The 117,126-nt window shown below is 35.0% G+C and overlaps 1 protein-coding gene and 4 long non-coding RNA genes across 12 annotated transcripts in view; 4 read left to right on the top strand and 1 right to left on the bottom strand.

Annotated features, from left to right (window-relative positions):
* Positions 1–1,264: 1,264 nt before the first annotated feature.
* On the top strand, positions 1,265–21,131 carry LOC148779201 (uncharacterized). The gene is made up of 3 exons (XR_016047190.1): positions 1,265–1,387; positions 12,537–12,633; positions 21,025–21,131. It is a non-coding gene; the product is annotated as an uncharacterized LOC148779201 (long non-coding RNA).
* On the bottom strand, positions 17,063–42,335 carry LOC110008302 (uncharacterized). Of its 4 annotated transcripts, XR_016047189.1 has the most exons (4): positions 41,988–42,301; positions 40,460–40,533; positions 29,978–30,311; positions 17,063–21,676 (listed from the first exon to the last, which is right to left on the bottom strand). It is a non-coding gene; the product is annotated as an uncharacterized LOC110008302 (long non-coding RNA). The 4 variants fall into 4 exon arrangements; XR_016047188.1 differs by lacking the exon at positions 29,978–30,311 and having other exon boundaries at positions 17,063–22,574; positions 40,460–40,536; positions 41,988–42,292; XR_016047186.1 differs by lacking the exon at positions 29,978–30,311 and having other exon boundaries at positions 17,063–22,574; positions 41,988–42,289.
* Positions 33,155–36,377, top strand: LOC148779202 (uncharacterized). The gene is made up of 2 exons (XR_016047191.1): positions 33,155–33,215; positions 35,830–36,377. It is a non-coding gene; the product is annotated as an uncharacterized LOC148779202 (long non-coding RNA).
* Positions 42,336–60,149: 17,814 nt separating the features above from the next.
* Positions 60,150–83,903, top strand: LOC18446360 (uncharacterized). 3 transcript variants are annotated; one of them, XR_016047449.1, is made up of 5 exons: positions 60,204–60,861; positions 81,768–81,955; positions 82,126–82,790; positions 83,449–83,535; positions 83,842–83,903. XR_016047449.1 is itself a non-coding variant. In XM_020674958.2 (4 exons), exons 1-3 carry the CDS (start codon positions 60,492–60,494, stop codon positions 82,774–82,776), a joined length of 1,209 nt encoding a protein of 402 aa, XP_020530617.1. In that variant the 5' UTR covers positions 60,150–60,491; the 3' UTR covers positions 82,777–82,790; positions 83,449–83,903. The 3 variants fall into 3 exon arrangements, 2 of the variants coding, with proteins under 2 accessions (XP_020530617.1, XP_088711784.1); XM_020674958.2 differs by having other exon boundaries at positions 60,150–60,861; positions 83,449–83,903; XM_088855658.1 differs by lacking the exons at positions 83,449–83,535; positions 83,842–83,903 and having other exon boundaries at positions 60,192–60,861; positions 82,126–83,026.
* Positions 83,904–101,156: 17,253 nt separating this feature from the next.
* LOC110008296 (uncharacterized) overlaps positions 101,157–117,126 on the top strand; it is a 16,037-nt gene continuing 67 nt past the window's right edge. The window contains exons 1-3 of one of the 3 annotated variants that reach the window (XR_002283086.2): positions 101,236–101,550; positions 108,625–108,698; positions 116,956–117,126. The exon at positions 116,956–117,126 is cut by the window's right edge and continues 67 nt beyond it. This is a non-coding gene — a long non-coding RNA (uncharacterized LOC110008296). Of the gene's footprint in view, positions 101,551–108,624; positions 108,699–116,955 lie in introns of all 3 variants that reach the window. The other 2 variants (XR_016047450.1, XR_016047451.1) reach the window with 2 other exon arrangements.

Raw genomic sequence — 117,126 nt, forward strand, 5'->3', positions numbered from 1 at the left:
CACGAAGTTCTTAACTTTGCTCAGAGGACTATTGTTCATTAAATCTATGAACTTGGGGAATTTCATCATAGTTGAATGTGATTATTTAAATGTGATAAGATGGTGAGAGTTCCTTGGATGCTTCGGTCTATTTGATGGATTTGGCGGGGGTGCTATCGATATCGTTTCATCATGTGTTTAGAGAGTCCAATGGTATTGCTGATGTTTTAGCCAAGAGAGGTGTTTCGCTTGAGTCTATCCCTATCCTGCATGATGTAATTCCTAAATGATGTAATTCTGGTCTTTATTTGGCAATAAAATTTGATATTTTCGGTAAAAAAAAACATGTCCATATTTATGTTCTTTTGCCTCATTTGCATGAGAGTACAATATGATTGGTTATTTAGAAGAAGACACAAATCTATTGGAGATGACATCAACCCCAAAATTTGAAACGATGGCACCTACGAACTGTTTTGGAACGCACTGAAGGCCAGTTTGGATGGACCGCTTGTTCTTGAATAAATGGTCTTCTTGGCTATTTTTAAGCAAGAAATTAATAACTTTTAATAAGTGAATTGTGAATTGGGGCATTCTTCAAATGACGAGGTTTAGAAACGGAGCTTTAATCATGAATAGGCTGAAGTGGACCACATATCTCGTTATGTTAACAAAAAGATATTTAACTCATGATTATTGTGGTCCATCGAAACAAGGCCCAACTTCAAAACGATAGATGCAGGAAGTCGGGAAGGTTTCACCACGATCTCGTAAGTGTTGCATTCCAAAGAAAACTTTCAACTAAAATCTCCCCAATATTGTCAATTTTCAATTGGAGGAATAAATCATCCTACAGTGCTTTACTTGGAAGAATCATACCAAGAACAGTTATTCTAGATTGTTCTAGGTATTGATTTTGCATGCAGGTCAAGATATATTGTAATATCATTAGGTTATTTTTCCTTTTTTGGTCTCCCATGAGTCCCCCGAGTCTCTCCAGTTGCAGCTGGGAAAAGTAATAAATGAGCTTTTCATTTTAGAGCACGCTCATTTTATCACCCATAACTACACCGACTTATTTTTTTTTTTTTTAAGGGAAATTATAAATATATCCCCCATAATTGCCTGTATTTCAATTTTATTTTACTTTTCATTTAATATATCTATATCCGTTTCTAGTTTTTTTTTCCGTAGAAGACAGTTTTACCCATGTAACGGCTTTATTAAATTCGCAGCGGGCGCCATGGCCTTGACATAGCCGTGGTGCAGGCCAGATCCAAAATTGAGTTTGTTCCCTGTTTTTGGTGCCTAGGGAACAGCGCAGGGTGTATTTTTCGTGCCAAAACATGTCACAGCTACGATAGATCTGTGGAACTTTTTTACCCTCCATATACATCAATTTTGAGTGGTACTTTCTCTCTCCTATATATACTTTTCTATATTACTTCCATGCACAAATCCGCCACCCCCACACATCTCATGTTTATGTAAAAGCCTTGGAAAAGATCAATGTAAGTGGAACACTTTATCTTCTTGACATTCACAAATTCATGTTAATTATTTGTAGAATACCCTTGAGACACCATTGAAAATTGCCCATTTCATCAATTCTTACTCAATTTTACTTCCCTTTGCTCAATGTTTTAATGTGATTTTGATTCAAATTTCATTATTGAGAGAATCTATGTAAAATTTTATGTAAATTTTGCAATGCCTAAACCTATTCTTGGTCACTTGTCCATGGGCCAAATGGGGTTATGCTAGCTTACCAGATAGTAATTATGAAGAATAAAAATCATAGATTTCTACGTAATTTTATTTTATTTTTCTTTTGTTGAACATTAACTTGGATTATGTTCAAAACATATATTCTTGGTCACTTGTCCATAGGCCAAATGGGGTTATGCTAGCTTACCAGATAGTAATTATGAAGAATAAAAATCATACATTTCTATGTAATTTTATTTTATTTTTCTTTTGTTGAACATTAACTTGGATTATGTTCAATGGTTTGAGACAACTTTTTTCTCAGTCATGTGTTGTAGTGGTTTACATAGATGTCAGTTCTATTACAATGACTCATCATATTAATCTTTTTTTAGGTAAATGTTATTTTTTTAACTAAGATATTGCCATTTTGAGTAGTTTGCAATATGTAATGCATGTGGTTGTAATTTATGTATATAGGTAATGTGAAAAGAATCCATTACTTCTTTTTTTTTGTAAGGTTCATTTTCTTTATTTTTACTTCGCTTTATTGTGTTTTTGTCTCATTTAGTGTTTATTCATATTTGCTAGGGGCAAATAATGGGTGATGGCACAGTAAAATTGGCTTTGTGTTTTGATGGATATCTAAAGCGAAACTCAAATATGAGCATCTTTTCTATGATGAAGGAACGGTGAAAGTGACATTCTTTCCGCAAAAAGGTTCCTTTGACCAACTTAATACACATTTGAAAAATTGATACAATATAACCCTACACCCATGCCAATTAAGTATTATGACCCTAATTTACCATGCCATTTATCTATGGTAGATGTGAGGGACAATTGTGATGTCGTGGGCATGTTGGAAATGCCTTCCCCCATTGACATGTACATATCATGTCGATCAACCTTCATTAATGTTACAACATTGCCCGTCGCCTTCAACCTCATAATCTTTCGTGCATCTTCTAGCATTTGCATCATCTCGTCAATAGAAGGATTTTAAGGTGAAAAGTGTTTGTTTCCTTCCGTTGCCTCTCGACAATCATAGACAATACACAGTTGTTTAGGTGCTCTATCTTGATGAGTATTAAGGGGTAAAGTCCATAGCGTTTCACCAAGTCAATTTGTTTGTCATTCTCCAAATGCCACTCATCTAGAGTGGTCGTCATCTCATAAGTCTTGAGAGGTGGGTCCCTCTCCTGAAAAGTAACAATGACCTAATTGGGAATAACAAAAACTTCACTATAAGTGCGCATTCATTCTATATTACTACACTTCTAAACAAACTTACAAAGTTCTTGCATGAGCATCCCAAATTATCTAAGAGATACATGACTTTTTTGTTTTGTTAAAAGTGTGGGAATCTGGGGTCTTCTAGGAAACAACTCTTGTTCGTCCATCACCACTGCAGCCCATGAACAATATCAGTAGACCATTCTAAGCATAGTTGATTGCATAATCTTACAAAGAAACAAAAATGAAAAGAAAGGATCCAGATGAAATTGATTTATAGTTGGCAACAATTGTAAGGAATGATTTGAACGCAATACAGATCAATTTTTACCCATCTAGTTCACGAAGCTCATACAATTTCAGAAAGGGCACAACATTAGTAACAGAAGAAAAAGGTAAAATAAATGCATTAAAAAGAACTCACAACAATTAAGCATTAGATGAACATGTAAGCAATCAAACAAACGAATATATGGAAATATTAACAAAACTTCAGATCACACAAAAAAGAATCATCTCAAGCAGTGTTCCCAAAATCAAATCGGAACGGTTAATCGAACATGGGCCTGCACCGGCCGATTCAACTACTATAACTGGACAAGTCCCGGGAGGTCAAAAAAGTATTGAAAGAAAATAAAAAGAAATACAAAAAAAAATCTACTAAAATATGAATAGTATATAAAGAATGATTGAAATAAAACACATTCAAATGAAGTTGAAAATTAATGAAAAAAATGGATTTAAACCCATTCTATATTCTTCAAGGGATATTTTTAAAATTTTCTAAAAAAGATGGGAAAATGTAAAAGTGAGTATTAATAATCAAAACAATTTTTAATCTTTACCATAATGTAAAGAATATTTAAAAATGCATTACAAATCAAATTTCTTATTTTTTAGAATTTATATATATATATATATATATATATATATATATATATATATATTGAATTTTTTAAAAAAATACCGGTTGATCACCCTGACCGCCTAAAACCGGAACTAGTTCCGATCTAACCGAGCGGTTAGTGGTTAGATCGGGCGATTTTGAGAACAATGATCTCAAGTCATAATCCTACTTGTAAAAATCCCATAATAAGAATATAAATTACTTCTTCAAATGACCAATAATTGCATAGATAACCCATGACTATATTTTGAAAGACTAGATATTTCAGAGTTATAAGTTGTCACATCCCAAGTTCTATAACACTAACATTCTTGAGATGTGACAGTCAATTCTTAAGGAACAAAACAAAATTTTTCATTTTTGAGAATCTGTATAAAGCCTACTCATAACTAATATTCACACGAAGGTCTAGATATACATTTGTTGATAGGACAAAAGTTACAATGATGAATTTGAACAAAAGTTACAAAAGCAAATTTAACCTTGACTACAATTTCTTCAAAGTGGGTCCTGTTGTGTAATCAAACTATGAGACTGTAATTACCTTGAAAATAATTTATCATAGTTTGATGAGTTTGGCTACTCAATAAGTGATCATCACAGTCTTCAAAATAATCATTGTTGGAATATGTAAATATTTTCTAAAAAGATGATAATGAAACAATACAAGGAAGAGCATTTATAAAGAACAGTTTCACTTTCAGTTATACACAATTTAGCATAATTCAAAAGATTGAAATATATATAAACACTTTAACAAATATGCATAATTCAAAAGATTTCACAAAGTACCCTATTGGCATCCCAAGTAGGTCACCGATAAACCCCACCAGCATCATGGATGGGTCCATTTAATCCCTACAGGTCCAATCATACCTCACCGACGTACCGTATAAGTCCATTTAATCCCTACCGATGTATCGGATAGGTCCACTTATACCTCACCGGCATAACGGATGAGTCCACTTAATCCCTACCGGCATACCAGATAAGTTCACTTATCTTCACCGACGTACCGGATGAGTTCACTTGTATATTTAAAGTATCTCTGAAACTCTTTAAAAATAAAAAAATAGCAATATCAGATATCCAGAATATCATTGAAATCATTAACATGAATTCACTTAAAGCAATTTAAATAATCACTTTCATTGAAATTCCTAGAAGTAACCAATCAAACATTTTGGGCAATGATTTCATAAAGGTATCAATTCTAAAAGACATTCCTAAAATGTAACACGATGAACAGTATATGATCAATAGATGAGCTTTTATAGAAATACAAAGTTAAATACGGAAATATTACAATTTTATGGGAATGCAAATTCGCAGATAATCATTTTACAGGAATAAGTAAAACTTATAGCATCAAAAATTTACAGACGGATAAAAATACAATTAAATACAGAAATGTGTAAATCTTACAATATTAGTAATATTACGATTAAATACAAAATTATTATTATTATTAGTGAATATTGGTTTTATAGAAGAATGACATCCTTTACACACAAAATTTACAGTGTCTAATATTCATAACAATAGAAATGTCACAATTTTAGTAAAGGATGAATTACTAATTCTTAAATAACTAATTTACAAAAAATAAAACCATTTACACATAATACTTACAAAAATGATGGATAAAATATCACAATTTTATGAGCTAATTTTCAAGAGAATGAGGTCACTTATACATAAAACTTACAATATCTAAAATTTATAAAAATAAACAGTATATCACAATTTTGTCAAAAAAAGAAATACAATAATTTACAACATCTAAAACTCATAATAATACACAAAATATCACAATTTTGTTAAAAGTGGAAATAATTGTTTTACAATACAATGAGATCATTTACCTATAAAACTTGAGAGGAAACTTTCGATATCTTAAAATTTGGCTAGAGAAAAAAAGAACTCACATTTCGGTTAGAGAGAGAGAACCCACTGCATTTGACAGAGGGAGAGCGTAAGAGAGTATTGCATGGCGAGAGTCCTCACCTCTCTTTCTATTTAAATTTTTAAAACGTATCATTATAATATTTTATTATTTTAAACTCCACCTCATGTATGAAGTGTAATACGAATATTAAACGTTAGTATTTAAAGCCCACGTGCGGTGGCATACGAAAGGAGAAGGTTAAAGGTAAAAGGAGCAAAAGTTGTAATGGTCGCTAAGGACCACAGTGCTTGGATGGACCCTCAAAGAAAACTATAAATTATTGACCAATGAATATTGGGAAATCAATACCGATATGAAGGGTACAAAAACATCTATTTAAACACTTAAAAGTTAAGTATCTATAGTTCTCTTGTAAGGCTATTACATCATACTTATATTCATTTTTATGTAAGGCTATTACATCATATTTATATTCATTTTTATGTAAATATTTTATTTATTATTTATCATCATCATCATCATCATCATCATCATCATCATCATCATCATCATCATCATCATCATTATTATTATTATTATTATCATCATTAAATTTTCTTCATTAGTAAGAGTATTGCAAAAACAATGTTGTTATTCTGAATCTGAACTTTCTGAATCTGAACTAGTCCATATTAAACTTTCATCTTCTATTTTTTCTAAAAATTGAGACTCTGAACTTGATGATGAATTTTCTGTGCTAGATTCTCCATTTATTAAGATGATATCATATATTTTGGAATTTAAATCTTCGTCTAAGATAAGAGTATCGATTTTTCTTTTTACTTTACAATTAGTTTTATAATGTCCTATTTTACTACTTCTATAACAGATTGGCAATTTCCTTTTTCCTGTTTTATATTTATAAATTTTTTTGGCAAATTTTTCTGTTTTATTTTTCATGAATTTCTTTTGTTTTTCCGAGTTATTTCTTCTATCTATTTTTCTCTTATTTTTGTTTATTTTATTAGGAGAAGTATTTATGCTATATCCAACTGTTCACAAAAATCTCCTAACTCTTTCTTTCATGTCATTCTCTGTTTATCTAATTGTTTTCTTAATTTAAGGTCAATGCACAAGGCTAATCCTTCTGCAAAAATTTCGGTAGAGAGTTCTCCTATTCTATTGTATATGCAGAATAAAGTATTATTCCCCCATTTATATTTTCGAGCCTGGTTTTGACTTTGTCAACAAAGAGAGAAGGCAAACCAGCGATAAATTTTTCTTTCCAATGGTCAGCGCTACTATCTTCGCGAGTTAGCAAGCGTGAGGAAAACACATCTTTGTACCATTTATAGTGTGATAATGTAGGACATCGTAAATTAGATAGTAGATCCTCAGTTGTAGCTTCCAATAAGGATGTACTACCAATAAAATGAAGAGTTATTGTGTATGTAAGTGTATTCACCGCGTCACTTTCACTGTATGGTATATCTTGATTTTGTTTATTTTTGCCGTGTGGCATTAAGGATTTGATTTTTGGCGGTTTCATTCATATAGAAGTCCCACCAACCTCGTAGCCATCCTGTGAACCCACAGACTATGGCTTTGGTGACTTCTTGATCATGGTTGCCTGCTATTTTACAAGCTAATGCATACATGGTCATATGCTTCATTGTATCAAGTATTAGATGGTCGGACATACCATCAATATTCCAATTAACTATAGTTCTGCTTGAATGAGAGACTGTATCTGATATCAGGTCTTCTTCAAATTGAATATCGACAGGAGTAGGTCTGGTATGATACATTCTAGCTGGTGCTACTGGTCTCCATTTAGACCCATATGATATTCTATCAATATTTTGATTATCTTTAAGGTGCATTCCTTCTTTGAAAGCACTTTCTATATTTTCGATTGTATTTTCAATAACTGGCTCTTCTTGAAGAGTCAGAGCTTCCGATTCTTTAAGTATTATCCCTTTTCCTTTACCGTCTTTTATTTGTAATTGAGACAGCTTTGCTACTAATTGATTTATCAGTTCCTGGTTTTCCTCGTTTTTCTTAGAAGGTTTTAGGTGTTTGTATAAGTACATACTGGCCACTTTATTTGGGTCAAGTACGACATGCTTACATTCTATGACTGCATCAAAGAGAAAGGTTGTTTCTTCAAACTGAGATTTGCCTGAGGAAGAAGTCTTTTTTGGAATTGGTGATGATATAAATATTGGGAGTTGAACAGGATTTTGGGTGTAGGTCCATTGGCTTGAATATTCAGGATAGGATTCTGGACTAGAAGGAGAAAGAGGTAGACAATAGGATATTGGTGACCCAACAGAGGAGGGAACCAAATCCATTGGAGTCTTGCCCTTTTCTTGGCTGGTCATGTATGTATTTCTATCAATGTTTGTATCGGTATTAGTATCAGCATTTGTATCAAGATGATCCTGGTCCCCCCTGCAAAAATTCACGAGTCAAAAAGTCGGGAAGGTGATTAGAAGAGCCTTTTAAATGTTCGATTGTGAAATCAAAGGAAGATAATATAGCTTGCAATCTGGCAAATATCTGTTTAGATACAAGATTTTGAACATCTTTGACAAGAACATCACGGGCTGCTTTGCAGTCTGTTCTTATTAAAAATGTTTGATTAAGGATATCACTTTGAAATTTAGTTACGCAATGGACAATTGCTAATATTTCTTTTTTGACTGTAGAATAGTTTTGCTGTGTACTATTCCAAGCCTTTGAAGTATAACGAACAAGTTGTTCATTATTATTTATTTTCTGTTTAAGTATGCCTCCCAATCCTAACTCTGAGGCATCACATTCTATTAATTTGAATGCATCGGGATTTGACAAAGTCAAACAAGGTAATTCTTTGGCCTTGGTTTTTAGCCTTTGGACTTCTTTGGTGTGTTCTTTAATCTGCTTTGGGGGGTTTTTCTTTAATCTATCATATAAAGGTTTAGCTTTATTTGCTAAATCTTTATAAAAATCCACGATGTAATTTAAACATCCTAAAAATCGTTGTAATTCATTTTTATTAAGTATTATATCAGGAAATTTGTCAGCAAATTGATATGCTCTTTCAATTGGGACAATGGTTCCTTGATATATATTATGTCCTAAAAATTTGATTTTGGTTTGACATAAACTTATTTTCTTAGCAGATACAACCAAACCTGCATGTTTTACAGAATTTTAGAACGTATTGATATGCTTGAAGTGTTGCTGGATATCTTCTGAAAAGATCAATACATCATCAATATAAACTATCATGAACTTAAAGTAGAGATTAAATACATCATTCATGATCATTTGAAATTCGGACGGAGCATTCTTGAGTCTAAAAGGCACAACGTTTCATTCATATTGACCAAAAGGTACATTAAAAGTTGTTTTATATCTATCAGATTCTAATATCTGAATTTGCCAATATCCAGATTTCATATCAAATTTGGAGAATATATATGCATTTATTAATCTATCTAATAAATCTTTCTTATTAGGTATTGGGTATCGAATCCATTTTAAGGACTTTTTTTAATGGTTTATAATTGATTACAAGTCTTGTAACTCCCCGTTCTTTTTCAGCATTATTTTCTACATAAAATGCAGAACAGCTCCAAGGGGACGAACTTTTTCGTATTAATCCCTTTTTGAGTAATTCATCTATTTCTGTTTTACATATTTCTAAGAGCCTTGTATTCATTTCAATGGGTCAGGCTTTAGTAGGGATTTTAATTTCATCAAAACTCTCTTCATATGGGAGACTTATTATATGTTTTTTCCTGTCCCAAAAAGCATTAGGTAAGTTATTACATATTTCGTTTTCTATAAGATTTCGAATACTTTCGATCTTATTCTTATTTTCTGGTAATAATAATTGTTCTTCAATTATTTTATATTTTATCTCTCTCTTGAGATAACAAAAAAAAAATTCTTTATGTTCTATGTTTTGTTTGACATTATTTATTTCTTTTATTTTAGGTTTATCTATAAATTCGAATTTAACTTTATAACCGTCTATATTTGATTCTATTCCAGAGCTATCTATGGTTATTGGATAAAGTAAACTTAGAAAAGTTGTTCCAACGATAACTGATTGACTTAATCCTTTAACCATTATAAAAGGTATTTGAAGACAATTTCCATTTTTACAAACAACCGCATTGGGCAGTTTATAATTAATGATTAATTACTTTCATCTGCTGTATTTAATATTTGAGTTGTTTTACTAAAATGTTTTGTAGGTACTAGCCCTCATTAATGCAGTTTAAGTCGGCTCCGGAGTCAATCAATGCTAGAGATTGAAAACTGTATTCATTTTTTACAATAATTTTTACTAAAGTAAACCACTTTTGAGTGATTACTCGATTGATTAGATTGACACAATCATTTTCTTCTATTGTTTCTTTAGCATTTGATGATTCAGGTTCTATAATATTTTTTCCTTTTAATAGTTTATCAAATTCTAATTCATCATTATTCGATAGTTTTTATAAGAATTCTGTATGTAATTCTAGAATTCTAATTCTATTTTTTAGCTGTTGAACATCTGATTTCACTACATTGATTTCTTGCTTTAATTCTGAAATAGTAAGTTCTCTCTTAACAACTTCCCTTCGCTAATTCTTTTCAATATTTTTGAAAAGCTGTAGTCTTTAGATGGTTTTACTAGTGCAATAGGCTTATTTTTTTATTTTGCTATTGTTATATAAAGAGATATTATTGCTCTTTTCTCGTCAGGGTCGGATATTTTATCTATTATATCTAACATTAAATTTTCTTCATTAGTAAGAGTATTGCAAAAACAATGTTGTTCTTCTGAATCTGAACTTTCTGAATCTGAACTAGTCCATATTAAATTTCATCTTCTATTTTTTCTTAAAATTGAGACTCTGAACTTGATGATGAATTTTTTGTGCTAGATTCTCCATTTATTAAGATAATATCATATATTTTGGATTTTAAATCTTCGTCTAAGATAGGAGTATCTATTTTTCTATTTACTTTACAATTAGTTTTATAATGGTTTATTTTACCACATTTATAACAAATTGGCAATTTCCTTTTTCTTTTTTTATATTTATAAATTTTTTTGGCAAATTTTTCTGTTTTATTTTTCATGAATTTCTTTTCTTTTTCTGAGTTATTTCTTCTATCTATTTTTCTCTTAATTTTTGTATATTTTATTAGGAGAAGTATTTATGCTATATCCAACTGTTCACAAAAATCTCCTAACTCTTTCTTTCCTATCATTCTCTGTTTATCTAATTGTTTTTTTAATTTAAGGTCAGTGCACAAGGCTAATCCTTCTGCACAAATTTCGGCAGAGAGTTCTCCTATTGTATATGCAGAATAGGGTATTATTCCCCCATTTTTATTTTTGAGCCTGGTTTTGACTTTGTCAGCAAACAGAGAAAGCAAACTAACGACAAATTTTTCCAATAGTCAGTGCTGCTATCTTCGAGAGTTAGCAGGCGTGAGAAAAACACATCTTCGTACCATTTATAGTGTGATAATGTAGGACATCGTAAATTAGATAGTAGATCCTCAGTTCTAGCTTTCTAATAAGGATGTACTACCAATAAAATGAAGAGTTATTGCGTATATAAGTGTATTCACCGCATCACTTTCACTGTATAGTATATCTTGATTTTGTTCATTTTTGCCGTGTGGCATTAAGGATTTGATTTTTGGAGGTTTCATTCATATAGAAGTCCCACCAACCTCGTAGCCATCCTGTGAACCCACAGACTATGGCTCTAGCGACTCCTTGATCATGGTTGCGTGCTATTTTACAGGCTGATGCATACATGGTCATATGTTTCATTTTATCAAGTATTTGATGATCAGACATACCATCAATATTCTAATTAACTATAGTTCTGCCTGAATAGGAGACTGTATGTGATATCAGGTCTTCTTCAAATTGAATATCTACAGGAGTAGGTCTGGTATGATACATTCTAGCTGGTGCTATTGGTCTCCATTTAGACCCATATGATATTCTATCAATATTTTGATTATCTTTTAGGTGCATTCCTTCTTTGAAAGCACTTTCTATATTTTCGATGGTATTTTCAATAACTGGCTCTTCTTGAAGAGTCAGAGCTTCCGATTCTTTAAGTATTATCCCTTTTCCTTTACTGTCTTTTATTTGTAATTGAGACAGCTTTGCTACTAATTCATTTATCAGTTCCTAGTTATCCTCTTTTTCTTTGGCAGTAAATCTATTTTTATTTATCTCATGAGGTGGTTTAAATAAGACTGATTTTTTCTTTTCGCCTATTTTTTCTTGAGGTTGTCTTATTATATTTTCTATTCGGGTTGTTTGCTTACTTATGGTTTGTAAGCAAAGATTTCTATAGTTATTTTGTTCTAGAATATGTGGTATTAATTCTATTTTATGCATATTTTCACTAGGGGCCATTTTATATGGTACAACTTTAGTTTCTGTAATCGATCTCGGGTCTGTTTGATCTTTTGGAGTTCCTTTTATTAGAATAGGTTTCTCAGGAGGGTGTATACTGGAAATATTTTCTCCTCCACTAACCTGAAATGTTTGACATTGGGATTCTAAAACATTTATTCTAAAATTTGGAACAGGGACATTCTTTTCTCTAAGTGTCATGATTAACCAATCAAAGAAACTTATAGTTTGTTTTTGTCTTTTTAGAAATTATTGTATCTCTTATGAAACATATCTATTAATTCTTGTGAAAATTCTTTCAAATACCGATTTCGAATTTCTGTATTTTGTTCAGATAGATAATCATTTCTTAGAAATTCATAGTCTGCCTTTTCTGGTGTTTGCAGGGTTAAGACATGAAAATCTAGATTTGAAAAGGAAGTATCTGAAGAGCTTAATTCTATTGGTTTATATTGAGGAATGTGTATATTGCTTCGAGTTCTAGTAAGTCCTTGGATACTTGGTTCTTCTTTTTTAACTTGGGGTATGGTAGAAGTAGATTTTCTAGCTGATATTATTTTACTATTCACTTCTAGTGTACAGTTTTCAATATTATGTTCTTTGTTTCGACGATTTTTGAATTGCAGTTCTATACTTCCATCAAGATGTTCTATAATTTGCTCGGGATTGTTATTGACAGGGGTTTTATATTTTTTATTCTCATTTTGTATGGACCAAATATTTGTTAATACAATCTGAGACCAATTTAATGTTTGAGGGATAATAGTATTAGATTTTTCTACATTTGTTTGGAAGAATACTGTCTTCCCTTTCATATCAATTTGTAATACATTTGGGTTTACAGTATTCATTACTTTATAACAAATTCTACATATTAGAGCTATATTTTGTGATCCTAGGTTCATATCAAACCCTTGTGTTTTTAGATTAAGTGTTAATACTTTAAGGATATTTGGATCACTGAGTGATACAGAAGAGTTAGGAAAACAGTTAAAATATACTGGACCACTACAGAGGCTAGATTCTACAATTCCTAATAAAGAATCATTAAATTGATTATGCCTACTGTCTCTTAAACATAAAAGTATTAGGTAAGTTCTGATTTTGAAGTGTTGGTTTCTGTATCTATTGGCTGATACACAGGTTTATGAATATTATTTCTTGTTCTATGTAATCCTTGTATAACAAGTTCAATCCTTGAGGTAGACCGTCTTGCAAGGACAGATTCCCTTTTTGATGATCCTATAGTATTGTCATCCATAATATTTAATTTTGTTTTTCGATTATTATTGAAATGTAACTCGATTTCTCCATCTGGATGTTCAATTATTTGTTTTGGGGTTTTATTTAGAGGAGTTTTATAATTTTGATTTTCATTGTAGATAGTCCAAGTTTCAGGTAGATTTACTTGAGACCAATCAGCTAACTTAAGAATTACAGTATTAGATTTTTCTATGTTAGTTTAGAAGAATATTGTTTGTCCTTTGGTATCAATATGCAATACGTTTGGACTAAGGGTATTCATGACTTTATAACATATTCGATATATTAAAGCTATATTCTGAAATCCTGGATTCATATCAAATCCTTGGGTTTTTATATTTAAGGTTAATACTTTTAATAAATTTGGGTCACTTAGTGAGACTGAAAAGTTGGAGAAACAGTTAAAATAAACTGGACCATTGCATAAACTGTATTCTACTATTCCTAACATCGAATCTGAAAATTTATTATGCCTACTATCTCGTAAACATAATAATATTGAGTTATTTAATCCTAATCTAGTAAGTGGTTTTATGGCAACTTGTATTAATCCTACAAGAAGATATTTATAATCTTTTTCTTTATGAGATTTTATCATCTTATTTGAAAGCAATTGGAAACTCTCTTGCTCATTTGTAACAGAGAGACTTTGCTCTACTATTTTTATAGCATAGCCTGCTTTGAATATAAATGTTCCTTTTTTACAAACATCTGTTATGGGTATTTTTGGTATGTTCCAGTTCTGTATTTGCTTTTTTATATTTTCAATTACTATTTCTTCTTTATTTTTTACTCTCAATGTACTACTAGTTGAGGGTATTGTCTTATTGGCTAGGTTCCTGATAAAATTTTTCATTTGAAGTTACGGATAATGCTATAGACAACCTCTTATGGCTCTTACAACCTCAGCGGCTCCTCCTGGCCTTATCGGTTTCTAGCCTGGGCGTCAAATAGCTTAACTCTCGTACTAACTTCTAAATGGTAGATTTTCTCAGGTTCCTTAGAGACAAGATTCTGAACGTCTTTGATGAGAATGTCGCGAGCTGCTTTACAATCGGTGCAGATTAAAAATGTTTGATTGAGGATATCACTTTGGAATTTAGTGACACAATGTACAATTGCTAATATTTATTTTTTGATGGAAGAATAATCATTCTGTGTAGTATTCCAAGCTTTAGACGTAAAGCGAACCAGTTGTTCTTTATTATCAATTCCTTGTTTAACTATTCCTCCTAATCCAAGTTCGGAAGCATCACATTCAATAATTTTATAAGCATTAGGAACAACTAGTACTAAACATGGTAGTTCTTTTGCTTTCCTTTTAAGGGTTTTTACTGCAATAGTATACATATCCGTCCATTTTGGAGGGTTCTTTTTTAATCTATCGTATAACGGTTTAGCTATAATAGCTAAATCTTGTATGAAATCAGCAATATAATTCAGACATCTTAAAAACCTTTGTAATTCTGTTTTAGCAAGAATAATATCAGGAAATTTATTTGCAAATTCAATTGCTCTATCTATTGGAATGATAGTGCCTTGAAATATGTTATGTTTTAGAAATCTTATTTTAGTTTGGAATAAACTCATTTTCTTAGCAGAAACAACCAAACCTGTGTTTTTTATCGAGTTCAAGAAGGCATTGATATGTTTGAAATGCTGCTGGACATCTTCTGAAAAGATCAAGACATCATCTATATATACGATCATGAAATTTGTATAAGGATTAAAAATATCATTCAATATTTTTTCAAATTCAGAAGGGGCATTTTTTAGTCCAAATGGCATCACATTCCATTCGTATTGGCTGAATGGAACATTGAAGGTTGTTTTATATCTATCTTTTTCATTTATTTGGATTTGCCAATATCCTGATTTCATATCAAATTTGAAAAATATACATGCATCTAGTAATCTATCTAATAGATCTTTTTTATTAGGTATTGGGTACCTAATCCATTTTAATACCTTATTTAGAGGTTTATAATTTATAACTAATCTTGGTACTCCTTTTTCTTTTTCGGCATTATTTTCAACGTAGAAAGCTGCACAACTCCATGGTGAAGAACTTTTTCTAGTTAAACCTTTCTTTAATAGTTCTTCTATTTCTTTTTTACAAAATCTCTATGAGTCTTGAATTCATTTGTATTGATCTTGCTTTTATAGGTATTTTGTTTTCTGTAAAAGCTTCTTCATATGGTAAGTTTACCATAAGCCTTTTTCTGTTCCAAAAGGCAATAGGTAATTCATGACAAACTTCTTGCTCTATTTGTTTTTTAATATTTTCAATTTTTCTTTTATTTCAAGTAATAGCAAATTATTTTCTATTTGTTATATTTTACTTCTGTTTTTAAAAAGCATAAGAAATTTTCTTTATTTTTTATAGTTTGTTTAATATTATGAATTTCTTTTACTTTTGGTTTTTCTATAAAGTCGAATTTAACTGTATGTCCATCAAGGTTTGCTTCTATTGCTATATGATCAATTTTTAAAGGATAAAGCAGTTTTAAAAATGGAGTTTCTAAGATTACTGCTTGACTTAATCCTTTTACCATTATAAAAGGCATATCAAAACAATTTCCATTATCAAATAATTTATAATTTATAATGAGTTTACTACCATCAGCAGTATTTAATATTTGGGTGGTTTTATCAAAATATTTAGAAGGGACCAATCTTTCGTTGATACAGTTTAAATCAGCTCCAGAATCTATTAATGCGAGTGATCGAATTACTATTCGTATCAATGTATACCATTTCTCATTTATAACTTTGTCTATGATTTTCAGATGATTTTCTTGTAATTCTTCTTTAATAATTCCTGAAGATTCAGGTTCATCTTTGGTTATTTTAGTTAACAAATCTTCAAATTCTAATTCATCGTTATTTCAAGATTAGAAGGTTCTAAAAAATCTGTGCCCATTTCTAGTATTCTAGTTCTATTTTTTAATTGTAGAACTCAGTTTTAACCTCATTTATCTCTTGTTCTAATTCTGTTATATTCGGTTCTCTTTGTCTAATTTCTCTCTTATTTATTCTCTTAAGGATTTCAGATAGACTATATTCTTGAGGTTTTACTAATTGAGGTGGCTTAGTTTTCCCTTTAGCCAAGTGTAAATATTGAGTTAGAGCTTCCCTTTTTTCTTCGGGATCAATTATTTTAATTGGTATGTAAACGAATTCTTGAAAGAATTAATAAATGCTTGTCATAAAGGATATAATAAGTTTTTAAAAAAATATAAAAAAACTATTGGGTTCTTTGAATGATTACAAGCAACTCTTAAAGAAAAAGAATATCGAGTACCTAATTTTGAAAATAAATCTGAAATTAATACATTAGAAAACCAATATCAAAATTTTTATACAACTGAAGGTGAAGAAATCCAAAGTATACACCCTCCAGAAAGATCTCTACAGATAAAACGACTAAAAGATAAATCAGAAACTACTGCTTCGCCCTACAAAGCAATTCCAACCTAACATACACATAAAGTAGAAATAATTCCACATATAGTAGAACAAAATAATTATGCAAATATGTATCTCCAATCTTTAGGAAAACAAGCTACCAGAATAGAAAATATTATTAGCCAACCTCAAAAAAAAATAGAAGAAAAGAAGAAGGCCATAATGTTTAAACCCCCACCAATAATAAATAAAGAAAGATTTATACAATAGTCCAAGAATTACATAAAGGCAGAGTTTACCTAAAAGGAAGGAAAAACTATACAGGCTCTCTGCAGAGCTGAGCGAAGAAACAGAGAGATCAGAGGAGAGAAGAGAGATAAGAGAATAGAGAGAGAGATGATATTTTCTTCTGCGTTCTGAGCTTTTCTCCCAAAAGACTCTGCCTCTTCAGAAGAGTTTGAACCCCTTTTATAGTCACCGGATATGAATAGATTATAGATGGTTTATTACTTCGGCTTCAGGTCCGGACAGATGGTGCTTCCTCAGTAATTGTTGCTGGTATGCATTGGCAGGATTTGTCGGTATGCGTCGGCAGGATATTAAAGGGACAGGTGGCAGGGTACTTTAGTGTCGGTAAGGCACTGTAAAGACAGGTGGCAAGGTACTGTAGTGTCGGTAAGCCACTGTAGAGACAGGTGGCAGGTACGGTTGGCTTTTATTTTTGTCGTCTTTGGTTTAATGGGAGACAAGGAAACTTTAGTGGGAGACAAAAGATAATGGTAGGGAATTGTATTGATTATATCGGGTTGTTGTCCGGGCTTTGACCTTGAATTACTCGGGCCTTTGGGAAAACACGTCATCTTCATTGTAAGTTTTTTCTTCATTATTGAAAGATGTAGTCATTTTTTCTGCTTCTTCGAAAATCTGGAGTAACTGCTTCTGGAGTTATTCCTTAGTTGCCAAGGGATTTTGCTTCTGCATTATTTGAATATATTCTAATAAATTATTTGGGTTTTCATATGAGCTATGCCCTGGTATTTTCCTTAATTTAATATTGTCTGGCTCAAGGGCTTGGTTCTCAAAAACATCCCACCATTTGATGTATATTTTTTTTTCCAGTCTGGGAATATATTCAAAATTATTAATGAGATTCTCTGAAATTCCGAAATTCCATTTCATGATCCATGGAATTTGGTATATGGCCATGAAATATAAATAGTAGTCAATATTTGGGTCTTTATTATTGTATTCTACGAATTTTGCTTGAGAAAGCTGAAACTTTTGGGGAAGAATCTGGGATGTTGATCCCCATATCATAAACCAGTTTCTGAACCAATTTGGGAATGGTTCAGTAATGGATGCTTTTATCTGGATAAACCAAGTATGAGAATTGCTGTTATTTTGGAGGGCAAATATTTTGTGCCAAGCATCAATATATTCGGAGTATTTATAGTATTTAACATGAAATTCAGGAGCCTGTAATTTCTTTCCTCTTAAGGGATCTAAGCCCCAATCTTTGTATGTCAGTATTTTTCTTAGCTGCATTTTTTAATATGCAACTATATTGGTATTTTTTTGGCAAAAGTGGACCAAAGTAATAGAGCCTGTTTCAAGGAGAATGGCCTCATACCACTCTCGGGTTTATTAATGGTGCAGGTTTATTTTTTGCCTTAGCTATTTTAATATACTGAGTTATTATATCTCTTTTTTCATCAGGATCTGTTATTTTCTCTATCAGATCTAATATTAAACTTTTTTCACTAGCTAGTGTATTACAGGAGCATTCTTCCATTTTCTCATTTTCCAACTGTTCATCTGAACTACTCCATATTAAATTTTTCATCTTCAACATTTCCAATTAATGAGTCACTGCCATGGCCTTCAGTTGAACTGTTTTCTGAATCTGCATCATAAATTTGTATGATATCATATATTTTATTTCTGATATTTTCATCAAGTATTATAGTATCAATTTTCTTTTTCATTTTGCAGGCATTTTTATAATTACCAACTTTCCCACATTTATAACATACAGGTATTTTCTTTTTTCCTTTATTATATTTAAATTTAGGTGAGAATCTTTTGATAAATTTTTCTCTCTTATATTTCCTAGATGTTCTTTTTTCTTTTTTAAAAGATTTATCTTTCCTTTTTTTGCGTGGTTTATTTAGAGAAGTATTGATACTATATCCAAATTGTTCACAAAAATCACCTAATTCTTTTCTACCAGTCATTCTTTGTTTGTCTAATTGTCTTTTTAATTTTAAATTTGTGCATAGGGCTAATCCTTCAGCACATATTTCTAAAGAAAGTTCTCCTAGGGTATAAGTGGAATATGGTATAAGACCCCCATGTTTAGTTTGGAAGCGATTTTTAACTTTTTCAGCAAAGAGATAGGGTAATCCAGCAATAAATTTTTCTTTCCAATGATCTAAATGACTATCTTCTCTAATTATATAGAATGTGATGCATCTGAATTACGTCTAGGAGGAATCTTAAAACAACAAGTAGGATTTACTGAACAACTGCTAAGATACACTTCCAAAGCTTTGAATCCTACTCAAAAGAATTACTTTACAGTCAAAAAAGAAATTTTAGCTATCGTACATTGTGCTACTACATTTCAAAATGATGTTCTTAATACAACATTTTTAATTCGCACAGATTGTAAAGCTACCAAGGATATTTTAATTAAGGATGTCCAAAATTTAGTTGCCAAACAAATTTTTGCCCGATGGCAAGCTATTCTCTCTGCATTTGATTTTACTATTGAACATTTGAAAGATTCTACTAACCACCTTCCTGACTTCTTAACTCGAGAATTTTTGTAGGGGGGCAGAACTGATAACCATTATCCCTAATACTTTTTAATAATAATATGAATACTAAAGACAAAGCACCTATGGACTTAATTCCAGTTGAAACAACTGGATCCCCAATAATAAGCCTGTCACCATATTCACCCAGTTGTCCAATAATAATTTTTCCCGAATATTCAAGCCAGACTCCACCACAAACACAAACTCCTGTATTCCTACAATCACCAATCCTTCGAAAAACCTCTTCTACTGGTAAATCCCAGTACGAAGATATAACTTTTCTTGTAGACTCAATCATTGAAGACATACATGCAATGGAAGACCCAAATAGAATTGCAAAAAATTATCTATATAACAATATCAGCCCTTCGAATGGTATCAAAACTAGTGAATGGTATGAAGCCATTCTACTAGAAACTGGCTCCATCACAATTGTTCATTGTTACCACAGTGCGTTCTTCTGTCTATTTCGGAGGATTTTTTCTCAGTCTATCATATAATGGTTTTGCTTCTATTGCTAAATTTTCATAAAAATCAGCTATATAGTTCAAACATCCTAGAAATCGTTGTAACTCTTTTTTATCTAAAATAATATCAGGAAATTTGTCAGCAAATTGTATAGCTCTATCTATTGGAATAATTGTTCTTTGATATATGTTGTGTTCTAAAAATCTAATTTTCGTTTAACATAACTGTATTTTCTTTGCAGAAATAACTAATCATGCATGTTTTATTGCATTGATAAAAACAATTAGATGTTTAAATGATACCAACAATAGCCAAGATCGAAAAACCACGAAACATTAAACTATCATTCTAACATATCCAAGATATACTAATACACATAAAATAACAAGAATAGAAAAGGGAGCTATATCAAGAATGATCCAAGTTGTAGAAATAGCTTGACGAATTTTAATACTGAAAATAGCTTTTATTTGCATTTTAATGCTTCATACATACAGACCAACGCATACAAATTACGTACAAAACAACTAACAACTCATACAAATTAACTAACTGTTTACCATGCAAACTGACAAATTAAACTTCAAAGCAGAAGCATACTTACAATTTACAGACGCAGTAACAACAGCATAACTTCCACTCTGATGGGTAGTAGCTTGGAAGATTATCGAAATTACATTCACACATAACACTCAAACTAACATCACTCAAAGAAAGGACTAAGACTAAAAATCTCAGAAGGGAGAGAGAGAAAACTTGAAGGCTTTCGGGAGAATGTGAAGGCGTCGTGAATTTTTCAGCTGCTTAATCTCGCTCTTCACTCTGATCTTAACGCTGCCGTTTTGAGAGAGGAGGTCTTCTTTTTATAGGCATGGACTTCAAATTCTTCTGGTAATCAGTTTGTTGCTTTTCGTAGGGAGCTCCGGATGGATACAGGTGGATGGTAGATGATGCTCCTGCAGCTGTCGATGGAGAAGTGGAAGACAGATGGATGGTGGAGATGAAAAGTAGAGAGGGAATCTTCTTTTGGCTGAAAAGTAGAGAGGGAATCTTCTTTTGGTTGTTGGTGAGTTGTCTTTTTATGTTGGTGGTCGAATATTTTTCCTACAGCAAGGACAAGTGGATGATTCCTTGTCGACAGGTGATCAGCTTTTATTGTAGTAGGGAACTGTATCAGGGATAGGTGGATTATTCTCTGTCGGTTGGTGTTTATCTTGTTGATTTGGACTTATTTGGGATTGTTTTGGGCCGGGTCAGGCGAGTCCTGGCCTAGTACAAAGTTTGCTTCTGAGAACAACCATGTGCTGACTGGTCTTCTTCTATTTCGACATTGACTTCTTCTTCATTTTGTGCTTCTTCCTCAAATATCTAGAGCAATTGCTTTTCAAGTTCTTCTTTGGTAGCTTTTGGGTTTTTTTTCTTCATTTGTCTTATATATTCAGAAAGATTATTTGGGTACTCATAAGAATATGATCCTAAGGCTTCAGGAATTTTTCTGAGTTTAATTTGGTCCGACTCCAAATTTTTATAAACAAATATATCCCACCACTTCACTGATATTTTCTTTCCTATACAAGGAATATATTCATAATTATTAGAAATATTTTTAGAGATTGCAAAATTCCACTTTAATATCCAAGGTAACTGGTAAAGAGCCATAAAATATAGATGATAGTCTACATTAGAGTCTTTGCCATTGAATTCAATGAATCTGGCTTGAGATACTTGTAAAGGTTCTGGTAATATTTGGGATCCAGACCCCCATACTGAAAACCAATTGCGAAACCAGTTTGAAAAAGGTTCAACAATTGCCATTTTGAATTGAAGAAACCATGTGTGAGAATTATAATTATTTTGGATGGCTAAAACTTTATGCCAAGCGTCCACGTATTCAAAATGTCGATAATATTTATTTGGGAATTCCGGAGCTTGTAATTTATTTGCTTTAGCTGGATCTAAATTCCATTCACTAAAAGATAAAATTTTTCTAATTTGTAATTTGGAATAAGATACCATTTTGGTATTTTTGTGGTAATAATGAACAATTGTGATGGAGCCAGTTTCTAGTAGAATGGCTTCATACCATTCTCTAGTTTTAATATCATTCGAAGGGCTGATATTGTTATATAGATAAATTTTTGCAATTCTATTTGGGTCTTCCATTGCATGTATGTCTTCAATTATTGAGTCTACAAGAAAAGTTATATCTTCGCACTGGGATTTACCAGTAGAAGAGGTTTTTTTAGGGATTGGTGATTGTAGGAATACAGGAGTTTGTGTTTGTGGTGGAGTCTGGCTTGAATATTCGGGATAAATTATTATTGGACTACTGGGTGAATATGGTGACAGGCTTCTTATTGGGGATCCAGTGGTTTCAACTGGAATTAAGTCCATAGGTGCTTTGCCTTTAGTATTCATATTATTATTAAAAAGTATTAGAGATAATGGTTATAAGTTCTGCCCCCCCTGCAAAAATTCTCGAGTTAAGAAGTCAGGAAGGTGGTTAGTAGAACCTTTCAAATGTTCAATAGTAAAATCAAATGCAAAGATAATAGCTTGCCATCGAGCAAAAATTTGTTTGGCAACTAAATTTTGGATATCCTTAATTAAAATATCCTTAGCAGCTTTACAATCTGTGTGAATTAAAAATGTTGTGTTAGAACATCATTTTGAAATTTAGTAACACAATGTACAATAGCTAAAATTTCTTTTTTGACTGTAGAGTAATTCTTTTGAGTAAGATTCCAAGCTTGGGAAGTGTATCTTAACAGTTGTTCAGTAGATCCTACTTGTTGTTTTAAGATTCCTCATAGACCTAATTTGGATGCATCACATTCTATAATTTTATATGCATTTGGATCAGGTAATGCTAAGCATGATAATTCTTTTTCTTTTAGTTTAAGGCGTTTAACAGTCAAAGTGTGTTCTTCTGTCCATTTCGGAGGATTTTTTCTTAGTCTATCATATAATGGTTTTGCTTCTATTGCTAAATTTTCATAAAAATCAACTATATAGTTCAAACATCCTAGAAATCGTTGTAACTCTGTTTTATTTAAAATAATATCAGGAAATTTGTCAGCAAATTATATAGCTCTATCTATTGGAATAATTGTTCCTTGATATATGTTGTGTCTTAAAAATCTAATTTTAGTTTGACATAACTGTATTTTCTTTGCAGAAATAACTAATCCTGCATGTTTTACTGCATTGATAAAAACATTTAGATGTTTAAAACGCTGATCTATGCTTTCTGAAAATATTAATACGTCGTCTATATAGACTATCATGAATTTGAAATAAGGATTAAATACATCATTCATAAATTTTTGAAATTCTGAAAGGACATTTTTTAATCCAAATGGCATGACATTCTATTCATATTAGTCAAATAGTACATTAAATGCGGTTTTATATTGATCTTCTTCTTTTATCTGGATTTGCCAATATCCAGATTTTAAGTCGAATTTCGAGAATATACAAGCATTTAATAATCTATCTAATAAGACTTTTTTATTTAGTATGGGATATCTTATACATTGAAGTATTTTATTTAATGGTTTATAATTTATTACTAGTCTTGGAACTCCTCTTTCTTTTTCTGCATTTTTTTTACATAGAATGCAGCACAGCTTCAAGGAGAAGCACTTTTTCTTATTAAGCCTTTCTTTATTAGTTCATCTATTTCTTCTTTGCAATATTCTAATAAATTTGCATTCATTTGTATTGGTCTTGCTTTAGTAGGAATTTTATTTTTAGTGAAGCCTGACTTATAAGGTAGGCTGACCATGTGTTTTTTTTGCTTTCCCAAAAAGCATTGGGTAATGCACTACATAATTCTTTTTCTATGTGGGTTTTAATTATATGTATTCTTTCCTTAACTTCTGAAAGTAGTAGATTTTCTTCTACTTGTTTGTATTTTATTTCTGTTTTGAGGTGGCAGAGAAATTTTTCTTTATTTTCTATGCTATTTTTTACATTATTTATTTCTCTAATTTTTGGTTTATCTATAAATTCAAATTTTATTTTATGTCCAACTACTGTTGTTTCTATTCCAGTAGTATCTATGGTCATTGGATAAAGTAGGCTTAAAAATGGTGTTCCTAAAATGACTGCCTGACTTAATCCTTCAACCATTATAAAAGGTGTAGGAAAACAATTCTCATTGTTACATATAATAGCATCAGATAATTTATAATTAATCATTAATCTACTTCCATCAGCAGTATTTAGCACTTGAGTGGTTTTATCAAAATATTTAGTGGGGACTAGACCTTCATTGATGCAATTTAGGTATGCCCCAGAGTCTATTAACGCCAATGATTGGAAGTTATATTCTTCTTTAACTATAATTCTAATTAAAGTAAACCATTTCTGAGTAATAATTCAATTTACTAGATTTAAACTTAGATTTTCAGAATTAACCCCTGATGACTTAGGTTTATCTTCTATTAGTGTTTTTTGTTCTGTATGAGCATCTATTATTTGATCAAATTCTAATTCTTCAGTTTCTGAGATTTCCCCTGAGATCTCATTTTGTAATTATATAATTTTTATTCTATTTTTTAGTTGTTGTACTTCTAATTTTACCTCATTAACTTCTTTTTTTTATTCTACTATAGTTGGTTCTTTTTGGACTGCATCTTTTTTGTTTATTCTTTTTATTATTTCTGAGAAAATATATTCATCTGCAGGTTTTATTAATGGTGCAGGTTTATTTTTTGCCTTAGCTATTTTAATATATTGAGTTATTATATCTCTTTTTTCATCAGGATCTGTTATTTTCTCTATCAGATCTAATATTAAACTTTCTTCACTAGCTAGTGTATTACAAGAGCATTCTTCCATTTTCTCATTTACCGATTGTTCATCTGAACTACTCCATATTAAATTTTCATCTTCAATATTTCCTATTAATGAGTCACTGCTATTGCCTTCAGTTGAACTGTTTTCTGAATCTGCATCATAAATTTGTATGATATCATATATTTTATTTCTGATATTTTTTTCAAGTCTTATAGTATCAATTTTCTTTTTCATTTTGCAGGCATTTTTATAATGACCAACTTTCGTACATTTATAACATACAGATACTTTCTTTTTTACTTTCTTATATTTAAATTTAGGTCAAAATCTTTTGATAAATTTTTCTCTCTTATATTTCCTGGATGTTCTTTTTTCTTTTTTAAAAGATTTATCTTTCCTCTTATTGCCTGGTTTATTTAGAGAAGTATTGATACTATATCTAAATTGTTCATAAAAATCACCTAATTCTTTTCTACCAGCCATTCTTTGTTTGTCTAATTGTCTTTTTGATTTTAAATCTGTGCATAGGGCTAATCCTTCAGCACATATTTCTGCAGAAAGTTCTCCTAGGGTATAAATGGAATATGGTATAAGACCCCCATGTTTCGTTTTGAGGCGATTTTTAACTTTTTTAGCAAAGAGATAGGATAATCCGTCAATAAATTTTTCGTTCCAATGATCTAAATGACTATCTTCTCTAGTTAATAATTTGAAAAGAAAAACATCTTTATACCACTTATAGTGGGATAAAGTAGGGCATCTTAAAGTAGATCTTCAGATCTTGCTTCGAGCAAGGCTGTACTCCCTACAAAATGAAGAGTTATTGTGCATATGAGAATATTAACAGCGTCACTTTCGCTGTATGGTATATTCTGATTCTGTTCATTTTTTACTATCCATTGTCTAGTGTTGGTGAGTATTTGATTTTTAGTAGTATCATTTAAGTAAAAATCCCACCATCCTCTAAGCCATCCTGTGAAACCACAGACTATGGCTTTTGCTACTTCCTGATCATGGTTACCTACCATTTTTTAATATAAGCACATTTCAGGGAAAAATAATATTTTGGCTAATATGTTCTCAAGAAAAAGGTTTTCAGAAGAGAATCTCTCCTCTATTATTCCTTTTTTAGGTGCAATTATCACCATTGATGATAATGAGCATGACCTGCCTGATGAACTTCATGAAGATATTCTCAAAAGAACCTTAATATCCAGGAATGATCTAATGCAACAAAAAATGCATGAAATTGTAGTCAGAAATCACGGAGATTGCATACAAGGAATTCGATGCCATCCAAATTACCCTTTTCTGTCCCTTTTCCAAACCCGGCACTTTTATAACATACCAAAAGAAGTTATTTGCTTTCTTTGGTATCTCACCCAAAATTACCACATTTGCTTCAACTTTCATGCCAGAAAACTCATCTCTTACCTTAGACATTATTAAACTAGCCTAAACCTTTCATGGTAGGAAAAGAATGGAAGTTGTAACTAGAATTGCATTGCTAGATACCCGGTTTCTAGAATACCAGCATGCATGCATTGGTACTATCCAAACAACTCTTAATGCTGACACCATCTTTGTTGCCTTGTTTCCTAATTTCAACATTCCTATCAAAGACCCCTACCTAAGCTTTTGACATTGTTATACCTTTACCCCCTGAATGTGAAAATACTGCCTTGTTCAACAAAGTTGATAACAATTCCCAACCTGTTTGCCATTACATCCCTAGACAAATTTCAAGGGCACGATTGCTTGAATTGATTCCCTCCTCTTGGGTCACAAATTATGAAAATTTACAAACCCAGAGTCAGGCGGTGATACAATCAGAATCTAGAATGACCAGGATGCAAGATGGAACTATCCAAATAGATTTTCATTCATCCAATGATACCAGATAAATATTCCCCACTCAATTCCAAGGATTCCTTGAAAAAGTCCCAGTAATTGCTTTTGATAAAAATGGAAAACCCATCTATGAGCAAAAAACTGTGGATGGACACAATTGGTTTGATTGTTGTGATTATCCTACGTGCATTCAAAATGATGATGGCTTTGACGAGAAGAAAGAAAGGAAATTGTCTCAAAAGAAAAAGAAACTTTCTTCCCAACAAAAACTCCATCAGAAATATATCGAAGGAGATCCAACAGTTGGATTACTTGGTGAACCTTTCGGGAAATGGGATTACTATGTTACCTATGGCAATCGCATTCCTTACCCTACTGGACCCATTATTCCTACTGGATGGGATGATAAACCTGATACTAAGGATAAACCTAATATTGCTGACCGCATGGCTTTTGACCCTCAGGGATCTAATTATGCTATTAATTTTCCTCCTTTGCATGATTATGAGAAAATCCAAGAACATGAAAAGCATGTGTGGAAAATAAATTAGCACTAGAGATTCGTCAGGCACATTAAAGACTATTTCCCCAGCCGAAGCAAGCCTTAACTAGCAGGCCGGAAATGCTAAGTCTCAGAACTTAGCCCTGCTCCAACTTGAGGAAAAACAAAATCTGATATCTTCTCAATTAAAAGGGTTAGTTAGCGTAATTACTGATTTGAAAGAAAAGATACAATCTTTGCATGAGGAGCTAATGCTGATTCTCCATTTTGTTAAGGACACACATTTACAGTCGTACTTGCTGGTACAGAAAGGAAGAGAAAAAGCATTTTTGGAAACACAGCTACAACGCTTGGAAAAAGACCTATGGATGAAATCTCAGTACCTTCAAACTTCATACCAGTCTTCTCCTAACCTGCCTCAACTTCAACCCTTGTCAAGTACTCCTTATATCCCAAGTTACCCAACTTTGAGATATTCTGACCCTTTTCCTCCTACAAGAACCATTTACCCTCCTACTGGCCTAATACCTCCTAGACAGTATGGCTTTCAATCTTCAAATGCTTTTGATGGTGAAAGGCGTTTCTCGGAGGAAATGTTTTTTCCTCAATTAAGAAAAAAGCCAAATGTTACTATCCCAATTACCTCTTAGGCACCTGAACCAACACCTCCTCGTGTTACTCAACAGCAACCTTCTACTCCTGTGACACAACCTCCAACCCTCCCTACAAATGAAACTCAAATGCTTCAAGCATCAGATTCTGACTTTGATATTGTTGCATCTTCTGTGTTCACCCAACACCTTACTCAATCAGAACCTTTGCAAGATATGAGTTCATTCTTTAAAAACCTTACCAAACAACCTGAGTTAAACCTTCAAACAGAAACCCAATCCTCTGATTTTGTCTCAGAATCTTCTGACACAACAAGTTTCCTAGCCTCTTCATTCTCTGTTTCTTCAGACCCTTTGTTCATGATGGATCCCCCTGAACAACCTGCTGACCCAGACCCAGACCCACTTATAGATGAAGAACCTATACCTCAAAACCCTACATATGGAGATTCATCTAAAGGTTTTACAATTGATGACATCCCTCCTTCAAAATGGACTGAAAGATTCCGAGAAATACAAAGATGGAAGCATGTAGAAATGCTAAACCCTGCAAATACATTAGCAAGCACAATTTCCAAAGTCTTGGTATGACTTCGAGGAAGATTGTTTGATTAGTATTTAAGTCTTGGAGAATACCGTCAAACACAATTAAGAAACAGTCAATCCATTGTAGAATTCTTGAATTATTTGGTAGCTGAATTCACTGGCCCTGTAAAGCATGAACAAATTACAGCCCGTGAGGAATTCTTTCAGCTTAAGTGTTGTTCTTTTAAAAGACATGATTTAGAGAAACACTTTTCTGAAATGAATAAGCGTTACCATAAAATTGGTGGAATTGATGATGTGAACCTAAAGCAGTTTTATCTTGAGTCTATTCCTCCTACTCTTGGAAAGGAAGCAACAAAAACTATGAAAAACCAAGGATTGACAGTTCAAAATGTTTCTTTTGGTGAAATTTATTGGTTTGTCCTCTATGCTTTGGAAAGGTTATGTAATCAGGTAGAATTTGTCAAACAGGTGGAGAAAAATAAGCACCTTCTTGGCAAATCTTGTGTTAAACCCCATCTCAAGATTAAGTGTGATTCGAAAAAACTATGTGCTTGTCCCCCTTTTGGAAAAAACAAGAAGATTGGCCAAAAAAGGAAATAGAAGAAATTCAAAAGGTTTAAATACCTTCCCAGATCCAGATTTCGAAAAAATAGGATGAAAGGTGATCGATGTTATGTATGTGAAAAGAAATGACATTTTGCAAAAGATTGTCCTAACTAGAAAAAGAAGAGAAAAATCATAAATCTTTTATCCTAAGATTTGGAAGAAAATGTTGATGATGACTTGGAATCTATATTCTCTCTTGATGATGAGCAGAATGAAGACACATTAATTTCCATTTCTTATCAGTATTACAAAAACAATTTTTTAATTGTTCGTCAGAACTAGAGAATGCAAAACATGAAGTTGAGCTTGTTTTTATTAAATTTTCATCTTCGACTATACCTATTAAAGATTCAGAATCTGATGAATTTTCTGTACTTGATTCTTCATTTATTAATATAATATTATATATTTTAGATTTTAAATCTTCATCTAGCATAAGAGCATCTATTTTTCTTTTGACTTTACATTTGCTTTTATAATGCCTTATTTTTCCACATTTATAACATACTGGTAATTTTCTTTTACCTTTTCTATATTTGCTAAAGTATTTCTTTGCAAATTTTTCTATTTTATTTTTCTTAGACTTCTTCTGTTTTTCAGATTTATTTCTTTTCTCTATTTTTCTATGCCTTTTATATATTTTATTTGGAGAAGTATTTATATGATATCCGAATTGTTCGCAAAAATCACCTAATTCTTTCGTTCCTGTCATTTTTTGCTTATCTAATTGTTTTTTCAATTTAACGTCTGTACATAGGGCTAATCCTTCTGCACACATCTCAGTTGACAATTCACCTAAAGTGTAATTTGAATAGGGTATCATTCTCCCATTTTTATTTTTGAGTCTATTTTTTACATTTTCAGCAAAAAGATAGGGTAAACCTGCACAATGGTCATCACTGCTATCTTCTCTAGTTAGCAGGCGAGAGAAAAATATGTCTTTATACCATTTGTAGTGTGATAAGGTAGGACATCTGAGGTTTGATAATAAATCTTCGGTTCGAGCTTCTAAGAGTGAAGTACTACCAATGAAATGAAGAGTTATTGTACATATGAGGGTACTAACAGCGTCACTTTCGCTATACGGTATATCTTGATCATGTTCATTTTTCACAGTCCACTGTCTTTTGGCGTAAGAATTTGATTTTTGGCGGTTTCATTCATGTGAAAGTCCCACCAACCTCTGAGCCATCCTGTGAATCCACAGATTATGGCTTTAGCGACCTCTTGATCATGACTTCCTACAATTTTGCAGGCTGAGGCGTACATTGTCATGTGTTTCTGTAACAATCATAAACTTTCAAAAAAAAAAAAAAAAGGAAAAGAAGAAAATAAACTTTTAATACATGATGATTCGTTTGAACATGATGGTCCTTAGGGACCATCTCTACTTTTCAAAGCTTTTCGTTTAAAAGCTTTGTGGCTTCTTTGCTCTTGCCACGTCCACTAAAGGACTTGGGCTTTAGGTGTTTAAAGCGTAAACTAACGCTCACACCTGTAACGTAATAAAAGCTTTAGGCGTTTAAAGCGTAAGCTAACGCTCACACCTGTAACGTAATAAAAGAATAAAATAATATATCAGTAGAATTTAAATTTAGAGAGGTGATGACTCCTATCTTAGAAAACTTATGAGATTTTTCTCTCTGGTCGAAACACAGTGAACTCCTCTCTCGAGCCGAATTTTTATCGGAAGCTCCCTCTCAAATATTTGTGTGTAAGTGACATCGTCTTTCTGAAAAATAGTCTATTTTTAATAAATAGTGATATTTCCATCCAGGATCTTTATTTAATAAGTTTTGTGTGTAAGTGACATCATCTTCCTGAAAAATAGTCTGTTTTTAATAAATAGTGATATTTCCGTTCAGGATCTTTATTTTATAAGTTTTGTGTGTAAGTGACATCGTCTTCCTGAAAAATAGTCTGTTTTTAATTAATAGTGATATTTCTGTCCAGGATCTTCATTTTATAAGTTTTGTGTGTAAGTGACATCGTCTTCCTAAAAAATAGTCTGTTTTTAATAAATAGTGATATTTCCGTCTAGGATCTTTATTTTATAAGTTTTGTGTGTAAGTGACATCGTCTTCCTGAAAAATAGTCTGTTTTTAATTAATAGTGATATTTCTGTCCAGGATCTTTATTTTATAAGTTTTGTGTGTAAGTGACATCGTCTTCCTGAAAAATAGTATGTTTTTAATAAATAGTGATATTTCCGTCCAGGATCTTTATTTTATAAGTTTTGTGTGTAAGTGACATCGTCTTCCTGAAAAATAGTCAGTTTTTATTAAATAGTAATATTTCCGTCCAGGATCTTTATTTTATAAGTTTTGTGTGTAAGTGACCCCATTGTCTCGAAAAATAATCCATTCTTTTTAAAAAATAAAATGAAATAATTATTTCTGCTTATTATCATGAATTTTAAGCGAAATAAATTTTATGCGCACGTGACCTCATTATCTTGAAAAATAATCTTTTTAATAAAAATTATGATATTTTATCTATGTTAGAAATTTTGAATGCTGTAAATTATGAAAAAATAAATTTATTTATTTTTCTTGTCTATTGTTAGAAATAAATGTGATATTTCTGCTTTTAGTAAAATTGTGATATTTCTTTCTACTGTTTTGAATATTTAGACATTGTAAAATTCATGTGCAAATGATTGCCTTATTATTTAAAAATTGACATTTTTGCACTTGATTATAGTATTGTTGTGAAATGTTTATTTGTGGATTGATATCCCATAAATTATGATAATTTCGTATTCTTGAATTTCTATAAGAGTTTTTCTATACATATTAAATTGGCAATTATGCTAGAATGCCTTTACAAACTGCAACCTTTCTAAATTTGAGCCCAAAATATTTGATTGGTTATTTTTGAAATGTTATAGAGAGTGACTGTTATTAATGGTTTAAGTGAAATTCATATTAATGATTTCAGTAATATGTTGAGTACATGATATTGCTGCTTTCGAATGTTTAAAGAGATTTAGAAATAATTTAAGTATGCAAGTGGACTCATCCGGTTCACCGATGAGGTATAAGTGGACCTATCTGGGACGTCGGTAGGGATTAAGTGGACTCATCCGGTACGCCGTGAGGTATAAGTGGACCTGTAGGGATTAAGTGGACCTATCTAGGACGCCGATAGGGATTAAGTGGACCCATCAGGACGCTGATGGGGTATATAGGTGACCTACTTGGGACGCCAGTAGGGTATTTTGTGAAATCCTTTGAATTATGCACTGCCGTTAAAAGTGTTATAAGCATTTCAATTACTTGGATTATACTTAATTATGCATTTATTGAAAGTGAAACTGTTGATGCATTTCTGTTAATAGATCTCATTTTGGAAAATATTGATATCTTTCAATTATGATTATTTTTAGGATTATGATGATCACTTACTGAGTAGCCAAACTCATCAAACTATGATAAACATTTTTCAAGATAACTGCGGTTTCATTTGAGTGCTCGTCAGGATCAACTTTGGGAAGATATTGAAGTTGTGCTTAAACTTTCTTTTGTTACTTTTTAAAAATTCGCCATTGTAAATTTGTTCTAAAAAGAGATGTATATATGTTTTGTCTGTCACATCTCAGGAATAACAGTATTGTAAATTCATGGGGTGTGACAATTATGGTATCAGAGCAATAGGTTTAAGATTCTTAGGAAATTTAAAAATCTTTTTCAATAATCTGGTACACAAATTTAGAGGAATAAATTTTTTTAAGGGGGGACGAATGTAAGATTCCTAAACTTTCAAAAAAAAAAAAAAAAAAAAAAAAAAAAAAAGAAGAAAATAAACTTTTAATACATGATGATTCGTTTGAACATGATGGTCCTTAGGGACCATCTCTACTGTTCAAAGCTTTTTCGTTTAAAAGCTTTGTTGCTTCCTTGCTCTTGCCACGTCCACTAAAGAACGTGGGCTTTAGGTGTTTAAAGCGTAAACTAACGCTCACACCTGTAACGTAATAAAAGCTTTAGGCGTTTAAAGCATAAGCTAACGCTCACACCTGTAACGTAATAAAAGAATAAAATAATATATTAGTAGAATTTAAATTCAGAGAGGTGATGACTCCTACCTTAGAAAACTTATGAGATTTTTCTCTCTGGTCGAAACACAGTGAACTCCTCTCTCGAGCCGAATTTTTATCGGAAGCTCCCTCTCAAATATTTGTGTGTAAGTGACATCGTCTTTCTGAAAAATAGTCTATTTTTAATAAATAGTGATATTTCCATCCAGGATCTTTATTTTATAAGTTTTGTGTGTAAGTGACATCGTCTTCCTGAAAAATAGTCTGTTTTTAATAAATAGTGATATTTCCGTTCAGGATCTTTATTTTATAAGTTTTGTGTGTAAGTGACATCGTCTTCCTGAAAAATAGTCTGTTTTTAATTAATAGTGATATTTCTGTCCAGGATCTTCATTTTATAAGTTTTGTGTGTAAGTGACATCGTCTTCCTAAAAAATAGTCTGTTTTTAATAAATAGTGATATTTTCGTCCAGGATCTTTATTTTATAAGTTTTGTATGTAAGTGACATCGTCTTCCTGAAAAATAGTCTGTTTTTAATTAATAGTGATATTTCTATCCAAGATCTTTATTTTATAAGTTTTGTGTGTAAGTGACATCGTCTTCCTGAAAAATAGTATGTTTTTAATAAATAGTGATATTTCCGTCCAAGATCTTTATTTTATAAGTTTTGTGTGTAAGTGACATCGTCTTCCTGAAAAATAGTCTGTTTTTATTAAATAGTAATATTTCCATCCAGGATCTTTATTTTATAAGTTTTGTGTGTAAGTGACATCGTCTTCCTGAAAAACAGTCTGTTTTTAATTAATAGTGATATTTCTGTCCAGAATCTTTATTTTATAAGTTTTGTGTGTAAGTGACATCGTCTTCTGGAAAAATAGTCTGTTTTTAATAAATAGTGATATTTCCGTCCAGGATCTTTATTTTATAAGTTTTGTGTGTAAGTGACATCGTCTTCCTTAAAAATAGTTTGTTTGTAATAAATAGTGATATTTCCGTCCAGAATCTTTATTTTATAAGTTTTGTGTGTAAGTGACAACGTGTTCCTGAAAAATAGTCTGTTTTTAATAAATAGTGATATTTCCGTCCATGATCTTTATTTTATAAGTTTTGTGTGTAAGTGACATCGTCTTCTTGAAAAATAGTTTGTTTTTAATAAATAGTGATATTTCTGTCCAGGATCTTTATTTTATAAGTTTTGTGTGTAAGTGACATCGTCTTCCTGAAAATTAGTCTGTTTTTAATAAATAGTGATATTTTCGTCCAGGATCTTTATTTTATAAGTTTTGTGTGTAAGTGACATCGTCTCCCTGAAAAATAGTCTGTTTTTAATAAATAGTAATATTTCCGTCCAGGATCTTTATTTTATAAGTTTTGTGTGTAAGTGACATCGTCTTCCTGAAAAATAGTCTGTTTTTAATAAATAGTGATATTTCCATCCAGGATCTTTATTTTATAAGTTTTGTGTGTAAGTGACACCGTCTTTCTGAAAAATAGTCTATTTTTAATAAATAGTGATATTTCCGTCTAGGATCTTTATTTTATCAGTTTTGTGTGTAAGTGACGTCGTCTTCCTGAAAAATAGTCTGTTTTTAATAAATAGTGATATTTCCGTCCAGGATCTTTATTTTATAAGTTTTGTGTGTAAGTGACCTTATTGTCTCGAAAAATAATCCATTTTTTAAAAAAAATAAAATGAAATAATTATTTCTGCTTATTATCATGAATTTTAAGCGCGATAAATTTTATGCGCACGTGACCTCATTATCTTGAAAAATAATATTTTTAATAAAAATTATGATATTTTATCCATGTTAGAATTTTTGAATGCTGTAAATTATGAAAAAATAAATTTATTTATTTTTCTTGTCTATTGTTAGAAATAAATGTGATATTTCTGCTTTTAGTAAAATTGTGATATTTCTTTCTACTGTTTTGAATATTTAGACATTGTAAAATTCATGTGCAAATGACTGCCTTATTATTTAAAAATTGACATTTTTGCACTTGATTATAGTATTGTTGTGAAATGTTTATTTGTGGATTGATATCCCATAAATTATGATAATTTCGTATTCTTGAATTTCTATAAGAGTTTTTCTATACATATTAAATTGGCAATTATGCTAGAATGCCTTTACAAACTGCAACCTTTCTAAATTTGAGCCCAAAATATTTGATTGGTTATTTTTGAAATGTTATAGAGAGTGACTGTTATTAATGGTTTAAGTGAAATTCATATTAATGATTTCAGTAATATGTTGAGTACATGATATTGCTGCTTTCGAATGTTTAAAGAGATTTAGAAATAATTTAAGTATGCAAGTGGACTCATCCGGTTCACCGATGAGGTATAAGTGGACCTATCTGGGACGTCGGTAGGGATTAAGTGGACTCATCCGGTACGCCGTGAGGTATAAGTGGACCTGTAGGGATTAAGTGGACCTATCTGGGACGCCGATAGGGATTAAGTGGACCCATCAGGACGCTGATGGGGTATATAGGTGACCTACTTGGGACGCCAGTAGGGTATTTTGTGAAATCCTTTGAATTATGCACTGCCGTTAAAAGTGTTATAAGCATTTCAATTACTTGGATTATACTTAATTATGCATTTATTGAAAGTGAAACTGTTGATGCATTTCTGTTAATAGATCTCATTTTGGAAAATATTGATATCTTTCAATCATGATTATTTTTAAGATTATGATGATTATTTACTGAGTAGTCAAGCTCATCAAACTATGATAAACATTTTTCAGGATAACTGCGGTTTCATTTGAGTGCTCGTCAGGATCAACTTTGGGAAGATATTGAAGTTGTGCTTAAACTTTCTTTTGTTACTTTTTAAAAATCCGCCATTGTAAATTTGTCCTAAAAAGAGATGTATATATGTTTTGTCTGTCACATCTCAGGAATAACAGTATTGTAAATTCATGGGGTGTGACAGTTTCATAGTATCTAGTATTTGATGGTCAGATATACCATCAATATTCCAATTGACTATGGTTCTACCTGAATAGGATAATGTGTGTGATATTAAATCTTCTTCGAATTGAACATCTACAGGGATAGGTCTAGTATGATACATTCTAGCTTGGGCTACAGGCCTCCATTTAGTTCCATATGCTATTTTATTGATATTTAAAGTTTCTTTGAAGGCTTTTTCTATATTGTCAATAGAATTACTATCTATTTGATTTATATCGGTTATTTGTTCTTCTTGAAGAGTCAGAGCTTCTGACTCTTGAAGCATTATACCTTTTCCTTTACTATCTTTTATTTGTAATTGAGATAATTTTGAGACTAATTGGTTTATGAGTTCTTTATTGTCTTCTTTGTCTCTTACAGTAAATCTATTTTTATTGATTTCAAGAGGTGGTTTGAATAAGATAGCCTTTTTCTTTTCTTCAATTATTTCTTGAGGTTGTCTAATTAAATTTTATAGTCTAGATGTTTGTCTTCCTATAGATTTTAAATATAGATTAGTATAGTTATTTTGTTTTATAATATGAGGTAATAATTCTATTTTATCCATATTTTAAGCAGGGGCCATTTTGTATGGTACAGCTTTAGTTTCTTGAAGGTCCTTAAAGTCTACAGTTCCTTTTATCAAAATAGGTTTCTCAAGAGGATGTATGCTACTGATATTTTCTTTTTCACTAATCTGAAACATTTGATATTGAGACTCCAAAGTATTTATTCCAAAATTAGGAACATGAATATTTTTCACTTTTAATATTTGTATTAACCAATCAAAGAATCCTATGGTTTCTTTTTGTTTCTTTAAAAATTTATTATATCGTTTATGAAACATATCTATTAATTCTTGAGAAAATTCTTGTAAATATCATTCTCTTATTTCCCTATTTTGTTCAGACATATAATCATTGCTTAAGTATTCATAATCTACTTTTTTTAGTGTTTGCAGGGTTAGAATATGGAAATCTAAATCTGAGAAGGGTGCATCTGAAGAACTGGATTCTATCGGTTTATATTCGGGGATATGTATATTACTATTAGTTCGGGTAAGTCTTTCAATACTTGGTTCTCTTCTAATTGGGGTAAGATTAGAAGTAGATTTTCTAGCAGGTATTATTTTAGTGTGTGATTTTGTAATACTGCTTTCAGTGTCATTGGATTTTTTTATTCTATTGGTATTGAATTGTAATTCTACACTTCCATCTGGAAATTCTATAATTTGTTCTGGATTTTTATTAATAGGCGTTTTATATTTCTGATTTTCGTTTTGGATAGACCACCTTTTAGGTAGTATAATTTGGGACCAATTTATCGTTTGAGGTATGATAGTGTTGGATTTTTCAATGTTTGTTTGAAAAAATATTGTTTTTCCTTTTGTATCAATCTGTACTACATTAGGGTGTAAAGTATTCATAACTTTATAGCAAATTCTGTATATTAAAGCTATATTTTGTAATCTTAGGTTCATATCAAATCCCGGAGTTTTTAAATTGAGTGTTAAAACTTTAAGAATATTAGGATCACTAAGTGAAACTGAATAGTTAGGAAAACAATTGAAATACACTGGTCCGCTACAAAGACTAGATTCTACAATTCCTAATAATGAATCATTAAATTGATTATGTCTAGTATCTCTTAAACATAATAGTATAGAATTGTTAAGTCCTAATCTGGTCAGTGGTTTAACTGCAATTTGTATTAAACCTATGTGTAAGTATTTATATTCTTTTTTCAAATGAGATTGAATTATTTTATCAGATAACAATTGGAAATTTTCTTATTCGCTATGAACAGATAAACTCTATTCTACTGTTTTTACAGAATATCCACATTTTAATTCGAATGCGCCTTTTCTGTAGACATCAGTAACTAGGATTTTCGTCATATTCCAATTTTGCATTTGGTTTTCTATATTATCAATCATAATTTCTTCTTTATTTTTAATCCTTAGAGTACTACTAGTTGGGTTTAATATCTTATTAGATAGGTTCCTAATAAAATTATCCATTAAAGGTTGCTGATCATTATTATTATTATGATTATTATTATTATCATTATCATTATCATTATCATTATCATTATCATTATCATTATCATTATCATTATTATTATTATTGTGAGCAGTTCGGATATAGTATAAATACTTCTCCAAATAAAATATATAAAAATAAGAGAAAAATAGATAGAAGATATAACCCAGAAAAACAAAAGAAATTCAAGAAAAATAAAACATAAAACTTTGCCAAAAAAATTTATAAATATAAAAAAGGGCAAAAGAAATTGACAATCTGTTATAAGTGTGGTAAAATAGGTCATTATAAAAATAATTGTGAAGTAAAAAGAAAAATAGATGCTCTTATTTTAGACGAAGATTTAAAATCCAAAATATATGATATTATCTTAATAAATAAAGAATCTAGCACAGAAAATTCATCATCAAGCTCATAATCTCAATTTTTAGAAAAAATAGAGAATGAAAGTTTAATATGGACTAGTTCAGATTTAGATAATTCAGATTCAGAAGAATAACATTGTTTTTGCAATACTCTTACCAATGAAGAAAATTTAATATTAGATATAATAGATAAAATATCTCAGTATATAACAATAGCAAAATAAAAAAATAAGCCTATTGCACTAGTAAAACCATCTGAAGACTACAGCTTCTCAGAAATATTGAAAAGAATTAGTAAAAGGGAAGTTGTTCAAAGAGAACCTACTATTTCATAATTAAAGCAAGAAATCAATGCAGTAAAATCAGAAGTTCAACAGCTAAAAAATAGAATTAGAATTCTAGAATTACACACAGAATTCTCAAAAAACCTATCTGATAATGATGAATTGGAATTTGATAAACTATTAAAAGGCAAAAATATTATAGAACCTGAATCATCAAATACTAAAGAAACAATAGAAGATAATAATTATGTCAATCTAATAAATAGAGTAATCACTCAAAAGTGCTTTACTTTAGTCAAAATTATTGTAAAAAATGCATATAGTTTTCAATCCCTAGCATTGATTAACTCCGGGGGAGACTTAAACTGCATTAATAAAGGACTAGTACCTACAAAATATTTTAGTAAAACAACACAAATATTAATACAGCAGATGGAAGTAGATTGATCATTATAAACTGTCCAATGCTGTTGTTTGCAACAATAGAAATTGTCTTGAAATACCTTTTATAATGGTTAAAGGATTAAGTCAATCAGTTATCCTTGGAACACCTTTTCTAAGTTTACTTTATCCTATAACCATAGATAGCTCTAGAATAGAATCGAATATAGACGGTTATAAAGTTAAATTTGAATTTATAGATAAACCTAAAATAAAATAAATAAATAATGTCAAACAAAACATAAAAAATAAAGAAAAATTTTTATGTTATCTCAAAACAGAGATAAGATATAAAATAATTGAAGAACAATTATTATTACTAGAAAATAAGAATTAGATCGAAAGCATTCGAAATCATATAGAAAAAGAAATATGTAATGACTTACCTAATGGCTTTTTGGGACAGGAAGAAACATATAATAAGTCTCCCATATAAAGATAGTTTTGATCAAGCTAAAATCCCTACTAAAGCCAGACCCATTCATATGAATACAAGGCTCTTAGAAATATGTAAAAAAGAAATAAATGAATTACTCAAAAAGGGATTAATACGAAAAAGTTCGTCCCCTTGGAGTTGTTCTGCATTTTATGTGGAAAATAATGCTGAAAAGGAACGGGGAGTCCCAACACTTGTAATTAATTATAAACCATTAAATAAAGTCCTTAAATGGATTCGATATCTAATACCTAATAAAAAAGATTTATTAGACAGATTAATAAATGCATGTATATTTTCAAAATTTGATATGAAATTTGGATATCGGCAGATACAAAACAGCTTTTAATGTACCTTTTGGTCAATATGAATGGAACGTTATGCCTTTTGGACTCAAGAATGCTCCGTCCAAATTTCAAAAGATAATGAATGATGTTTTTAATCACTACTTTAAATTCATAATAGTTTATATTGATGATGTATTGATCTTTTCAGAAGATATCCAGCAACACTTCAAGCATATCAATACGTTCTTAAATGTTGTAAAGCATGCAGGTTTGGTTGTATCTGCTAAGAAAATAAATTTACACCAGACCAAAATCAAATTTCTAGGTCATAATATACATCAAGGAACCATTGTCCCAATTGAAAGAGCAATTCAATTTGCTGATAAATTTCCTGATGTAATACTTAATAAAAATGAATTACAGCGATTTTTAGGATGTTTAAATTACATCGCTGATTTTTATAAAGATTTAACAATTGAAGCTAAACCTTTATATGATAGATTAAAGAAAAACCCCCGAAAGTGGACTGAAGAACACACCAAAGCAGTCCAAAGGCTAAAGAATTACCTTGTTTGACTTTGTCAAATCCCAATGCATTCAAAATAATAGAATGTGATGCCTCAGAGTTAGGATTGGGAGGCCTACTTAAACAAAAAATAGATAATCATGAACAACTTGTTTCGTTATACTTCAAAGGCTTGGAATAGTACACAACAAAACTATTCTACAGTCAAAAAGAAAATATTGGCAATTGTCCATTGCGTAACTAAATTCCAAAGTGATATCCTTAATCAAACATTTTTAATAAGAACAAACTGCAAAGCAGCCCGTGATGTTCTTGTCAAAGATGTTCAAAATCTTGTATCAAAACAGATATTTGCCTGATGGCAAGCTATATTATCTTCCTTTGATTTCACAATCGAACATTTAAAAGGTTCTTTTAATCACCTTCTTGACTTTTTGACTCGTGAATTTTTGCAGGGGGAACCGGGATCATCTTGATACAAATACTGATACTGATACTGATACTGATACTCATCATCATTATTATTATTATTATTATCATCATCATTATTATTATTATTATTATTATCATCATCATTATTATTATTATTATTATCATCATCATAATTATTATTATTGTTATTATCATCATCATTATTATTATTATTATTATCATCATTATTATTATTATTATTATCACCATCATCATTATTATTATTATCATCATCATCATTATTATTATTATTATCATCATTATGATTATTATTATTATTATTATTATTATTATTATTATTATTATTATTATTATTATTATTATTATTATTATTATTATTATTATTATTATTATTATTATTATTATTATTATTATTATTATTATTATTATTATTATTATTATTATTATTATTATTATTATCATCATCATCATCATCATCATCATCATTATTATCATTGTATTTATTATTATCATTTTTCAGTTTTTAAAAATTAGGGTTGACTATATTTTATTAGATCAAACCATAACCCTAAAACCTTTTTTATTTGGAGAAATACTCATCAAGGATTGACTGAACATGCATAATTAGAGAATGAAATCGACATACAAACATATAGAAATAATAACATGCTCTTTTTTCCATGACAGAAAAATTGACTATTGCCTCTTATAGTTTTGGAGATTTAATTTTTTATTTGGAAAGAGTAGATTCAAATGAAGAACTAGCACTACCATTTCACAAAGGAAAAAAAAATATGCCTATTTGATAATCTGATTCATCAATCAATATATGAAGAACTTTCACTCTCAAAAATAAATGATGCATAAAAAATAACTCAAAAAAATCAACATCTAAGTAATCAAACAAACAAATAAGTGGATATATTAAAAGAATTCGAGATTACATCAGACATATCACAACTGAAGACAAATTTTGTTGTGCAAATCCCATGAAAGGATTATACATAACCAAACAAACTTAGTGAAAATAAAACCATAACCTCAATCTATCAACTAACTTAATAATAACCCCAAATTGTTGCAGAAAAAAAGAGAAGCTTTAGAGATAAAGATTGAGAGGGTGGGACAGATACATACCTAAGAATTGGGGTACCGTTGGACGCATCACACAGTGAGACCATAGAGGGAAAGGGCAACAGGACGCAGATGGGATGAGGCCGAGAGAATGGAGGAGAGAGAGAGAGAGAGAGAGAGAAAAAAGCGCGTTGGTAAAGGGGATGAGGCAGAGGGATGAGGGCTGGAAAGGGGGAAGAGAGTTGGAGAGAGAGGAAAGGGGATTGGGAGAGGAGAAAATGGGGAGAGATGGACATAACAAAAGAAAATGGCGTAGGGTAGTTTTAAAAGGCGCCACAGACAGGGTTAAAACAGGAACATAAAAAAATAGTTAAAAATAGATATATATAAAAAAAAATAGTAAGCTTGAAATATAAGTACTATAGGGGATGTATTTGATAATTTACTCTCTTTTTTTTTATGTTAAAGTAAATTGGTTAAGGGAACAATGTACTAGAAGCCATACACAAAAGGCCAAAAAGAGAAGAAATAATAGAAAGAAAAAAAAAAGAAAGGAAGGGAAGAGAAGAAAGAAAGAAACACAAAAAAAAAAAAAAAGGAAGATGAGAAAGAAGAAAGAGGAGCAGAGGGAAGTAGCCTTTGGCAAGGAAATCTATTTCATTATTCTTATTCACTAAAAGCATGTTGAAAAAACAAGGACCTTGCAGAAAGCTAGAGGCGAATCTGATCAACTATGTGCCTCAATCTCCAAGGTTTAAGTAGTTGGATTAGAATATCAAGAAATGACATTAGAAGAGTACCCTTCGATAATACTTATTGTGCTTTGACACCCAATTTCCATTGCCCAGAGTTCAGCTTCATTAGCCGTGCATGGGTAATGGTATGGAAGAGGAGAAGATTACATTATCCTAGTGATCCCTAGGTCGGTCTCTAGCTCCTACTAGGATAATACTACCATTTGATCCTAGATCACCTCTTGAACTACCATCAAAATTTAATTTTAAACAACCTTCTTCTTGTGCGATCCAATTGGAAGCTCTAGGACATCTTCTCTTACAAAAGAGGAAGAAGAGATGAAGATTGCTCTTAATTTTTTCTCTCGATAAAGATTTACAATGAATATTGGTATGTATCCACAAGATCATCATCCATTCAACTTTGCATATAAACTCATCCCAAGAACATTGTCTGCTTTAAAAAAATTTCACATTCCTTTATTTCCAAACTTGCCAAAATAACGACGTTATTGCCATCTCAAAAGATTAATACTTGTCTTTTGAAATGGTAGAGTTAGCTAAACCGAGAAAAGATGGGTAATAGAGCTTGGAATAACCCAATCAAAGCAAAAAATACCCAGAATCCATTACCATAAGTTAGCAATAAACATGCAATGTAAAAACAAATGAATATTAGATTCTGATCATTTCTACGTAGAATACAAAGGCTGGGTGAATAAAGCCACTTCTCTGAAGTTGTTCCTTAGATAAAGTTCTAGCCCAAACTGCTAGCCAAAGAAAGGCCCATACCGGATTTGATACTTTGAAACCTCAAATTTTATTGGCCTAAGGCCTGTGCTGGAGGTAGCGATATTCGCTTAATCTCGCATAAAGATATTTTAATCTTCATGGTGAAGCATTATCTTGGATTTAATTCCCATATTATTGTATCCACTCTGAATGGGGCATAAAACATCCTGAAGGAGAGCTAACAATTGGACATATTGTGTCTCAATGACTTCATCAACCATTCTGTATCTTGATCAGATCCCAAACTGTATTGTACATGTCCTTGTCACCAACTCCCTAATTGAGGCCTTCTTTTAAATTGATTTCTAAAAAAAAGAAAGGAATTGGACTTTGAGAGGAAGATTGCCACACCATTTGGCACCTAGACATGTGTGTGAGTTCCATTACCCAATAATACTCTATTGTAATTAAGGAATAGTGTTCTACATATGTTAATATTGTTATGTGAAACCCATGCATTGGCCCTCAGTCTCTTGATTGTCGCTTGTTCTCCATTCTTGTCCTTAACGATGTGCTCCGGCAATTTCCCTCTATTCATTGCCAACCTTCACCATCACTTTGTAAACAAAGCTTCATTCATTAGTCTTGAGTTTTCTAATCCCTAGTCCCCCTATTTTTTGGTAGACAAACTGAATTCCAATTGACCAAATGATATTTCAATGCCTCGGCTGATCCCCTCCATGAAAAAGATTTCATCATAGACTCGAGCCTCTTGACAATCATGTTTGAAGCCTCGAGCAAGGAGATGTACTAAACAGGGTTATTAGATGAGAGGTATCCAAAGGGTTGCATGTCCTCCCAAAGATGGATATCTTGTTTTCCAAAATCCAATTTATACGAGAACCTTTCTAAGATGAGATTCCATATTATCCTTGAGGCCTTACTGTCAAGGAGTGGGGATTTACTTGGAAGAGTTTCGAACTCACTACCCATCCAATTCGCCCAGAGTTGTAGCCGATCTTCTTCACAGTTTATGCTAACAAGTTTCATCTTGAACAAATTAAATCCTTAAATCTGAAATTAGGTGGTAGCACTTGAGAAATAGACAAATATGTTGGACTCATTCAAAGGACGCATCGCAAAAAATGCATGTGTTACCTGCTTATTGCAGTTGAGAAATTATCGGTCCATTAGTGGAGGTGGAAAATACTTTTATAAGCCGTCTACCATACACTAATTTGATCATAAGACTAAGAGATTCTGCTACTATCTAAACGAGAAAGGAGACAAAGGGTCCCATGTTTTATGCCCTCCGGAAGCCTCAGAAAAACCAACTTCTGTTGAGCTAAAATGCAACAAGTTCCTAACATAAACAAACTCAAAGGAACAATACGACTTACACAATGAGAAGAAGTCGTTATTCAACTTCACATGCTTTTATTGCTAGCCTGCTCTCGGGCTTGGATCAACTCAAGTGAGCCAGTTAGGGTGGCAACAGAAAGGGTCAGGTCTGGCTAGAGCCCAGCTGGGACCGTAGAGGCCCGGCCTTGCCTTTTAATTGGCCCAAGCTGGGTTAGTGCATAGTCTTTCTTGTCCCACTAAATTCTTGAAACAAATTAAGTCTTCTTTAGGCTGAGCTAGGTTAGGGATGTTATTTCTTGTGTGAGGTATGTATAAGGTGCCAACCTTATACAATACAAGTAAGGCACACTTCTAAAGAAGAAGTTAGCTTTTAGGAACTTTAAATAAGGCCTAAAGTATTCAATGGTTAACAGGCTTCAAAGAAGAAACGATAACTCAAATTTTTCGTATTTTTGGAAGATATCATAATTCACTATTCTCATTTTTTCTCTTGAAAGCCAAAAAATAATAATTTATAACAATTTTTAGTAATTTTTTGAATTAGTTTTAAGGTTGGATCAGGTCGATTCACTAATCCAGACCCCAGATATGCTGACACTTACTGATTTTCTAGACAGATAAAGTGCGTCATGATCCTTTTTTTAAAACCTTGCTTAAATCTATTTTTATCTATTAATTAAATGATATTAGTTCATTATAATTCTTAAATTTGTCATTATAAGTTTAGAGTCACTTCATTTTATTAATTAAAATTTTAACAATTTGGTCCTTTAACATTATGTTCATAAAATAGAATTAATATTTAACAATTTGGTCCTTTAAATATTTAATATATAAAACAATATAAATTGACATATTTTGAAACAAGAAAAATTTTTATATAAGGTTGTAACCTTATACTATTAAAGTAAGGTGCCTGTCAAATATCCTTGAAAAGATAGTGTTCCGACATTGGAGAAACATCCAATGGATCATCTCGACCTCGAGATATGTGGATATGAAGAAACAAATTAATTTCATTTCCAAACAATAGTATATCTTAGAACAAGTTATATGGACCATCTATTTTCAAGATTTTGAAGCGTTACATATCTGCTTGATCCATACTATTTTTTAAACTTTAATTTTTATAACCAGAAGCAAAAATATAAGTTCTAGCCATTATATGATTTTAGACACTGGAATTACATCTCCAAGCAAATTTTAGAGGTGCGCCTTACTTCTATAGAAGAACTTTATACGAATTATTGGATTTATGGCCTTTCAAGGCTTTCATTTTAAGATTCTCTCGCTCAGTGGGAGTGAGTGAGAATGAACATGGGTGCTTGGCATTTTGGTGCTCAAATTCATATGCCTCATACCCCGAGTACATGAACCAATGAGTGTTTTATGATTTCAGAGAGATATCTTAAGGAAGTGTGATGGTCACCTCCAAATCAAGACTATGTTGACAAGTGTGCCTCATGGTTGGTGTGATTGACTGGTGTTAGGAGAACTAAAATAGTACAAAAGAGCCTGAGTAATTTATGAGTATCAGTCATGTGTGGGGTGGTCATAACTTATGGGACATGAGTTCGTACCCTGACACAAGACCACCCTACGGCATACGCACTCACAGTCGCATGGGAAGCCACTCTTTTAATATTTGATCCAATGAAGAGCTAGTAATCATATGCCTTGAGAGGACCCCTGTACATAAGCACTTATATATCCCGCATGGGTGTACTTGTAATCCATTGATAACCGCATAATAGAAAACTTGATTGGGTTTACTTTGATGATGTTAAATTATGTGTCCCTACTATATACTGTGGAACATATGCCCGTTAGGTCATCTCAAAATAAAGCGGACCACCATTTTGGCCTAGCCCAATGAAGTACTTTAAAGCCTTGGTATAAGCCTAAAGATCTCATTTACTAATTTTTACCATTTTATTATGATGAGAAAATATTTATTTATGGTTGAGAATCATTCAAAAAATTTTGGGAATTTTTTGAAATTATTTTGGATCCAAAATGTGATTTTTACAATTGTCTGAGAGTAATTCCAAGAAAGAACAGTTTGTGGGGCGGTCCCACATGCCACCCAAGTGGTCATAAGGTGGGCCACGTGGCTCCCCTTGCCATCCCCATGCTGATGATATCATCAGGATATCATCACAAGTGGAGTCCTATTTTTGGAATTATATTATTTATTCACTTAAGTTGTATAGTTTTTAAAAGAAGTTTATTTTATGGACAAAGATACCAAAAAGTGGCACCAATAATTAATTACTAATATAGGTGGAATCTCAGCCGTCAGATCTTCATTGGGTGGTTCAAAATACATGTCACTGTCTAAATTTTATTATTTTTTCTAAAAATCATATCAAGATGAACCAGCATGCACCATATAAAAAAAAAATTCATTTTCAAGAATTTAAAATGACCAAATCACCCCTATAAATTTTAAGGGAAATTTTGGTCATTTTAATTTTAGAAAATACTTTTTTATATATTTTTTCTTGTGTGCCCTATTTTTAGAAATATATTAAAATTCAGATAGTGGATGTATTTTGAATCACCCAAATATCTAACGGCGAGATTCCATCTATATTACTATTCATTATAGGTGGGTAGATTTTGTCCTTATTTTATAACTTATGTCAAATTATTTTTTAGTATACACGCTCAAATTTTCATCACAGTCTGATTTCTAGAAAACAATATTAAAATACATATAATTATATGTATTTTGAACCACCCAATAAAGACGTGACGGCTGAGATTGTACCTATATTAATATTCATTATAGGTGCCAAATTATTGGTAGCTTTTTTCTTATTTTATAACTTAAGTCGAATAGTTTATCACACAAGAATTCGATACACATGTGAATTGGATAACATATACCAAGGGCAAAGGTTAAACATGATATTTTGGCTTAAAACCCTAATCCAAGATAGAAAATAAAATTTAAAGTGGTTTTTTGTGTGGATTATCTTATTGGCTAAGCCCATGTAAAGTTTATGGAAAGATACATTATGATTGGCTAATCTATGGGATATTATCCTAGTTGGAATATATTTTTCAGATTATCATAAGGGCATACCTCTACCCTTATGATGTTTTATTATTTTCATAAAGCTTCATAGTCACTTATGAAATGATTAAAGAACTTATAAAGAAATATTTTATGGGACAATGTCAATTTGGTAAAATGACAAATCTAGGGTTATATTGAGTGATAATGGTGTACAAATCACATCCATTGATCATAATGGTTAGCCATGAATATGTGGCTAGGATGAAAGCTCTCTCATGTATCATAGATGAAAGGCATCAAGGGCTATAACTGACTCATTCAAAATATCTCATCACCTCAAGATTATAAATACTCTTGCTCACCCCCATTTCTCTACAAACTTATGAGGCATTGTAGAGAGAGAATTGCCTTTCTTGAGCATCTTCCCCTTTCTTTGGTGAAGCTTTCTGTCATGGTGATAGTATATGTCAAATCTCATAGTGTCTAGCTCTACTCCTTCAAGCTAATCACCTCTTTCATTCTCTTTCATTTTTCTAAGCTTCATCCATTTTTTTTTTCTTGTTGTAATTCATTAGTTACAAAAATATTTAATTATATTTCATTAAGCTTTGGTGATCCATTATAGTCATTCTCATACTTTGCATGTATATTTTGTAGTATACATTGTGTAGTCATCAACTTCTATCACTAGATATTATATACCTTTGAGTTTTTTCCCCTAGTATTTATTTGAGATTTAAATCTTTATTTTCATAATTATTAATGAGAATTTTGGCATTTTAATCATTATTATTTGGAGAAAAGTGTTTGATATTATGCCACAATATACTTCACTGCATTGTCATATAACTTGCGTTTCTTATAAGTTGATTTTCTAAGTTTCACCAAACTTTTTTGGACTTCAAAATTACATCTCTCTCTCTCTCTCTCTCTCTCTCTCTCTCTTATAAAGAGGGGTGAATTAGTGATTTCAAGTTTTTTGTTAGTGCGAGTGAGTAAGCACTTGAGTTTGAGTCATCCATGATTTCAAGTTTGGGCGTGTTTGATATGTGGAGTTTTTAAGAGTGGGAGGGACTCTCCCACAAATTATGGAAGACTGCTCTTCCATCACTTTTGAGGGAAGGAAGGTCTTCCAAAAATGAGGCCATTTTAACACTAAAAAAAAGCTGTGTGGAAAGCCGCCCTTCCATTTTATAGCTTCCACACAATAATATCAAACATGGAAGCGGGACATTTAATTCCCACTTCCAGAAACTCCCACTTATCAAACCCGACCTAAAACATCTGATTTGTGATCCGGGTATTAAGAGTTCAATTGTTGACTTCCATTTACAGTTTTGATACTCTATTTATTGTGGTATTGAGTTCATAACAGCTGCAAGTTATTGAACTTTAAATATGTGTTGTTAATTATGTGTATTTGATTATGGTAAAGTTACATGTGCAGTTTATGTAAGAGTGCTCGTAGTTTGCATTTTTATGTACCAAAGGTATGAGATTTTGTGTTGGGGACTACATTAAGTTATAATTTGAGTATTTCAAGTGATATTAGGAACAAAAGTTGTTGCACTTGTGGGTGTAACAATTGTAAAAGTGTATTTGCACTTGCATGTACATGTATTGGTTGTAAAATTCTAAACTACGTTCACAAGTCAAGTATTGTATACAATAGCATCCTATCGTCTATATAACTGCACAAACCACACCTTTTAAACAAATATTGAAAATAAGGTACAATATAAAATTTATTTCAATAGATTTATTTTATTATGAAATGGATGTATTTTTTATAAAAGCAAAATTTATTTTGGTAAATTACTTTTAAGAGATTAGAAAATCGATTAAATATTTATTCAAACAATTCAAATTAGCTTTTCATATAAACATTACGATAATTAAAAATTTTCAAATTAGCTTCTTTTTTTTTTGGGTAATTTACTGGGGATGATGTGCCCCTACCCGTTTCTTGAAATCGTTAGTGGTTTTTTAATACATTAGGTGAGAATGGAAGCCTAAACCTTAGACGGGGATGAGGTGCCCCAACCCCAACCCCAACTTTTCATATAAACATTATGATAATTAAAAAATACATATAGTTTACCATTTTCTTGAGAAAGAGAGGAAACCAAAAGGTCTCACCAAAAATTTTGAGATATTTTCAGTGTACAATGTTTTCGTGGTGGCATAGAAAACAACATAAATCTAGGTCAAACTGAGGCATATACAGTATATTTAATCATCCACTTGTGATACCCATAAAAGGACATTTAAAAATATAAAAATAGAAATAAAAAGGCTATTTACTTTTAATGTAATGAGGTTACAATTACTCGTGTCTGTCACATTTCAAATTACACGGTCATGAGTGTGTCATTCACTAGGCTCAAACTTCAAAATAAAAAAAGTCCTCCAACTTTTTGTCCCCAAGCTATCCAATTTGACATCTCTTGATCGTTATAACAAAGATAAATAGTCTCACAATATAGAATTCCACATAAAATTTTGCTCCTCTAAGTTAAAGACATATCAATAATACTTCTAAAAGGTTTTGGTTTGTATAAGGCCAAGGTCTTAAACAATCAAAATAAGGCGCACCTTCAAATGGTGTTGAAAGATGTTTCAATACTGGAACTTCTTGTGATGGCCTGAAAATTTATTTTCCTCACTAATTATAAAATTTAAAGCTTCTAAAATAGTATAGATTGAGAAGATCTATGAATACTTGAAAATCTTGAAAATTGATGGTCCAAAAATGCACTACAAGATGCAGTATTTCCAAGACGAAATTCTTTGTTTATTGTGTCCATGTAGGTTAAGGTCGAGATGATCAATTCGAGGATTTTTGGGCATCGAAACAACATCTTCTATGAAATTTTTTAAGTGTGCTTTAATTTGATTGTTTAGGGTCTCGCCCTTATATAAATTTTTCTTTTTCAAAATATTTGAAATATTTATTTTACCAATGAGTACAAAAACAAGAAGGACCATCGAAACAAGGATCCTCATACGCGCTGACAAGATAATTCTTGACAGAAACATCGGTTCTTTCCAATGCGCCAATTGCCTCCTTAATGTTTGCGATGGAGCTATGAAATATTGGTAAATCTTAGGGGCCGTTTGGATACCTGGAAATATATTATCTGTGAAATATATTACTGGCATAATACATTACCTACAAATGGATTGTCACTGTTTGGGTAGTATTTAGATGCAACCTGGGAAATACATTGCTACAGTTTGGTTATTTTTGGAATAAATATGAGAAATACATTACCAACATTTTATCAGCAGTTGACTATAAATTAACATTTCTTTTTTTTTTTGTCACAAAATTCTACTGAAATTTGGAATTAAAGTATCATCATACCATTCCAAAACGATTTTCTAATAATAACATTATCATCATTCTATAGATAGAGAAATAAAGGTATTAACCATTCCAAATATAGATAGGGTGCAAAGTATTGATCTTAATCATCACCATTCTAGAGAGAGAAAAATAAAGGCATTAATAATCACCATTCCAAAGATACAAAGGATGTAAAGTATTGATCTTAATCATCACCATTTTAAATAGAGAATCAGAACATGAAATAAAATTATCATTGTTCCAACAAGATTTACTAATGTTATTATAGACATAGAAATTGATACAGAAGTTCATCATCATCCACCAAAAGAGAGAGAGATAATGTATGTATGTGTTAGAGAGTAAGTATAGCAATTTGATAACAAAAATTCCCAAGTCTAGAAAACTTCTCGGTATTGTTGACACCAAAGTATCTACTCTTCACACCTTCTTTTTTTCTTTTATCACACCCCAAGATTTATAACACTGGAATCTCTGAGATGTAACAGTCTATCTTCAACAAAACGAAAATTTTCTACTTCACCATTAATTGCACTGAAACAGATTTTTCCATTTCTAAGAGTCTGTACAAAGTCTACTCATAACTAGTATTAACATGAAGGTTTAGATATACATCTATTGATAGGACAAAATTTACAATAGTGAATTTGAACAAAAGTTACAAAGAGAAAATTTCATCATAACTATGACTTCTTCCAAAGTTGGTCATGTTGTGCCTTCAACTAGGGAGGCTGCAATTACCTTGAAAATTTTTTACCATAGTTTGATGAGTTTGGCTACTCAGTAAGTGATCATCATAGTCCTAAAAAATAATCATAATCGGAATATGTAAACTTTTTCAAAAAGGGAGGTCTATTAGAAACAATGTGAGCCAAAAAGCATTTATGGATAACAATTTCACTTTCAAAAATACAAAATTAAACATAATCCAAATTATTGAAATGCATATAAATATTTTAACAGCAATGCATAACTCAAAGGATTTCACAAAGTACCTTATTGGCGTCCTAAGTAGGTCACTTATATACCCCACCAGCTTCTTGGATGGGTCCAAACAATACCTGCAGGTCCAAACATACTTCATCGGCGTCCCAAATGAGTCCAAATAGTCCCTATCGGTGTCCCGGATAGGTCCATACATACTTAAATTATCTCAAAAACTCTTTAACATCAAAAAGCATCAACATCGTATATTCAAAATATCATTGAAATTATTAACCGGCATTCACTTGAAGCAATTTAAACAATTACTTTCAGTGAAATATTTGTAAGTAACCAATCAAACAATTTGGATAAAAATTGCAGAAAGATAGCAGATCAAATAGGTATATTTGAAATGGAATCCAATAGACAGTCGATTATCAATTTAAGAACTTTTATAGAAATCCAAGGTTAAACACATAAATATCACACTTTTATGGAATGTAATTTCATAATTAAGTATTTTACAGGAATAGGTAAACCTTATAGTATCTAAAATTCATAAACAAACAAAAAATACAATTAAATGCATAAATGTGTAAAACTCACAATATTGGCAGTATTATAATTAATTGCAGAAATAACAATTTTTCACATAATGATTTTACCATAAATGACATCACTTACACATAAATTTTACGATGTCTAAAAGTCATAATAATAGGCAGAAATTTTATCTTTAATAATTTACAATGTCTAAATTTCTAATAATAATAATTTTAACAGAAAAAAAATGATACCATATGCTCATAAAATTACAGTATAAAAATGGTGAATAGACTATTTTTCAGGTTAATGAGATCATTTACCTATAATATTTGAGAGGGAACTTTCGGTAAAATTCGGCTAGAAGGAAGGAGTTCAATGCGTTCTTTAATTCACAAAGAGGGCTCAACGTTACTGAGAGGGAGGGGCGTAAGAGAGTATTTTTGCAGAGAGAGAATCCAACTCGTTCTCCTCTTTTTAAACACAAAAAACATATTATTATAATATATTATTAACCCACATACATGAGGTGTTTAGAAGGTGTTACATTAACACTTAAAGCCCACGTCCCTAGAGGATATGGCACAAGAAACAAAAGGTGAAGGTAAAAAGAGCAAAGAAAATTATGGTCCCTAATGACCAAATTATTTGTATGGACCATCAAAGGTTAAAGATTTTTTTTTTTGTTTTTTTGTTTTTTTTTTTTTTTTTTAAGTTTAGGATTGTTACAACTTTATACCCAAAACATGGGTGAGAGTACAATCCCTATTAGTATGTAGTTTAAACTTTATAATTGTATTAGGCATAAGAGTTAGCTACACATTTTGTATGCCTTTGCCTCTTGACATGGAATCACATGTTTTCAAGATGTAACACTTTGGAATAACATACTTTTACTATGATAAGTAGTCATTATTTTTATATTTTCTTTTCTTGTGCTAAAGCCTTTCAATCATCTCTCTCCAGAAAACTTCCCTGGCAAATTCAAAAGACAAAAAACGTTTGGAGAAATTTGGCTAGTAACCTAGAAGGCTTTATGACTAAATGAGATGCATTAGAGGAGAAATTATGTTGGGGCATTGGAGGAGATTGAAGAGGTAAATTAATTTTAAAAAGTTTGGAAAAAAAAAAAAAACAATTCAAGCACATTGATTATATACAGAAAAAAAAATTAAAGCACATTTACAAAGGAATAAGCAAAACACAGATTTGGGAAGCGAATATAACTGAGAAAAAATAACTGAGAGACGTGGGAAATATTTTCCCGATTACCTGTTAAGTCCCTTAATAGATTTTTCAGCATTCACCATGAAAGGACTTTATGATAAACCACAGTGTATATATTTTAAAAAAATTCTTTATCCCTACACCGGCAAGATCACTTACAATATCCAATTATAATCAAACCACTCTTGAAATAAATAACATAAAAATAAAATCGGCTTTCAAATGTTGCTTCTTCAAATATAATTCTTTATTCAAGAAGCAAAAGTAGACTTTAATGTTTTATGAGAAGAGAAGTAAATATTTAAAAAGATAAAATTATCGGAAATTACCTCAACCGGGTTTAGTACACCCTACGCCGAGTCTCTACACTGAGTCTATTCCTTCCGATGGTGCTCGGCATATATGATCGATATGTTGATTTCCCTACTATGGCAAAATCCACTTAATGGTTTAATCTTGATCAAGCCTCCTAACTTGGATATATGATCGATATATTGATTTTCCTACTATGGCAAAATCCACTTAATGGTTTAATCTTGATCAAGCCTCCTAACTTGATTCTAGAGAGATGAGAGATAACTATGAAGAGAGAGGGGTTCCACCTCTTTGCCACCCATAAAAAACAGAGGTAATGTGTGCCACTAAAACATGATACAACTTAAAGAGCCGGAGAGATAAAATTAGGGCATGCCTCCCTTTGGTAGTCCAAAGCCCTTTCCAAAGATAGCTAAATTTTGGGTAGGGAGAGAAAATTCTTAAAGAGAGAGAAGAGAATACGTATCTCATTTTATGAGAAGATACCTTATTTTATAAATTTTTTATGCAATATATTTCACCTCAATTCGGATGGTCAAATCTCAACTGTCGATTTAAAAAGACTTGTGGGATGAGAGATTTGAATCATCCATCGATTTGATTTACAAGGAAATTTTATTTTTTAATATACCCAATCCTTAATTATAAGATCAACCAATCTTGATTCAAAGATTCAGTAAATATCTCAAATATTCAACCTTATGGCTATACCTAAAAAGATAGCCAACCAAGAGGATAAACATTATTCCGAAGAATATTACGTGAATGGGTTGGGGGCGTGCCACCTTTTGGTGGCCACGTGTGAGCCCCACCTTATCCACATCTTTTTAAATTTTGGGCCCCATATTTTATAAAGGTCACAAATATTTTTAGAAAATATTGTATTTCATATTTAAAATTTTTAAATCTTATATTTTATTTAAAAAATTGAAAAATTAATTTCTCTTAATTTATAAATTCAAATGATAAAAATAAAATATCAGAAGAATCACAAAAATTCAAATAAACATTCTAAAAATCATATAACATAAAATTAATTAATTTTGATGAGAATCAGATCGGTTAGATCTAGGAAATTATCAATACATGGGAGCACTCCACCTTCAACTGCAAATCACGATCCGCTTAGCTTTCTCAAACTGACCCAACAGTTCCCATGACCTACAGTCCACTGTAGAGGTTCATGGTCTTCTAGACAATGATGCAACCATGACTCTATGATGCATAAGGGTAATCTCTCGCACATGTACACGATTTACCCTCACTGGTGAGTATCAAAACAGCTATCTATGTACATGTCATGTGATGATATGACGATGAGGTTTTAGCCATGCCTCTAAAGGCTATTCATTACACGCAAGGCCCACACAGTCCCTTGGCCCTCATCTAGGCATACTCCGACCTCAACAAGGGATAACCCACTAAACCCTTCTTGGTAGGTCCCTATGCGCAGGTATCTTGAGTTTTTCCAAACTTCGGCTGGCCTAACTCGTCGAGCCTAGTCCGAGTATCAGCCAATGTTCGCAAAACCGACTGGTTAGAACAGGAACCGGCTGGTCAGATCGCTACCGATAGGGTGGCGAGTCCGATTAGGGCCAGTTTTATGGCACACCACATATGACGGAACTGTCAAAAAAAAAAAATCGGGACCAAAACCGGCCATTTCGAGGTCGAACCGGCCGGCTCTTCTAGCCTGTCCGATTTACCGTTTTAACACTGATATAACGTCGTTTTAACGCATAAATAATGGCCATTATTTGACACAGGCCTGTTATTTTTAACATAACAATATTTTGCAGCTTAGTTTTATTCCATTTTCCAGTTTTTTTTGTTTTTCAGTCAAATATTGATGTTATACGCTTGAAAGTTTCTATAAATTATAGATTCTTGAATCAAAAGTCGAAAAACAAAGAGTTCTTGGCGGATTGAAATGAGGATTTTTGAAAATTAGAAATTTCCACCATTCTATCAAATGTTGCTTCAATACCTTATAAATTTTCATAAAAATAGAGGGTTTGATTAATTGTTGAATGATTCAATGTTTACATATTTAAAATTTTCCAAAAAAAGGAAGATTTGAGGTTTTTTGGGCCCCAAGTACTGCTGCTCGAAGAACTGTTTTTTATCAACAAATTGATTTTTGATCGATAAATTGAACGATTTTATCGAATTGATCACTGAAGTTTGATCATAAAGGCATCATCTATCAAATAAAATAGTTACTATGATTTACTATTGATTAAATGTGTTTATATCGATTTTTTTTTTGCTGCGTTTTTTTCCTGAAATTTTCGTGAAGTGAAAAATCCGTAATTTTTTGAATAAAGATCTCACTAATCAATTAATCTTCATGAATTTTGGGGCATTTGAAACTTAATTAAAGTATCTATCATATCCCCATGTCAATTTGTTCAAAAAATGAAAGATTTGGGGTTGATTTTGACTAAAAAATTTATGCGTTTTTGGCTCGATTTAGAGTTCTTAAAAAAATTTGTTTACTTAATAAATTACATTTTGTTTTTAAAAATATATGTTATTTGTGATGAATATGATAAAAAAAAGAATATATATATATATATATATATATATATATATATATATATATATATATATATATATATATATATATATATATATAATTTTATATATTTTTTGTGAGCTTGTTGGATTATTTTTTATGTTATATTTTTTTTTTTTTTACAAAAACATGTTTTTTTGTGATGAATATGAGAAAAACAAATATTTCTTTCTGTTTAATGTTACATATTTTTTGTGAGCTTGTTGGATTGTTTTTTTATGTTATATTTTTTTTATAAAAATATTTTTTTTTGTGTTGAATATGAGAAAAATTTTATTTGTTTTTAAGGTTATTTTTGGTGTATGTTACTGTTGTAGTGTTCTCAACTTCTTGTTTAGTTGTGACATTTTCTTCTAATTTGTTTTTTTATTTGTTACAAGCTATCTATCATTTGTTGCAACTTCATACCTTAAATCTATTTATTAGCCTCTATGAAAAAAAGAGGTAGAAACTGAAAAGTGTTTTATTCATCTCTCATGTTTCCACATGCTGAAATGGATAAAAAATTAACCTCTTTTTTTTTAGAAAAATATGCATCTTGATTTTACAATTTAAAGTTGCCATCTTATATAATTTTGCTTTTTTCTTTTTCATGTTAAAACTGAACTCAAAAGGTTGCTGAGTAAATGAGGTTTGGCCATTTCAAAATCGATTTGGCCATTTGACAATCATATTTTTTTTAAATATGCGATTTGGCCATTTGAAGCAGCACTTAACACATTGACCCACACCTTTCATTTGATAACCAAGTTACCGAGTACATGATGTGCTCTATCTTACTACCTTGACTCATACCCCTTCGAAAAATTGGGAACATCATGCAACAAAAAAATACGCTCTCAAATCCAATTCTAAACCGTATTAAAGGGTTTTTCAATATTAAAACCACTTTTTTCAACATCAACATTAAAATAATATAGAAGCATATATTGTCGCATCATCCATTATTAGTTGGACTTTGTAACTTCATCAATTGAATTTATGTGAAATTATAAATTGTCTTACATATCTCCATAATATTCAAATATCAAATGTTTTTTATAAGATAACTGCATGTAATATGATAGTGTATACTTATTTTATGTTTTTTTTTATTTTTTTTAAATTTTTTTTTGGGGGGTTTTGACCCTTTCTTTTTATAAAAAAAATCTACTTGACCGGTTAGTACGGTTAACCGCTCCGGTTAGTCCGATTCCTGTTTGAACCGCTCTCAGCCTCACAACCGGTTAACCATTTCGGTTCAATTTTGCGAACACTGGTATCAGCAAATAACATTTGCCTAGTATGATCTATAAAAGGACCACACTCCCATTGAGTTTATATTCCACTATATAAAATGCTCATACAAGCTCTCATAAGGCCACATAAATCCAACACACCTCACGTAATGGTTTTTTGATTTTTGGAAAAATCTTTTATAATCTGTTTCCATTTCCTTATTATTAAAGTGTATTCCAACAATGGAAATGTCATATTTCTTTATAGTATATTGTCATATAATAGATTTCCATGTACCTAAACGGCCCCTTAGAGTACATATTATGTGTTTAGTCCCTACATGAAATACTCATAAAAAAATTATCAATTGAAGTAAAAAAAAAAATACATTTTGCAACTGGACCGTCCATTTTCAAGATTTTCATATGTTTGCAAATTTAATTGATTTGAATTATTTTTTTACTATAATATTTTATAATTAGAGATGTAATGGATTCTCATGCCATCCTAATATTTTGACACCAACATTACATCTTATGGTAAAATTTGGTGGTGCACCTCATTTTGATTATTTTAGGTTGCAACCTTTTTCAAACTAGTGTTTGCAAAATTGAATCGGAATGTTTACCTGGGCATGGGCCGGCAAGCGGTTTAACCGACCTAACCAGTAAACCGGCCGATTCAACCACTCTAACCAGGCAAGTCCCAAGCGGTCAAAAAAGTGTTGAAAAAAATAAAAAAAATACAAAAAAAAGCTATACTACAATACAAAAAGTATATAAATAATGATTAAAACAAAACACATTCAAATGAAGTTGAAAATTAATGAAAAAAAGGATTTTAATGAATTGATTTGTACCTAGGGGTATTTTTAAAATTTTCTAAAAAAGATGGGGAAATATAAAAGTGAGTATTAATGAACAAAATAATTTTTAATCTTTTAGCATAATGTAAAGAATATTAAAAAATGCATTACAAATCAAATTCCTTATTTTTGGAAATTTATATACATTTTTTGTTTTTTTTTTAAATACTGGTTGATCACCAAAACAACCCAAAACTGGAACTGGGCAGTTCCGATCTAACCGGGAGGTTAGCAGTTAGATTGCCTGGTTTTTCAAACCGTGATTCGAACCACGCCCATTTATTAGGGGTGGCAATGGACCCAGGATCCGTCGTCGATAAGATCTGGATATGGGTCTAAGAATTGGAGCTAGCGGGCTACGTCTGGGTCCAATCATTGGACCCAAACACTATTCAGGTCTGGGTCCATGTGGACCCGACCTGGACCCAACCCACCCCTAATAGTGTTATTAATATAAGGGAGAATATAGAATGAGACCATGTACATTTGGTACAAGGTGAGACATTAATCTTGACCATTAGATGTGAAATTGGGTGGCTACAATTATTTCATGGAAAAAGTTTATATAAAGATGCTATCTTATAATGTAGAACTACGGATGCCCCTCAAAACTCCATTGAAAAAGGTCGTTTTAATATTGAAAAACCCTTTGATTGATCATCTCGACATTGAGATGTATGACTATAAAAAATAAAAAGATTTTAAGTCTCAGAAATAGTGAAAAACCCTTTGATTGATCATCTTGACATTGAGATGTATGACTATGAAAAATAAAAAGATTTTAAATCTGAGAAATAGTGCATTTTACAACATATTATCTACACCGCCTATTTTCAAGATTTTCATATGTTTATAGATCTACTTGATTTTAACCATTTTTTAATTTAAAATTTTATAATTAGATATAAAAATAGATTTTGAGATAATCCTAAGAATATTTTACATAAAAATTATATACCATGATAAAATTTGAAGGTGCACCATACCTCTACACCTATGGATACATCCATATGCAAACTGCACCCTTATTTCGTTATCAAGTTCAAACTTCAAAATATATTTTCTCAAACTTTGTGACACATCCACTCTTATTTCGTTACCAAGTTCAAACTTCAAAATGTATTTTCTCAAACTTTGTGACACATCTTGGTGATTAAACTTCACGACGGTGGTAAGCAATCGTAAATGATATACAATCTCTTAATATAAACGGATAGATTTGCGGAGTGGCTCTCATCAAGATTGGACGGCTAGATTGTAGTATGGTGGTAAGCAATCGTAAATGATATACAATCTCTTAATATAAACGGATAGATTTGCGGAGTGGTTCTCATCGTAAATGATATACAAACTCTTAATATAAACGGATAGATTTGCGGAGTGGCTATTGGACGGCTAGATTGTAGGATAGTGGTAAGCAATCCTAAATGATATACAATCTCTTAATATAAACGGATAGATTTGCGGAGTGGCTCTCATTAAGATTCGACGGTTAGATTGTAGGTAGGGGAAGTATAGAAACCTTCAAATCAACGGAATCTTTCTGTATGTTTTTGGCCATCTAATTTCTAGCCAGATTCGCAATGCAAATAAAAGAGGCGCCTTTAAACTTCAAATCCGTATCTCGCTTAGGAAACTCTCCTCTTCTGCAACTCTCTGTGTTATTACCCAACAATGCGGTGGGTTAGCTTTGATCCACCATTCCCATCAGAAGTAGAAGAGGAAAAAGTTGATGAAAGAACTGATAACGTTTGGGGCATGTCTCTTCTTGAGGAAAAAGCCATTTCGGAAGCCATGGAAGGAGTTCGAAAGGACTTTGCGGAGCTCGGAGAAAACCTCAAGAGCAGTTTCTCTCTTTTTTCTGTTAAGAATCTTTCGAAGCTGACTTCTAGTTTTCTGCAACTTGGAGCTGATGAGCCTTCTGAGCAGAGGTGTGATGATATGGGAGTTACAAAAGATGTTTTGGAGTTTGCTCGCAGGGCTTCTCAGCGACCCGAAACATGGCTGGAGTTTCTCTCTATGGACAAGCCATGTTCTTTTGACAGTGAGAATATCCTTCTTTTTCTCTCTTGTTTGCTTCTTTTTGTGTAGATGAATAAGATTGCCACGGTAATTTTCTCCGATGGTGGTTAATGGTGTCTCTTCATTCTCATCAACAGTGTTCTTGTTTTCATTAATACTCTTTTTCTCTTAACTTCATAGTTATCAGAATCATCAAATTAGCCATAAAGAAAACAAAGTACTATTTTGCAATCAAGTTGTCTTATGTGTTGTTTGAAGTAGATAAAGAATGATTAGGGATTGTCTATTAGTACATGCAAATCATAATATTCATTATAAGGAGACTTTTATATGGAGAATCCTGAACTTATTTGTTACTTGAGGAACGCTCTAAACAAGCACAACAAGTTTGGTTTGATAAATTTCACCCCATAACTCATTTTAGTTGTAATTGATTTTGACCCACAATATTGGGGTGCTCATGCTATCGTTTTCCTGAAGTTGGAACAATGATTTTAAAAAGAAACTTGCGCTGGTGAATAATGGATTATTGTGGGATGATTATTTAAGAGGATGAATCCTATGGACAAAGCCACTCCACAGCTTTCTTCTAGCGGGGCCATATGAAGTTTGCAATTTTTCTATGGGGTTATGGCTGTTAATACATATATCAATGTTCTGGAACTCGGCTCAAGCCTCGGACTCAGCCCTGGCCGGAGCTGAGTTTCTGGTGGTCTTGCCCTGAGTAGTGTACATGGCCAAGAAAAGCTATAAAAAATAAAAAAATTCAAAAACTTGTTAAAAATGCAAAATAGTAAAAAACTAAACTAAACAAAAAACAACATAAATAGTCCAAATACTTTGAAAACAAGTATAAAACATGAATTTAGAAAAATTGATTTACAGTTGTAGACATTTCAGAAAAATCCATGCAAGAGAGGAAAATATAAAAATGCAGCATGACAAGAAAACCTCACAAATCACTGTAAAAAATTCCAAGTCACATATAAAATATTTATACGTTGCTTCTGCAATTTTATTTTATTTGATATATTTTTAAATTAACCTGAGTTTTACCTGAATACGCAACTCGGCAAGGCCAGGTCCGAGTAATGCAGCTGAGTCCGAGGGACTCATCTGAGTTTTTAAACATTGATGTGTATTAACCTTGTAGTTTTAGTTTATGTGATCTGCCCATTAGTTCGGGTCTTTAGGAGTAGTTTTATGTTGTTTGTTCATGTTATTGATGTATTTTGTATGCCTACTCAGTTGTATGTATAAATGAAATTTATTCCTTATCTTCAATAAGAACTACTCAAAACTTTTCTGATTCTAGATAGTATCTGGATATCATTTATTTGTCAAAACCCTAATTCATGAGAGTGGCACTTTCAGCTGTCCAATTTTAAAAAAATAATATAAATGTTGATTAATGTTTCAAGAGGAGATCTGCATCATCAGTCTAGGCTCTTGTCGTTGCAGGTGCAATAACATGACCATCTATACATCTTGATAATGCTAACATTGTTGCATGGATTGCTAGCTCAATATGACTAAAGACTGCTGTAGGGTTGGCACCCATAAGAACTGCAAGAGATATATGGCTGCACGTTGAAAAGGAGTATCAAGAGATAAAACATGCTCAATTCCATGAGTTGGAAGAAGATCTAAATGGCATGCCTTAAGGGAATAAAAGATCCAAGGACCACACCTCAAGGGGATAAATCTATTGACGACTATTAGTTTGTAGTGCTGCATATTTTAGATGCTCCTATGCATCCTCAAGTCACATATCCTATCAGTCAAGTGACTTTTATATGAGGGACCTGCGAATTATCTGATTGAGATTTTCCACAAAAATGCATCCTCAAGTCACAACCCTATCCGTCTTGATAGCCTTCCACATGTGTGGGGTTGCAGACATTTCCACTTCAAACTCTCTTGGTTCAATGAACCTGACTATGAAACATTGTTCTGACAATGGTGTTCATACTACAGTCTACAGCGGGGCGAGCAACATGCTGCAAAAAACAAGCTCCAAATGTCAAAATCCTCCCTTGAACACTGGAGTTTTAACCTGCCTACTGCCTAGAAATTTTAGTTCCATCAAGGTGTTCCTTCTAAACGAAATCATTGACCTTGAACTGGTGGAGGAATCATGGGAACTGTCCTTGGTACAAAATCATCAGAGACATGAAGCTAAAGCAAACATCTGTAACCACCCTCAAGCAGGAGGAGACCTACAAGTACCAGCGTGTGAGAATCAGATGGCTCAAAGCAGGCTACAACAACGTTGTTTTCTTTGTTAAAATACTAACTGGCAGCGTAGAACTGATTCTTTACCCCTATAAAAGTGGTCAGCGCACGTTTCTTGGACCTCTGGAAGTCTCCTTGGCCATAGTCTCTTTCTTTCAGAGCCCTTGCCGTCGGATAAGTCCACTTCTTCCCTTGCCCTTGGATGGCTGACCTTTCTTTCCTATCCATCCTGCCTGAGAAGGCCTCCTTGTTGGAATGCCCTTTTTCTGAAGAATAAATTCTAAGTGCCACCTCAAACCTTGGTAAGGACAGAGCCCCTGACCTAGACAGCTTCCCAGTTGCCAATTTTTTTTCCAAGTTTTGGGACATTGCCTGATATATTAGCCTTCTAAAATGAATTTTTTCGTAGAGGTTTTGTCAACAAGGGAATGAGTGCTGCCTTCATTGCTCTCATCCTGAAATTGGAAGGCACTCGACATTTAAAATTCATGCCTATTGGCTTCCTGAACTTATCCTACAAGATCTTGGCAAAGGTCTTGGTCCCCTGCCTAATTGTGGTCCTAGACTTCGTCATTCTTGTAACCAGTGTGGCTTTTTTGATAATAGGCAGATGATTGACAGTGCAATTGTTGCCCCCATTCACTACAAACACCAAAAAAATGCAAGACTCATTCTACAGCTAGATTGGGGAGTAGGCCTATGGCCATGTTGATTGGCCTATTCTTGACAAATTTCTCAGGAAATGGGTTTTGAAAACACTTGGAGAAAGTGGATTTCTCGGGCTGTATCTCTTCTTCTGCAATCTTTATCCTCATGAATGGCTTCCCAAAGGGCCTCTTCTGCCCATCAAGAGTTCTCCATCAAGATGATTGCCTGTTGCCTTTTCTCTTCCCCATAGTCACGGAAGTATTTGGCAAATCTATCTCCAGACAATTCCAATGACACCTCTTCTCATGCTTCAAGCCATCGAGGACCAGACCTGAGATTTTCCAGCTTCAGTATGCAAACAACACTCAAGTCTTTTGCAGGTTGATTGCCTTTGCATTTTCCTCTAATGTTTCAAGCTAGCCACTAGCATGAAAATTAATATGATCAAATCTATTGATGGGCATCATAGTTGATCTGCAAGTCTTCCAAGACCTTTCAAGGAAACTTGGCTGTAGCACTAAAATTTACCGTTAAAGTATGGGATTTCCCCTTTGCATTGGTGAACCATGTAGATTGCTCTGGGATCCTTTGATGGAAGGATTTCAAGGATGTCTTGTCACCTTGCAGGGTAGATCCCTCTTACTGAATGGGGGCATGACCCTCAACACGGCAACACTCTCAACCCTTCCCATCTATTATGTGTCCCTTTTCCAGTTGCCTAGTGGGGTTATTACCAAGCTGGAGTGACTTATGAAAGACTTATGTTCAAAGAACAAAGCCAATAGAAAGATTCACCTAATAGGACGGGGAAGTGGTGGAAGCAGTTTGCACCTCCAGAAAACTCAGTATGACAAGATATCCTTCATTGTGAAAATGGCATGGTAAGGTTGGTTGCCTAAAGGACTTCCTTGAAGTGTGCTTCATTGGCTCCCCACATTGTTTATGTTAACTAACGGCTGTCCCCAAGGATTCTTCCCTTCAATGAGAAATCTTCGCCAATATAACCCCTATCACCTTTTTTGTTTGCAATACTAGGAGATATTTTAGGAAGTCTATTTCTAACCTCCTTCAAAATCTTCTTGAAGGTTTCTCCTCCTTAGGAGGGACCGCTAATATCCTACTTCTAATATGCTGATGATACCCTCAGCAAGTGGACAATCTTTGGTTGTTTTCACACTATCTATGGAGCTCAGATAAATCTTCTATGGAGCTTAGATAAATCTTGATGAGACAAAATTGATGGAGGTGTGGGTTAGCCACAATCTCGAATAAATGCTGGCCAGGAGGCTGGTGCGGGATTGAGTCCTTACCCAACAAGTACCTTAGCCTGCCATTAGGTCTTGGCAAACCGAGAAAGCTGCAATGATATGGGGTGGTTGAAAAGTTTGAGAGGATGTTGGTCGCAGGAAAAGCAAAACTCTTGTAGAAAGCAATGTTCAAACGCCTAGGCGGTTTGGGCTCTAGGCCACTAGGTGCTAAGGCTGGGCCGCCCAAACCCAAAGGCGGCCTATGTTGTCTCTTTTTTGAAAGTTGGATCCCCTTCACCTCCCCCAAGTTATTGTATATACTATATAATAATAATTATGAATTAATATTATTTTTTGGTTTACCAATAAATTAATTACTGTTACATGCAAAAAGCATTTTCCATAAATTAATAATAACAAATTCATAGTATTTTTTGGTTTATCAATAAATTAATAATTACTGTCACATGCAAAGAGCATTTTTGATAAATTAATAATTATGAATTGATACTATTCATTTTTTTGTTTACCAAGAAATTAATTACTATCACATGCAAAAAGAATTTTCGATAAATTAATAATTACGAATTAATACTATTTTTTGGTTTACTAATAAATTAATAATTATTGTCACATGCAAAGAGCATTTTTGATAAATTAAAAATTATGAATTAATACTATCTTTTGGTTTATCAATAAATTAATAATTACGGTCCATGCAAAAAGCATTTTCAATAAACTAATAATTATGAATTAATACTATCTTTTGGTTTTTAAATATATTAATAATTACTGTTACATGCAAAAAGCATTTTCGATAAATTAATAATTACAAATTAATACTATGTTTTGGTTTATCAATAAATTAATAATTACCATTATATGCAAAAAGCATTTTTGATGAACTAATAATAATGAATTAATTATTAAAGCAATACAAAAGTTAACGTTTATCAAAAAAAAAAATTTTGAATTAATTACTGTCAATGAACGAAAAGTCGGTCGCCCGACTGCCTAGGCGGACTTTTTTTGAAAACTGCCTGATCGTGGATTAGGCGGCTTTTGCTAGGCGCAGCCTCGAAAATATGATAATTAAATAATAATTATTAATTTATTAACTTGTAATTATTAATTTATCGAAAATACTTTATGCATGTGAAAGTAATTATTAACTTATTGGTAAACTAAAACAATAGTAGTAATCCACAATTATGAATTTATTGAAAATGCTTTTTGCATGTGACAATAATTATTAATTTATTGGCAAACCAAACAATAGTATTAATTTGTAATTATTAATTTATTGAAAATTCTTTTTGCATGTAATAATAATTGGTAAACCAAAATAATAGAATTAATTCATAATTATTAATATATTAGTTTATCAACAATGCTTTTTGCATGTAACAATAATTATTAATTTATTGATAAACCAAAAGATAATATTTATTTGTAATTATTAATTTATTAAAAATGCTTTTTGCATGTAACAATAATTATTAATTTATTAGTAAAGTAAAAGATGATATTAATTCACAATTATTAGTTTATCGAAAATATTTTTTACATGTGACAGTGATTATTAATTTATTAGTAAAGCACGAGATAGTATTAATTCGTAATTATTTGTTTATCAAAAATGTTTTTTGCATGTGACGATGATTATTAATTTATTGGTGAACCAAAAGATAATATTAATTTATTGAAAATGCTTTTTGCATGTAATTGTAATTATTAGTAAACCAAAAGATAATATTAATTCATTATTAATAATTTATCGAAAATGCTTTTTGCATGTGATAGTAATTAATTTCTTGGTAAACCAAAACATTTTATTAATTCATAATTATTAATTTATCAAAAATAGTTTTTGCATGTAACAATTATTATTAATTTATTGGTAAACCAAAAAATTATATGAATTTGTAATTATTAATTTATCAAAAATGCTTTCTTGCATGCAAATATATTAATAATTACTAGTACATGCAAAGAGCATTTTTGATAAATTAACAATTACTAATTACCAATAAATTAATAATTACGAATTAATAAATTAATATTTACGAATTAATTATCATATTTTCAAGGTAACGCCTAGGCGCTCACGTTTTACACCACCTAGGCAGGAGCTTAGCAAAATCCGCCTAGGACAAACTGCCTAATCCACGACTAGGCATTTTTCAAAAAGGTCCGTCTAGGAGGTCGGGCGGCCAATTTTTTGTTCATTGGTAACAAGGGGGCAAGATCACCTCTATCAAGCCACCCTATCCAACATCCTGTTTTTCTTTGTCTCTCTTCAGGGTGCCTATGTCTATTTTAAGGGGTTGATGATAGTATGGTCCAGCTCATGAGGGACAGACAAATTACATTTGGAAAGTTGGGACCTGGTTTGGAAACCTAAAAGGGATGGCAAGTTAGGAATGACGAAACTTTAAGAGCGCAAGTCATAGGAATCATCTGTGGCAGCAGTTTATTGTTTTGGTGCGCTTTGAGTCATTTCAATTTCAAATAGGATCCAAACAGAATCCACTGCAGTTGGATATGACTATCTAGTCAGGGGCTGTGGTGAATTTATGAAACCGAACTTAATTAATTTGGTTTGATCTAAATCCTTGCAGGGTAGCTGAGAGATGAAGTAAGGAACCATAGTTCAAATTTCTTTTGCGTTGGACATAATAGCTAAATGGTAGCACCAAGTTTGCTGCAAGTAGTTCAATATATGGGATTCAACTGTGGGGAAGTTTGAACATCATGGTATGAAGGTACAGTCGAGCTGAAGCTTTGGGGAATCCATTGAGAAGGGCATTATAAACCTCCCATTCAAGTTTAGTAGGTTTGGATGTGTATAAATGGTAGACCAAAGTTTATGTATGAATAGTTTTGACTGCTGCAAACTATTGAATGGGGTCCAAATCATGAGAGTTTGATCTGAAATTTGGTGGGTTGATTGATGGATGGGAGATAAGCTTGTTGTTCAAATATGCACAATAAATCCATTCACCAAATCTCATGCTATTTGGAGACCATTTGGGGCATATTCAAACGTTTTTCCTGGTCAGAAAGCTGGTGAGCCACCTGATTACGGCAGGGAGCCAACTTTGGTTTTTTTTCCATTCAAAATTCTTATGGATAATTCCTAAGTTGTTGGGGAGTCCTTTGGAATAAAGATGGAGCTCTCTCGATGAGTTTCGAACTGATTAAGTTCTAAGTCAACGGGAACGAGGATATATTAAGTATATGATATGTTTATCCTTTTTTAATCAAATTGGATATTTTTCACATGATTCCTCTAAGGTCAGGAAACAGGTAAAGATGATTATGTGAAAGCATACAACAATCTGGTGGGAATAAACTTGAGTTGTTCATCAAAATTATGAGTTCTATAAAGTGTGAGATCGCAACACTTCCAAGCTCATGAATCTTTCTATTTAGAGCACGTTTCCCCATGAAATTTCTAGAATTTTGTTTCTCTCTGGATGGCCAATTAGCATTGGGAGGTATCAAAGGTTTAGAATACATAATATGAAAGCAATTTGATATGGAAATTGCTTGGTATTCAGGTTCTTTTTCCTGACTGCGGCGAATCTGGCAGATGGATCATCCTGAGCTCAATGATCTCAGAATCTGACAGTTTGGATCTAGATAAGCTTGGGATTGAACATATATATCCTCTCATATCTCTAGTAGATATAAAACTCCAGAGAACGGGGATTGGATGACGATAAAAGACTTTTTCTGGATTGAAGTATCTGCTCCAGGACTTCTAACTAGTCTATATAAAGGAATGAGAAATCTTGATTTTCAGAGAAATATGCTTCAATCTTGAGTGTATACTCTGCCTAATTGGAGCCTAAGCATCCTCAGAGCCTTTCCTATATTAGAATTTTGCAAAACATTTGCAGCAAGAGAGAGAATCAAAAATTGTTTTGTAACAAAGTTCGAGGAACTTAGAGGAAGAATGCAGCTTGACTCAGTTTCGATCATAAGCAATGTGTATGAAGATGTTACATATACTCAGTGTCAATGTTTGTAATTTTCTTCATTTTGAGTCTTTATAATGCTATGTAAGGCTGGATTGAGGGTACTCTTTTCTGTTTGGGTGTAAAAAGACAAGTTGCTTACAAGTGCTTGAAACTCTTTGACCAGAATAAAAAAAATGATCTTGATCATATGCAATCAAAGGTGTAATTTGATTCTACATTTTGTGCTATTTCCTTCCTTGTTGTTTGGTTCATTGCTTTTCTTTTGAAAGTACACTTCCTACAATCAGTTATTCTTGTCAAATACAAGCTCAATGTGTTGTGGTGCTTAACCTAGTTCAAATAAACTCTCGGAGCTCAAGTGCCTGGAGGGGCTTAATCACTGCTCAAGGTGAACTCACATGTAGAACTCAATTCATGATAAAATTAGGGGAGTGAATTAGAGTGTGGCGACAATTATGAGCGGGGAACAATGCTGTTGAAGCTTATTCACTTGCCTAATCTTCTTAACAACATACCAAATGTTATGACCATAGTTACCGAAATCTCTCCTCGGACCCGCGATTTCGGTTCCGAAACCCGTTTCCGTGTTTCCATCAAGGAAACTCCACGGAAATCGTTTTTTTGAACCAACGAAACTCAATTCTTTTATATTCCGTACCTAAGTGGAAACCTTTTTTTGCAACATGGGAAACTCGATTCCTTAATTTCGGAATCTCGATTCCTCACATATGTGGAAACCTATTTTCGGAACCAAGGAAACTCGATTCCTTAATTTCGGAATCTCGATTCAACACTTCTTTTAAAAATATTTTTCAGAACCAAGGAAACTCGATTCCTTAGTTTTGGAATCTCGATTCTTTAGTTTGGAATCTCGATTCCTTAATTTTGGAATCTCGATCCAACAGATCTAGAGAAACTTGAACCCTTTAATTTTGGGTAGACGCTCCCAAATAGATTGAATCTGGCTTCTAGCGAGGTTTAAATCTGGAGTCTAGGTTAAATGATACACGATTCTACAAGTAATAGAACTCATTTCTTCGGGGTTTTGAATTATGTACACCGTATAAAACATTGGTTTCTTGTAAATAATAACCACAAAAGTAATGTTTTATCTGAAAAGACTGCTGAAGTGATCTTACACCATGTGTAGCCTTGCAACATTGTTTAGTATTGAAATACTAAATGCAAAGTGGTTATTAATAATGCTAGTTTTATTTATTCGCCTCTAATTTAAATGGCTATAAAATATTGAAATCATTTAATAACATATAAAGCAACTTACATGGAATGACGATTCTACACAGCAACATATCTATGTACTACATATGTCAGAAACTCAAATCAAGTGATGTTGGAACTCGGAAACTCAATTCTGCTATTGTAATTCTCGATCTCAAACCAGCATGGATCTCTGATCCATATACTTTAGAAACTTGATTCCAAATATGTTAGAATCACGATTCCATAAATGATGGAAACTCGATTCCAAATATGATAGAATCACGATTCCATAAATGATGGAAACTCGATTCCACATATGTCGAAAACTCGATTCCATAGATGACGGAAACTCGATTCCTCATATTCATGAAACTTGATACTTGGAGTGTCGAACCCAGGGGGATGGGAATCTCAATTCCATATGTGGATGAAACTTGGACCTATTCCGATCGATACTCGATTCTTGAAAATTAGGAATCTCGTTCCCATCGATTTTTATTGTACGGACAACGATTCCTACAATGGGAAACTTCTGGCTAGGTGCAATTTCACGATTACGGTTCCTGAAACGATTCGGGTTCCTAGGCGTTTCCAACAACTATGGTTATTACTAACATATGAATTGTTAGAGGGACATTTGTTTTGGTTGCCAAGCTTTAGGAGAAACCTTCATAATTTGGAGAACCAAGCCCTAATGTTGCTTTTGGAGCTCCTCAACAATCAATTCATTTTGCAGATGGGCAGGGACAACGAGTTCAATTCCACCATCTTTCTACCCATCACAACTAACGTGCTAGGATCACCCCTACTCCCCAAAAGATGTAAATCTTGGCTGGTCATCTCTAAGAAAGCCCTTACAATAATCAGAGATCCAAACGAGAGATATCCTATTACCCAGTTGATGTGTTATTTTTAAAGAAGAGGGGGAAACAATGAACCACTTGTTCATCCATTTGCTGGTTGCTGCCTATGTATGGGCTGTTACCGTGGCCCTTTTTGAATGGGGGGGTGGGTGTGGTCAGAAAATGTCCAGCAACTATGGCAGCTCGACCTACTTTGGCAAACGACCATTTTGTCTTCTATTTGGTCTGTATGACTTGGCCTTGACCACAAGTCCCGAAACTCAAGAACAAGTAAAGGCAGTTGGGTACTTCAAAGGAGAAGATTCAAGCCAGTTTTTTCCTTTTGCTGGTTGGTCTATATCGGACTTTGTCCAAACTGGGACATTATCTGAGCTGCAAGGCTGATGTCTTTTTCCAGATCCAACCTGGGTTGGCCCACCCCCCAGAGTCATCAAACTCAACTTCAATTGATACTCTTTCGGCAGCCCAGGCTACATGGGAGTTGGAGGTATTTATGGAACCAAGTGGACCTTCTACTTTCTTATACCTGCTCAATTCGTACAACAAACTTCACAAAAGCAGAGGCGGCCACACTGTTGGAGAGCTTAAAAAACTTTACAATTGTGGTTGGGGCCCTCCCTTGAGGTGGAAGGGGACTCTGGTTGGTATTAGATGAGCCTCAAGGGCAGCCCCAGTCCCTGGCATTAGGAATAACTGTTTGACCATATTTTTGAGTTTACTAGTCTTTTTCAAGCGCTCCTGGCATGAAACAATGCAGTTTCTGTTGCCTTAGTGAAATATGGTTTCATAGTTAACAGGCTTCAGTCCCAACAACCAGAACATTTTTTGATCTTTCGTTGGTTACATATATTTCTTTTTGTTGCTATCCATTTTGAACAGATAGTGCCATATGGAAACATTTATATTTCATTATTATTATTACAAAGGTCAATAGTTCTCAAGGGAAAAATGGGTGACATAAAATAAGCACTGTTAGAAATTCTGTGTTTGTCTCCTTTTGAGTGCCAAAAATATTGCTCAAGGTGCACTCAATCTCCTCTCTTTGGAAACAAAATGGTGCCCAATGGCCTGTAAGGACTTAAATCAATTCAAGCATCACCCAAAACTTACCAAACTAGCAAGGAAGAAATGATAGACCCTATTCACATTGGAAAACTGCAACAAAAGGCGATCCACCGTCTCCTTGGACACTTGAGAGGTGAAGCACATGTTGGGGTTTGAAATTGCACTTTCAAAGATGACCTGTTGTGAGGTGGGCGTGCATGCATATTTGTTGGTGAGGAGCATGATATTCTTTCATGCGAACTACTATTGATGTGCCAGAAGCATATAATATGGTGCCATGTGACGTGACCTTACATCTACCACAATTTGGTGGACAATGTGAACAGCTGCATGTCCCTGCAGGGACATGCATAACTATATGAGACAGCATATGAGTTGATAATGGCCACAGAATAGTGGCTCCAAGTTGTTCTCTAACATCCTCAAATTGTATTGGATAAACACCAAATGATCAGACAGCTTCTTCTTCTTCTTCTTTTTTTTATCATTTTTTTCCCTTTTCTTTTGATCCGTACAAAAGACAATATGAGAAATGAACTTTGGAAGCATTCATAAGACAAATCAACTAATTCTTGTGGGACAATATGAACTTACCAAGCTCTCCAAGGCCTACAGGCTAGTAAAAATGTCAAATATCACTAATATTTTATAGACCTCCCTTTGAAGATTACTATGAAGAATGTGTTATTCAAATGCACCAGAGACTCCCATTTAACAACGTCATAATAGATAGAACAATCCTGATTGTCTTCATCTTTTCCATAGGGCAAAATACATGATTGTCTGAGATCTGGACATGCAATACGAAGCTTAAATCTTATTATCCATATAAATCTACTTAATAGCCGCCTAGTAGAATCCTTTTTCTTGCAACAATAATGCTAACTTCTATTTATGATTTGCTTCTTCTGCATGTAATTCTTCCCTTGTAATAATGTAATTCGAAAGGTGCTTGGTACTGTGGTTTGAAAGGTGCTTAGTATTTGGAATCTCCTAATTGTTGTGAATACCAGGATATGCTTATTTCTCTTGTATTTAAAGTACCTGAGGACGTATTTGTCTGTTCTTATGCATAGGGGCAGTTTGTACTACATTTTTGTAATATGTTTTTCTAAAAGGGATGAGGGGGGCGTATGGCTAGGAACCCTAAGAGGCTGCTCCTTCTCGCTTTACTCACATGACACCCTCTCCTCCTCACCTACTCTCTCTTCTATAGTTCTATTTCTTCTTTCTCTAGGCCTCTTCCTCTTATCTCTAAACCTTCATCATCTTTCTTCTTTTTCCATTTAGTCTTTTTCCTTTGTCGCTGTATTTTGAACTTGGTATCGGAGCAGGAGACTTTGGCATGGTGTCTTGAATCCCTAAGAATGAGATCTTACTGTACAAGGGTCTTCATCATCTGTACATTAGAAACCCTGAAACTAAAATACAGGTAACCCTGGTCTCAGAGATGCTATCTATTCTTCTTCGAGTTTTGATATTGGATTCGAAACCCTTGATCTGGTTGGAAGGGTTTGATGGTTTGTTGGACTCTCCTTAAAAACATGTTGTACTATTGTATAAGTTGTGAGACTCATTCATTATGGAGATCTTTTGTACAGATGGTCTTGGATCATTGTGAGACATGAATTTGAGTGGCTAGCGTTGACCAAAATGTTTTTTTGGTATGTTCAAGCTGTGTTGGGGTTGACATGTCTATTATTTGTGATTCAGATCTCTTCTTCCATCTCAAGTACTCCAGGTGTAACCTCTTAGGCTCTCATACGTTACCTGTAGAGATAATTGTGGACTGCAAATTACCACTGTCAAACTTGATGGTATAAATTATTTAGAGTGGTCAGAGTTTGCTAAAATGTTCATTTGTGGAAAAGGGAAATTGGGATGTATCAATGGTACGAAAAACCAAAGAAACTAATTCCTCACATGAGAAGTGCGAGACCGAAAATCTGACCATAAGGTCTTGGTTATTACACTTGAGGCAACCATCAATTAGTAGAGGTTTGTTGTTCCTTTGGAGCGCGAAAGAGATTTTGGGTTTCAGTACACTATACTTACTCTCAAAGCTGAGACAAGAAACTGACCATCTTGAACAGGGGGAGCATTCTCTTATAACATATTTTCTTCACTTCATGTCATGTGGGAGTAGTTGGACTGTTGGACTACTATCAGATGTTTTGGGTTTGGAACAAAATTTTATTTTGAGTTCTTGGTTAGATTGAACCCTGAGTTGAGTTTGCCTGAGTTCAAATACTTGGTAGGATCTTTCATCACTTCACAAGGTGTGTTGTTTTTGTTGAAAATGAGAAAAGTAGAAAAAGTGTTGTGCTGTTTGCTCAAGTAAGTGATCGTCTTGCCCTTGCCTCAGCCTCACTACCTCCTAAGAACATTAAGGATGGATATTGGAAATTTGAAAAAGAGGGTCCTGATCAATGAGATAAAAGTTGTGTGATCGTTGTGGAAGAAATGTTCATGTTAAAGAAGCTGGTTGGGATGTAGTTGGTCTGCCAACCAAATGTAATTATCCAGGACAGTTTAATGATCATATTGCTTCGTCCACTGGAGGACTAAAGCATGGTAGTACTGATCAGCCATTGCCAAATGCAGTCCAATATCTACTTTCTACTTCGAAGGAGATGTAACAATTCCTAAAGAGGAGATTGGGGGCCTTCACAAGTTGTTTGTCCAATTAGATGGCCCATCCACTGCTTCTAATTCATCTTTTGCTTACTCAGTTGTTCATGCTTCTGCTCATCATGTCCCTCTTTGTCCATCTCTATCTTGTGTTATTGATTCCGGAGCCTCAAACCATGTGATCGGTATGTCTCTTTTGTTTTCTTATTCTCTTTGTTCTGGTAGAGACAAATTTAGGATTGTTGATGGGTCTTTATCTTCCATAGTTGTAAAAGGAACTGTAAAATATTTCTTCTCAATTGTCATTGTCATTAGTTCTTCATGTTCCCAGCTTTGTTATGACCTTAATTTATGTCAATAGCTTTAACAATAGTCTAAATTGTAGTGTAACAATTTTTCTGTCCCAATGCGTTTTCCAAGACCTGGATATGATGAAGATGATTGGCAGTAGTCATGAAGCTGGTGCTCTCTACATTCTAGACTTGCCTACAACTATTTCTCAAGCTCGTCGTCCAACTTTAGTATTAATAAATGTTGGATTTGCCAGTGGCATCTCCGACTTGGTCATTTGTCTTTCCAATCATTGAAAGTTTTGTTTCCTATGTTGTTTACCTTGATTAATGTGTCAGAATTTCAATGTGAAGTCTATGAAGTATCATAACATTGTAGAAACTCTTTTTTAACCCAGTAATAATAAAAGTATTGCTCATTTTGCTATTGTTAATTTTAATGTGTGGGGTACTATCTTGTTGGATCTATTTTAGCTATCGGTATTTTGTTTCTTTGTGGATGATTACTCTTGGTGTACGTGGATTTACCTTGTGAGGACCAAAGATGAAGTTCCTATTATTTTCAAGGTCTGTTGAAATAAATTAAGGTGCCTAGATCTCACCGATGTGGGGACTAATGTCATGGTGAGTTGCTATCTTATTTGGAAGAACATGGAATAGAACATCAAAATTCATTCTCCTACACATCAAAATGGTGTGGTCGAAAGGAAAAATAGGCATCTTTTGGAGGTAGGTCGTGCTCTTCTCTTGAGCATAAATGTACCCAAGAAATTATGGTCTGAAGCTATGTTTGTTGTATCATATTTTATTAATCGTATGTCGCCTCATATTCTGGACTGCAAATCAAGGTTTCAAAAAACGCTAGGCGGCCCCTAGGCGGCCTGCCTGGCGCCCAGCGCCCAGCGCCTAGGCCCTGTGGTGCAAATTCTTAGATTTTTTTTATATATTTGCTATCCAAATGCACATATATGCATATATTTGTGTCGGATTTTGTAATTTATTCCATTTGAAAATATCGTAAGTTCGCAACATACGTTTTTATATACAAACATATCACATGTCTCAGCCTCTCAGGTAATCAGGTTGAGAATAAACTTATTCAAAATTTCACACCATACAAAACGTTTAAAAGTCTAATAGGCTATTGTAAGGTCTCCAACTCTCATATTCTCCAACTCTCACAGCGCCTAGGCCTTGTGGTGCAAATTCTTAGATTTTTTTATATATTTGCTATCCAAATGCACATATATGCATATATTTGTACCAAATTTTGTAATTTATTCCATTTGAAAATATCGCAAGTTCGCAACATACGTTTTTATATACAAACATATCACATGTCTCAGCCTCTCAGGTAATCAAGTTGAGAATAAACTTATTCAAAATTTCAAACCATACAAAAGATTTAAAAGTCTAATAGGCTACTATAAGGTCTCCAACTCTCATATTCTCCATATTCCATATCCCTAAAATAAACCATAATAACATCCAAGTCTCCAACTCTCAAAGTCTTCAACAAACTGACTTCCAAAACTATAAAAAACCAGTAAACCACACAACAAAATAGTCCAAAAAGGGAAAAAGAGTACAAACCACAAAACAAAATAAAAATCGTCAAAATGTCTAAAGCTCAAACCAAGATGGTGCAATAAAATTACTACAAAAGAAGAGAGAAGACAATCAAGACATCAATAAGAATCATAATCACCATCTTCATTTCCTTCATCTGCATCAAAATTGAGGCCGTCATCATCAGAATCATCACCCTCTTCAACATATTCCTCTTCTTCCAAGGATTCTTCTGAATCTGCCTTCTCTTCCTCTATCTCCCTCCGTGAAGTACCAACAGAAGAAGTTGCTCGAGTGGCCCTCCTAGGATCAAAAGCTTGCCCCGAAGCCTCCTCGACAATTTCCCATGTCAAACCCTCCCTAGGGAAGACCTCCTCAGTACTAGGGTCACTAACTAGCCAATCTGAAGCATTCTCCATGTCTTTTAAAGAGATAGGATCCTTTTTTGGCTGTTTTTTCGTCTCCTTGAGCCTTTGATTCTCTTTAGCAAAAACAAGTCATTGAGCTTCTTTTGCTCAAGCTTATTTCTTCTCTTTGTATACACCTATAAGGAAAAATAATGCATAAGTAACTACTATGAGTTTATGATCTTCTTACCTTTTATGAATCTATATTACAAAATGAACTTATAAACAAAAAAAGCATATAAAATTGTAAAATAGTAAAATACCATTTCAAATGAACTCCAATTGCGCTCACAGCCAGAAGAGATAGTTGTCAAACTCAAGATTCGTATATCCATGTTCTGAAGGTTTGGAGCGCTACTCCCATGTTGTCTCTACCATTGGGCCGCAATATGTGGATAACCTTTCTAATTAATTTAGGTATTTAACATTATCAGAACTTGAAAGTTGAAACTTGAAAGAAAATTATAAATTTATAATTTATAAAACAAAAGTCAAAAGAATACTACCTGGTTCGTCTTTGTTTCTCTGTCTTAATGCCATATCTTTCCCAAATGACATCAAGGAACACTTGTACGAAATTAGCTTTGCAGTTGATATCTTATCTTGGATATGTGGATCGGGAACTAATTTCTAAAGGCACTCATTAAAACCTTGCATAATTATCTCTTTTGACTCAGTATCTGCATCTGCATAAAATAATTTGGGGTTCAAGTAGTACCCTGTTGCATGCAATGGTCTATGGAGCTGCCTATCCCATTTGTCATCTATAATCTCCCAAATTGGGGCATACTTGACTGCATCATTACTCAAATTCTCTGCAATCTCATTCTTAGCCCTTTCTATTACATCATATATAAAGCCCATGGAGGGCTTATCAGCATCAACCAATCGCAAAACCTTCACTAAGGGAAGAAATACTAATATCGCATGCTTTACCCCACGCCAAAAATATTTCGAAAGAACAATATCTCGTGCTTTCTTTCCCTTGGCATCTCTAGACCACTTACACCTACTCCACTCCTCTGAAGCAAAAATAGACCTTAATGCGATCATCCTCTTATACATGCTCTGTAGACTAAGGTAGGCAGTGGCAAATCTAGTGACCCCAGGCCTCACTTGCTCTCTCTTTTTTGTAAACTTGCGCATCATGCTAAGGGTAAGTATGTGACTGTATATGAAGATTGTAACCTCCTTAGCCTTGAAAATAATTCCTTTAATAGTAGGCAATTCACCAATTGCCTCAAGCATAATATCTACACAATGTGCAGCACAAGGAGTCCAAAATATGCGAGGCCTCTTCTGTCGAAGCAAATGACCTGCAACTAGATTGGGAGCAGCATTATCTGTGATCACTTGAATTACAACGCCCTCCCCAACCTCCTCAATACCCTTATCAATGAGAAAAACATATAATGCGCATCATGAATATCTTTGGAAGCATCGATTGAGCGCAAAAAAACTGTACCCGTGGGACAATTTACTAACAAATTCATGTTACTCCTCCTATCACTCCACATATCAGTCATTGAGGAAACCCCAAATTTAGCCCATCCCTCCTTATGAGTCTTGAGATATTCGTTAGTGTACTCGACTTCTTTCTTCAGTGGTGGCTCACCAATCTCATAAGGAGTTGGAGCTTTCAAACTTGACCCAAATTGCTCAATTCGCTTCCAACATTGTATGGAAGCTATTCAAGCGAGCAGTGTTAAAAGAAATACCCGCATGGTAAAACCACCGAGCAATATACTGAATCACCCTAGCTCTATCTTTCTTCTTAAATCTATTTTCAATTGTCACTTGTTTTTTCCCTTTTCCTCCCTTGCCTTTCTCAATTACTGTCTCAGGGCTAGGTGTAAAAAAACTATCTATAGGCCTTCTCATACGATGCTTCTTAGACCTAAAAGCCCTCTTGGTCTTAGAGCTCTGAGTGCCAACCGTGGCTACGTCTTCTTCCCCCTCTTCAACCTCTTCTTCTTCAGTGTCAATATTATCATAAAAAACATGGACCCCTGACTTTAATGCTGCTATATCCTTTGTTTTTACAATTTTTTTACTCTTTTCACCTTCAATGTATTCCAAAATTTCTTTCTTTACAAGCTCTGGGACTTTCTTACATGGGGCAACATCACCTCTCAGACTGGCAAGATGTTTCTTAAATCTATTTATGCTGGCATTAGAAACACGTCCACAAAAATTGCACATAATTTTATTTTTGTCATTCTTATCAGGGTTAACACAATATATCCATCCTGGATCTCCACCCCTATTAGACCCCGCAGAAGACATCTCAAATTGGAAAAATAAAACTCAAATAAAGATTACAGACTGATCTTTTCTACCCATTCTCTGATCTTCGATGTTGGTTACCTCAATAGTGCTACGAATCAACTCAAAAGTCTTCTAATACCACATAGCACCCAAAAAATAATTTCAATGTGAAAAGAAAACTTTTTCAATCCAAAAAAAGTACTTTCGATTCTCAGAAATTACTTTAGATTCGCATAAATAAGTTTAAGATTGAGGGTTTTTTTTTTTTTTTACTTTGGGGTTAAAAAATAAACCCCAAAACTTTTTTATACAAACAAATGATCCCCTTTGCCCTTATGGGCAAACTTAAATACGATAAAACGCCCCACTGCCCAGGGCGCTTGCCCAGAGCTGGCCGCCCGCCCAGGTACAACCGCCCGTGTAGGGGCGCTTGGGTAGAGGCGTGCGGAAATTTTTTTTGGCCGCCTAGGAGCTGGGCGAACCTTTTTTTAAAACATTGCTGCAAATCTTCCTATAACCTTCTCTACCCTGATTCTTTACTTCTTAGTGTTCCCTCTAAAATATTTGGTTGTGTTTGCTTCGCATATATCTTTGGTGCTTACTATACAAAGTTGGATCCTTAGATGTACTTTTCTTGGTCGTTTGTCCTCTTAAAGAGTTAAAAATGTTATGATCCATTCTCCGGGAAGAAGTTTGTTCTAATGGATGGTACCTTCTTTGGTGATGTTAAAATAAAGAATTAAAAGTCTGTACTCGACAAAAACTGAAAGAAGTGGCAACCATCAAAGCTAATAAGCCTTCAAGCCAATCACATACCTCTGATCCCTGTAATCTAAATCATTTTATCAGGATCGGATTGGCCACTAAACTAGTTAAGAGCCTGGTCCAATCAAAATCGGTTGAAAATGCGCCTCTATGCATAGTAGGACTCCATAATCTTCCAATACTAGTAGAGTGCCAATTCTAGAAACAATCCTACTAGATTTCCATAACTAACTAAATCTTTCTATAATCTCTATCTTCTCAAATATTTAAAATTAACTTCAATGTTTTAAAATTAACCTCAATGTTTTGATTTCAAAATACATTTTGAATTTGATTTCAAAATGGAGTTTGCATACCACCTGGCTGTCTAGGGCCGAGTGCGTAGTTGCTTCATGGCAGCCCATTGGCCTACTTGTATACCATTTGTGTAACTTACAAGTGGTCACTTAAAATCCACGTATACCCCTCAACTTTGACAATAAAAAAAAATGTAATATTTATTTCCAGAAATGTCCTTATTTGATCGACAAAAACATTATGCATGAATGAGGTGATCAATTTGGTAACAACTATTTTAGTTTTCTTCGAGAATCTAGAAAAATCTTGGAAAGATCCAATTGGAAATTGAGCATGCTAAGGGAAGAAAAGTTTTCTTTCCACTAGGCACCTTAAGATAACACTCATAATCACTACCTATTTTCAAACTAACCCAATGGACCCATAATCCACCGGGCTTCTCATTCAAGGGGCTAATGATTGACCTATCAAAGTTAGCCAAGGAATAGGTAGGTTATTATCTCTTCTAGGATTGCAGGTGTACCCCTCAAGGTAAGTTGTGTCCAGTCAAATTCTGGTTACAATTGCCTACCAGTTTCAGATCGCCTAGTAGAGGGAGTCCTCTCTCCAGCTGAAGCACATGATCCCAAGCCCCAGGAGTCTAACCAATGCCTAGTCAATATGGTAGTCATCCATACAGTCCATGAACATCGAGGTTAAGGCACTTTTCCTTACGAGGCCCATTCTTCACACAAGAGCCAATGCATCCCCTAGTTGATAAACCATAAGCCACCACTGAACACAACCGGCCATGGTGGGGCATCCGGAAAACCCACTCTTACAGATGATTCTTGGATCACAAATCCCATACTAGCTTAGTGGTGCAAATCAGACTCTATAGGCCAGGGTCTTATAGTGCAAAATGAGGCCAGAGTCCCAGAGTGTACTGATGCCAGCCGGCTCCAAATCACATAGAACCAGCTATCTAAACCAAGTCAACATGACATGTCATATGCCGCTCTGAATCACATAGAGCCCAATATTCCACTGAAATTGGGAACTTTGGAAAAATATCAGTACTCAATATTTGGATTAATAAAAGAAAACCAAGAGCTAATGGCCTTTAAATGGTCACAAATCCCAACATGTATTATCATGGAGAGTTGGTGGGAGCTTCCAAGTTGATCAATGAGGATGCTTCTTTTGTTTCTTATCAGTATTTTCAAAACCCTATTAGCAAAGTTGCTTTACTTCGTAATCAAGTTAAATTCCAAGAAATAAATGTGTGGAGTAGATCTTATTTTCTGTATGTTTGTATTTTTTCTTTTTTTTTTAATATGTCTGTATGATTGCATTTTAATTTATTCTTCTGTGATTACTTTTTTGACCTTCTTTATATTGCCTTTTTTTTTTGTCTTTTGGTCATGTACGTGATTATTTTCCATTTTTGTTCACAGATTTTGTTTTGTCAAATGCTCAACAAGGGCATGCCTCATACATAGAACATTTAGTTCCCGAGATGGCAGCAGTTAAACTGGAGTTGTGCCCACATGTTATGAGTGAGGGACACTTTTGGAAGATATACTTTGCTCTTTTGCATCCCATCCTGAACAAGGATGATGCCAAGCTTTTGTCAACACCTCAGGTATGTTGAAACATTGTGTTTCTGTTTGGCCATGTGAACTTGCATATTTGTCCATTTTAGAGAGAAAAAATAATCCTATTGCATTTCTTTCTCATAGTTTGTCTCAACTAAAACTTTGGAAGGATCCAAAAGTATACTGAAAATTTGAGGTTGTTGAGTTTCCATTGCAGATGGTGAAAGCCAGAGATGTGATGATGCAGGGCCTTCAAAATAGCGCAATGCTTTATGGGAATGTGGACTCACGTACAAATGACAGTGGTGGCGATAATGATGATGCTGATGGCAAGGGAAAGTGCTGGAGTTTCAGATTGGGGGATTTCTCAACTGATAGTTTTGTTGATCTTGAGGATGATGATGATGATGATGATAATAGTATGCGGATGTACATGAATTTGAGGTTGGGAGATTCCCCGTCTAGCAGCTTCATTGAACTTGAGAATAATGGTGATGATGATGATGCCATCAGGAAGTGCAGGAATTTGAGGTTAGGGGATTCTCCATCTGGCAGCTTCATTGATCTTGAAGATGATAATGATGATAGCTGGACGATTTGCGAGAGTTCAAGATTGGGGGAACCCCCAGCTAAGGGCCTGGTTGATTTTGTGGATGATGATGGTGATGGCATGGAGAAGCATATGAGTTTGAGATTAGTGGATTCCCCATCTATGGGTAATTGTGATGCAATGGAGAGTTATGTGGGCCGGATGGATGAGAGCTACTTTACGGTTATGCAGACAGTGTCGAAGGATAACGCGGAGGTCGGAGATTTGAGTGAATGGCTTAGAGTTGATTGTCTACTGCTCAGCCAAGACTCTTCTTAGGCTGCAAACTTCTTGTATAAATCTCTCTCTCTCTCTCTGTGCATAAAAAAAAAATCGTCTATAGCATGTTCTTGCACCTAGTTAAGCATCGTTGGTGCTGGTTTAATAATTAATATGGATTCTGCTTGAATTGGGCAGGTTACCATACACTTTATTCTATATACATTTATTTATTGGATTTACTTCTATAAAGCTTTTGTATTCCAACATTTGTTGAATTGATCTTGCAATTTAATGAGGGTTCCAAAAAGCTTTGGACATTTATTATTCTTTAACTTAAAGAAAGCGTTTACTATATATGCAGCATGAGCACATTCAACGTGATTACATTGGATGGTGTCCGATTTAAGCGGCCTTTTTGAGCTTGCTACCTGGTCGCTTTACCCCAAATTGTGGGAAAAAAAACTGTGGATATCTGCATCTGGTTTGCCAAGCCTGATCAGATTCCAAGTGGACATGCAAAATGTTGCTGTTTTGCATTCTGTTTGTAGAGCGGTCGGCCTCTTTTTTTCTCTGTGATATGCTGCCTATAACCCATTAACTTAGATAATGCTGATCATAGATGAAGCATCTAGTATCTTAGCTATGACAAATGATGAGCCGATTTGATAAACCAGTTAATACTAGGATTGGTGGATTGATTAGGATCATTTGCTTGTTTTTACTTTTCAGGTCCTTGTGGTGTTGCTATGAGGCAGATGATAGGAGCTCTATGACAAGGGCCAAGGCCTGTGGGCTGCCATAATCTTTTGTAGGAGGGTAATTCCTTTCTCTCCCATTTTGAGCGACTACCATGGTAGCCGTAGAGGTCTTTGCCTTATTGCTTTTGAACTTTGTTTTATCCACATCCCTGTCGATAGTTATCAGCTTAGGGCCAAGACCGAACCCTTCCATGAAGCTCTCAAGATTCGTAGCATTGGAAACCAAGTTGCTAAAGGTTTGAGGGTTAGATGCTTGTAAATGCAGTGTGATTTCTGGTCTCATGTTTTTGATGTGCACATGTGCCTCTTGTTGTAGCTTGACTTACGTTGATGTTCTGTGAGCGAGCTATGTATTGTTGTACAGGTTCAGGTTCCTTTTGTTTCGTATTGAGGAGCTTAGACAGGTAAACATCCCTTTCAGTATTATGGAAGTGTGCCAAAGCCTCCTGCATTTGTCTCTAGGTAAGCATTGATCCCGGGGGCAAACGAGAATACCAAGTGAATGCGGGTCTCGATAGTGATTGGGTGAACTACTGCATTAAAAGATTCTTTGTTGGCGTTTTCCGCACAAACTATATAAAGTGCGCCAGGTGTTGATGAGGTGAACCATGCCTATCAAATTTTGAAAATTTTGGTCGTTGATATCCTATTGGGAAGGGTATTTCATTGACATAGGCTGGACAGGCGGGGGTCCTTTATTGGATGAAAGAGATGATATATCGTTGAAATTCAAAGCGACTTTGGTCTCTTGGGGTTCCTTGTCCTTCTTACCATCTTGTTCTTTGGTGATCCTCATCTCATTACATGAGCACACGTCAAAGTCTTCTTCCATCCTATTTCTCGGCATAAGAGATGGGAATCTGCAAACATCCCTTTTGATTTGGAGGATTTAGAGCCTTATGTGCTTTTTGTTGTGCATCAAGGCATGATTGCACACACAAAGGGTGGCACTGGGCTTGCTCAGAGAGAACTCTGGGCTTTGGGTCTACAAACCCTGCCCACATTTCAGCCATAAAACTATCATTCAATTCAATGACTTTTCGTGCTTTGGAAGTGGCGTGATTGTTGAGGGCCCTACGTGCTTTTCTAAGGGCAGTTCTCACTCATGACCTTTGTGAGCTTGCGGGGGTTGATTTCCCAAAATGAGGTAGGAGTTGGGTTTACCTAAGGGTTTGGCTTCCGGTCTTGGGTCACATTGGATAAGACGTCTAGCCGCCAGCTTATGATAGGTAAGTCTGACTGAGTCAGGCTCAAGAGGATACCTGACTGTCGGTCTATGAATATAAGTTGTAGGTCGAGACAAGTTAGGCTCAAGAGGAGACATGATCGCCAGCCTATGAATGTAAGTTGTAGGTTGAGGCGAGTTGAGCTCAAGACGAGACCTGACGGGCGGGTTATGGAAATGGTGTGTAGGTTTGAGCAAGTTAGGCTCAAGAAGAGACCTGATTGCCGGATCACGAATATAAGATGTTGGTCCAGGCAGGTTGAGCTCAAGAGGAGACTTGACTGTGGGTTTTTGAATATGATATATAGGTCTGAGCAAGTTAAGCTCAAGAGGAGACTTGACTGCCAGCCTTAGATGTGATATGTAGGTCCGAACAAGTTAGGCTCAAAAGAAGACCTCACTGTCGGCCTATGAGTTTTTGATGAACATGGTACTTGAATAACCGCATGTTGTAGAGCCATATTGGTTGAAATTCCTTAATGTTGGCTCGAAGAATTCCTCGAGTGATTAACTCGATATTGCTTAACGGGCACAACCCCTCATAAAGCACACTCGACGCAAAAGTTGTTTCCATTTCGACGTTGCTGTCACCAATCGACACACACATGCGAGAATTTCCAACTTTTGCTGTTGGACTCTAAGATTTGCAGCGGCGTGCGGGCCTACCCTACATATTCACATTAACAGTTCGTGGTACAAGAATATCCTCAGCAACGCACCGAGTGGTGGTCTCTTGATGGCATTTGGACTGACAAATACAACCCATGGTTTGTCTTCACTTTTTTGTGGTAAGTTAGAGTAACTCGAAGAGGGCTGGTGCCTACTGAGATTTTGACCTCAGTCTCTATCTTAGAGTCATTTTAACTGTATAGCTTTGTGGTTGATGCACCGACCCAGTCATACCACCCAATGAAACACGTCAGCTAAGTCTTCGTTGAGAATACCCATACTCAATGCTACCAGCAAAGTGCATGGCACACCACGAAAGATGCCGCAGAGACAACCATCTAAGGATCCTTTTAACAACTTTTGTAAAGACGCAGAGGACCGATTGTCAAAGTTAGGTAGAGAGAAATTGAGAGAGTGACTATCGTGAAGCCTGTGAAACTTGATTCTAAAGAGAGAGTATTATTTTTTCTAAACTCTACTCAAGTTGAAGGGTGAACTCCTCCCCAGTGGAGTCGTTAGAGATTTGATTGTCCAGAAATGTATTTATGATATTATGACTCCGTACCAAATAAATAAACCAGAAAACTAGCACAATTGGGGCCAAATTCTCTCTTACGTTTCATATTATGAAAACAAGAATAATTTTTACGTTTATGTCGGGTACATGAGGAGTTCCAGGAACTTTCGTCATGTTAGAGTTTACATCAACCCTCTATATGTGGTTTAATCAGGCCTTAAAATTTACACATTCATAGATCTAAAAGAAAAATATTGAAACAAATAGAGAATATCAAATACCAAGGGCCATATTGGGGCCCATATACCTGATTATATACAAGGGTATTGTCCATGGATCTGCTCTTTCTCAAACTGAGGCTTCAAGTGGGTCAAGTAATTAACAACTTTATCTCTATTTGATGAATTTTAAGCCATATAACAAAAGATTGAACTATTGGGGGCATATCTCTTGATTGTCAGTGAAATAAGTATGGCATCACTCTCTCATCTCTTCCTCTCTCTCATCACACATAAAGATGAGAAATGTAAATAGGCATGATGAATTCAGCTCTCTCTCCTCTCAGCCCTTGAGAAATAGGTTTAAAGAGCTTTTCTAATGTGATGAGGATGAAGGTTTTGATGAAGCATATATCCAAATCGTTAGCCATATCCACTCATCTCTCATGATTTGGTTTGAAATGACAAACTCATATCCTTGTTCGAATTTAAAAGCACCTCCAGATGGCTTTAATGATAAGATTTGTCCTTGTTTGATCTCGATCTTGTCTTGATGTTTGAATTTGAATGTGTAACTGTAAAGATTCATTGTGATATTCTATGAGAAAATCAAGGAAAGTGGTTATTCTTATTTGTCGTCTATCAGTCTACAAAACAATTTTAACATGTCTAAATATTTTTATTGTCGCTCCTGGTGACGATTCCTTTTATCATGAAAGTTTGTGGAGTGACAGAGGTCTCAAAGGCGAACAATGGTTCAAACATCACCTCAAATGGATCACAAATGATGGAGATATGGCCAATTGAAGTGCACACATTTTTGTTGCAGATTGCAATAACATATGTGAGGATTGTGAGCACAACCACATGGGATTATAGACCCTGGGGGTATATGATAATTTTATAAAGGGGACTATGACAAACATCTCCACAAAATTTAGGTTCAAGACTCTCCATATATTGAGAGAAATCATATAGCGGCGACCAAGCTTTTGCATAGTTTTTATGGCTACTGTTGTAGATCTCGTCACTCTCACATGAGAGATTGATAGGATGCTATATTTATATGGCTGATATTAAGTCAAGAATCCAATGGTCTAGGTCTTATGACATCTTACAGATTGGGAGAAATCACAAATTTAATGACCAGAGGTCATCTTGGTTATATATCTAGCAGACAATCTATAAGGATATGGCTGTCGATAGCTACCTGAAACTTCGAGACGAGGAATATGATGCCTCAAATATGACTTTCTAGGAGTTTCGGACCAATCCGCAAAATATTTGGGGTTGTTAGTCATGGTATATTGTAACCGTCGACGAATTATGAATGATGAGTCAAATGATGTCCAACTTGTATGATTCTTGGACTAACGACATATGAGGCCTCATTGAACATATATACAATGGCACACCTCAATGTGATATCATATAATGAGGTTTCCTTGTGAACCGACTGTCAAACACTCCTTCTTTGGCAGACAACATATTCGAAGAGGTACCATACCGTATCCAAACTCTTCCAATATTGTGTGAATAAACATATTGTGACATTGGGAATATATGATCTAGAGTTTATCTCAAATTCAGATCGGAAGATAGTCTTTTATGACCGGTCATTATCCAAGATGCACATATTTGGCTAGTGACGGGTTCGAAGGTATATCATACCATATCCAAACTCTTCCAATATTATATAGAAAGGCAAATTGTGGCCTTAGGGATATAGGACCCAACGTTTGTCTCGGATTGAGATGGCTCGATACCCTTTGTTATTATTGGTCGTTAGTTAAGGTATCTGAGTCGACCGACCACCAGGACTCTTAAGGTATATATGGGCCCTCATATGGTGAATCCTACGCGCACCATATTCCATTATCATACAAGGAGCATGCCTCGGAATATTTTCCATGAATTATATCTATTTGGTTTGTGTAGTGACCCACCGTCTGCGAAGGCATATCAACCTGACGTTCGTTTAATACTTATCTCTCGTGTCATATCATCGAGCTTATTTGCGTATTTCTTGAAGTGTATTTGGTCTTGTATCATGACTAAAATACACCCAATAAGTATTGCATCGCACGTGATGAACGACTGGATTAAAATAAATCTAATAGAGAAGATCACAAGTGTTTATGGATATGTGAAACATAGTCTATGCGACTCTTTTTGTTTTTTCCACTATAACTCACTATCTGATCATCATAGAGTTCGCTAGTTTATGTAATGAGCATGAGAGAATAAATGAGAAAGGCTTGAGATAGAGATTGTAATTGGGGGATGAGAGTGAGGAAGAGAGATGAGAAAGGCTTGAGATAGAGATTGTAAATGGGGGATGAGAGTGAGGAAGAGAGATAATAAGGCCTTCAAAGGCGAAGTAGGAAATATTAGGTTATGTAGTCATTTAAAAGCCTTATGAGAGCAAGTGCTGAAATTATTATAGTGAAATATTGGCTCCAATGGGAGTGTGGTTCACATTGAAGTATGAGGCATTATTAATGTCAAGACTCACTTGAGCTTTGATTGGTTATGGCTTAATGCGAGGTTTAAAAACCCGTAGCCCTGGGCACTGTGAGCACAACCGATAAAGGTTTCAATGTGCGGTAACCCCATGATGAGGTCGGAATTGTGCCCAAGGCAGTTGGCCAAAGACACTGGATGTGACCCATGTGTGTAATGGTTGGTGTTTGGCCTAAAAGGACAAGGGCTTAGATCCTCATCATTACCATGACACAAAATATATACTACATGGCTGTCGGGAAACGACCATTTTAGAGAAGGGTCTTTTTTGTATACATGTGTCAAAGAGATGACTCCCTGTAATACTAGACTGTGTTGGAAGGACTCATGAAACGTAATGTTAGAATGAGGCCTAGACTTGTCCTCAGAGAGGGACCTATAATCTATGGACTAAGATCATGTCTTCTTCATTTAATTGGCTGATTTTAATAGTCCAATTATAAAACCTTGCGAAGGGTTGTAGATCATGGGAACTATTGGGCCAGTTTGAGAAGGTGCAGTAAGTTGCTGTCTCTAGAAAAGATGAAGTCCTCATTATATTTGTAGTAATCCTAACTCTATGGATCCAATTTGTATCAAATCTTCTTGGATATGTTTAAATATGGTTTAATTATTTTTCAGATAATTAAAATGAATTTTTAAACCTCTCTAGGTATTTTATTTAATGAAAAAATGATTTTTAAATAAGGAAAATAAATTTTCTTGCTTTATTTTAATTAGACAATAAAAAAATATTTGATGACATTATAAAATTTATTTTTATATTTGTAAATTATATTTAAAATATTGAGGGCCCATTGGGATTCATTGGGCCCACCAATTAGTGGGGTGTGAGGCCCACATGGCCACCCATAGGGTGGTGCGCCCTACCTCCTTATTCTTCCCTTTCCTATTTTTAAGGTATGCTGTTGATTGGAATATTTTAAGAAAGAGTTAAGTGCAGAGATTTTGTTTGATTTCAAAATGAGAAAGTGTAAGAGATTTATTAAAATTGATTTAGTATTTTGTTCTACATAAACTGCGGGATAATGGTTCCACCTCATTCATTTTAATCATGATGGGTGATCTAAGGAATGAACTAATGAGATCTCTTCACCCTATAAGTCTCTATGATCAAAGGTCAAAATTAAGCCTCATAATAATGGTAAAACCCTAACCCTAGAAACCTTAGCCTTTATGTTATATAAATTAGCTATGGGGCAGATTCTTTATACACACTCTCTCTGGCTCTCTCTCTCTCTCTGACCTAAGGGGTGGCACACCACTCTTTGATCTCTCTCTATTTCTTCCTCTAAAATTAGGGATTAGAAAGGAAAAGAAAACTGTAAGAAGTGGCACACCCAAGCCACAAAACCTAGCCCATAGGTACTAGCTTTATGCTCATGTGTTGAGCCTTGATATATTTTGTACTATGTTATGCTCTCTGTTGGTTTTAGCTAGGCTTCTTAAGTTGTGAAATAAGTTCTTGAACCTAGATCTCATGCCACCTTAGTGGAGAAGATCCGGTTTGGGGTATACAAAATCCTCGGGGTAACCAGAGGTAAGATAAACAATATTTTTTTGTTTCATACTTTCTTGATTTAATTTCATCTTTTATGTAATTTTCAAATTCATGTTATGAATGTAATTTTGTTTTGATGCAAGCAAGTGAGATTCTTTGGCATTATTGTGTTTTTTATTTTGCTCATATATTGTATTAGTACACTTGTAAGTGATTCGTGTAGTAATATATAAAAAAAGATAGAAAATTTTTAATCAGTATTGACTTACCTAATCACATAGCCCTTCTTGAGCTCAAAGCGGGGACATTTCGATTGTGACTCAAAAGAGATTCAAAATGATGGATGAAAAATTATGATCGAGGGTTGATCGAGGTTGGCAATGTGGCCAAACTTTATGTTGTGCAAAATTTTGGTCTTTCGGCATCCCAACTGCTCGGAGGGCTTTTTCCGAATTCTCTTGTGCAAAACAACCATGGTGGGTCCCTCTTTGATTTTCCAATATGTAAATTGCCAATAAACTTGGCATTTTTGGAAGATAAAGCAAGAAAGTTCATGAAAAATTACAAGGAAACGTCAAAACTCAAAATGGACAAATCCTTTGTCAAATCTCTTGAGGTTTCGTGTAAATTTCATACCAAAACAATCATAGCAGCATGATCTCCATTTTTCCGACGGAACATCACTCGTTCTGGCATCGAAAAGGTCAAGAACAAGGCCTGATACCATGTGGTTGGGAAAAGGTCCATTGTGAGGGACCTATATGTTATTTTTGGACATTGTCCATTTCATTTTGGCCTTTTTTTTCATTTTGCCCAAAGTTTATTATAATTTTTTTATTTTTTTCTTTGCACCCAATCCTCTCTACCTTTAAGGATGCACCCATAATTTGGGGGAAAATTCAATTTTTTTGCATGTTCGCTAAAGAGAGACTCTACCATCTTTTTTTCTTTTAGGAGAGCGAAAATTTGTGCAAAAGATGTATCCTACCCTTTTCAAACCCCAACCTCACATTAACCAGACCTTAACCAACGCTAGCCATCCCCTAACCCTTGTTACCCACTTTGGTTAAGTCTCTACACGTAACCAATACTTCCTAACCCCAACCAAAGTTTCTATACCCTAACCAACTCTAACCAAACTCACTTCCCTAATCCGAACCAAGGTTACCAAGCCCATCAATTAGGGCTAACTGAGCACATTAGCCAAGCCCACCACTCCAGCCCATCCAAGCCCCTCACTCAAGCCTAACCAAGCCCGTTTGCCAAGCCCATCACTCAAGCCCAACTAAGCCCATTAGCCAAGCCATCAACCAGGCCTATCGAAGCCCACCAACCAAGCCCATAACCTAAGCTCACTTATTTATCCCCAAGCGAACTTCTATGCAAACGTGGACGTAGCCCAAACCTTGGTCATCTAGAACCAAACACTGACAGACTCTTTGGAACTGACTTTGGAACCTGTGTGAACACAACCCAAAAATTGAGTGCATTACAAGAGCAAGGGAGTGAAGACCAAACCACACTCCAAGCCTGCAGGCTGCGAAGGCATAAATCCGGCTTCTCTCCCCGTTTGGTGCTTGGCTCACAAGGCTCACCCAGGGAGAATTAGAGGTGCTTGGCTCACAATGTTCACCTTTGGTTGTTTGGCTCATAAGGCTCATCCTTTTGAGAGATATTTTCGTGACTAGGTGCATTCATAGCCTGCCGAAGGATGAGTGTCAAAAGATTTCCAACCGGGCAAAAGTCGGGGTCTTAGATCGCTACGGCCAAGGCCCGTCCAAACCCATCTTCTTCATTTCTTTGAGGTAACTATATACTTGTACTTTTGCCTCATTGATTAATAAAATTGTTGGTTTGTTAATCGCACCTCATGCGTTGTAGCCTTATCCGGATGCTCACACACCTTGGGGTCACACACACATGCATGCAACGCAGGCGACCGGCTGACCAAAGCACTATGCCTATTTGGATGCATATAGAATTGCTCCCACCGATACGAAAAATATGGTCATGATTTATAGCGGTTTAATTGACTGTTGAATATCATGTTGCAAATAAATTGGAATTGATTTATCATTTCATTACTCTCACAGTCATGAATCAAATAGTCACATTTCTTCTAAGGGCATTGAATGGTCACAACGGGTGAAGTTGAAAAAGGCATTGAATGGTCACAACGGGTGAAGTTGAAAGAGCATTTTCTCTCTCTATATGCAAGATTCGAATTTCTCTTTTTGTTTCACAATTTTTGCACACACCTTCAAAGGTCTTTTTTTTTGTGTGAACTTTCTCTGGTCAGAATAAAAGAAACTCTAGTGCTCCAGATCTTATTGTACTAGTGCATTTGTATATGCAAGATAGTGTTCATCTTTTGTTTCATTTTATACTGAAATTTACTTAGAGAACCTAGATGCATACTGATTTTTATTAGTAAGGAGCAAATATTGTTTTGTGATAGTGAAGTCTTCGTACTTAGAAACAAGAAGATTGTTAGTCCATTTATTCTTACCGCATTCTTAGAATTGGGTTATTGGCATATTAGTCAGAGCAGGAGGGAGCTACAACATGATGTCTAGAATTCTATTCTTACTGCATTATTAAAACTTTATTCTAATTGGTAGGCATGAAACCCTTTGACTTAAGTATGTGGCTTTGCCAATTCCATTCCTATCGAGGTTTTAAGACATGTTAACTAGGTAAGAATGGAGCCCTTGAAGTCTTGTGGTGGCTCTCTCATGCAGGCTAGGGGCCTAGCCCAAAGGCCCCAACTGAATATTAAAAAACAAAAAAATAATAACAAACATGCGAGGCACTTAGCCATCCTTTCTCTATTCTAGAAACGATCATCATGAGTTTTGGGTTCTGAAAGTTAAGTTGAGCGCTCTGGTTTTGGTTTCAGAAAGTTAGGTTGTGGGCTTTGAGAAGTACAGTACTAGTTCTTTTGGACCTTTTTTTTTTTTTTGGCAAAAGCACATAATTTTATAATTAAATAAATAAGTAAAAACAGTTACATAGGCAAAGAATCAAACACCATTAACTACGAAGAATGAACACCAGATTTAGCCAATCTGTCTGCAAAATCACTAACCTCCTAATAGATATGGCTGAACTCACCTTCTTAGACCAATATAAATCCATGATTTCCATCCAAACTCCATGGAGATCTTCCAACTTTATTGCACCAAGTTATAACATTAATAGAGTCTCCCTCCACCACCCAACAAAATTCAGCACCTCTCATAAGATTAAGGCCCAATAGAAGGCTAGCATCTCTGCATTATTAGCTGTAACAACACCACACGGACCAGAAAAAGTAATAATCACAGCACCAACAGAGTTATGAACAACCTATTCTAGCCAGCCCCGGATTCCTGTAAGAGCCCCCATCAAAGTTAAGCCTATTACAACCTTGAAAGGCTGGAGTTCACATACCTTTCGCTCTATTTTTTAAGGAGGGCTGATTGACCTAGTTGTGAAGATTCACAATAACATCCACCTTTGGAACCCCTTCTCCTTCTTTAGCATTAGAGAACCAAAATCAAAGATTATAAATGATCTTGTCTTTCATCCTCTCAATATCTAAAACCACTCCCTCAAAAATACAACTATTTCTCTCGACCAAACTTCTAAGAGAAAAACTCCTCTGAATATATCCCAAATAAGCATATACCATTCTTAGGCAAACACGGTCAGAATAACTGATCTATTATATCCATGCGTCTAACAGGCAAAGATGAAGAAAAACCCATAGAATGAAAAGCCCACATCCATAATTGGTGAGTGAAGCGGCAATGCAAGAAGAGATAATCGCCAAGCTCTTCATTGATCTTATAAAGAATACAAACATTAACAATCCCTTTTCCTTAAATTGTCAAATATGAAAACTTTACCTTGAAAAAGAATCCAAATAAAAGTTTGTACCTTATGAGTAATAGGCCACTTCCAAAAACAATCAATCTAGGTTGCATCCACCTACGATGATCTTGGAATAAAATGCAGTTAGCAGATTTAACCAATAATGCCCGATCATTGCTTCTTTCCCACACGACTTCACCTTCTTCATTTGATGAAATATAAACACTTTACAAGTCATTCCACAAATTCCTAAACTGAGAAATTATAACATCTGAGACTCTGTTATATAAGTAAAAAGAATATTGCCATTAACTCTTTACTCATCACGAACATAGGCCTCACTGAACTTCACCAATGGATTGGTTACTTTTTCCAAGAGTTCCTTGTAATATACTTTAAGTGGTATGTCCCATATCCACCTTTGAGACTAAATATTATTCATGTCCCCCCTTACCAACCACCCATCTAATATTCCTCTCCTCCAACGACCTGCAACCAAGAATACCTTTTCAAATTTGAGATTGGAATCTACCTCCTCTACCACTGCTAATAAGAGCAACATTATTGTCAATCCAATACTTAGAAACCAAAACTTGTTTCCACAGCTATTTATCCCCAAGTAGAGATATCCACCACAAGGGATGGCAATGGACTCGGACCCGATCCGAGACTCGGCAGGTATACCAAACACTAGTTCGGGTATGAGTCCATATTTTGGACTTGGGGGTAAGGTCTAGGTCCAATAATTGATATCCGAACAATCCCGGATTCCGGTACGGATATATAGCTATACCCAACCCAATGGGTACCCATACATATTATATATAATTCAATTTTAATTTTATTACTTCATATAATATAACTTTTCCTTGCTTTACTCTAAGCTTTTATAGAGCTTACACCCCAAGAATTCTCTACATCTTTTTGATGTGGGATTAATGCCACGCACTATAAGGCTACATGGATGGCTTGAAAATGAAAAGTATATTGATAAAGCAAGTAAATGGTAGGCTGGCAGCATCGGGGTGAAGCATAAAGCAATTGCACGGGTCCTTAGTAATAGGACCCTCTCGGGTATAGTGTAAATGGCATGCTGGCATACTGATATAAGGCATAAAATAATATAGTACCCATACAATTAATTGGCAGACTGGCAGTGTGGCTGTGTGGACAGTATAAAAGTTTTAATGAGTGGGTGGGGCTATTCAAAGTGGGGCATTTAAAAAAAAATCTAAAGATAGAAAGAGTGTGTGGGTGGGATTAATCCCACATCAAAGAGGAGAATAGATTCGTAAGGTGGTAAGAACTATGAAAAGGGTAGGGTGAGGGAGTTTAAAATCAAATTCATAACATAAGCCTCTCCGGTTAAGGTGGTAAGAACTATAAAAAGGGTAGGGTGAGCGAGTTTAAAATCAAATACATAACATAAGCCTCTCCGGTTTGGGTTTGGGTCCCAGGTCCTTAATACCCACTTGGATACGAGTCCAGGTAGTCTAGTTTTGGACCCATCGAATACGGGTCCAAGTATGGGTTTAATATAATATTTTGTGTATGGGTACGGGTTTAGCTGGACGCGACCCATACCCGACTTGTTGCCACCCCTATCTACCACCTTTTATCCAACAAGTCTTGATTAACCAACTTCAACCTCTTCACTCCTAGACCACCTTCCATCTTTAAGGTACACACTTTAGACAAACTGACCAAATGATATTTTTTTCCCCAATCCAAGGAACCCCAAAGAAAATCTCTCATCAACCTTTCAATTTGATTGGAAACAAAACTAGGCATATTTAGAAAGAACATTTAAAGGTATGTAAGTTAGCCATAGAAGATTTAATAAGCATAACACAACCCCCCAAAGACAAAAATTTTGTCTTCTAAAGGTATAAGTTAACCTAAAATCTTTCTAAAGCATCTCAAACCGGCCTAGGCAACTTGTTGTCTAAGATAGCAATTCTAAGATATTTAATGGGAAAATGATCAACAACACAATCCACCTGTAATATTAATTGATCAATCAAATCGGAATTAAATCCAACTCCCACCAAAGAAGTACTGGAGAAAGTTAACTTTCAAGCCTAGAGAAACTTCATAGCATCTTAGAAAAGTTGTGATGGTGTGTACCTATTTATACGTTGCATCACAAAATATAAGTGTCTCATCGACAGTAATGCAGATGTGAGATAGAGGGACAGTTCTTTGCAACTTTAAAACCATTAAATATGTTCATGCTTTTAATGTTTTTGAGCATCAAGTAAAAACATTCTGCCACCAAGGTAAAAAGGGAATGGTGAAAGGGAATCACCCTGTCTCAAACCCCTCTTGGCTTTGAAAAATCCTTTGGACATCCATTAAGAATGACAAAGACGAGAGTTGTAGAGAAGGAACCTAGGATCCACATTCGCTATTTGGACTAAAATCTCATACAAGTCGTGATTTTATCTAGAATTCCCCATTCAACCCTATCATATGTCTTCTCATGTCTAGCTTCAATAACACCCTAGGCTCACCACTCAATGGTCTTGAATGAAAACATTTATGTGCAATCAAGATATTATCCATCAATGATTCTATCTTTAGTTAAAGCAGATAAGGATAAAAAAATGACCATAAGTGAGCAACATCTTGAACTGAAGAGCCAAATTCTTAGCGGTAATTTTATAGAAATTGGTAAGGCTAATATGCCTTAGGTCATTGATATCTGCAATAGAATCTCCATTAGAAATCAAAGCAATGAATGTAGAATTAATACATTTATCAATCACCCCTCTCTCCATGAATTCCTGAATCATCTCCAGCACTTCGTCCTTAACCAAACCCCAAAAAAATTAAAAGAATGTAAGGGGGAAGCCGTTTGGCTCAGGGGCTTTCTCACTTGGCAATGAAAAAGCTGTGTTCTTAACCACCTCCAAAGTAATTGGAGCATCCAACTTCCTCACATTTTGCTCTGACATGCATTAAAAAGCCTAGAAAAAGCCTACCGCAATGTTGTATTCACTAGAAAAAGCCTTCTCTCAAAATGCTTGATGAATTCATTATCCTAACATGTTTCATCATCCTCCTATACACCATTGAAATATATACTTGAAATATCATTGCGATGTCTCTTGACATTTGCAATTGCATGCAAAACACCAATGTTCAAATCACACTCTTTAATCCACTTCACCCTAGACCTTTATCTCCAATAGATCACATCTGGCTAAAGCAGATCATGTAAGGAATTATTGATTTGAGTTCTCTCCATTACAAGAGCTTTAGAAATAACACCATTTTTCTAAATTTTGTCCTCAACGTAATGAATGCATAGCAAAGTAGAGTCTATCTTGGATTTTAAGTAGAATCTAGTATTTCTTTTCTAGTCAATTAATTTGTGCTTGATATTAAGGAGTTTCTTATGCGATTGCAATTTCCATTCTGAATTGGCCCTATTAGCTCTTTACATGTTTGAAGGCATAATAGAACATGATACGATGAAAATTTAGGAAGTGAATTTATGCTAGCCAAAGTGAATGGCCTTTCCCATTCAATAAGGACAAGAAATCTTTCTAATTTACTCATCATCATATTAGAGAGGCTATTATTTGAACCAAGTGAAATGTGTACCAGTAATAGGTAATTCAAGCAAGCCATTTCTTGTGATATAATTATTAAATATGCGCATATAAGAATTAAAGACAATGTTGGATGAGGTTTTGTCAAGCCCTCAAATGAAATTATAATCCTCACCCACACAAAAAGACAAAGCAACATCCATAGCACAATAGGATAAATCATGCAAAAAAGGGCTTCTAAGAGTAATAAGATTAGATGCATATATATTGATAAGCAACCATCTAAATACACCCAAAAATCTTTCATGCTTAATAACATCCACACAATTAAGGACAGTAGGATCCCAAAAAACCAATAAACCCTAATAACATCCACACAATTAAGGACAGTAGGATCCCAAAAAACCAATAAACCCCTAGAAAATCCTACAAGGTTGACTCCACAAGAATAACATGTCCCATACCCCATACTTCTTTAATGTTTCTAACCATAGGACTACGCAGTTTAGTTTCTTAAAGCATCACAACATCAGGCCTGTAACTTTGAACCACAAAACTAGCTTCACCTAAGCAGCCTCCACTTTGTTGGCATGACTCACCTGCACTACCAGCGGGTTCATCGTCACTACCATCACTAAAAATAACCAACTCACAGTCACCTTCCTAACGAGCCCCTTTTTGCAGCCACTCTAGCAGACGAACGAGTAGGCCTCATAGGCATCTTCTCTTTTCCTTTGCCTATGGAGCCTCCCTTCACCTTCCTTTGTCCATCACTGGGAACCTCAACACTTCTTCGCTCACTCTTAAGCATCGATGTCCATTATTGCCTCTTCAACTACTTCAGGGAGATCCAAAGCGTTATCTTGCTAACAATCTAAGAGAACATGCATGAATCCAAGTCCTAGATTAGGCTGAGGCAAAGGGTAATTAGGTAAGATATTTAAAGGTGGAATAACCTCGGGTTCCTACAAACTTTGCACAAAATTTTTAGGATTCTTCAGCAACCCCGTATCTCCTTCGTCTACCTCCATTTCCAGAACTTCTTCATGTCCCTCTCCCTCTTCCTGGTCCAGCTATATCACAAGCCTAATCATGACTTCTGGATTCACCCACTGTCCTCCATTTTTAGAAGATGAAAGGACCATAGACTGTCTCTACAGGTTTTATTGGTTTCCAAATTTGAGGAAAATTCTGTTTGAATTTGAAAGTTTTGGAAAAGCTAACCTAGATGTAAGTAACCATGTCCAATTTTGAGTTTTAAGCTTAGCAGAGAGACCTATTCATCTATTTACTAGGTACTGTACAACCATGTTTTGAACCCTTATTCCTTCTAGTGACCAAAGTCCAACCCTCCTCTACTTCGATAGTTTGTTAGATATATTTTTAAAAATCCCTCATATATGTTTAAGACAAGAATATTATTAAACAGGAGGGTCTGTTCACTAGAATATAGTTTTTATTCCTTCTAGTGACCAAAGTCCAACCCTCCTCTACTACAATATTCTTGTTAGATATGTTTTAGAATTTTGGCTATTTTCTAAATTTGTAAAATTCAATATTTAATTTGTAAAATTCTGGTGGGATCAGAATGGATACCTAATAGAAGGGAATGGGTGGAGTGGATTTCATGCAAATTTTTAGGATACTTGATTATTAGGTTTAAATAATTGTATAAGAAGAGAAACATGTGGATCTATGGAATATCCATATAAAATTGAGGGCACTTTTTTTTTTAATGGTCTTCTAAAATATAACATTGTCATAATTTTCTCATAATAGAAAATATTGATATTTTAGGAATTAGCTTTGGACTTGAAATCAACAGTTCACGTTAGCAATGCTACATCTCCTTATTCACCCACAAAAAGAAAAAAAAAAAATACTCAATTTCAATTCCTCTCATAGAATTGCCCAAAAAAAAAAAGAATCATTTTCCTGATTAGCATAAGATTTGTTCAAACTCACGACCTCAATGTTGATACCACCTTATAGATATCGGATCAAGCCAAACTCTAGGTATTTCCTTTTTCTTACATAAAGATGGATTGGAAGTTGGAACAAGTAACCTTGATTTTGCAATAATAATAGCCTATCAATGGGCTTGAAGTTGATTGAGAAATGGGCTTGAACCAAAATGGATTGGAAGTTGATTGAGAAATGGGCTTGAACCAAAATTTTGGAATTTAAATGGGCTTAAATCAAGTGGTTTATCACATATTTTGGCTTGTAAAGATAAAGGCCGTGGTGAGAATTGGTAGAAGTATTTCAACAGTTTCAAGTTTTTACGCTCAGGTTGTGCGGTCATATTAACATTAATGCATCGGATCCTATCAGAACTCTAAAGTTAAGCATGCTCGGACAAGAGTAGAATTAGGATAAGTGACCTCCTAGGAAGTCCTTATGTCGAACACATTTAGAAATCGGGCTTGGGCTTGAGTGGTTGGCAGCTAACGTTTAGTAGTAGTACCAAGATGCACGATCTTGTGTAGCACCCCTTAGGAATCGCGTTTGGGCTTGAGTGGTTAGCAGCTAACGTTTAACAATGTTGTATCTCAAATTCGATTCCTACCACTGAAGTAGCAAAAAAAAAAAAAAAAAGATTTTACCTTCAGGGTCTTAGCAGTACTTTAAACATCATCCCTTTTCTTTTCATCAGTAATTTCTCTAATGCAGCATGAAGAATATCTACACTTACGTGAGTGGTTCATTGTCCCTTGTGGTTATAAGGCAGTATAGACAATTATAGGTTTTGTTTTTACTTGTTTGGGAAAGAACAGTGTTATCTCAAAACTGAGGAGGGCTTGGTCCATTCAAAACCAGTCCGACCAGCTGCAAGATCAGTTGGACCTTTTTTAAATGTAAAAATTAGAAAATTGACTAAAAATTAAAAAACTCAATAAAATAAGAAAATTAGTAGGTATACCCATTAAAAAGTTGTTTTAAAATGGGAAAATTTTCGAAAATGACATAAAAAAATCCAACTTGTGCAAAAAAAACTAAATATTGAATTTTATAAATTTAGAAAATTGCCACAATTCTAAATCGGAAATTCATCCAACCTATGATATCATCATTAGTAAATTATTCTTGTCCATGCTCCATAAACATACAACAAAGTTGACTTTTTGAATCAATAAAGAAGATATAATTTACATTATTCTAAACAAATAAATATGGAAGGCATGTCATATTTTCATGATATTATCATCCATCAGTCAATTCCTATTTTCCCCTCGATTCATAATAAATTGAAGCTTATTCTACTAGTCCAATTAACATCAAATAAATCCAAAATTTTCATATCCCATTGTCACAATCCTTATTCCTCAAAGTAGATAATAATTCAATTGTCTAATCAATGTCGTCCATATAGTAGTTCCCCTCTTCAAATTTGCCCTATCATCTACGTGAAATCATGGATAAATTGGTTTTTAATAGATATATTTTGATAGGGAAAATGGTAAACCCCTCCCCCCGACAAGCTGACTTTTGTAGATAACATGCCCCCAACCAAGTTTTTTTAATAACTTTTACCCAAAATTTAATTTCCTAACAAATATCTTTCCAAGTCAAAAAAAAAAAAAAAAAAAAAAAAAAAACCAAAATACCCTCCCTTTACTTTTTACCCCTTTCCATGCCTCTCTCTCCTCTTTTCCCACCCATCAACCAAATTATTTAACTCTCTTTAAACATTTAAATGACCCACAAAGCACTCGCGCTCTCTCCCTTTCTTTCTGGACCTACGCCCTGAGTTCCCCCCCCCCTCTCTCGCTCTCTCTTCCCGAAGCCAAGGCCCGAGCTCTCTCCCTCTCTCTCTCTCTCCCTCGAAGGACCCACGGCCCAAGCTCTCACTCTCTCTATAAATCATCTTGGGCTCTCAATTTTCCAGCCCCTGACTAAGCCACCAAAGCCCTAGCTCTATTTCTCAGCCCCAGACCAAGACATCCAAGCCCGAGCTCGATCTCTCAACCCCATCAAAGCCCTCGATCTTTTATCTGTTTCTAATAGGTATGAAAGACTATTTTATTTATTTCCTATAAATTAAAAAAAAAAAAAAAAAAAAAAAACAATATCCAATGACTTGTAGCTCAGATATTTTCTTGATGAGATAATATATGTATATATTGTATCTGTCTATATTGTTGGATTGAACTATAGTGCATATATTGTATCTATCTATATTGTTGGATTGAACTATAGCTTAAAGGAATGGTATTGTTACTCAATATAGATAGTGCTCTCATAAATTGGAGATGCATATCTTTTTATCCGTTTTTTTTTTCTATCATTTCTGATTCTCTGTGTTTTAACTGCCCATCAATTTGTTCAGCTGTGTGTATGTGTGTGTGTGTGAGAGAGAGAGATTCATGTCTGTGACCTTGTCACACAATTATATTCTTGCGAATAATTTATAAGTTGGAAGCTTCAACTTTTTTTCTCCAATTTGAAATGCCTTCGAATCATTTATCAATCCAAAATTTTGCTTGCTAGGTTCTTTGAAATTAGTTATATGTTCACATCTGTGAAGTCATTTGGTTTTGTTTGATTTTGCAAAAGAAAGGCATTGCGCTAATGTGAGAGACATTGGGGTTCATGGTCTCACTCTTGAGTATGAATTAATTTTTTATTCACAAAAATCTTGAATTGCATTTTCATCTTAAAAGTTGGGTCATTTTCCATCATTTACTAAAAATCGAGAGTCATTATCTGGGTAAAATCGTTAAGATTACCATAGTTAGATAATCATTGCTAGAAATGTTTATGTAGGTTATATGCTCAAAAAATATGCCTAGCTCTTGTTATAATTTAGTAGTAGCTCTTTTTGCAAAACTCTAGCTTGAGCCTACCAAACTTGGACACGTTCAAGACCAGTATTAGGATATATATACAATGTATAAAGTATAAGTTATTACAAATCTTGTACAGAACAAAAGAAAATGGGTGGTAGGATAGTAATTTATTGCATTTTTAATGGACAACTCCAATTAAGTGTTGATGAGACTTTAGATTATATTGGTGGTGATGCATGTACCTTTTTTATTGACAGCATAATTAGGTTAGATGACACATGAAAATATGTAGCAGAATGTTTGTCACTTGACATACACTTGATATCATTGAGGTATTTTGTCCCAAGAAAAAAGAAGATTTATTGTGAACCTATTCATTGATAGGAGTGAACAAGGGTGGAAGTACTGGCCGGGCCTAAATTTACCGTCGCTCAGGCTCCCTCGGGGACCTGGGCTTGATGAACCCACTCTCAAACAACCACTCAACCCCCACACGCGTGTGCGCTCGCGTGCCGTATACTGATGGCTATTCCAATTGTGAGAGGATTTTCAAGCAGTAAAGAGGTGGACTTGAACATCTACCTCATTGGTTGAGTTCGTGGGACACGTCCGAGCCGTAGCCCTCTTAGATAAATTACGAAAGCCCTCCGGCTGTCCAGCAGCGTAGTTTAATTCGGCCCCCTCTAAGATCGATCTCTCACTTTGACTCTCACTAAAAGATCGCTGGTAGAATTTGATATGGTAACCTCCTCCAAATGCATGTATGGAATAGGGATTCTAGTCTTAAAGGCTAGAGTGATTGAGAAGAAGAAAAGATCAAGAAGAAAGATAAGAAAGAAAAGAATAAGAATAAATTGATGGGGGCTTAGTTTAGAGATAAGAAGATGACATAGAAGAAAAGAAGGCACGACCCAAGAATTGGACAGCCTCTCGGCATAACCTCTCCTAAGAGGTGTTACTGGAGACAAGGGGAAGGTACTAGGCTCAAAGCCTTGATACCCGGAGGTTTTGGGAAGTGGGGTCGCTGGACTTAGCCCGTGACTATGTCACTAACCCAAAGAGCCTCCTAAAAGTAACCCAGAAAGAAAGAGAAAAGAATAAAAGAGAATGAAATAGATAGAAATCTCTCACAGCTGGAACACTATGTAACCTGGTGATTAGAGCAGTTCAAGGGTTAAAACTCTTTTAAGAATACTCTCAGGAGGACCTTAACCCAAGTGATCTTGTGTAAGAGAATATAAATCTCTTATGACCCAAAACACTATGTAGACCGGTGGTTAGAGCAGCCCAAGAGTTAAAACACTAAGAAGTTATCTCAGGAGGACCTCAGCTCAAGTGAGTGACGGCAAAAGAAGAGATGAAAGAGGTTAGAAAAGAGAAAGAGAAAGCGACAAGAGAGAAGAAGGAGATGAACAAGAGAGAGAGTGGATGTGAGAGATGGGAGCGAGAGAGTGGATGAGAGAGAGTGAATAAGGAAGAGAATGGATGCATGAGAGTAGGAGTTAGAGAGAGTTGAGGGGGAGAAGAAGGGTCTATTTTTGGTCCGGGTCCATGACTAGGAGGAAGAGAGAGGGTGAGGGGTGTGGAGAGAGAGAGAGAAGAAAAAAACAGGCCTGCCCCTGACGTGGGTCCGTGACTGGGAGGGAGAGAGAGGGTGAGAGAGAGAGAGAGATTGAGAGAGAGAAGACCGGCCTGCCCCTAGCTCAAGTCCATGACTAGGAGGGAGACAAAGGGTGAGAGAGATAGATTGAGAGAGAGAAGAGGGCCCGCCCCTGGTGTGGGTCCGTGACTAAGAGGGAGAGAGAGATGATAGAAGAAGAGGGAGATGGGCCCACCCTTAGTGCGGGTTCGTGATTAGGCAGAGAAGTGATAGAAAAAGAGAAAGAGAGAGAAAGAGAGACAGGCTCGCCCCTGGCGTAGATCCATGTGATGGGGAAGAGAGGAAGAGAGAGAGAGAGCTCGGACCTACCCTGGGTCCAAGTAGAAGAGAGAGAGAAAGAGAGAGAGATGAATGAGAGAGCTTGGACCCATCTTGGGTTCGAGTGGAAGAGAGAGAGGGAGTGAGAGAGCTCAGACCCACCCTGGGTCCAAGTGGAAGAGAGAGAAAAGAGAAGAGAGAATAGAGAGAGGAGAGAGAGTGGACCTAAAGTAGACTCGAGCCTAGGAGCGCTTTCGCGAGTCCCTTTGAAGGTCTAAGTTCTAAGTAAATGAACCTAGGTGGGTTGGGGTAATGTAGGGTATAGGCTAGGGTATATGGAGTAGGCTAAGGTGTATGGAGTAGGCGAAGAGAGAATAGAGAGAGGAGAGAGGGTGGGCTTAAAGTAGACTCGAGCTTAGGTGCGCTTTCGCGGGTCCCTTTGAAGGTCTAAGTTCTAAGTAAATGAACCTAGGTGGGTTGGGGTAATGTAAGGTATAGGCTAGGGTGTATGGAGTAGGCTAGGGTGTATGGAGGCTAGGGTGTATGGAGTAGGCTAGGGTGTATGGAGTAGGCTAGGGTGTATGGAGGCTAGGGTGTATGAAATGGACTAAGGTGTATGGAGTAGGCTAGGGTGTATGGAAGCTAGGGTGTATGAAGTAGGGAGTAGGAAGTTAGGAATTCTAAGAAATGGGAAGTTTGGAGTTTTAGGGAGTGAAGGGTACTAAGTGTAGTTTTTCTCTCAAACAAGTGTTTCTCTCTCCTCTCTCCTTGAGTTTGGAATTGAGATTGAAGCAAAAGAAGAAGCCTATGCTCTTTAAATTCTCAAGCATTTTCAATGGATTTCCAAAATTCCCTTTACAAATTATTTAACTTGTTTATATAGAGCATCCCCTAAACATGGGTGGATGCTAAAAAACCATTAAAATTGTTAGAAATTACACATTTAATGGAATAAAATAATAATCCCTTTTTTGAAAATAATGACCAAATTACCCCTAACACTTTTCATTAAATGATGAAACCATCACTCCTTGAGGGGCCTCTTGCCATTGCTAGCCCTTAGGAGCTTTTTTAGACGTTTCTGGCAGCAATTTGGGCGATCAAATGTTGTAGAATAATTTCTTGCAATATTACGCACATTTTGATACCCATTGATCGACTTGAAACAGGGTTTTATGGGAGAACCCAAAATCCAGCCCAGTCTATAAACTTTTGATTCTTCGACCACCGATTTAGGCACGTTCTATGATGTTTCGAGAGCTCTTTTTTATCACGAATTGAAGAGGATACTATCATGATCGTTTTGTAATAAAATTCATCCGTTTTAGTCTCCGTTTGAGCGCATTCTAAATTGGGGAGGTTGCCGGAAAATGGGATTCCAGTGACCAAAAAATGCGCCTTCTTAACCTCAAAATTCAGTGTCATTTGGCCTTCAATCATGCACAAAAATTACATCAAACTGAAGCCCTTCAAAGCACGGTCGCAATAGATTGATACTTGTGACGATCCGACATCGAGATATCAAGTTAGAACCTCTTGAAGAATGAGATATTTCACTTTTTAAAATGTGAAATTTCAAGTTTCAAGCCCATCTTCTCTTTAAGAATTCTCTCGTTTCGGTTTATTGCATGTTGTATGTCAAAACGAGCGTATTGACGAGATCTAGTCCGTATCCAAAGTTGAGAGTAATTGGACTCAAAATAAGCAAGCTATGAGTATTTGAGAATTCATCCTGAAATGAGAAAACACAGTTTCCATAAATGGAAAATGGTTCACTAAAGCTGCATCGCAATAATGTAAAGCCCATAATATGTTGGTAAGTTATACACAGAATGGTCCCGGAAGGTCCGATTGGGCCAAAATTTAGTATTTGGGGGGTTTTTAGACATTCCAGATCTAATGACAGTGGTATGATGTTCATCTAAGATCTGGAAAATGGGGTTTTAGCTATACGATCCGTTTTCAGCATGAAAGAAATTGAATTTGAAAACCAAATTCTGTCTTGATCGGCTCAAAACATGTCGGAATGTGACGAAACTTTAAGGGTGTCCGTAGGGCATCCAAAACTACCCTGTCATGAATTTTGATGCCAATCTGACACTTCTTTTGATATTACCCAAATTAGGCTTATATCCACAATGTTAAAGTGTTTGGCGGCGTTTTTGGCATCGACAAGCCCAAGTTACGACCGGTTTTCTTCTTATGCATCCTGGGGATACAAGTACATCAAAAATGATTTATAACATGTACTTCATATAATTCTAGGGCCATCAAAGAGGCCAGACAGCCCCCCCCCGCTACAATCCTAAAATGTTATTGTCTCTAGTTCCGAACAAAGTAATGGACCAATGTTTCTTAGTTCATGGGAGGATGCACTTATTGCAATATGGTAGGAGTTTGAATCATTAAATGACTTCCAAGAAGCCCTTAACAAGTTTGCTATAACACATCATTTCACATACCGTCTTGTTCAAAATGAAGGGTATCGCATAACTACGAAATGCAAAGGTGATGGATGCTAATGAGAGATATATGCTTCGAAGTTTGGTAAGACTAATGTTTTTGGATTCAAAACATGGAGAAGAGAATGCTCATGTAATATGGGGAGAAGCAATGATGTACAGAGAAGAGCGTCACATAAATTTATTGCTTCCTTAACTAAGGATAAATTAAGTGACAGTGTGCATTACAAAGGCAAATAAATCATGAGTAATTTCTCGAGATTATGGTTTAGAACTACCTTATTGCAAGGCTGGGAGAGGGAAAGAAATGATCATAAAAGACATACATGGGTCATAAGAGGAAGCATACAACTAGTTACCAGCATATATAAACCGTGCGATGGAGACGAAACTTGGTAGTTATGAAAAAGGACAAGTATGGCTAAGTGGTAGAATTTGTTGATTGTTCTTAAGCTTTTATGGCTCCATACATGGCTTCAAAAGTAGATGTTGTCCACTTCTATTTTTCAATAGACATCACTGAAGGCATGATACCTTGGGATTTTACTTACTGCCAAGTCACTCGATGGGGAAGAACAAATGTTTCATGTTGCATTCACTATTGTGGATGCTGAAAGTACCGATAACTGGTTATGGTTTATGGAATCTCTAAAGATTGCTAATGGGATAGATCGTGAAATCACTTTTGTATTAGATAGACATTAGGGTCTAGTTGAGACTGTTTGTCAAGGTTTTTAGAATGCCCATCATGCCTTCTATAAGCATCATTTAGGGGAGAATTTCAAGAAGGAAGAAAAATGCATACCTCATGATGTTAAGAAGGCAGTTGTAAGTGCATTTATCGGAGCGTGTAGAGCATACAGACAAGATGTCAGTGCATTTGACAAGATGAGTGAAAGTATATCAATTTTTGAGGACGCATTCAAGTGGTTCACATAAGCATCGCTAGACTGTTGAGCTACATTATTCTTCAGGGGTAGGCTATATGGCTAAGTAACAAGTAATGTGATTGAGTCATCTAACAAGCGGATTCTAGAAGCACGAGATATGCCAATTCTTCAGTGCATTGACTAGCTTAGGAGATAAATCATCGCACTAATGGCCACGCGCAGCTTGGAAGTTGAAAACTGGGATGCAACACTTACCCCACACACTCAAGATGACCTGAGAGAAATCATAAAGCGGTCCCTTTTCGTGAGGGTCATTGTATCAAATGGAAAAGTGTTTGAAGAATGGATGATCACATGAATTATAAAGTAAATATTATTGCATGAGAATGTGAATGTCGAGGTTAGCAAATAACAGGTTTGCCTTGCAAATATGCTTGTAAACGCCTTCAATAGATGAATAGGGATCCCATTGGCTATTGTAAAAACTATTTAACAGTTGCAAACTATCGTGAAGCATAATATGAAGTTATCGTGCCAGTTACCTTGATAGATCTGTTTGGGCATAGTTTGGATGGAAAACTTTCTCCATATGGAGTAAGAGTGCTTCCATCTCACTCAAGATGTCCCCTTGAACAACCTAAAAAGCAACGCATCGAGTCGCAAGAAATACCAGTGCGACCTATTCACTGTAGTCAGTGTAAAGGAACTGGAGAACCCACTTGAAGGCATATACTTTTACTTATCTTTTTCTCTTTGTATTTTTTAATTGGAGCATCCACTTGTGGGGAATTTTGTTAGTATATATAATAATAGTGTTTGTTCCACTTGTGTTCATTTTGCGCTATTAGTGCACATATAATGATGTTTGTTTCTTTTTTATTGGAGCACCATAATTGGTTTTGAATGAGCCATTTTCTCTCTCTTTTTTATTGGAGCATCCACTTGTGGTTATTTATTGCCAATGCATATGTACATATTTTTTTAAATGGTGTTGTGCACATGTAAACTAATAATATAAAAAGATTTAGTGATGCAAGACCTGGAACAACCAATAGGAACAAGGGACCCATCCACTTCGTCCGATCAAAGGCAAAAGGTATGGTGGTTTATTTGTTTTAATTCATGATTTATATTGATTAGGTAATTCTCATATTGTTAATAACTATTGTCATTTATTATTAAATTTCATTTCAAGAGAGAAAGAATATTTGCATTGACAAATCAACTAAAGCCCTAGGAAAATGGGAGCTTGATCAACGACAAGTAGCTCTAGTTCAAAAGATCAGATGGAGCTCATTGATAGACATTGGGGTCTCCCATCGATTGCAGACTACTGATGGCCTTTATAGGGAAATGGTTCAATGAGACAAATACCCCATGGTTAGCCATTAGTGAAATGGCTCAAGCATTATATGCTGTGTGGCAAATATTAAGGATACTCGTGACAAACAAACTTGTAATAATCATCAGGCTTGAAAACTATAGGGCTTTCATCAAGAAGTATCTGGGAGATTGCCCTAAAGATAATAAGTTGGTGCATCTTAAACATACATGGTTGATGACGAGATTCGGGCAACTACCAAAAAAAAACCACCAATGTACAACTGATGCAACACACTCGGGGCGTATCTCATTTATTTAATCGATACAATTATATTTGTTGACTCATCTAAAGGATCGACGCATGCAATGTACCTGTAGTTGTTTCGAGATTTTGATAAGGCAGGGAAGTATGCATGGGGTGCTGCAGCTCTTGCCTTATTGTATCGTTTCTTATCTAAGGCTGTGGGCGGGGAGACTATGCCTTTAAGTTAGTCAGCAACCCTACTACAGGTAATTCTCACTATCTTTTTAGTCTATATTTAGAGCTTTACAATTTCTTTGGCTTCTTAATATTTTTTGTGCAGTGTTAGATCTATGAGCATTTTCCAGCTCTAGGCACCAAGGCTACATTGATCAACCTAGGAATGCCTAGTGCTTGCGTGTGGAAGAAACAACCACGCCACAAAGACTTGTTACAAGTGCTTGATGACATCTCATTTGATTAGGTTACTGGTTAGCTTGTGTGCTTCTATAGTTGTAGTTAATCTACCAAAGGCAAAAACAAATAAGTTTTTATTGTGTCATGCTTCTTTTTGTAAGTGATCTGTCAGCCATATTAGGAGTCCCGCAATGAGGAGCACATCTCATTAGATCTGCTCAATCAAGATATCACGTTATGCCAAATATACCTGATAAGTTTCAACATTGTAGAGTATTATATGCCCGATCGCGTGCTGTGATACTTTGGGAAGGTGCAAGGGATTCATTTTGAGCCTCTCAAGTGAGATAGGATAGAGAAGATATACACCCCACAAGTTGGATTGACGAGTGTTATATGTCATTTTTGACGTACCTTAGTCCCTCAAGAAAAATAAAGGAGAGAGCCGGCTACAACCTAGCCATAACGGCACGTAAGGCACAATCGCATGGGAACAGTAGCCGAGAAGAAGCCTTGAACCAGAACGACCAAGAGAAAACGCCTACATAACCAAGAGGCAAAGTCTCATGCTGCCACCGTGAACATAGGAACTGGGTAGGTACGCCAAACTGTCGTTGACATCGTCTTCCAAATGAGTGGGCCCGGGCTCAGTCGAGTCAACCCAGCAGCACTAAGCCTGACCCATCACAAAATAGGGCAGAGGCATGCTTCCACCGTACAGCTTGGGCCACTCCTTGACGAGCTCGCGATTCCTCCCCTGCAGCAGAAGAGTGGCGGAAGCCTCAGACGTTGGCAAAGCCTTGACGACACCGTCCTCCGAACATGCAAAAGTGAAAACAAGTCTGCCTTGCGAAGGGAGAAAAGACCGCTTGAATTCATGGATGCCAGAATCCTCAGAAAGACATCTTGACCCTCACAGAGAACTTGGTCGCGTGGGAACTAAGACCAAAAGGACCCTCCAGAAAGAAACCCAAGTCAACATGACAAGCGGCGTGCAAAACAAAAACAGAAAGGCACAAAACCCAAGGTCACAGAAGAAAACGAAATCCCCGATCGTCGAAATCCCTTTTCTGGTGATCTCTCGAAAAACCCGAATAATTTCACATAACAAAGACCAAAAAAGCAAACTAAAACATGTTGCAAAAACACTGAAAAGACTTTCCCCAGGCTCACAAGCAACGCAGAAACACTGCAGATCACGAAAGAAACCATCGAAGAGTTCATAAAACTAACCGGACTCCTTCCTTCACAAAAGAGATTGCTGCAATACGATCAAAAGAGATCAAAACGATCACAAGAAAACGAACGTCAAGAATATAACAATACATTGAATGAACTCACGCTGCAAGTACCTGGAAAGAGCTCTCAAAGTTTGATAATGGCGATGGCCTCCGTAGAAAAGGACACATTTGTCATTTGTACAAAAGAGTTTAAGGGGCATTTTGGTCATTGTACTCAATTTTGGGATTTTATTTTAATTGTATTTAGGCTTAGTTTTTGAGTATCCACCCTTGTTTGGTGAGAACTCTATATAAACAAACTCAAGTCAATTGTAAAAAGGGGGATTATGATTCAATAAAGAAGATGTAGTACGCTTTCTTTTGCTTGTCTTTTCTCTTAACCCTAGCATCCCAAAGAGAGGAGAGAGAAAAACTTTGCAAGAGAGAGAAATACATCCTGATCGCACGTGTACGTACCTCTCCTCTTGAAGATACCTAACACCACATGAACTTTCTCTCTTCCCCTCTAAACATGTAATCCCACACACGTGTGAAACTACGCGGGCGCAAGTAACTCAAAAGACTCAAACCAATGCACGGCCGCATCTAGTCCCCCTTTTTCCCAATCAGTTTAACCAAAATTGAGGAAACCCCCTGCTCGCCATTTCGACCACCCGAAGAGACATCATTGAAAGAAAACCAACCCAGGAGAGAAGAATTAAGACATCCATTGAAATTTAAACCTGAGAGAGGAGAAAGAGTCGATAACGTCTGAAGAGAGTCCCTAACCAAACCATACTGGTGAACAGTCGAAGGGCTTTCATAATTGATCTAAGAGGGCAGGCCGCCTAGATGTGTCCTACGAACCCGCAATGACAAGGTGAGTAAATTGACATTCTCTCGTTGTAAAATCTCTCTCTCTCTTTGTTGATAGCATATCCGCATTCGAGAAAGCACGCGCGCTCGCGTCACCCAACGCATCACGCGCACGAGCCTTTTGTGGTTGTTTGAGAGACGATTTCCTCCTTGCGCCGTGCGCAAGGGATCTAGAGAAAATCGAGCCCCGACCAACTGGCAACTCCACTGGGTATGTGCCACCCTGCAGTTTGCTCGGCCTGTTTTCAGACGAAAACCCTCTTCTCCTCTCTTTCAAAAATCTCAATGAACTCCCACTCTTCTTCTTACTTCCAAATCGGGGACTTTCTCATCCCCCATATCAAATGACTCACTCTTCCACGAGTGGGTTAGCTGGTCCTGCTATCCTAGTACAACCTAAGATGGCTTGGAGTTTGAGCACCCATGCCCCTACTCCTTCCTCCTCACATATAAGAGAGAACCCACTAATGTTAACTCTAAGGGCTGCACCGTAGCCACTCCCCCACATCCTCACGACTGACACCTTGTCAGCAGTAAACCAAGGAGCAGGCTCCTCGCAGCCCTTCCCTGCAGCTCGGTGGACCCTAACAGGGCTGCCACCTCCACCGGCGCCCGTAAAGCAGGTCGGCCCATACCACACGTCATCAACGCATGTCTGTCCTCCTTCACACACACTTACCTTACAGCTGATAGCCTGGCCATCGCCTTGACAGATCGAGATAGATGGCAGCCCATCTCAATCCTTTCACCCACTATGGGTCGCCTCAGACCCAAACTCGCCACGCGGTCTGCCAACCGCCTGCACGCCACATAATGAACTCACCGCTCGGGGCAACCCAGATGGTAGACCGAACCGAGCACACGACCTTCAGATCAACCAAAGGTCTGAAAAACACCTGCACATACATGTCGAAGGCCGTAAGGCCCACCAAACCAACCGGGAGGGAATTCCAAGTGCCTAGCCCCATGTAGCACGGAGGGATGGGTCTAGTGCCGTCCCAAACACTCCGATAGATCGCACACACCATTGCAGGATCAAGCCCCCCACCAGCAGAAGGGAGGAGACACTGAAGGTCCAAGCTGGCAACCGAATATTGCCCACCGTTTGACCCTCAAAGAAGTTCCCTACAAGCACGATTCTTTCGACCCATCCACGCTATACATGCAAGATACCCCTCAGGGCAGGTCTCGAGTCAAGCCACACGTGAAGATGACTAGTCGGCTAGCCGTTCGGTCGACGAAGCCTAGGTCGCCAAGGACGATTGCATGACCTTCCCTTTCGAAAACCAACCCACTCCCTCAACACAGGCAAGCAAGGCGAGTGCAGACTGCCTCATAAGGAGGACAAGCAAAACCTTCGACCACTGAAGGTCTGCTAAAGGAAAACCAATTCTACCTGCTACAAGATGCAAGAGAGTTCACGATGGATGATGTCATTGAATGTCATGTCGTCGAGGTACGTGAGGTCGAGTTCAACCCACCTGATTCGCAAAGCCCAAGTAGACTCAAGCAAGTTAAAGAGATATGGCCCCAAGGCTGTCACATGCCCACCCAAGTTGAGCCATGGCCCCAAGGGCTTCAAACATCATGCTTGACGAAGTCTCATCCTCCATTCCTCTCGGAGCCCGTACTCACAAGGGCTGCGAGGCAATCTCAGGCCCAGATAGGACAGGCTCAACTACTTCTGACTGGTATCCCAAATCAAGGCACTAAGAGGCCTAGGATCATCCCCCCAGCCGAGCCGTCTGGTCTCGACGAACAGGTCGAAGCAATGGTGGTAAGTCACGAAGAAGGGGAACAGGAAAATCCGTCTGAAAGCATCGAAAGTATCTTAAAAGATATCCTTGACAGGATCAAAAGACTGGAGGACACTCGTACCGCGATGCCCCCCCCACCAGGAAGTGAATTCTCCCTGCGGACTCTAATATGATGAAAGAGAGAGGCCACAGCCACCTCTCGTAGGCCAGGTATCAACAAAATGTGACCCACGCACCTCCTTCCAAGATCAGCATAACGTTGCTTCTCAGGCCGCATCAACAACCTTCACCCAAGAAGATGTACAAAGGATGATCAACAAGAGCATCCAAGGCCTCTAGGTGTCAAAAACACCCGAGAGCCCCCAATACAAAAAGCCTTACCTGCCTTCAATTGACCAGGTCCCCTTCCCTACCGAATACCATAAAGGGAAATTGCCAGTCTTCGACGGGTCGGATCAACGCAACAACACATAGCCCACTTCACGTCCGCGTGCCAAGAATTAGCCACGAACACCGGACTACTCTTACGACAGTTCGTTGAAACACTTGTGGGACCCACATTCAAATGGTATGCATGGCTACCACCAAATTTAGTCCTCTCTTGGGAGGAGACAAAACAACTCTTCTACAAATGCTTCTTTGAAGCGGATTTGGATGTCCAAACTACAGAACTCCTCAACATGACGCAAGAGCCAAATGAGTTGATGGGAAAATATATCCAGAGATTGCGTGACCTCGCCATGTGCCTAAGCAACCCATGAGCGAAACAAAGGCAGTGCAAACATGTGTAAGGAACATGAAGCGAGAAATCGCCTTACATGTCGAGGCTTCTAACCCCACCACCTTATTCGACATGATTACCAAAGCTGTTAAGATTGAAAGTTTATTAAAACACCATGGAGGAGACCTAGCCCAAAGCTCGTGTAAGGACCCAGAATAGAGCGAGCGACGAGAGAGAGCTCGGCAAGGGAGCTCGCGGTGATAGAGAGCACGACGAGAGAGCACACGGCGAGAGAGCGCGCGGCGATAGAGGACACGACAAGAGAGCACGTGACGATAGAGCGCACGACGAGAGAGCGCGTGGCGATAGAGCGTGCGACGAGAGAGAGCGCGGCAAGAGAGCACGCGGCGTTAGGGCGCACGGCGACGGCTCTGGTTCTGGTGCACATAAAGGACGTCTACCACTTGTTGTGTTCAGGATGCCACTTGCCCATTCCAGGCACCACGTGGACAGCCACCCAACTTCTTGAGTATTTAAGCCTCTCCCTTACCCATGCCACTTATTCTTCCTTTATCTCTCTCTCTCTCTCTCTAAGGCAAAGGTTTGGGGAAGACTTGGTGGGCAGCCATTGTGGGAGTAGGTGTGAGCTGTGAAAGAAGAGTTTTTGAGAAGGCACCACTACTGTTATGTAAGTGGATCAATTACCATTGTATTGTGGTCATAAGGATGCATATAGTATATGTTTATGAGATGAGTAATGAGAGTGCATGTAGTGTCGCATTCTCTTATCCCTTGTTCACTGAAACTTGGGGTTTTTGTTTTATGATGAACGTGGATGCTAAAAATGAACGTATAGCTCACAAATTTTGTAGGAAATGTATGTTTGTGTATGTATGATGTGTAAGAATAGTTATTAGGATGTTTTCTCTAAAACTTGAAGGTTATGGATCATGTTTATGAAGTATGTTATACTACTGTGAAATTCCAGGAGCATGTATATTTTTGAAAGAGGCTTTTGAATAGTCAAATGGGGTTTGATTGACCTCAAATTACTACCATTAGAGATATATGTGAGTCTAATAAAATGTTCGTGTTTTCCCTTTGCTGAAATTCTTTATAAACATGAAGTTATATACCAAAATGTATGAACATGTCACTGTTGACTATTTTCCTGGATTTTTTCACTGCTACTGCGGTTGCCACTAGTTTTAACTATCCAAACGAAGTCTATTTCCTATCAAACTACCACCATTTGAAAGATCTTTGAGTGAACTAAAAGTTGCATGTAGAAAGTATTTTGAAATTCCTCTTAGATTGGAAGTTATGTACCTTTTTATTTTTATAAAGAGATGTCACTATGGACAGTTTTGATAAAGAGCAAAACTATCATTTTGATTGACACTGACTTTTGAACAACCAAATGGAGTTCAAATGCTTTCAAATTGGCCTTGTTAGAAATATATATATTTTTTCTTGAACTTTGATTTTTGGAAGTGTCTCAAATTCTTTATGATTTAAGAGTTATAGTGGTGCGAAGTAGGGTATCTCGTTGCTCCATGTACACAGCAGGGTACTGCGATTAATCCTCATCCTCTTGAACTTTTAAGAGGGCCAATGAGGTCCAATTGTCTTCGAACCACCTTCGTGCGAAAGATAGGTGTGTCTAATACAAAATTTGTTTTGGAACCATTTAAACTTTTAATGGACCAGAAGTTACGACCCAAATTGTGAGCACACGTCATTGCTTACAATTGTAGGAAATTGAACTGTAAAGCTTAAACTGGAATATCGTTAGTGCCACTATGATATTGTCCTTATTACACTGTTAAGATGCGATGTTGCTACTGTCATGTTAAGATACTGATATTGTCATAATGAGACATTGATACTATAATTCTGACCCTATGCAATGGGGCAACCACTTGTAGCGGACACAGTTATATTGATGTGATATGTGAATGGGCACCTATTGGTTGAATGATGGTTCCGTTAATATGCTATTTGTGTGATATGTGAATGGGCACTTACTGTGTGAATGATGGTGCCGTTAATATGCTATTTATGTGATATGTGAATGGGCACTTACTGTGTGAATGATGGTGCCGTTAATAAGTTACTTATGTGATATGTGAATGGGCACCTACTGTATAAATGATGGTGCCGGCAGCTGCAAACTTTCCCTAACTTCCCATGATAGGACAGGAGTTAGGATGTGAATGTGAACATTTGAGTGGGTTGTGCCCCCCAGGTCTTTATGGGCACTATGCATTGGGTCACCCAATGGTTGTGTCGTACTCTCTCGCCAAAAGGGCATAAGGAGCTGGTCGTGTCTTGCAAGGCCACTGCCTACTAAAAACCCCAAAGGGCATTGGGTGTGTGTGTGTGTGTGTGTGTGTGTGTGTTTGTGTGTGTATGTGAGGGCATTATGAAGTAGGGCACCCGCTTATCATTGTCCTCGCTCCTGAATGAGGGTAGAGGTTCCAAGCTACAAGATTTGCTTAGCCTCAGCAATGGAACTTCTATTTCTGGAATAGACCTCTCAAGCTTCTGCCACTGTGATTTGTTATCCTTATTGTTCTGCTTAAAGGGAAGTGACTTCTAATTTATGCACTGTGTATTAAACTGATTTTCTTATTATACTATTAGAATACTGAAAAGCTTTCTAGAGGACTTTCTCTTGATGCTCTGTGAATTAGTGTGAACTGCTTACTGTATCACTATTTATATAGTTGGGATGCAATGGTGTAGATTTGCTTACTGGGCTTTCAACTCACTCCTTTTTATTTACATGATTGTAGAGTAAAGGGTGTTAGTATTCGTGATGGAGGCAAGTAAGTCGTGTTTGGGTTGCTGAAGCTCGAAGTTCGAGGAGGTAAAGAGCCGTGTTTTGAAGATTTTCATAGTATGTTTTGGGTGGACTTACGATTGTGATGTAGACTTTATTTTGTGTATTTTGGGCCAGTAGAGCC

This window comes from Amborella trichopoda, chromosome 13 (assembly GCF_054954075.1).
Source record: "Amborella trichopoda isolate Santa Cruz 75 chromosome 13, AtrichopodaSantaCruz75HAP2 v2.0, whole genome shotgun sequence".
NCBI classification, from domain to species: Eukaryota; Viridiplantae; Streptophyta; class Magnoliopsida; order Amborellales; family Amborellaceae; genus Amborella; species Amborella trichopoda.

Bases quoted from the DNA above. Each gene is read 5' to 3' on its own strand.
- LOC18446360 (XM_020674958.2), top strand. From the start codon at position 60,492: ATGCGGTGGGTTAGCTTTGATCCACCATTCCCATCAGAAGTAGAAGAG. The intron at 60,862-81,767 runs GTGAGAATATCC...TTTTGTTCACAG, and splicing joins CAAGCCATGTTCTTTTGACA to ATTTTGTTTTGTCAAATGCT. The intron at 81,956-82,125 runs GTATGTTGAAAC...TTTCCATTGCAG, and splicing joins AGCTTTTGTCAACACCTCAG to ATGGTGAAAGCCAGAGATGT.